General features: G+C 45.3%; 1 protein-coding gene across 1 annotated transcript; it reads right to left on the bottom strand.

Annotated features, from left to right (window-relative positions):
- Positions 1-19708: 19708 nt before the first annotated feature.
- On the bottom strand, positions 19709-133811 carry SEL1L3 (SEL1L family member 3; the record flags this gene model as incomplete). Its single annotated transcript, XM_080697461.1, has 24 exons — positions 19709-19848; positions 30092-30164; positions 30243-30345; positions 30909-31036; positions 35442-35551; positions 37129-37213; positions 37344-37434; positions 45268-45351; positions 49595-49722; positions 52037-52213; positions 55169-55231; positions 59236-59376; positions 61651-61770; positions 71547-71726; positions 73541-73752; positions 89166-89306; positions 90800-90932; positions 93148-93280; positions 100995-101053; positions 104100-104215; positions 104936-105057; positions 106903-107029; positions 119600-120179; positions 133641-133811. 24 exons carry the CDS (start codon positions 133809-133811, stop codon positions 19709-19711), a joined length of 3417 nt encoding a protein of 1138 aa, XP_080553587.1.
- Positions 133812-140794: the final 6983 nt, after the last annotated feature.

The following is a 140794-nucleotide window of genomic DNA, read 5'->3' as shown; positions in this document are numbered from 1 at the left end:
CACACAAAAAAAGAGCCCATCATGGTAGTGCATACCTGTAATACTAGTGCTTAGGAGACTGAGGTAGGAGGATCACTGGTTCAAGGTCAGCTCATGGTAACTTAGATCGTGTTTCAAAAAGAAAAAAAGAAGAAAAGAAAAGAAGAGGGGACTAGAGGAGAAACTTAGTGGTAGAATGCCCCTGGGTTCAATTCCCAGTACCACTTCACTAATAGTTGGGAGGCAGAGACAGGAGGATCGCGCAGGTTCGAAGCCAGCCTCGCTGGCTTAAGAGACCCTGTTTCCAAATAAAAAATATAAAAATAGGTCTGGAAGTGTAGCCTCCTGGAGGTAGAAGGGTTCCATCCCTAGTACCATAAAAAAAAAGAAGAAATGCAAATTAAAACCATACCAAGATCCTATTTTTCACCAATGAGGTTGGTAAAAATCCAGAGGTTTGATGGATGGTATTTCCTGTGGTATAGGACAAACACCCCTTACAATGCAGTAGGGAGCACATTTTTACAACTGTTATGGAGGGACCTCGGCAATATCTGTTGAAATTACAGTTGCACACACCCTTTGACGATATTCCCATATCTAGGTATGCGTGCCGAAGACATGTGCATGCATGTGCACTGTTCAAAAAGAACAAGGGTTCTCAGTGTGAGCTGGCTTGTGATAGCAAAAGATGGGAAACCTCTACAGAGGCATCAGCAAGGAAGGGGTTAATAAATTATAGTACATTCCTACCATGGAGCTGCAAAGAAATGAGGCCAGGCAAGTGTAACACCCATGCTGAATAATTTCAAGGATGTAAGGGAAAGGGGAAAAAATCTACAAGATGTGTACAGTGTTTACAGCACACTAATATTTGGGTTAAAAAAAGTAAAACTGTTTCTATGTGGCATCTGTGTGTATCAGATAATTCTGCGCAACACCAAGGTCAACTGGGCTACAGTAGAGGAGTCAAATGGATTTTCACTATTATCTCTTCTGTATCTCTTGACTTTTTTTTTTTTTTTGTGGTACTGGGGGTGGAACCCAGAGGCTTTTTACCTCCGGGCTATACTCCCAGACCTTATACATACATATATATATATATATATATATATATATATATATATATATATATGTATATATATATATATATATTTTTTTTTTTAAATTTGGAAACAGGGTCTCACTAGGTTGCTGAGAGCCTCACTAAGTAGCTGAGGCTGGCTTCAAACCCGTGCGATCCTCCTGTCTCAGCCTCCCAAGCGTGGGGATTACAAGCATGCGCCACCACTCCCGGTGGTATCTCTTGACTTTTGAACTCCAGGCATACCATATGTTTCAAAGAAAGGAATACATTGAAATTTAGTAAATTGTATTGAAATAAAAAATTTAATACGTAAGACAATAAAAAGGTAAGAGGCTAAGTTAACATACTGAGAGAATATTTGTTCAGCACTGGGAAAAGATTCGGATCCACAGTTCCAAATCAATGAGGGAAACAACCCAACATGAAAAGGGGCAGAAATGCAATGAAAATATCTGCAGAAGGAGAGACGCGAATGGCCAAGTAACATCATGAACGATGCTTGTCCTAGCAATCAGGAAACAAGCTGCCATTTTTTCTCCACTGGATTGGAGAATATTTAAAATGCTGTACTCGGGAGGCTGAAACAGGACGATTACAGATTTGAGGCCAGCCTTAGAAATTGAGTGAGATTCTTGGCAACTTAGCAAGACCTTGTTTTAAAATAAAAAAAAATTAGCCGGGCGTGGTGGCGCACGCTTGTAATCCCAGCATTTGGGAGGCTGAGACCTGAGGATCGTAGTTCGTAGACAGCCCCAGAGGCCCTCTGCAACTCAGTGAGACCCGGTTTCAAAATAAAGAATAAAAAATAGGGCAGGGGGTGTAGCTCAGAGGTCTAATGCCCCTGGGTTCCATTCCCAGACCCACCAAAAAAATAAATAAATAAAAAATAAAATAAAATAAAAAAATTAAAGGCTAGAGGTGTAGCTTGAAGGAAGAATACTTTGTGTTCAATCCTCAGTACCATAACTAAGTAATTAATTTACTTATTTATTCATTTATTAGTTTTTGACAAGCCCAAGTACTGGTGAGGGTATAGGATAAGAAGAACACTGATTCCTGCTGGTGGGAGTGTGAATTGGTTTTTCCATCCTAGAGAGCTACCTAGCAATAAAGTGGCCCACGTGTGCCCTCTGACATGGACATTGCACTTTTTGGTATGCATTATGAAAACCTCTAGCACATGTGTATAAACATATATGTACAGGAAGTATCCATTAACATATTATTTATACTAACAAAAACAACAGGAAAATAAATAATGGTTTATTTTATAATGGATATAATAATGGATAAATAATGGTTTTTAAGCACACTGAATTAGAAACACAACATTCAAGTAATGTCTTGAAGACCTCTGAGCATAGAGTGATAGGATTTGGGAGGAATGCCTATGGGATACTTTCTGATTTTAAAAAAAATTATATATATATATATATATACACACACATACATACATACATACATACATACATATATACATACATACATACTGGGGGTTGAGCCCAGGTGTATTCTAGGCTCATTCTGAGCTACACTCTCAGCCCTATTTTATTTTTTAAGTTTGGAAACGGTTTCATTAAGTTGCTGAAGCCCTTGCTAATTTCCTGAGGCTGGCCTCCAACCTACAAAGCTCCTGTCTCAGCCTCCCAAGTACTAGGATTACAGGCATGCATCACCATGTCCAGCTATTTGTAATGATTTTTTTGTGTGTGTGGTACTGGGGTTCCTGGAAACCCTTCTACCTCCGGGCTACACTCACAGACACCTATTTTTATTTTTATTTGGAAACAGGGTCTCTTAAGCCAGCAAGGCTGGCTTCGAACCTGCGCGATCCTCCTGTCTCTGCCTCCCAAGCGCGGGGATTACAAGCATGCGCCACCACACCCAGCAATATTTTGTTTTTTTAAAAGTCAATCATTAGCCAGGCGTGGTGGTGCATGCTTGTAATCCCAGTACTTGGGAGGCTGAGACAGAAGGACCCGGGTTCGCGGCCAGCCTCGGCTACTTAGAGAGGCACTCTGCAACTTAGTAAGACCCTGATCCCAAATAAAGAATAAAAAAATCAGTCTGTGGGTGTAGCTCAGAGGTAAAATGCCCCTGGGCTCAATCCCCAGCCCCACATTAAAAAGAAAAAGTCGAGCCGGGCGTGGTGGCACACCGCTTGTAATCCCAGCATTTGGGAGACTGAGACAGGAGGATCGCAGTTCGCGGACAGCCTCAGCTACTTAGTGAGGCCCTCTGCAACTCAGTGAGACCCGGTTTCAAAATAAAGAATAAAAAATAGGGCAGTGGGTGTAGCTCGGAGGTTGAATGCCCCTGGGTTCCATGTCCAGACCCGCAAAAAAAAAAAAAAAAAAAAGTCAATCATTAAGTCAATCATTGCAGGAGATGGGTGGAGGAGATCACAGTTTACAAAACTGGTGGGTGGGTACCCTAGTATTATAGTCCACACTTTTAATGTTTGAAATAGTTTATGAAAATTAAAATGATCACGGTTGGAACTTTCCACATAGAAAACTAAAAAGCAAGCATTGTGACCCGGGCAGGTTGTATCTTTAAGCCTCATTTTCCTCAAATGCAAAATGGGGATAATTGTACAGTAATCATTAGAAGATAAAGTAAGTAAATATCAAACAACTAAAGAATGCGGATCCTCATGCAGAGCAAATGGCTACTGAGTGTTAACCAGTATTAGCATCATCGTCATTCGAGCAGGAGGAGCGCTGCCTGAATCAGTTTGACTCTCCTATCCTGACTCTGTTTAGGTGAGATTTTTTTGGTCTTGGATCTGGATGTAAAGTTACTGAAAATAAAGACTGAAGCTTAGAGCAGCCAACCTTCCTTTCTTCCCTCCTTCTTTCTCTGGTTTTAATAAGAAGCCGAGTTCTGACAATTATGTATTCTGCTAATTAAGTATTCAAGGATACGGTGCTGATTAATCTAGCTATACCTGCTGGTAGAAGATCCTCCAAAATAATGAAGAGCTGTCAAATCCTCCCGGTGCCGTGGGGCCACAGCTACATGCTCAGCTCTTTGGAGCTTGTTTTCATATAATGCCAGGATACCCACAGTGGCACTACTGCAGGCTTCTTGGTAGGAAGATTAAAAATATATACCTGACCAGTCCTTTTACAGTTATGGGCTATGGCTGGTAGGACACATGCTCTGTATGCACCAGGCCTAGGGTTCCGTCCATCTTCAGTGTCTTGAAAAAGAAAGAAAGGAGAACAATAAAATAAAATAAATACTGTTAACATTATAACTATTTACTGTGTGACTTCTCTACACCAGCACTCTGTAAGCACTGGGGGTGACCCATAGTGCCCGCTTAATAACTCAACATTCTACTGGGGAGACAAAGCAAACACCAAAGAACCCAGACCTGAACAATATGACAAAGGGAGGTAATTAATTGCTTCCTTGACTGGCAAAAACAAGAAGACAGGAGAATTCATGGGGGAGGGGGAGGTCAACAGAAACAACTCTAGCTTTAGCGTCAGGCCAATGAAAGCTATAAATAGATCCCTCCCAGTGTCCCAGGAGGCACGTGACTTGCTCTGGCCAGGGAAACATTGATTGAAATGTCATGAACAAAGGCTCTGAGTGTGCTTGCGTTGATGTGATTCTGAGTCTTTTTGCGGTGAGTTTGTAGAGGAGGAAAGACACCTATTCCCTCCTCTTACGTTTATTCTTGGGGACCTGTGAACTAAGCTAACAAAAGAGATTAACAAAAGAAAATGCACGTAACTTTTATTAATATGTTGCATCTATAGGAGTTTATAGAAAAAAAGTGAAACTCAACTGGTTAGACATGGGGGTCTTATATTACCATTTTAATAAAGGAAATGGGGTTTGGGCCTGAAGGAAGAATGACTCATGGCAAAGTGTCTAGAAAATATAGGAAAAAAACAACGAAAGATAAAGGTTCATAAGAGCCTTTCTAAGCTGGGCGTGATAGCGCACACTTGTAATCCTAGCATTCAGGAGGCGGAGACTGGAGGATCGCGGTTCTCAGACAGCCTCAGCTACTTAGTGAGGCCCTCCACAACTTAGTGAGACCCTGTTTCAAAAAATAAAGAATAAAAAATATTACAGGGAGTATAGCTCAGAGATTAAATGTCCCTGGGTTCCATCCCCAGACTCATACACACACACACACACACAAAAAAAAAAAAAAAAAGAGTCTTTTTTTCATTGGGAGGTGGGGACACCTTCCCAAGGAAAAGTTATGCCCTGCTTAGCCAGAAAAGTAGAAGACAGAGAACTCTTTTGTATCTACTGATTCTCAATAATCCTTATACAGAGAACTCCTCTTTTCCATTTACTGTTTCTCCATAAGCCTTATGCCAAAGAACATTTTTGCCTGACATATCCTAATTCCATTTAAGATGAACATCCCCTAGTTGCCTGCCAGTCTCAGAAAGATAAAAGACACAGTGAGCAGGCTGGACTCAGACATAGCCCAGAACAAAGCCTCGCCGAGCCCAGCCTAGATCAGCCAAACCACAGCCAAGCTTCAGGAATAACCTGAGAAATACTCAGCTTATTGTGCTATGTGTCTCCTGCTTGTTACTCAGTAGAGTTGTAACAATAGTTCATTCACCTGTAAAATGAGGAAAATGTGTACCTCTTAACTTGTAGTGGTTTTGTGAGAATCAAGTAGAATGAGACAAGTCTTCCAAGATGACAAGCCTTCCTCATCTTGGAAGACTTGTCTCAATCAATTGGCCAACAGCCTCATTTGAACTTAATCATGCTTTTGAAGGGCCTGTTTTAGCCGGGTGTGGTGGTGCATCCCACTACTTGGGAGACTGACAGGAGGATAGCAGATGGGAGGCCAGCCTCAGCAACTTAGCAAGACCTTGTTTCAAAATAAAAAGTAGAACTTCTTGGGTTCAATCTCCAGTACAATTAAAAAGAAAAGGAAAAAAGAAAGGAAAGAAAGAAAGAAAGAAAGAAAGAAAGAAAGAAAGAAAGAAAGGAAGGAAGGAAGGAAGGAAGGAAGACTTAAAGAGCCTGTTTCCAAATAGTCACATTCTAGGGTACTGGACTGTCCCATATAAATTTTGAGGGGACACGAGTGCAGACAGGAGGCCTTGGAGTGAGTGGGGCCTGCCAAGCCCGGGCCTCAGAGCCCTGCTAGCCAGAGCCCTTGTTCTGTAGAATCCCAGCACGCTGCTTTTTCTGGGTGGCTGAGCAGCTGGGCTGCCTGAAGTGATGGAAAAGGCCTTCGTGGAGTGAAGAGAAACTGGAAACGCAGAGTGCTCCTGACAGGGAGTTCCCAGGTCCTGGTTTCCTTATGTTGCCTCACAAGGAGGGGCACGGCCTTTGTGTTTCCAGCCCCTGAAGGGTCCTCTCAGTTTCTCTCGGATTGGTGAAGCTTGAGACTCTGCAAGACACCAAACGGCCACTTTCAGCTTCTTGACCCGTGGAGAGACCAAGGAACATTCGGGTGGTCACATTCCCTGGCTTCTCTTTGCAACACTTCCAGAAGGCAAGTCCAGGCCCATGGACAGCCTGCCTTTTCTGAGCTCATGCACGGCTAAGTTTCTGGGTCGTTATAAGCAAGTGCGGCAGGGCTGGCCTCCGGGTCGGCAGGAGCCCTCTGGTCTGCTCTCCCCACTGTTCCCTGAGATGTGAATGTACAGCCTCACCTCTCTGCCCTTGCACGGGCAGATCTCCCCATCCGACGTGGCCCCTCCTTCTGCTCAAATCCTGTCGATCCATCAAGACTCAGCCCCCACCTCTATGGCTGTCTTGCATTTAAAGCCATCTCTTATTGTCACCCACAGAATGCCTGGGAACATTGTTGTGTTATCTTGGTAGTGAGGCTGAAAATCTTATTTATTTTTTTATTTTTTGCAGTACTGGGGATGGAACCCAGGGGCATTTTACCTCCAAGTTTCACCCCCAGCTCTATTTTTTATTTTGAAACAGGGTCTCATTGAGTTGCAAAGGGCCTCATTAAGTAACTGAGGCTGCCCGTGAACTGTGATCCTCTGGTCTTAGCCTCCCGAATGCTGGGATTACAAGTGTGCACCGCCATGCCCGGCTTTGCAAATTTGTTTATATTATGCTCAAATGTGCATTCAGAATGTCTTTTCTTTGTCTACAACCCAAATTTTAAGTGTGCATGTTCTTAGTAGTGATGGGAGGGGAGGGAGGGAGGAGGATTGGGTCAATGCTCGGTTTCTTTTTGTGTGTGTGTGGCACTGGGGATGTAACTCAGGGACTTTTCTACCTCCAGGTTATACTCCCAGACCTATTTTATATTTTATCTGGAAACAGGGTCTCACTAAGTAGCCAAGGTGGCTTTGAACCTGTGCGATCCTCCCATTTTAGCCTCCCAAGCACTGGGATTACAAGCGTGTACCACCATGCCCGGCTAAATGCTTGGTTTCTTTATGCTACAAGCCTACTCTCTCAGAATCCCCCCTGCAAGTACCATTAGTGTATGAACGTGAAGATTAAGTTTCTAATAACATGGGCATGTTGAGAACAGGCCTGGGCAGGGAACTCAGAGGCTCCATGCCCTGTGCTCTTCTGTGTTTAAGCTTGAGGGCCAGTCTTCCTAGGGACTGGGAGTGGGGAGAAGTTGTTGAGGGGATGCAAAAAATAAAAATAAACACAAAAAAGAATCCCTCTGATCTGTTTTTCAGTCCCACCTCCTCTCCTTCAGACCGGAAGGAGTAGATTGTCTTTTTACTTCCTGTGTTATATTCTTACACAGTACTAATTGTCATGAGGAGTACCATCTACACCACTGGTAGAAAAGCCTTTGATCCAGTCCTCGAAATTTATCCCCCAAGATACTAAAGAAATGCAGAAAACCCATTCTTCCTCCACCCAGGTTAGTGTGCAAACTCACCGTCCTGCGAGCAAAGCCTAATGCCTGCTCTCTTTGGCTCTCTGGTGATAATCTTCAGGAGAAAGCTTCAAAGAGACATGAATTACAAGAAAAATTAAAATACATTTGCCTGTCTTGCCCCCCCCCCATTTCATCTTGTTTAACATTGTGCTTTTATTTGACTTTTTATATGCGTTGGTCTTTTCCCTCTAATTATGTGAAACGATTGTTTTATTTGCCATGGAATCGTAGACTCTATTATACTCAGAGTAAACTCACACAAGAAAATTAAAAATCAAATTACCTGATACCTTCACGGAGGTATATAAACTATAATAAACTATACATATTTAAAGAATACAGCTTGATGGGTTTTGGCATATGCATGTGCCCGTGACTTCATCAGCACAATCCAGATCATGAACACATCCATCAGTCCTGGAGGCTAGCAAGGTATCCTTCACTCCTGCCTCTTCCCCACTCCGCTACACACATTTTAACAGATGCTCGCTTTGTTACAAAAAGAAGGAGAAAAGCCAAAGTACAAAAAAAAAAAAATGGAGAAAGCTCTCTGAAAAGCAAAACAAAAAACAAAAAACAAAAAACCCCCCAAAAAACAACTTTGCAGGAATTCCCAGTTTGCTGCCTATGGAGAAAATCCAAAGGAAAGGTCTCTTCCAGCTGTGGGTATTTCCACGCTCCAAGTACCTCCATTCAGGGGAAACCGAGTCTCTCTCAAGGCTCCTTCTAGGACCCCCTCCAGCCAGGCCCAGGTCAGCTCCTCTGAGCTGGCTCTCTGCTCAGACCGTAGGCAAGTTGGTCAGCTTCTGTTTTTCTTAAGCTCTAGAGTTCTCCCCTACCGAGCCACAGCAAGCCCAAGGCTACTGTCATCTGTTTCCTTCATTAGTTCTCTTTCTAGAAAGCAGTATTTTTGGTTTTCACCTACTTGCTAGTTCTCAGTTTCCCACCAGCTTTCCCCAAGGTCTTCTTACCCGTTGGTGCTGTAGATCTGTGGCTTTAGTTGAGTCAGGGAACCACTAGGTGCTGTGGGGTCCTCCGGTCTACCATTCTCATCTTCCACCCTACACTTAGCCTGACCCAGGCAATCACTTCTCAGCTTTCTGTTTCTGTAGAATTTTACTTAAATGGAATCATTTGATATATACTCTTCCCCCCCCCCCCGGTGGTACTGGAGGTGGAACCCAGAGGCTTTCTACCTCCAGGCTATACTCCCAGACCTATTTTATATTTAATTTGGAAACAGGATCTCACTAAGTTGCTAAGTTGCTGAGAGCTTCACTAAGTAGCTGAGGCTGGCTTAAAACCTGTGCGATCCTCTTGTCTCAGCCTCCCAAGTGCCTGGCTATACTATTTTATTTTATTTTAATTTTATTTTTGCGGTACTGGGGATGGAACCCATGGGCATTCTACCTCCAAGCTACACCCCCAGCCCTATTCATTCATTTCTTTCTTTCTTTCTTTCTTTCTTTCTTTCTTTCTTTCTTTCTTTCTTTCTTTCTTTCTTTCTTTCTATTTTGGTGGTACTGGGGTTCCTGGAAGCCCTTCTACCTCTGGGCTACACTCCCAGACCTATTTTATACTTTTTTTTAAAATTTGGAAACAGGGTCTCTTAAGCCAGCAAGGCTGGCTTCGAACCTGCGCCATCCTCCTGTTTCTGCCTCCCAAGCATGGGGATTACAAGCATGCGCCACCACGTCCAGCTTATTCTTTATTTTTAAACAGGATCTCATGAGTTGTAAAGGGCCTCACTAAATAGTTGAGGCTGTCTGTGAACCGCGATCCTCCTGTCTTAGCCTCCTAAAGGCTGGGATTACAAGTGTGTGCCACCACACCCAGCCTTTTGCCATCTTTGACTCGGAATAATTATCCATTTATTATGTGTTGTCTTACTCTGTCTTCCCCCACACTTTTGTTCTTTTTTGTTGTTTTTTAATTTAATTAATTGTTTCATGATATTACTAAGGATCAAACCCAGGACCTTGCATCTGTTAGGCAAGTGCTGTACAATTGAGCTACATCCCCAGCCCTGTCTTAACCCATTTTTTCATTGCTAAAGCAAAATACCTGTGGCTGGGTACTTTATAGAAAAGAGGTTGGTTTATCTTATAGTTCTGGATAGTTAAAGAGTGTGGCACCAAATGGGTGTGATTGTCCATGCTTATTAACCCCAGTACTTGGGAGGCTGAGATAGAAATATGGCAAGTCCGAGGACAGCTTCAGGAACACAGCGATACTCTCAGCAACCTCAGAAGACCCTGTTTCAATATATATATATATATATATATATGGGCTAGGGATGTCGCACAGAGGTAGAATACTCCTGGACTTAACTCTCAGTAACACACACACACACGCACACGCACACCAACTCTATAATGTTTTTATATGTTGACTTTTGATCCTTCAACCATGATAAGCTCATTTATTTTTTAAATCACATCTTTGTATATTTCTTAGGATTGTAATATATATATTTTTTTTTTGCAAAGAACTTCCAGTATAATGCTGAATAAAACTTATTAGAGTAAATATCCTTACTTTGTTCCTATTATGGTTGGGATCTTGAATGTTCCCAAGGTCCTGTGTTAAAGGTTTGGCCACCAACCTGTGGTTCTAGTGGGAGATGGTGGAGCCTTTAAGAGGAGGGCAGGAAGGAAGGAAGATAGAGAAAGGAAGTAGGTTATTGGAGGCATGACCTTGAAGGCAATAGTGGGACCCCAGTCCATTTAGCTCTCTCTCCTTGCTTCCTGGCCACTGTGAGGCCAACAGGTCTCCATTAGGTATCACCATGAGGTACTACTGGGCTACCACAGGCACAAAGGCAATAGGACCAAGTAGCCATGAACTGAAACCTCGGAAACCATGAGCCCAAACGAATCTTTTCTCCTTATAGGTCGATTTTCTCAAGTATTTTTGTCATAGCAATAGAAAGCTGACGATCATAGCTCCGAATCTTAGAGGGAAAGCACTCAGTCTTTTGTCATTAAGTACAGTGTAATCAAGGGTTTTGTTTTATTCCCTTTATCCGACCGAGACAGTTCTCTTCTCTTCCTAATTTGTTTTATCAAGAAAAGCCTTTTTCTGCATCTGTGGAGACAATCACGTGTTTCATCTCTTTTTAGTCTGTTATTATGATGGAATGTGTTGATTGATTTCCAACATTAAATGACCTTGCATTCCTAGGATAAACTACACTGGATCATGATGTATTGTCTGTTAAATGAATTGCTTCTTTCTTTGCTAATATTTGTTTAATGATTTTTTTATCTGTGCTTATGAGGGACATTGATTAAACTTAGTTTCCTCTTTTTGTAATTTTTTTGGTCTGATTTTACAAGATAATGCTGGCCTCATAAGTTCAAAAGTATTTTCTTTTACTTTTCTGAAAGTTGGAGTTATATTTTTCTGAAATATTTGATGGAATTCACCACTGATGCTATCTATGCTTGGAATTTCCTTTTTAAGATTTTAAACTATGAATTCTATTTCCTTAAAACTATAGGCTTTTCAAGTTATACATTCTTATGTTAATTTTAATAGTTTATGTGTTTCAAGGAATTTTCCATTTTATTTATCAAAATTATTGGAATCAAGTTTTCATAATATTCTTAGTCTTTTAATGTCTATAAAATCTATATCGTGTCCCTTTTAAGTTTCTGCTACTGTTGATTTTCTGTCTGTTCTCTAGAGTTCTATCAGTTTTATTGATTTTTCACACCCAGAGAACCAGAATTGGGCTTCAGTGATTTTCTCTAGTGTTTTTCTAGTTTTAATATCACTGATTTCTTCTATTATTTATTTCCTTCTGCTTACTTCAAGTTTAGTTTTGTCTTTTTTTCTTATGCAATAAGTTTAGATCATTGATTTGAGAACTACCTACTGTCTTATAAACATTTAGTGTCATATACTTCCACAAACATTTATTTTTAAATTTTCATTTAGTTAAAAATATTTTTCACTTCTTTTGTGACTTCTCCTTTGACCAATAGATTATTTATCCATGATTTATTTAGTTTTTATCTATTATAGTTTTATTTTTATTGACTTTTAATTTGTTTCCATTGTGGTCAGATAACATATTCTATATGATTTCTGTATTTTGAAATCTAATGAGACTTGTTTTATGGGTCAGGGTATGGTCTACCTTGGTGAACATTTCATGTGTTTTGAAAAGAACCTATATTTTGCAATTGTTGGGCATAGTATTTTATAAATGTTAATTGAAGGAGTTGATAGTGTCATTCAGATCTTCTCTATGTTAATTGGGTTTTTTGTTATTTGTTCTATTACTGAGAAAGATGTGTTAAAAGCTGCAACTGTAATTGTAGATTTGTTTCTTCATATCTATGTCAGGCTTTGTTTTACACAGTTTTCATCTATATATATTTTTTCTATCTTTCTGATTTGCTCTCCTTTTTTTTTTTTTTTTTTGCATTACTAGGAATTGAACCTAAGGGTACTCTACCACGGAACTATGCCCCTTGCATTTTCTTATTTTTTTGAGATATGGTCTTGCTAAATTGCCCAAGTTGGTCTTACACTTGATCTTCCTGCCTTAGCTTCTCAAATATCTAGGATTACAAGCATGTACCACCATGCCTGCCTTCAACACACTGATCTTTATGTCTTTTATAATACCCCTTGTCTTGAAGACTACTTCATTTGCTATTAATAAAACCACTCTAGCTTTCTTTCTTTCTTTCTTTTGGTGGTATTGAGGGTGGAACCCAGAGGCTTTCTACCTCCAGGCTATACTCCCTATTTTATTTTTTATTTATATTTTATTTACATTTATTTATATTTTATTTTTTATTTGGAAGACCTATTTTATATTTTATTTGGAAACAGGTCTCACTAAGTTGCCAAGAGCCTCACTAAGTAGCTGAGGCTGGCTTCGAACCTGTGCGATCCTCCTGTCTCAGCCTCCCAAGCGCGGGGATTACAAGCGTGCACCACCACGCCCAGCTCACCCTAGCTTTCTTATTCACTCTTTGTACCTTTCAATAAATGTTACTCTTAGGTAACTGTATTATCTGCTCAAATTAACATAGCAAGCCATCAAAGATTGCTAAAACAACAGAAATGTATCTCTCATAGTTAGAGAACCTGAGAAGTCCAAGATCAAGGTGCCTCGTAGGTCTTATTCTGAGGCATCTTCTCTTGGATTGTAGGTGACTGCCATCCTGTTGTGTGTTTGTTTGACCTCTTCTGTATGCACACGTGGGGAGAAAGAGAAAGTTCTCTGGTGTCTCTTCCTCTAAGGACACAAATCTCATCATGAAGCTCCATGCTCAGAACCTCCTCTAACCTCATTACCTCCCAAAGGTCCTGTCTCCAAACAGCACCACATTGGAGGTTGGGGCTTCAACATATAAATGGGAAAGATGGCCCATAACAAGAGTACGAAGGATTTTTAATCTTTTTGGATTTTTCTAATTGCAAAAGCCAGTTAAGTTTATCGAATCTGACCTCTTCTTACCAGTTTGCTCTGTCTTGCTGGTCTTCGCAGCACATGTTTTGCCTGTCTGTTGGTTAATCAAGCACAGTCTTCCTGATGTTAGAGTTTCAGAACCCTTCAAGGGACGCTTCAGAACAACTCATTAAAAGAAAATCAAGGCTGCTTCAGTCCATCCAAAGTCACAGTGAAAGGTCGAGACGCCAGAGATTTTATAGTACGCTAACTTTCCTTGCTTCAAGGATCCTCGGGTTGTAGCTGACAGAACAAGCATCTGCTGAGCTGGTTCTGTCATCTGAGCACTGAGGCCAAGTTTAGTTTTTGTTTTTCTTTACTTCTTGTATTTGGGTCTCCGAGAGCCATGGCTGACTATTCTCAGTTCGCAACAACTCGTGCCATCGTGTGGAGACTTTGCTCTTGTTTAATAGTTAGTTTAATAGTTAGTTTCCCTTTCCTCACACAGCTAACTCCTCTCCAATTACCTATGATTTTTTTTGGCTTTTTAATAATTTTATTTTTCTAATGTTGTTACTTTAATTTTATTGTTATTTTATTTGTTGTTATTTTAATTTTAATTTTATTTTTCTAATGTTGTTACTTTAATTTTCCATAGCACCTTGGCAATGTTGAAAACAAATACAAGGATGTTCTCATTTTAACATTTTATGCAAGAAACATGTGTCACACCATTTTTGGGGACAGTTTTGAACAACAGAAACCAACCTAACCAATGGATAAAATAGAACTGGTTCTCTCCCCCACCCCAACATTGGAGATGTCATTCAAGGACCACCTGAAGTAGGTTTAAAAAATTGTTTACGCGGATAATTCTTTAATATACCATTCAGTATTTTATGCTGCAAAACTGAAAACGAAACCACTTTATACCCAGTCTGTAGATAGCTGAGCTGTACTTTTAGAAACTGTCTACTCAAAGATTCACAAAAAGTTCTTAGCTTTTTTTTTTTTTTTTTTTTTTTTTTTTGTGGTACTGGGGTTCCTGGAAATCCTTCCACTTCTGGGCTACACTCCCAGACCTATTTTTATACTTTTTTTAAATTTGGAAACAGGGTCTCTTAAGCCAGCGTGGCTGGCCTCGAACCTGCACGATCCTCCTGTCTCCACCTCTCAAGTGTAGGGATTACAAGTGAGTGCCACCACGCCCGGCAAGTTCTTAGCTTTTAAAATAGTAAAGTATTAGGCCAGGTGTGGTGACACACACTTATAATCCCCATGCTTGGGAGGCTGAGACAGGAGGATTCCACAGGTTCGAAGCCAGCCTCAGCTACTTATTGAGGCTCTCAGCAACTTAGACCCTGTTTCCAAATAAAATATAAAATAGGTCTGGGAATATAGCCCGGAGGTAGAAGGCTTCTAGGTTCTACCCCCAGTATCATCAAAAATAATAAAAATAGCCGGGCGTGGTGGTGCATGCTTGTAATCCCCACGCTTGGGAGGCAGAGACAGGAGGATCACGCGGGTTCGAAGCCAGCCGTGCTGGCTAAAGAGACCCTGTTTCCAAATAAAAATATAAAAAAATAGGTCTGGGAGTGTAGCCTGGAGGTAGAAGGGCTTTCAGGAACCCCAGTACCATACACACACAAAATAAATAAATAAATAAATAAAAATAAAAGTAAAGTATGGTGATTTTCAAAGGAAAATTTACTCTCAAATTGACAACAAACTCTTTCAACTTAAACTGTCACCTTAAAACATTCAGCTAATGAAAAGTCCAGATGTCTTCTGGAAAGCTCAGACCAATAAAATTTGGATACGCCATAAAAGTCTAAAGTTAAATGGCCACCAAATTGTAATGAAATATAAAAATTTAGAAAAAAATCATATATTTTACTTAGGAACTTATAAAAAATTCTCAAAAGGTATTTAATACACTGTCTGCTTTTAAGTTTACCATTTCCATAGAAAACCAAAACATTTTAAATATAGTTAATATACATTGCCAACACAAATATTAGAGACTCAGCCCTAGGGACCTAGTTTATTTATTTTTTATTTTTGGAACAAAGTCTCATAAAGTTGCTGAATACCTCCCTGAGTAGCTGAGGCTGGCTGTGAACCTGTGATCCTCCTGTCTCCACCTCCCAAGTACTAGGATTACAGGCATGCACTGCTACATCCAGATAATTTCCATTTCTTGTTACTGAGGTGGAAACTCACATCTTCTAGCTTCACTAGCTCTTAATAAACTTAACAATTACTGATTTGGGAGGCCACACGGTTGGGAATTTGTTACTCGTTTCCCCTTGACTTCACTGTGGATCACATCTGTGATGTGTAGTTTATGGTGATGACAGTTCCCTAGGTTACCCTTCAGGGAAGAGTCAAAGCATTGACCTTTACTTGGGCTTGCAGAGAGATGTCAGAAGGGTGACTGGAACAGGGTGAAACTCTTGGCACCTCTGTCTTCATATGGTGCCTGTCTCCTTTGTTACCCTTAACCTTTAGGTCAGATTCTACTCAGCTCAACAGGTAGACATGTTGATCATTTGCGATATGTTGTATTCTAGACTTGCCTAGTCTTCTCCCTCTACCCCTTTTTAAGGCTGAAGACAGCTACCAGACACCAGGACCCAAATACCAGACTACTAAGGCTATGACAAGAGTGAGTTCCTGAAGGGCTCCCCCTACTCCTAGAGAAGACGTGAGTACTCCTCCCCTTCATTAGCCTCTCTCTCTCCCTCATCATGCTTACCCTGTATCTATAACCCTTTAGCATTCTGGAGTTGAGAAGCTGATCCATGTGCAAAGTCCCCTCTTCTCCAGTCTTTAACTACTGAATAAAGCCTTTCTTTCTCCCCAACACTCATCTTTTGGACATTGGTTTTTCTATGGAATGAACCCATGAACCTAGGTTCAGAAATATACCTAACTGTGCACTCTATTTGATGTAGACTTAGGCCAGTAATTCTTAGCCAGGGAAATTTTGCTCCCCCCCCCCCCCGTTCTAGGGGACATTTGGAATGTCTGGAGACATCCTTGGCTATCTCACAACTGAGGGGGTGCTACTGGCATCTAGTGGAGAGAGGCCAGGGACACTGCTAAACATTCTGCAATGCTCAGGGCAGCTTTCCACAACAAAGAACTATCTAGCCCAAAATGTTAAGTGCACACAGGCTGGGTAACACCCTTCAAACCTGTGTGTGTACACTGCAAGAAAAAAATACATGCATATATGTTCAAGTGACACACAAACACACATACACATATATAGACACACACACATATGTGTGTGTCTATATATACATAAATGTATATAGTATTTTGTAGGGACTTGGTTTTTAATTAATGAATTATTTATTTTTTATTTTTTGGTGGTACTGGGGTTCCTAGAAGCCCTTCTACCTCCGGGCTACACTCCCAGACCTATTTTATATTTTGAAATAGGGTCTTGTAAGCCAGGGTGGCTGGCTTCGAACCTGCGTGATCCTCCTGTCTCCGCCTCCCAAGCGCGGGGATTACAAGCGTGCACCACTACCAGGCATTGGTTTTTAATTTAAACAAATAATTTGAGATAGACACATGATGCAGTTTGTTTTTCATCATAAATATATATTTTCATCTTTGTTGTTATGAATCTAGTTTCATTGGTATATCACTCTCTGTTATATCCATTAATATTATTATTTCCATTGTATTTACCACATCCACCTTCCAGGTTACTCCGTCTCCTTGCCCTTTCAAACAGTGCTGGGACAACCATCCCCTGTGTATATCTGTCACTGGCTCTGAGCAGTTGGTGACGCCTGTATTGGGAAATGGGCTTGCTGGGTCAGATACAATCTCCTCACATACTTTTCTGCAATATTATTCACTGGTTCACTCTACCAGCAAGCCATGAGATGTTCTGTTTCCCTATATTCTTATGCTATTGTCTATTTTTAATTTATACTAATATTGTGGGTATGCAGTATTGTCTTTTGGGTTTAATTTGCATTTATTTGACTTCAAGTTAGATTAAGCAGTTCTTCATCAATTTTAGGTCATTAGATTTTTCTCCCCCCATGAATTGCTTGATTATATGCTCAATATATATTTTTTAAAATATATTTTAATATATATTTTTAATATATTTTTAATATATATATTTTTTTCTGTTGGGCTGATTCATGAGCTATAGATAGTTCGTGAAGTCTCTGGCTGGAAAGCAATGGCAAATGGCTTCAACATATGAAGTGTGTGTGGGGAGGGAGGAGAAGCATTGTTTGTGGCACGAGTCTACATTTCTGAACATAAACCAGTCTCTTGTGTTGTTTAGTTTGGTATAATGAACTGAATACTTCCCTACATCAACCATTCTCATGAAAAGATGGTATAATTCTTCTCCCAAGTGATACCTGACAATGTCTGGAGGCAATCTTAGCTGTCACAGCTGGAGGGAGGGGACAGGGACTCGAGGAGAGGGCATGTGTTACTGGGATCCAGTGGGTGGCTGGGGGATGCTGCTTACCATCCTCAAATGCCCAAGACAACGCCCTATAACAAGGAGCCGTCCAGCTCTGAGGCTGAGAAACTCCACCTACATTAAGGGCTGCTCTTGCAAGGATAAAAGCTGAGGGTGATTCACAGCGAGGGGTATAGCTGTGAGCCAACAGCAACCTATGTTTCCAGCGGCTGGGGAATGGGTGTGCTTGCCTTGAAGAGTGGATCTAGCACTGTCTGGCCTCTCAGATTTCACTCTCAAGAGAAGTAACAGCCAATCACATTCAGAGCACTGTCCTGAGGGCTCTCCGTACATGGCCTCATTTAAGCTTCACGAGAAGCCCAGCAGGTAGGTTTTTTTTACTCCCATTTTATAACACTGGCATCTGAGCTCCTAAGAGGTTAACCACTTCTCAAGGGTACTAAGGTAGGAAGTTAAAGAACAAGAATTTGTACCCAGGACTGTTAGACCCCATAGTCTGGCTCTTTTTGCAAAGAGGCAGGACTAGCATACTGAGGAGAGAGAGGGCAAACGGCAGGCTTAACCTAGAATTAACATAAAGCTAGCTTCAGAGCAGAAAGAAGCCCCAGAACAATGAGTGATAACTGTGCAAACATCAGGGGCCAGACCCAGAGCTCAGGAGCCTGGGGAAGGCGCTTCCTGCCACCTTTATATCCACAGATGTTAATGAGTGACCACAGATAATCCCTCTGCTAAAAAGGACTTTCTTGTTTGTTTTTTTTTTTCTATATTTTTTTGCCTGTTCAAGGAGAATGCAGGGACAGACCGACTCAGTTTGTATGACAACCATAGTCACTCGGAAGAAGAAAAGAAGGCCACTTTCCAGTAGTCAACTGTATAAAAATAATTTTATTTACTACTGTAAATAAAGTAGTGCAAAGAGTAGTTTGGACCCACAATATTGCATTACTGATTTATTTACTACCTTAGCAGCATACAGTATGCAGACATTCTGTTCTTCCTTGCCCTCGTACACACACACACACACGCACACATGCATGCACACGCGCACACACACCCACACTCCCCTGTACAGACTCAGGCAGGCATGAGGGGTCGGGATGAGACTACGAGCTACAGGCGTGCTTTCTGCATATTCCACTGCTGCCAGTCTATTCTAATGGGCAATTCATGGAGAAGGCTACACTTAAGTACTAAGAATTTTCTAGATGTCATTTTATGGATTGCCATTGAAACATAAAAAAAAAGGATATCCAACAATATCATCAAATGATTTGGAAGCACTATGTATGACCCAAGAAAAATTCCAGGAGAAAAATGTAAACCAATTTACAAAGTCATCTTCTTCTCTACATTTTCAGACATACACTACTTCTTCCAAGGTGCCTTATAAATGCTGGGTGGTGGAAGTCAAAGAGAAACCTGTTAAATTGGGCTTCAAGGAGGAGGCAAACACAGGCACAAAGCTTTATCTACCTTACAGGAAAATCACAGTTCTCTGTGCTCTGATAAAAAGGAAGGAACAAAGGTCGGAGGCTCTCTAAAATGCCTCCCTGAGCAGAAGAATCCGGAAGGGCCACAGGCAAACTGACTCCCAAGCACACCATCACCAGGAACCAGTCTGGGACAGCTGGTTAACCTCCCCATAAGTCCTCTGATCAAAATGTTCCTAGGATTTTTGTTGTGTTTTATTTTGATAGCTTTTGGCAGAAACTGTGTCTGCTCTGGGTGCTTCCCTGTAATGTGATTAAGAAAAAAAATCACACCAAGTACAAAATTTGCATCCAGTGGATAAGACTTTTAAGGTGTTTATCAGTAGAATACCCTGGCCCCAGCCTTCCAATACCAGCTGTTGAAAGTATTCTTGCTCAACGGGAGAGACCTGGCGTGCACAGTTCACCCATGTGGCTCCGGGCTACTGGTGACCGTGGGCTGGTCCTGGTTGGAGACATCTGCATCTTGAGTCACAGCTGGAGTCATGGAGGATGCCGTGGGGTCTGAGGAAGCCCCAGCTGGTGTTGGAGCAGATCTGCTAGCTGCAAAGACAGGTGCACAACAGGGTTGAATGCTCAAGCCAGAGTGTAAGGGGCACCCACCCACATCCCAGCTCACACAAGCCCAGAGAGATGCTTCTGGTATCGTGGCCCTGACGCTAATCGTGGACCTTTATTTAGGTTCTTTGGGTTTTGGTGTCCCTTCTATAAAATGGCAGGCTGAAATGAGTGTGCAAAGATCTCTGACAGTCCTGACAGCCCAGGGCGGTACGTTACTGCATTTATGCCAAGACTTCCAGGCAGGAACCCTTCTAATCAATGTTTCATGGGCTGTGGCCATAGCTGTGTGCATGGTTTTTTTCTTTCTTTTCTATGATGCTGATGCAAGTCATAAGTCAATTAGAAAGGAGTGTTGGTTTTATTCACATTCTCATTCCATTTGGATAATGTGCCAAATGTGAAGTATTTCACTTAAAAAGATGAGTGTAAGCATTGGAAAACATAATGGCCAGGTTTAATTATTTAATAAGGAGGTAAAAGCTTGTACCTTTATACTATATGCCAGCGGTTTTTGAGTGAGAGTGATTTTGCCTCCCAGGCAACAGCTGGCAATGTCTAGAGACATTTTTGGCTGTCATAACCCTGTGATGGGGTAGTGCCACTGGTTTCTGTTGAGTAGAGAGGCTCAAGTTCCACATTTCAACCGTGCTGGGACTGATCCATCCTGCTTTATGTACTGAAACCCAGAAGTGTTCAGAAGAAGAGAAGACGGTGGGCTCCGAAGCCTGTCTGCTCTGCCTCTTAAGAGCTGTGTGACCTTGGACAAGTTACTCACCATCCCCTGAGTTGCTATCAGGGGTGAGTTAATTCATATAAAGTGCTTAGAACAGTACCTGGCAGGATTAAGTACTTGGCAGATGGTAGTTACTACTACGAGTGACCTTGGTTTATGGATCAATGGGTTAGGATTTATCCATTTCAGATGCATGACTTATGGGACTGATTAGAGTTAGTGCATTTCTTTCTGGGATGCCTATAGTTCTCTCTTGGGCCCCAGGAGTCTAAGGAAACAGCATAAACTTCAAAGCCCACAAGAGCAGGAGTCAGATAGCGTTGATGTTTACCAGCTGAATAATATTGAATCAGATTTTAACTTCTGCAAGCCATAGTTTTTTGATCTGTGAAATGGGGGTGGCAATTTACAGGGCTGTGTGATACATGATTAGCTCAGTGGCCACAGTTTGTGCAAACACTTGTCGGTTTGTTTTTAAGCCGTGATCTTAATTAAGCACAGTGATATTTTCATCTCATGAAGTTTTTAATAAGTAGGAGACACTTTTAAAGGTTCCCAAATGTCCACCCTGGAATGCATGGCCTTCTTTAAGAAGATGCTGCCACACGTTGAGAGTCTGATTTGTAGATAAAGTCCTTCAAGAGTTCTATCTCCAGGTATGTATGGTCACCTGCAAAGGGCCTCTCTAGGAAGCCCAGGAATGGGCCTCAGAGCCCCTGGCTTCTCACAGGACTTCTGTAAGGGCTTCTTCCTTGGGCCTCGTCCAATATCTACAGGAAGACCCCAGATCCAGAGACCACCCTGAAATAACAGGAAAGTGGTGGGGGAGCCCCAAGGTGCTGTGGCTAGGGTCATTGAAGCATCTTCCTGGCTGATGACTTAGTGACTGGAGACCTGGCGAAGAGGTACACAGGCCATTTTGCTGCTGTCAGGAGACCTCATCTGAATGAGTCTCATGGGTCTGCCACTAACTGTGACCTTGGGACAGATACCGAATGGGGGATGTTTCAGTTCTAAAGTGCTTGAATCTCAGGGGCCTTAGTTTCCTCACCTGTGAGACAGCCTTGGAATAGAAGGTGTCCAGACCCCCACACCCTGCCACGATCTACCTTTCCAATGGTCTCAGCAGAGGTTAATGCAGCACCAAGACTTGCCTTTTCAAGCTCAGGGAATGTTTAGATTGCCATGGTAACGAGATAAATCAGCAATCAGCCTTCTGATTAAAACAAAAGGGGCCAATGTGTAAATGTAGAAGGAATGCCTAATTAGCACTGCCACCATCGAAACCTTCTGGTAAGAGCACAGCAGAAATGCTGGAGGTTTCTACAGTAAGTTTGTTATTATGGAGTTATAGAACGCTCGCCCTCCCACAGGGGTTTGCAATTGCAAGCCCCCCCTCAGCCCTTCCTAATTTTAAAGTGGCCTCTTTGTCTCCGCTCACCTGGAATGCATGCTAATTTTATTACTGGACTAGAATCAAGGTAAGCAGGAGAAGAAGCATGCTGTTTAAAAAATTACAGAGTATATTCCAGAGCCAAATAGGAGTGATTTGTGGATTACTTACTGCCTGGGGGACCATTTTCTGTACATTACTGAGAATAATCAGGAGCTGGCCCAAACTGCAGCTGGTAGGCCAAAGGCAGCCGTTGCCCATTTTATTTGTGCGTGGCTCACGATCTAAGGATGGTCTCTACATTTTTAAACAGGTGAACAAAAATCAAAGGAACACTAATATATTGTGATGTGTGAAAAATATAGAATATTCAGCTGTGGCCACAGGAAATTTTTATTAGAAACCCAGCCAGGACGGCTGCTTCTGGGCTTTCGTGGGACACGGCTGAGCAATGATTGACTTAGCTCCGGAGGCCCCAAATGTTTATTATCTGACCCTTTACAGAAAAGGTTTTTTCATCAGTGTCGTGGATCATGGTTGGAGAAAAAATCTGCTTGCCAGCTGCCCAGATGTGAGTATGTTCTAACATGCAGAAGCTAGCTAGGGAGAAAAAGGGTTATAGGGGGAACTCTAGACGAAGAAGGAGATTCTATAGATGAGCAAATAAGGAGGCCTAACTGAGGGGATGAGAGGGGGGAAGAGGGAAATTTACTACTGTACACGATGTCCATTCACAAACATATCCAAGTCAGTCACTAAGCCAAACATGAGAAGGAGGGAAGGGGGAGGAAATGAGGTGGGAATTGGGTAAAGGCTAATTGAGTGATGTGTGCATGTGTGCCTCCACCATCTTGTACCCCATTAAGATGTATGACTACAATGCACCAATAAAAAAATAAAAAATAATTTGCCGGACGTGACGGCACACGCCTGTAATCCCCGTGCTTGGGAGACTGAGACAGGAGGATTGCACAGGTTCAAAGCCAGCCTCAGCTACTTAGTGAGGCTCTCAGCAACTTAGTGAGACCCTGTTTCCAAAAAAAATATAAAAAAAGGTCTGGGAGTATAGCCCAGAGGTAGAAAGCCTCTGGGTTCCACCCCCAGTACTGCCCCCCCAAAAAAATAAAAAAATAATAAATAAAAAATAAAAGAATATGAGAGATATATTGGGTCAGTCCTAAAATGGTAGAATATTTGCAAGAATGAGGTGCAAGGAGGGAGGCCTTTGGAATCTTATGCTACATGCAAGGTCTGGCCTCATTCATTTGGTCTCTGGATCCAGGAGAGTCCAGTGAAGTTATGATTCACAGAACTGGGACATGTTCTCTGCGTGAAAGTACTGGCGGGATGCTGGGCGTGTGGGCCACATCCGCCATGAAGTTCTTCTGACTTTAACGCTACCGTTTGTCTCATGAGCACCATTTTGTGACTGCACGGTATTTTTAGCAGAAACCTCAATAACTGGAAATGTAGAGGAGAGGCTAAAAGAGTAGGGAAAGGTTTAATTAATCTGGCTCACATCATCTTACTCTTTTTGAAAGAGCAGTAGTCTCGCCACTTAGGCAGAAAAGAAGAATTGGCTTAAACGCCAAGTGCCTTGAATAGGCTGTCGTGGGCCTCGGTTAGAGGGTTGTGCCTTGGAGCTGGCAGCTCTGCGGGTCTTGCCCTATTTAAACATAACATTTACACTACTATTACAAGCTGAAAATCCCTTATTCATACTGCTCGAAAGCAGAAGTGTTTCAGATTTCAGATTCTGGAATACTTGCATATACATAATAAACTATCTGGGGGGTGGGACCAAACATGAAATTAGTTTATGTTTCATAAGCACGCTATACACACAGCCTGAAGGGATTTTTACTTGTTTTGGTCTGAGGACTGAACCCAGGGGCATTCCTTCAGCCTACACTCCCAGCTCAATTTTATTTTTTCTTTTGAAATAAAGTCTTCCTAAGTTGCTGAGGCTGCCCTTGAATGTGAGAGCCTCCTTTTTCAGCCCTCTAAGTACTGGGATTACAGGCATGTAAAGGGATAAATGGCCCGAGGGTCATTTCCTACAATATTTTTAGTGTATCTGTGTTTTATTTATTTATTTTTATTTTTTATTTTTGGTGTTACTGGGGTTCCTGGAAACCCTTCTACCTCCAGGATACACTCCCAGACATATATATATATTTTTATATTTGGAAACAGGGTCTCTTAAGCCAGTGCAGCTGGCTTCGAACCTGCGCGATCCTCCTGTCTCCGCCTCCCAAGCGCGGGGATTACAAGTGTGTGCCACCACGCCCGGCTGTATCTGTGTTTTAACTGTGACCTGTCACATAAGGTTGGCGTGGAACTTTTCACTTCTGGTGTCACATCTTTTCTCAAAAAAGAAAAGTTTCAGGTTTGGGGAGGGGATGCTCACCGGGGATGCAGCTTTTACTTCCTGCCTCTGATTTCCCTTCCACCTCCCTTCACACAGCCAGCCAGCCAGACTCCAGGCATTTTTTGTTTGAGGGGAGGTTTATGCTGGGCAGATGGGGAGGTGGCTCCAGACATACTTTGCTCTGTTTTTTTTTTTTTTTTTCCAGAAGCCTGCTCCATTAAGGTAATTATGCATGGCGTATTTGACAGGGAGAAAGAGGGAGAGTGCTTTTAAGACTCAGTGAGGCAGGCAAGAGAGCTTTCTGGAGTCTGGGAAAATGACTGGGTGCGTCTGTGGGTACACCACCACCGCCCTCTCCCTGGCCCTTTGGCTCTAAAGGGGGGCCGAGGGAGCAAAGGCTAAGGCGCCTAGGGAGCTGCCGGGCACACAGAAGCTGCCTGTCCACTGGGCCTGGAGGGACAGAGCAGGTGTGGGCCGAGTGCTGTGCTCTCAGATCCGTGGCAGTTAAGTGACCCAAGGACCTCCGTACCACACTGGAAGGCATTAGCAGGCCTGACAGAATGTGAGCCAGGAGTCAAAAGCAAGTTCCCTCCAACGAAACAAGCAACACAATATTAGTTGCACACCATTCTGGTATTTTTGATGGGTTAGTCAATGTCTTTGTTTGTTTGTTTGTTTGTTTGTTTATTTATTTGCCGGTCTGGAGATGGAACCCAGGGGCATTCGAATTTCCGAACTACATCCCCAGCCCTATTTTTTATTCTCTATTTTGAAACCGGGTCTCACTGAGTTGCAGAGGGCTTCACTAAGTACCTGAGGCTGTCCGCGAACCGCGATCCTCCGGTCTCGGCCTCCCGAATGCTGGGATGACAAGCGTGCACCACCATGCCCGGCAACGTCTTTGTTTAAATGCCTCTTAAAAAACAGGACTTGACAAGCTGAAATAGGAGGATCGTGGGTTCGAGACCAACCAGCCTCAGCAATTTAGTGAGCCCTTCAGCAACTTAGCGAGAACCTGTGTTTTTTTTCTAATATATTTATTATTATTATTATTATTTTTATTATTATTATTTGTGGTACTGGGGGTGGAACCCAGGGGCTTTCTACCTCTGCCCTACACTCCCAGACCTATTTTATATTTTATTTGGAAACAGGGTCTCACCAAGTTGCCGAGGGCCTCACTAAGTAGTTGAGGCTGGCTTTGAACCTGTGCAATCCTCCTATCTCAGCCTCCCAAGTGCTGGGATTACAAATGTGCGCCACCATGCCTGGTTGAGAACCTGTTTTAAAATAAAAAAATAAAAAGGGCTAGGGTATAGCTTGGTAGGGTAATTCTCCCGGGTTCAGTTCTTCATACCAAAAATGATGAATAAAAAGAAATGGTTTTAAAAATAATTATGTTTTAGCATAGCAAAGCATGCTAAGCTTGGGACATTGTTACTGAGATAGGCCAAGCTGTTTGGGTGCAGAGCTGTGCTGCCTGGTCTCAATGCTTCAATCGCAGCAGGTGATTCCCTGCCAGACTTTACTCTTTGGGAGTGACAGCTCACATTCATGCAGTTCTAAGCACTGCACCCTGTGTGATTTCATTTGGTTCTCTCAACTACAACAGGCGGTAGGTATCCTGCTATTTCTGCTGTTCTACACAAGCAGAAGCTGAGGCACAGATAGGATCCGCCCCCCACTCAAGGTCACACGGCCAGCAGCAGAGACAGGATCTGAGCGACCTACCCTCCCACACCGCTGGCCTTCTGGACTCAGGACGGTTTGAAGTGACAAGGCCACGGCATGCCGACTCTACATCAGAGCACGTATGTACCAGGGAGGATGATGAAGGTAGCTGGCCAATGTCCAACAGAAAGGGTTGCCAATCATCAAATTCTTAAAAGCAACTGCCTAGAGAAATGCAAATCACGAAATGACTAAGATCCCTAACTTCTGCAACACTCCTCAGTGCAAGCTGCTGCGGAGGCTCCTAACTCTCAAACCCAGGCCCTCTTTTCCAACTGTCAGCCGGCACCAAGTTTAAAAGTGTGTTTCACACACCACAGGGGCTACAAGCACCACTCAGCTGCGACTAGGATGTCCTCCCCTTCCCAGGGCAGGTCGCAGGTCCTGGTGCCATCGGCTCATGGAGAGACACGGGTGGCAGAAGGCCAGGCCTGTGAGCACCCCAGCAGAGACTTCTCCTGGTCCCCTGCGCCTCCGCCCCCTGCACGCTGCCCCTCAGTCACCTGCTCCAGTGTGCTGCTGAAGAACCTGCTTATATGAGGGCTTTAAAAACCATATATCTAACGCTTAATACTATTAACATGAGTTCTAACAGGGCTAGAAGGCACTACATTCTGCAAATGTGAAACGTTTGGATTTTAAACTTCCATCCTTCCTGGCCAAAGTGTGGTCTATGGAAGGGCAACCTGGGCATCACCCAGGAGCTTGCTAGAAATGCCCAATTGTAGGCCCTCGTCCAGATCCACTGAATCAGAGCTGCATTAATGTGAACCCTGCATAATTCCTGTGCACATTAAAGTTAAGATACAGCCAGGCATGGTGGCGCACACTTGTAACCCCAGTGCTTGGGAGGCTGAGACAGGAGGATCGCACAGGTTCAAAGCCAGCCTCAGCTACTTAGTGAGGCTCTCAGCAACTTAGTGAGACCCTATTTCCAAATAAAATATAAAATAGGCCTGAGAGTATAGCTCAGGGATAGAAAGCCCCTCGGTTCCATCCCAGTACCACACACACAAAAAAATTTAAGATACACTGGGACAGTTTTGTTTTGTTTTGTTTTTTTTAGTACTGGAGGTAGAGTCCAGAGGCATTCTTTTTCTGAGCAATACACCCAGCACTATTTTATTATTCATTTATTTGCAGCTTTAACAAGTCTTTATTACAAAAAAAAAAAACCCCCAAAAACAGAAAATAGAGAAGAAAAAGCAATGCGCAGGCACACTGGAAAGCCCAAAACTGAAGCTCAAGTTCCATTTTTCATTTTTTATTTTGAAGCAGGGTCTCACTAAGTTGCTGAGGAACCTCACTAACTTGCTAAGACCAGTCTCAAACCTGTCATCTTCCTGTCTCAACCTCCTAAGTACTAGGATTACAGGTATGTGCCAGCACACGTGGCTGGGCTAGAATTTACATATGAAAAAGGATGCCATTTGATTATAATTTGATTCTTTTTCTTATTCCTTTATATTGCCATTAGGGTACTCTACAGGTTTTAAAAATATGTGCCTGGATAGGTTAATTAGCATGAATTTCATTTCAAGGTACTAAAAATGTGCCTTAAAAATCTTCCTTATGTAAGGGGACAATGGATTTTGAGATAGTCGACAACTGCTGTTTTAAAGTATCGCGGTTCTAAAAAAAAATAATTGAAATTCTGCAGCTCTACATCCTTCCCTGGACTTTGTTTTCCTTATTTGGAAGCAGGTTATGTCACCTCTCTGGCCTCAGTTTCCTCATCTGTCAAATGAAGGGCACAAAATACGATTATTTTCCGTATCTTCTCCAGCTAGAGCCTTCTCTTGTGGGTCAAGAGGGAAGGGGGCATGTGTTGGTAGAAGAAGCAAATAACAAAGTTTGGGGAAAAAATAAGAGGAAGATGTGTATAAGAATCAAGAGACACAGGGAGGGAAAGATACATCAAAGGACAGGAGGGGCGGGAGACAAGAGTGTGGAAGGGCTGATAATGAAGCCGCGAAGGCAGGAGAAGGAGGTGACTTCTGATAAAAGCAATTCCACCCGCCCATGAATTTTCATGGCTACCAGCTGGCATAAAATCATCAAGACAATTTTCAGCTCCTCTAACGGAACTGCATTTGTAATAATCATAACAATATTTCCACGGAGTCAAAATGACAAAGATAATTTGAAATGGAAAACACTGACAAGATGCAAAATAAATGTACTATACCTGGCAACAAATTTAGGGACGGGGCAGAATTTGCAGGAGGGAGATTTAATAACCGGCAGAGAACGAGGCGTCCAACCTGGAAGGGCTCTGGACGCTTCCCTGCAAACTCCTCGGGTGAATCAGAGGGAAACAGTTCTGCCTTAGCCTCTCCTCACACCAAGGAAGAGCCGAGAAGACACTCACCTTTTGCTTTTCACGATCCGCTACACAAATAATGGCTACGCCACGGCTCAGGTGCCACGTCCGGACCTGATTTATCCATTTGCAAATGTCCCTGTGGGTCTTTGTAAGTTATTATGTCCTTCTGTAGCCATCCAAGATGGTGGAAAGCTGTAATTCTCCACCAAGAAATCCTTGCAGGCTTGAGCACCTACTAAGTGTGTGTTATACAAGATAGGACTAAGGCCTTCCTTGATCCAGCTTTCAGTGTATAAGGGAAGTTAAACATAATGGCACACATTTATCCAGAGAGCTTTATATGCCAGAGAAGTAGACCATCAAACATTTCATGACAGCTGTCATTTGTGTGTGTGTGTGTGTGTGTGTGTGTGTGTGTGTGTGTGTGGTACTGGGGATGGAACCCAGGGGCCTTCTACCTCCAGGCTATATTCCCAAACCTATTTTATATTTTGTTTGGAAACAGGGTCTAAGTAGCTGAGGCTGGCTTTGAACCTGTGTGATCTTCCTGTCTCAGCCTCCCAAATACTGGGATTACAAGCATGCACCACCACACCCGGCTTACAGCTATCATTTTGATAAGTGTCTTACATGCAGTTCCTCCCCCAACCTGATGACACACATTCTGCAGTTAATGTGATCCCTGCATGGTTCACATTACATTAAATTTAAGAAGCACTGAGCCAGGTGTGGTGGGCATGCTTGCAATTCTACTACTCGGGAGGCTGAGATAGGAGGATCACAGGCTTGAAGCCAGCCTCAGCAACTTGTTTCAAAATAAAGAATAAAATAGGGCTGGGGGTATAGCTCAAAGGTTCCTGGGTTCCATCTCTAACACCACACACACACACACACACACACACACACACACACACACACACACCACAAATTAAGAAGCACTGGGCTACCACTTGCATTTGAAAATATTTAGTATTTGATAATGATTGGTTTCTTTTTATTTCTCCCTTATATTGCTGTTAGGGCATTTTTTCACTGTACACATTAAAAAAGTTTTTTTTTTTCTATCCCTAGGTAATACCTACTGTTAGAACCTCATTGGCTCGATGAGAAATTGGGAGATCAGGAAGGTTAAGTGACTCACCATAAGTCACATAGCTAATGAATAGCAAAGTCTAGACTCTAAGCCTGAACAGAAGGGACTGGGGCACCCAACTGCTTAATACTAGCTCAGAAAATAATGGTGATTCATGGAAACCAAGCTAGACTAAATCTTCCTCGGTCTGTCCCTATGTGTCCATGTAGCTAGGTGTGTTTATTCATTACGAGCTTCTGCATACCCCTCACACTTTGCTGGACTGGGATGAGTGTGAAGACTGTGTGTGTGTGTGTGTGTAGAGGGGGCTTTGGAGTTGGTGTTTCGACGAGAGAAGACATTTTTAGTTTAATTTATTATGCTTTTAAGATTCTTACTTCAAAAATATAATAGTTTTGTGGCATCCTGAGAGCCAGGAATTATGTTATTTCAAAGGGGGACCCCCCACATTCTGTCTCTGCACATGAGGGGTCTAAAGCAAGAAAGTAGTCTGACCAGGGTGTGAAGAGGGAGTGTCATCCCCTTGGTAGGGAAAATAATCCCTACCTTTTTATGCCAACTTGGCTCTTTGTTTTTACCTGAGACAAACTGGAAATATTGCACAGTCCAGGCGATCAACACGGATAGCAGAAAGGTTCCCAGAAAGTAGATCTGCAAACAGTGAAATCATGCATCAGATGATAGACAAAGGGCAGGCACCTGCCGGGCAGGGCTGGGGGTGATACCTACCAGGGCAGAGTGCAGGACGGTGCCCCAGATAAGCCGCAAGTGGAGGTAAAGCCAGGCCAGGGTGCAGGGGCTGAAGGACTCCTCATTACTGTGGTTCCAGCACCTGCAGACAGAGCCAGGCATCCTCAGGTGTCGCTGACATTGACGGCACGACTCGTGATGGGCACTTTCAGATCCTCAAACCTCTCCTCTTTTGCTTTTGCATAAATGAGCATTCTCAAGGCCAAAGGCAGGGAGGTAAAGGCACTTCTAAGTGGTCTGTGCTCGACTGGAATCAGAAATCTCAAAAAAAAGGTCACTCATGTCCTGAGCACAGGGCCTGTCAGAACAATATTTCTGTCTAAGTGTCTGTCCAAAGTCCAGATGGAAGACTGCCTCCCTATCTTCCAGAAGAGCGTGGACCAAGCCAATGTGTTAAGATTTCCACTCTCATGGAAAATTGTAACCAGCACTTGAACTTCAGATCGAGCACATTTTATATCTTAAGCCTCAGACACTAGAGAAAGCAAATGCATTTGCCTTGGGCTGAGTGTGCACTAACAGAAGCAAATCATGGGCTCTTTTTCTAATCATGCAGTTACAAAATAAGGGTAAAATTGAACAGAACCAGAAGCACACAGCACACACTTGGTATATTCCACAACAACAGACGGGCTGGGGACTCACCTTTCGTACAGTTCCCGGAGAATAGAGACGTTATTAGGATGGAGCGTGGGGTCAATTTCCAGGAAATCTAAAATATGGTGTGGGATGATAGCACCTTCCTCAACGAGCAGGGCCAGGTTAAAAAATCCCTGAAAACAAGCCAGAAACCCAACTCATCAACTCCTTGTAACAAAACCCAGACACACGCCCTTCATCAGGATGCAAACTTTTACAACCTCTAAAAAATGTTTTTGCAGTCCCTAGAGCCAGATGGTTTTGTCATCTTCATTGATGAATTGTTTCCCTAAATATATGCATCTGAGAAATTTATTTGCAGGGGAACCAGGAGGCTTTCAAAGGATGCTGCGTCCCATCTGCTCGGAAGCCAGTCAACCAGGAGATCTGTCCTTTCTTGCTCACGCTCTCGAAACAGCACTTGCTGGGAAACGTGCCCTTGGATCGTCAACAAAACCACAACACCGAGTCGAAGGCAATGTCCCTCACTTACTGCGTCCTAGGTCACCGTCAGCCTGTCAGCAATCTGACAAAATGTCTTTGTGGCTGTGTGCTCTCCACAACTGACGTCCTAATGTCCCAAGTCTCTCTCATGTACAGAATGACAAGAGGGAACTTTTCTCAGCTCTCCTAGGCCAGTGTGCAAACTTTTCTTGATTCCTCTTGCCACAATCCTCCACTCTGGCACACTGTCCTACCTCTTCCTTGGCTACCTTATTCTTGATCCTCAAAGGTGGGAACTACCTTGTTGGACTGGGAAGTCCCAATGATAGGACATGACATCGTTCAAGAGCCCGGTGGTGAAGGTGCCTCATAAAGGTGGGTACTGTTCCACCACCTTGGGGAAGGGTACCCTCCATTGTGAGCTGAGCAGCTGTCTGGAGCAAGAAGGCAGCAAAAAGTGGCACGGTATGCCCACTTAGAGCTTGATGAGAGAAACAGGGTTGCTGCCCTTCAAAGGACTCATGACCATGTCCCATTGCTACCCTCCCTCTGAGTTGCCTGTCAGTTGCTGCTGAAAGAAATCTAAATGAAAACTCCTATCTGCTGGACTGCACACACCAGAACTTACAACCACCTTGTGTGGCCTTCATGGTTGACATCATAGCAGCTAATGCTGTCTGAGTGTTACTATAAGTGAGACGTTGCTCTGTTCTGTATATGTTCCTTTAATCCTTATAACAATACATTGGGACTGGTACTATTATCCCCCCTTGTTTATAGAATAGGAAACTGAAATTAAGGAATTTGCCCTATGTTGCACAGCTAGAAAGTGGCAGAGCTTGGATTCAAATGCAAGAAGACCGGGTCCAGAGTCTTCACCCAACCTCTACGATGTTCCCAAATAACCTCTAAGCAGAGTCAACAAGAAATGACTTTGTAAAAAAAATTTTTTTTTTTGGTTGTACTGGGGATGGAACGCTTCTATCTCCGGGCTACACTCCCAGACCTATTTTATATTTTTATTTGGAAACAGGGTCTCTTAAACCAGCAAGGCTGACTTCGAACCTGCACGATCCTCCTGTCTCCGCCTCCCAAGCATGGGGATTACACACGCGCACCACCACATCCAGTGACTTTGTAAAATTTTAAAGCCTCTGATCAGTGGAAAAATAAGATCAAAGTAATTGAAAAAATAAGCAAGGGGAATAATTGCATGCAATATAATTGCTTAAGGTGGATTATCTACAAGACAAACATATGAAGAACTAATTATGATGAATAGAAAAGTTTCAAGATTCTAATAGATAAAAAGTCAAACAATAAGAAGAGAAAATTTCCATATGAGAAAATATAAAGATTATTTTATCATCAACAAGTGTAAGTAAAAGTGTTGGTCATCACTAGAAACTAAATAAGTGGAATTTAAAACAGTAAGGAAGGATCAATGTGTTTTTCAATTAGCAGAATTAAATCACCCAGTGCTGACAAGATTTCAGTCATCCTCCTCCACTTAGCCATGGCTCACCGAGGTATTAATTGGAAAATCCTTTCAGAAAGCAGATCGGCAATATGCTATCATGTAGTCATAAAACCACGGAGACTGTTTTGGCTCAGTGAGACTATCTCTCAGAATGTAACTAAATCATTCAAATGAAAAGACAGGGACATGAAAATGTTTGTTGCAGTACTAGCTGTGATTGCTACACAAGAAGAAATAACCCCTAAGTCTTCTGTGGTTGACTATAAAGCCCATGAAGGCAAGACAGTTGTTTGTTCTCCTCATGGTCCCACCACTAAGCATTGTGTAAGACATGGTAAGATTAGATAAACACATGTTGAATCAATGAATAAATTAAGCTGGGCACGGTGGCACACTCCTGTATTTCTAGTACTTGGGAAGCTCAGACAGGAGGATTGCAGTTTTGAGGTGAGACCTGCCTCAGCAACTTAGCAAGACCCTGTTCCAAAATTAAAAATATATATATAAATTAGGGCTGGGGGGCATAGCTCAGAGGTAGAATGCCTCTGGGTTCAACCTCCAGTACAAAAAAAAAAAAAAAAAAGGCCAGGCGTGGTGGCGCACGCTTGTAATCCCCGCGCTTGGGAGGCGGAGACAGGAGGATCGCGCAGGTTCGAAGCCAGCCGTGCTGGCGTAAGAGACCTTGTTTCAAAAATATAAAATAGGTCTGGGAGTGTAGCCTGGAGGAAGAAGGGCTTCCAGGAACCCCAGTACCACCAAAAAAAAAAAAGGAAAGAAAAAAAGAAAGAAGAAAGAAGAGAGAAAGAAAGAAAGAAGAAGAGAAGCATCCATAAATAGCTGTAAAGCTTAAGAAAGAGTAAAAGCCCTTGCTATGGCATTGAGGATCTTTAATTTTTCCTTTTAACGTTGTCCTGTATTGGTTTTGTAACATTTCCTTTCTAAAAAATAATAATCACAATTGAAAACCAGATTATCCAGGCCAAATCTTAAGTGGCAGCAAATATCGCCTGAGGGAGCTTGTTTCTACAGCAAATCTCTGTGGTAGCAACAGCTTCTACTTCATTCCAGAAGAAATATCATAGAATAGATCATGTTCATTGAGTGCATTTGGCATTGGGCTCCGAGCTTTACACCAAACACCTCATTTAATCTTTACATCCAATGACGGAGGTGCTATTATTACCCCAGCTGACAGATGAGAAAATGAAGACTTGGAGATTTAGTGACTTGGTGTGTACAAGTGGCTATCGATGGGAGAAGTGTAGGAGTTTAACTCAGGTATACAACCGCTCTGCCCAAACCACTTCCACTAAAAAAAAAAAAAAAAAGCTGAGTTTTCAAATTTTGTTCTGTGATCAGATTCCAAAACAGAACACCAGACACTTTAGCAGAAGCGGGTAACAACTGTTCTAGCTCCCATCCTGAAAACGGCCCTGAGATCCTCACAGGAGAATTCCAGTTAGAGAATGGAGAGGGACTGAGGGAAGTAGAGAATTATGATTAGAATGCCACACTCATAATGGTTGCAGGCAAGATCTATTAAAATTCCTGGGAAAAATTTTAAGTCCAAGCAGGATATTCACATCGTCTCAAATTATCTCCCCAAGATATTTATAAATTAGAAATGGAACCACGTTAACTTCTCAGCGAAGAAAGCCAACAGAAACTACTTTACCCAGATGATTGAAACTGACCTCACGAGTGATAAGATCTACTGCCACCATGCCACTCACCCGATGTGAGGGGCATCACCTCGGCCCTATTCCTTTCCAAGATACACACCCTCAATCTGTTACTGAGGAAACAGAAGACAAGCGCCAACCAAAACACAGTCTACAAACTGTCCAACCAGTTTTCCTCTAAGGTATGAAGGTCGTGAAGAGAAGGAACAACCGGGGGACTGTCACAGATTGGAAAAGGCTAGAAATCAAGATGACAGCTAAAAGCAACGTGGGATCCTGCGCTGGATCCTAGAACAACCACCACGAAAAGAATTTTAGTGGAAAGACTGGTGACACCCATATACATCTGGGAGCGAGCTAAAGATACGGTCCTAACATTAATATCTTTATTTGACAATGACATTGTGCTCATGCAAGATGTTAGTATTAAAGAGAGCTGGAGGATGCAGACACTCTCTAAATCTGCTTTGCAATTTTTCTATAAGCCTAAAATTATTCCAAAATAAGAAGCTTCCAGAAGAATCATCAAGAAAAAAGTCTTGTCGCAGAAGTACTGGCTCAACCATACCTGCAAACGGCTTCCTACTGTGGCACTTAAGACCCTCCTTGGTTCTTAAGTTTCTACCTCATGAATAGCTTTGGTAGAATCTGGAAGAAACACCCTGAGGTTTGGAGCCAGGAACCTAGGCTTAGGCCCTGGCTGTTTTGTTTTCTATCTGATAATTTGGCCTTGTGCATCTGACCATGGAATGAGTGTAAAATCTCTAACTGTATAGGCCTGCCCTGAGAGTGTTGTGGGGAGCACAGCAGGGGCTCCATCAAGGCTCCCCACTGCAGTTCCTGTGCTCGAGAATGGGAAGGGTGTGAAGGTGGACGGACAATGGCTGGGAACCAGGTCCCAGGGCTCAAGAGCTGGTTTTCGTTGTTGCTTACCTGGGAGTCCCCATCCAGAGCCGCCTGGGCGTACATCTGCACAGACAACTCCAGGTCTTGTGACTGGTTTTGGTGGCCGTAGTAGTAAAGGTCTCCCATTTTCAAATATGCTGCAGAACACAAAAGCACGTCCATTTGTCACACGGTTTTATTTTCTACTGACATTTGGAGTTATTGGCTCATTCATACAACGGAAAGGGTTTCCTATTCCAGTAGGAATATGGGACATCTTTATGCTTCCTTGGTGCACCAGGAGAAAAAGAGAAAGGCTTTGCCCGAGCACCCTCACGCCTAGACACAGCTCATTCTGCAGGAAGCTCCCTGAGCAGGTCTGTTGGGGGGGACTCTGCCGGCAACCTCGAGGCCCGGCAGCCAAGCTTGTCTTTGGCCTTCTCTTTCACCTCTAAAATGCTGCTGCCTGTGTTTGATGACTCTTACATCTCTTTACTTTGCTTTAGCCATATATTTCACTTTTAGTAGGAGGATATATATTTATTAAGGGTGTAGATACTGGCTGCGGTGGTACACACCTAGAATCCCAGAATTTGGGAGGCTGAGCTGAGAGTATTACAGGCTCGAGGACAGCCTCAGCAACTTAAGGAGCCCCTGTTCCCAAACAAAAAGGGATGGGGTATAGCTCAAAGGCATAATCCCCCTGGGTTCAATCCCTAGTACCACAAAAACAAAACAACCAACCAACCACAAACAACAGCATAAGTATCCGTTCATGTTCAATTAAAAAAAGCAAACCAGAATCCAATTCAAAAAGCTCAAAAGCAATTGTATCATGGGAAAAAGGATGCCAGGGCATTTTAAAGAGCTCTGCAAAGGCAAATGGGAACCACTAGGCAACTACAAGTCAACTCAGAGGAAGACACTATCATCCCTAGGGCTGGGGGCCATAGGAGCTGTGACCTGACCAGGGCCTCAGAGCATGGGGAGCAGAGAGCAAAGGTGGGAGAGTTGGTGGGAGGGGTTCCTAGAACCATGGGACCCATGCAGAGAGAGATGGGGAGAGACACTGGGGCTCCCCCCTCCCCATGCATCCTTGGCCAGAGCATCCCGTTGGCTGAAAGCTCTTCTGAAACCCCTGGGCAAAGGGGAGTGGGCACTGCTGGGCGTGGTGGCGCACGCTTGTAATCCCCGCGCTTAACAGGCAGAGACAGGAGGATCGCACTGGTTCGGAGCCAGCCTCGCTGGCTTAAGAGACCCTGTTTCCTAAAAAAAAATATATAAAATAGGTCTGGGAGTGTAGCCCGGAGGTAGAAGGGCTTCCAGGAACCCCAGTACCACAAAAAAAAAAAAAAAAAAAAAAAGGGAGTGGTTCCTGAGGTTTGGGGATGCCTCCTTCCCCAGACAGCAGAGCAGGACAGGGGCCCAGCAGCACACCGAGAAGAAAAAAGCAAATGACCGGCCCAGGGAATGCTCCATGACAGTTTCCTCTTTTGAATCATCTTGGTTTGGAAGAGTCGCTGGGTCCCAGCACACTATGGGACCCGGCGGGAAGAGAGGCGTGTCGTGGGAGGGAAGGAGTGGGTCAGCCATGACCTTAATAGCAGAGATTTTTCACTTTGCTTCCTAATTGTTTAGAAATATCACACTTCACACAAAGCTGTTAGACGCTCCCTGTTACTAAAGATTAAAAGCTTCTAACACCTCGGTTTAGCACCCGCTTTTCTATACATACCAAATGAAGGAGCATCGATTTGAAAAACAGAGAAATTATAGTATCTCCAAACACAATTAATGCCCAGGTATCTCTCGGCCAGGTCCTAGGAGGTAAAGGAGAGAAAAAGTTAATTCATTAGTATTTTGGCCGAGCGACTAATTTTGCCTCCATAAACCTCAATTCATTATCTGTAACCTCGGAGCCTGTACTCAAAGAAGAATACATTTACTTACCGGCCTCTCCTCGCAGATGTGGGCTAAATTTGTCTGTGACACTTCAATTCCAGTTTCTGCTGCTAAAACATAATACAGCAAAGCTTCATGCCTAAAAATAGATGATTAATAATAAATCTCATATAGTGGCTCTTACTAATATTCACAGAGAGCTTTATATTCAAACATAAGAGGGCACAAAATAAGCAGTTTTTTAAAACCACAAAATCATGAGTTTTTTTTTAAATAAATACTGTTGTTAAAAATACTGCAAGCACTCATTTATTTCCTATCTTAAAGGCTGCGCTCACAGATAAGGCTGGGAGCTAGTTGGTACAACAGCTACCTCTACTGGCCAAGTGTCATGCCCAAGGCTGGACCAGGACTTGCTTATGAGGGTGCGGGTCTGGATTCTTCCTTCCTTGCTTAGAGGAGATAAATGGTATTAAGAAAAAAAAAAAAAAAAACAAAAAAAAACCTGAGATTTACAGTCTCTTCTGTTTTGTGAAAGGCTTTATAGGGCTTAGGATTCTGAACGAGCTTAATTAAAGCAGAGCTTGTGTCGTGCATTAGAAGTTTGGCAAAGGAGAGGCAGTTTACAAGGGCCTTGATAGCCCTGGCCAAAACCCACAAAAAAATAAACATCAGTCGCCATCAGTGACTGGATAACTGCAAAACAACAAGGGACCACTTTTTATCTACCAAAGACTGGCATTGGATTCACATATGAATTGATGGCAGGGACGTGGGGAGATGGGACACACACACACACTCATGGGAGGGCCAGCTGAACTGTGCAGTGGTTCTGGGGAGTCCTAAGAATGTACTTCCATCTGGCCCTACAGATCCTCTTTATTTTAAGGGGACAATCAGAGATATAAGAAAAGTGTCAGTTACCAAAAAATTTGTGGCAGAGCTATTCATCAAAACAATTATAACCAACAGCAAAAGTACCAAAAAATTTTTTTTAATACCTGAAAATCAGTGGCCAGGTTCCATTAGCGCACCATGCAGCCACTTTTAGGTGTGATCATTAACAATGTTGACAAGGCACAGAGTGATGTGTGCGTGTGTGTTAGTATCACTTCAAATCTCATTATGATGTGTAATTACATTGCACCAATGAAAGTACAAAAAAAGATGTCATGGAATAGTATTCAGAAACATATAAAGATTCAGACACACAAAGATTTAACATATAGACATTCAAAAACAGACAAAGAGCTGGGCGTGGTGGCACACGCTTGTGATCCCTGCGCTTGGGAGGCTGAGACAGGAGGATCGTGCAGGTTCAAAGCCAGCCTCAACTACTTAGTGAGGCTCTCAGCAACTTAGTGAGACCCTGTTTCCAAATAAAATATAAAATAGCTCTAGAAGTATAGCCTGAAGGTATAAAGCCCCTGGGTTCCACTCCTAGTACCACCATAAAAAAAAAACCCAAAGAAAAAATTTCTAATCAATCAGTGCAAGGAAAAGTCAAATATAAAATTGCATCTCAATGTTTGCAAAACAAAAATGATACTGAGTTGATGTATGTGCATGCACATGCAGATAAAAAAAACTCTAACATTATTATCTACCAAATGATAACAATATGTATCTTTACTTGGTAAGAAAGCAAGTTACTTTTATTTTCTCCTTTTTACTTAACTAATTTCATCAGTTTTCTATGTGTTAAAATTTTATTTTTTTAATTTAAAAAAATGTTTTGGTGGTACTGGGGATGGAACTCTTCTCTGGTCTATACTCCCAGACCTATTTTATATTTTTATTTGGAAACGGGGTCTCTTTTTTTTTGGTGGTACTGGGGTTCCTGGAAACCCTTCTCCCTCTGGGCTACACTTTCAGACCTATTTTATATTTTTTATTTGGAAACAGGGTCTCTTAAGCCAGAAAAGCTGGCCTCGAACCAGCGCGATCCTCCTGTCTCTGCCTCTCAAGAGCGGGGACTACCAGCGTGCACCTCCACGCCCAGCTTGAAAACAGGGTCTTTTAGGCCAGCAAGGCTGGCTTTGAACCTGCGCGATCCTCCTGTCTCCACCTCCCAAGCATGGGGATTACAAGCGTGTGCCACCACACCTGACCATGACACTTTCTTAATTTTACCTCTACCTAGGAACTGGTTTAGAGAAGGATGAGGGCAGGAAAATATGGTAAACATGTTCTGAAATCATCTTTTCTAAACTACAAAAAAGCAGCTTTTGGCAGAGAATCTCCTGAAGACGCAGAGGTGGTTGGGGATCAAGTCAGGGCAGTCAGACCTTCAGCCAGACACGCTGCAAGTCACGGGCCACGTAGCTGCTGGGTGAGCCCAGCCCAGCACGGGACACTTAAGGCAGCTGACTAGTTAGCCATGACTCATGCTAAAGAGAGACAAGGTCAGCTAAGCAGTGTCCCCTGCTTAGGCAGTCAGATAACAAGCCTACAACTTTAGCTGCAAACATCACTCAAAAGATGCCTCTGGACTTTTTCACATGGCTTGCAAAAATCATGTTTCAGTACCAGAATCCTCAGCGCCGGCCCAACCTGTGAGAGAGGGCATTTTGGGGAAGCCCTACAGAAAACCCATGTCTTTTTATAACAGAGTCCTATTCCTAAGATCTTATAATCTCAAGTTTCTTTCTACCTTCCCCCACTGAGGGCTCATCCTAGTGCCTTGGTTTCCACCAGGGATGGCCGAAGGAAGCAGAGGGTCTAGACCTGCCACCCAAGGTCAAGTCTAGGGCCAATGCTCTCTGCTGTCATAAGTGGCTGGAACATGGCTCAGATTATGGAATGAAATACAATGAGTTTTCCTTTGACAGCAGAAAGCCAGCACACCAGCTGTTAGAATTAGGTGGAGGGTGGTCACAAGGCTGATGTTGTAAGAACGATCACCCATAAAGACAGTCTCTTCTCTCTCACATTACCTCGGTGGTGGGGAGGACCGGGAGGCATGAGTTTTATAGCAAAACTTCTACTGCCCAATTATTATATAAACTGGGAGGAAATTTAAGAGAATTCTCAAACAATTCCATCAGGGAAGGACCAAAATCCATCAAAATGAGATGTCTAAAAACACTGATGTCAATTGAAGTACTAACTAGAACTCCACCTCTGTCTTCCATCTGGCAGAATCAATCACTCTTCCTGCCGATGTCACCACCATCCGTCTTCATATACGGAAGAGTGACCTCTAAAAGGGGGGGGGGGTGTCAGATGCTGAAGACCAGATTTTCCAGCTTATTAAAGCTTTTGAGACGTGGCACCTCTGCAGAAGCCCTACCCACAAGCAGCTTCCCGGCGTTTACTTAACTACGTGTCAACAGCAGCCATCTGAAAGCATCAATTACAGATAGTTCTGCACTTAAACTCTGGAACAAACATTTGCTCTGCACTTGCTAATTGCAGGAAGCCCAAAGACAGGTCTCAAAACTCTCTTGTCCTTCCATGAATTTCCTCAAGGTTCAGGAAGCCGACCCAGGCTCCGAGTTGTAGTTCTGATGCACTCAAAGTGAACTGTCCCCAGACAGTGACTTTGTTGGAGATGAGGTACGGATGCAGAAAGGAGGGAGATGTACAGAAGTGAGCCGAGATGCACATTTGCTCTCTTCTTGCTCCAGACCTGGCACAGACATTTCTGGCACTTCTGTAATGATATATCTTAATAATCGATTTGTTGGCTTCTTGCTGTGAATTGCAAATTTTAGTATGTCTGAGCAGTTTCTCAAACAATTCCATTATTTGCTCTGTGCTCTTTCCTTCCGATGCCTCCAGCAGCTCAAATGGGGGAAGATAAAAATAAAATAAAATTCAAAATCCTTGGGTCTCAGGGGGAATTCACTGCTCTCTTGCAGAAAGGTGACTCTTTCAACTGGAACTCTGCGTGTCTACTTGTCTTGCCTCGAGCCCACTATAAGCTGCCTAACCTTCGGGGTTAAGCATTTTCAGTATGCTTAAGACAAAGGACAATAAAGCACCAAGCTTGCAGATTAAATACACATAGGGGTACAGCAGCGAGAAATAGACCATGACAGTGGCCTTTCTTGCTAACTTCCTCTGGTGTCCGAGGACGGCCTCAGGCATGACAACATTATCTCCTGTCTTATGCCGATCCAGCAAAAAGCCCCTTTCTCAATCACGCTCTTCTCTTAAACTATCCCACATAAATCTTGGAACAACACAGAAAAGCACAAGCTCATCAAACTGACACATGTAATTTGAAAATAAGGTCCAGAATAAATTCACTCACGTAAAAAATGAAAAGGGGGGATGGACCGGGGACATTGATGGATGATTTGGTTCTATTATAGCAAAATAGATGGTACGAGAAGACTCACATTGGGATGGGGGGAAGGCCAGGACACACACATCTCCCATTTAACCTGGGGGAGGGTTTGGAGACTTGGAGAGCCACGAGCAACAGAAGTGCTCTGCCCCGATGTATTTTGACAAGGATCTTCCCACTGTAATGGATACTAGATGTTTCTTCGGGTTAATACTAAGAGGTCTTGAAGCCAGACAAAGATCGATCTTTAACCATATATAGCATTCATAGCAAGACTGACCAGGAATAGAAATATTGTCTTGGGGTTTTTTTATTTTTATTTTTCAGAGTCCTGTGGATTGAGCCAGGGCCACACCCATGCTATGGGAGCGCTCTATCACAGAGGCACATCTCCAGCCTTTGGCAATGCCTTGAGAAGTTTAACAGCTCTTTAAACCCTGTTATCCAAGGACACCACTCCTATGTTTATGTGTTAGAGCAACTCTCTCTATGTGTGTTAGGAGAAAAAGTAAAAAAAAAAAAAAAAGTGTTCATGGTCACATGGGTCTTAAAAACAGTAACAACAATAAAAGAGAAAGAGCACAAATACACGTTCACAGGAGACTGGGTAAATAAACTGTCATACTGCAGCAGTGACTATGAATAGCCTACAGTTAGGGGCATAAAATATATGAACCTCAGAGACACAGTGTTAAATTTAGAAAGTAGGTGAAGAATAATATACGATCCGATTTTAATAATACAAAGGTCAGAAATAAGCCAAACAAAATCCTCTGCATAGGAATATTCTATATATAGTAAAACTGTAAAGAAAGCAAAAGGATGAACAGGATTCAGAATCGCTTCTGGCACGGGGTGGAGGGGACAGCCTGAGAGGGGCGTGCAGGGCTCTTGAGTGACAATAGCCAAGTTCATTTTCTTAAGTAGAGTGGAAGGTTTACAGGTGTTCATTTCATTGTTGGGCTTTGGACTCTGCAAATGTATGATGTATTATTTCATATGTATAACTATTGCATAAGAAAAGAGGCCCCACTGGTTCATCCCACATCTTTGGTTCCAGTGCTGGGCTCCTTTTACCTGGATTTCCAACTGCCCCCTTTCTGGGTTTTCCCATCTTGTCAGCTTCCCACACAGCTGTCTGCTTAAGGAAGGACCCTAGGCTCCTTCATGTTACCGGCCTCCCCAGAGCTACCAGTGATTTGGTAGAAACATTTCTTCTCGCTGCTTCACAAATTTAGCAAAAAGTATATAACCTGCTATTCAAATTTTCATAAAGTAGCATTTCTTTGGTGTCACTATATATCATTCTCAAGTCTTACCCTCATGGCAAACTGAATGACTTAAATATTTTAAAATTTTCTAGACAGACTCAGAACTCTCCTCTCTCTTTGCTTTTGATCCTGAAATTCCCTTTAGCGTAGATGCTGCTGTCTGCATGACTAAGTAGAAACTCTGTCCCTCTTTCAAGGCCATATTATCACCGCCTCCATCGCCTCCCAAGCCACGTGGCATCTTTTCCTTCTCTAAATCCCATGTTCTTTGCATAATACTTGTGGCCCTGGAGCTATGGTGGCTCCGTCTGCCTCAGTTCATTCATTCAGTAGTTTCTGAGCACATCCCAGGTGTGCAGGACACTGGAGACAACTCCTGGGCCAATTGGCAAATAAAGAGCCATCATGAATCGTGGAAGGACAAAATGGAGCAAGGAGGTAGGCAGGATTCCTGGGCAGAGAAAATGGCAAGTGCTAGGGTCCTGCGGTTAGATCTGCGTGAGGCACTGGGGAGATGCGTGTGGAAGAGATGGAGCAGCAAACACCCCATGCCCGACTTGTGAGCCCTTGCAGCTTATGGCAGGTATTCTGCATCAGCGGCACACAGGAAAATCTGCTCACTGAACCCAAAACTCATACACAGTGCAAAATATGCCTGTTTTCTTTCCATACTAACAAAGGAGACGGGGGAGGAAAACCCATGTTATGAAAGAAAACGAACTGCACAGCACTTAACATTTTAATTCATCTAACCCTTCACGGCACATTTTAAATGTGCTAGCTGAAGTGCTTTGTGATGTTAAATTCAAAAGTAGGCAAGAAAGCCAAGCTATTAAACACTCTATGGGAGAAAAACACCAGACAGCTTCGGGTGAGTCCGTGAGTATGTGCGTGCGTGCGCGTGTGTGTACACAGATGTGCCCCGCACCTATAGAGAACGCTATATAAAAACACTTGGCTCTTTGAGAATTTAGTTCCCCACATAATGGAGGGTTGGGAGAGAGAGTTAAAGTCAAATGTTGAAGTCGTATGAACTTAAGTACACTTTGGAAACAAGATACCACAAAAAACAAACATAAAAATGGAAGAGTCACAGTTAGGAGGTAGCAATTTCACTTTAGAAAGTTTTCTTCTCAATGTACAAAGTGAAGCCACAGACAATAAACGTCCTGTGGACGACAACAGCACACATTTGCGTTTGGTGCCTCGTTCACTGGGCTCACTTCCCCTGCGTCCTCTAATTTAAGACTCTTGCTCACTGAGATGTGATCTGTTGGGTGTGTGATCAGCTATGGATCAAAAGAGGAAACGGTATTCTTTGGGACTTAGATTTTAACTTTTAATTAAGGCTCAGATCAGAGTGTGATCAATGGAAGGTCTAGTCCAACGTCTTTGAGGCAGTGGACAGAGGGGACATCTGCTGATTTGCATATCCTTTTTGGTTATTATAGAAATGCCTACATCATTTAGGCAATAAACCAGCCAAGAAAATGTGGCCCAAGGAAAAAAGTAAGTAGAGTGCTAGACCTAACAGAAGAAAAGAAAACAAAAGCCATCAGGTGGCATTTGCAGAGGTATCTACTTATGTGTAAAATCATTATGTAAAAACAGACAGAGTTTATACGTCTTCATGCACAACATCTCATCCCTTCCAGAAAGGAGTGAGATTTTCTAGCTCCATGAGAAGGTCAGGAAGGGGCATCTAGTTGGTTGTGACACTGGACGGTGGCGATTTTCAGCAACTCCAGCCTCCCCGTCGTGGCAGATGTTGTATAATATCTATGAAAGGAGGTGGCCTGGGCTGCCCCTGCTTATTTTTCCAGGCTGGGGATTGCACATGCTAAGCAACCAACGGCTATACCACTGAACTGCACCCACAGCCATCTTTATATTTTATTTTGAGACAGAGTCTCACTAAGGTGATCAGGCTGGCCCCAAACTTGCAATCCTCCTCCCTCAGCCTCCTAAATACACCCGGGTTGGCCTGAAACAGACTGATCGCTCTTGTTCCTGTGAACCAAGAGGAAATCCTGAACTTTCTGTGGCCTGTCAGTAATAACCAGAGGTCTGATCCAAGATCGCTCGTGCCACCTCCAGACTCTAAAACCCAGAGGCACAAACTATAAGGAAGGAGAAGTCAATATATTAGTGTGTCTCTCAACTTGATGAATGTGGACACCCCCTGCCAGAGAACTAATTTTTGTGTATAATTAAACATGGAAATGCTATGTTTTCCAATCAACAACCAATCAGTCTGTGATACTCTGAATATCATTACCGGAAAGCTGTGATTTCCCTGCAAATTGCTTTTTCAGTTACATTCTAAGATTCTATCTTCTAAGACTACAATGACAGATTGAAAGGTCAGGGCCGGGAGAGCTGGCTGTAACGCGGGCCCCAGGCTTACCATGAACCTTCCAGGTAGGCATTGAGGCCTTTGCGAATGACGTGGCCCAAGTAGCCATTCTTCTCAGCTACGTGCTTTGCCCATCTGGAAAGGAAAGGGAAGATTAAAATATGCAAACTGTGGCAGATTAAATAAATAATCACTTTTTTTTCTTCACATGATCTCAAAAAAATACCACTTGGGGAACAGTTTTGCTTGTTGGATTTTATAAAGCAACAAGCCAGAACTGAATGTTAAAAAGGCGACTACATTTTGAGAGCTTTACATTCAGTGCCCTTTCTTTTCCACTCATAGGAGCTGTCTTTTATAGAAATTAAGAATGCAATAAACATAATAAAAACTATCTACCAATACAAAAAAAAATCTCGACCAAGAATTCTATTACCCTCTCTATTAATATATATTTATTTAAGCTGAGTATTGTGGTGCACACTTGTAATCCCAGTGCTTGGGAGGCTAAGACAGGAGGATGGCACAGGTTTAAAGCCAGCCTCAGCTACTTAGTGAGGCTCTCAGCAACTTAGTGAGACCCTGTTTCCAAATAAAATATAATAATAGGTCCGAGAGTATAGCCCAGAGGTAGAAAGCCTCTGGGTTCCACTCCCAGTACCACCTAAAACAAAAATTATATATATGTGTGTGTGTGTATATATATATATGTTTATTTTATCATAAGGTTTTTGTTTCTGCCCCCCAATGTATGTTAGAGGGTCTTATTAAAAATGAACTAGTCAGTTGAAATCTTTAGACTTAGACCACTAAAAGAATAGTATAAGAATGTATAACTAACAAGCTAAAAGGAGGAGGAAATAAAATAATTTTCAAAAATACTTGATTAATACCAAAAAAAGAAAGGAAAGAAAAAAAGGCATAAAGCAAATCAGATGGAAGAAATAGAAAATAGATAGTAAAATAGTAGATTTTAAAACCATATACTTCATTATATTTAATGTAAATTTATTTTTATAAAAATATATTTTATTTTTAATGTAAATTAAAAGCTAAAATTGTCAAGCCGAACATATAATGCACAAAAATTCAATTGTTGTTGCTTATAAAAGACACACATTAGAAATGAAAGAGCCATGTGTGGTGGTGCACGCTTGTAATTTCAGTACTTGGGTGGCCTAGACAGGAGGATTGCAGGTTTGCAGCCAGCCCCAGCTACTTATTTAGGCCCTCCACAACTTAGTGAGTCCCTGTTTCAAAATAAAAGATTAAAAAATAGGAGCCAGGTGTGGTGGCGCACGCTTGTAATCCCAGCATTGGGAGGCTGAGACAGGAGGATCGCAGTTCACGGAAGCCTCAGCTACTTAAGTGAGGCCATCTACAACTCAGTGAGACCTGGTCTCAAAATAAAGAATAAAAAAATAGGGCAGGGGGTGTAGCTTGGGGGTCGAATGCCCCTGGGTTCCATCCCCAGACCCGCAAAAAAAAAAAAAGATTAAAAAATAGGGCTTGGCGGTGTAGCTCAAAGATAGAATTGGGTTCAATACTCAGGGGCGCCAGGCATGGTGGTGCATGCTTGTAATCCCCGCGCTTAGGAGGCTGAGACAGGAGGATCACGCGGGTACAAAGCCAGCCTCCCTGGCTTAAGAGACCCTGTTTCCAAATAAAAAATATAAAATAGGTGTGGGAGTGTAGCCAGGGTTCCATCCCCAGTGCCACACACACACACACACACACACACACACACACACACACACAAATACTCAGGGGTATTGCAAAATAAAAAAGAAAAAGAAAAGAAAAAAGAAATTAAAGATGAAAGAAAACTAAAAGTAAAAGGATGGGAAGAAAATGTACAAACTAACAAGAAAACCTGTTGTAACTACATGAAAAACATCAGAAAAAGGAGAATAAGGCAAAGGCCAACAACAGAGACAAAGAGAATACTGGAAAATAATAAAAGGAATAGGTAGAAAGGCAAAATAATTCTAATTCTAAATCAGAATGACCTAATATATAAACTCCATCTACATAAGGCAAAACCAACAAAACCAAATGGAGACATACGGAAGCTGGTACACACTGTGGGGAGTTTTAACACACATCTTTCAATAACTGATATAAGCAACAGAGAAAGAAAAGTCAGGGGCAGGAGATCTGAACAAATAATTAGTGAACTAGATGTAAATATGTAGACATTGACCCAACAAGTTTAGAAAACACAATCTTTTCAAGAGACCAGAAAACATCCATCAAAACTGACTGGAATAGGGTCATCAAACAAACTTAACAAATTTCAAAGGACTGGAATTATTCAGAATATGTTCTTGGATCATGGTGGAATTAAGCTGGAAATCAATAACAAAAGGATAGCAAGATAGGTCCTCTGCAAGTTAGTGAGACCCTGTTTCAAAATTAAATTAGAAAACAAATAGGGCAGGGGGTGTAGATCGGAGGCCCAATGCCCCTGGGTTCCATCCCCAGTACTGCAAAAAACAAAAAACAAAACAAAAAAAAAAAAAAAAAGAAAAAGATAAAGAAAAATTAAAAAAGTAAAAAGGAGAAAAATATTCTTAACTCTTGGGGCCATAACAAAACAGGCACTAAGCCACGCTGTATCAGTGGGCCATTTTTTGATACAATTTTGGATATGTAAGACTCCCCAAAATTGGCCTCTTATTCACCATTCTACAGGAAAGTACTATAGAATGTGCTCTATCAAAATTTAGGTGCAAGCCCGGCGTGGTGGCGCACGCTTGTAATCCCCGCGCTTGGGAGGCGGAGACAGGAGGATCGCACAGGTTCGAAGCCAGCCGCGCTGGCTTAAGAGACCCTGTTTCCAAATGCAAAGTATAAAATAGGTCTGGGAGTGTAGCCTGGAGGTAGAAGGGTTTCCAGGAACCCCAGTACCACCAAAAAAAAAAAAGAAAGAAAAAAAAATTTAGGTGCAGACCAAGAAAGGGATTCAACAAAGAGAACAAAACTCCCCCCAAAAGCAAAAGTGAGGGGCAAGGAAGCTCCCCAACGATGACAAGGTTAATCACAGGAGGACAGCACGGTTCCAAGACTCTAGGAAAGCTATCACTAACAAGATTAAATTACAGAGTATCTGATGGGTGTGGACATTTTGAGAGCAGATTTGGATACCCGAAGGAGAATTTGGAGATCAGGTACCTGGAAAATGACCAGAGCTGTAGAGCTAACAAATACACCACCAACAACAAAATTATTATTATTATCCCAAAGCAACAGAAAGTTGTTCAAGAAAGAAGCAGTGAGCATAGTCTGTTGCATGATTCAGCTGTGAACAGCATTCAGCTGTGAACAGCAATCTCACCAGGATAAGCGAGTGCTCTTTGGGAAGAGGAGAGCAGACAGGAAGTGTGAATGTGTGGGGCAGTGGGAGGTGATGGAGGGAAAGAGAACGAAAGAGAACTTCCCCAGGGGGCCATCACTGGACAAGGCCTCTGATGATACCACAGTGGGATAGGCATGCTGCTTAGAGACAGAGGCAAACTAAAAAGAAAGTATTAAAAGACTGAAAATGATTTTTTTCCAGGGAGCAGAAAATAAGAATCTGGGATGGAGGTGGCAAGCAGGGATTCCCTGGTTTTCCTTGTTACATAATTTTTTTTTAAAGTAAAAAGTTTAAAGTCTTTGCTTGCCTTGTCAATTATTTAGCTTTTTTTAATTGAATGCATAGATAGCTGATTAAAAACTCAATTTTAGGCCAGGCGTGGTGGCACATGATTGTAATCCCCGCATTCAGTAGTCTGAGACCGGAGGATCGTGGTTCAATGACAGCCTTAGCTACTTAGTGAGGCCCTCTACAACTCAGTGAGACCCGGTTTCAAAATAAAGAATAAAAAGTAGGGCTGGGGGTGTAGCTCAGAGATTGAATGCCCCTGGGTTCCATCCCCAGACCTGCAAAAAAAAAAAAACAAAACAAACAAACAAAAAAAACCCCTCAATTTTAGGCTGGGCATGGTGGCACACGCTTGGAATCCCAGCATTCAGGAGGCTAAGGCCAGAGGATCATGGTTCGCAGACAGCCTCAGCCACTTAGTGAGGTCCTTTGCAACTCAGGGAGACCCAGTTTCAAAATAAAAAATAAAAAATAAAATAGGGCTGGGGGTGGAGCTCAGAGGTAGAAGGCCCCTGGGTTCCATCCCCAGACCCGCAAAAATAAAAAAATAAAAAAATAAAAAATTTAAAATGCAAGAGAAATAAAGGAAGGAGAAAGGGAAGGAGAAAAGGAGGGAAGGAAGGAACAAAGAATGAAGGAAGGAACAAAGGAAAGTAGGAGAGCTATCTTCTTAGGCTCAATGAGTGGAGTACACGGCTTTTCTATGACAGGTGACATTTGACAGATTCTTACACAACAGCTTTCTCAGGATCTCTGGGGAAGGTCTCCAGGTTGCCTGTGATATAGTAGAGAGAACACCACAAGGTCCCTTCAATGTGTCCCCCTTGTGCAGCCTTATGGAAATATTCACCAGCTAAAGTCTGTAAAGAGAGAAGCAGACGTCATTGTCCTTAGTGCAGAGAACCCCGGATGCACTGGTTTCTCGGGAGCCAGGGCCATGCAGCGTTTTGAACTTGATAGAATCTCAGCTTCTAACTTCGGATACTTAAGAAAACCAGGTCAAGTAATCCTTTCAGAGAGACAGCTCGTCGCAGAAGCCAGCCTCTGGGATGCATGACCTCGCCAAAAGCTATTCTGTTGATTAAGTTTACCCAATAAATACAACCACAGGTGACCACAAATACCATTGCCGTCTCATTTGGTCCTCACATAACCCCGGCACGCTAGATAGAAGACCGTATCAGGAGTCACGCAGGGTGAAAATTCAGGCACTTGCTTTTCTAACCTTGCTTAATACCTTGCTTCAATCTCATGCACCAAAAAACACATTTCCAGTGGGAAGGTGAGAATTAGAATATGACAATAAAAAATCTACGCTCGCAGATGTGTGGGAGGGTTACCAGACATTTGCAATGCATAAAAATATCTGTCTCATGAGTAATCAGACCACGGCAGAGCAAAAAAGAAAACAAACACTTAGGTATATGTACTCCTACTGATTACTGTTATTTTTTTGGAGGTAGTTAACTATTGCTTTTTTTTTTTTTTTGAAAGTATGGGCTTTGGAGGCAGACAACCTTGAGTTCAAATCCCAGCTCTGCTCTTGATGAGCCCCGTGGCCTTGGACATGTTGGTTAATCTCTCCAAACTTCATTTTCTGCAACTGCAGAATGTGGCTTCTGATAGACCCTAGCAGGAGAGTTTTGGGGCAAGGATTAAATGAGATAAGGCATTCTCCAGGTTTAGTCTGGTGCTTCACAGAGCATAAACTTCAATCACCCTCCTACCCTGCCAAATCTGCTGCCGCTACAGCCTTATTTATACCAATAAATGCTACTTGGATTCTTCCATCTCGATACATGCCAAACGCCCTCGAGTGGTCAGACTCCTCCCCACCTCTCACCCCCTCATTCCCATCAGCAAATCCTGTCTCCTCACCTTCAGAATATCTACAGACCCAATCCCAGCTGAGCCCTCCGCGGACACCACACCGCCCTTTTTCTCTGCTGTCCTTTCTCGCTTGGAGTCAATGTGTTGATCCCTTATTCCTTTCCCTTGTCTCTCTTGAGTTAGTAGTGTTCGCCAGGACCCTTTTTAATGCCACCCATCACTGCCCCAGAGGGTCTGCAGCTCCCATCTCCCAAGGAGCAAAATCAAAGTCTCAAGATGATCTGGTCCCCATCTCTGCTGTCTTCTGCTCCTGCTACCTGGCAACAGGCCTGCTTCCTCGAGGGCCTTTGTTCTGATTGTTGCCTTCTCCCGGAATGTTCTCCTAGATGTCCACAAGACTCCTTTAGGAGTCTGGACAAAGTCACATCAGAGAGGCCTTCCCTGGTCTCCCTTATACAGTAGCATCCCTCCAGCTCTCCCCACCCTGTCCCCTCTGCCCTGCTTTATTTTTCTCCCTAGAACTCATCTCTGTTTGTCTTGATATGAGGTACCAAATGTAAGCTTCATCAGAGCGGAGACTGTTTTGTCTGCTGCTGCGTCCCCACTGCCTAGAAGCGCGCCTGGCCTAGGTGGGTGTTCAACGTAACAGGGCCTGGGTTATTAGCACCATCCTCAATATTATCATTAATGGAAGAGGCTTCCATTTCACTTTGGGGGCCAGGCCTCCACTCCACCATATGTATGACTTCAAGTTACTTAACCTCTCAGGAACTTGGTCTCCTAGTCCATAAAATGGACTTAATCGGGTAGATATTTGGGAGGACAGGTTCCATGAGTCTGTGCTTTGTCCAAGCCGGGCACAGAGGCAGCGCTCAGTAAACCCTATAGGCCACCAGTGCTATTTTCAATATTACTTAATCTGGTCTTTTATCAGGCAAGCACGCATGTGAACTTAGCACTTTCAGCTACTATAAAATCAGTCCCTGCATCATCTCTCCTCTGTCCCCATCTTAAGTCACCCGCCCCAATTCAAGACTTTCTCTTCTGTGGAGCCTTCTGGACTGTGTTGGTCTGTCCCGTGTCCCTTCTCCAGGACTGCTTGGCCCATGCCATTTACCATGCATGGCCTGGGCTAATGCTACCCTTTGCCCCTTGATGTCCTGTCTTCCTCTCCAGACCCTGAGCTCCTTGAGGACAGGGCCTGTGCCTCAGGTGGCATTCCTATGTCCCTACCCCCAGCACCTTGTCCAGTCTGGAATCACAGTCCATGTTCCACAAACGCCTCCTGGGGCGGGGGGGGGGGGGCGAGTGGTCGGCTGCAGAGCTGGCCTCCAGTCTACTCACGAGATTCCTTCCGGGAACCCCTGGGAAAATGCCATCCAGATGCAGCACTCCCAGATTGTACGATGCGTCTGGGTTCCCCATTTCTTCTGCTTTTAACCAGTACTTTGCTGCTTTTGCATAATTTTTCTTGAATTTGTGGTAGTACCATCCCAGGCCATTGACTGCCTGATGCAATCCCTGGATTTTAAAACAAAAAAGAAATTACATTAAAAAAAAAAAAGAAATCTAAAGAAATCTGAAAGCAATTGCTATAAAGGCATGCTGTCTGTGTCTGAGCAAAACCTTTCTCTCCTCTTTTTTTGGGGAGGGCAGATGGCATTCAAGAAAAGCTAAGTGCTAGAAAACAGAAGCCTGCCTGAGAGACTTCCCAGGTGGATTTGGCCCGGCTGCTGCTGGGATTTCTGCCTTCCAGCTCAACAGCGATGCTGGCCCCCAGATCATTGCTCAGTGCTGTTGGGCTCTTGCACAACACCCTTGTCTACAAACGGCCTTTCTTACCACTCTGCAGGATCAACAGTACCCTTAAAATTCGTGAGCCCGGGGTGGCAAGAAGCATGAAACCTGCCCTGGCTGGAATGCTTTCTAGGTGACTCGCCTGCCCATCTGTTGATTCCTCTGCCCTGAACATCAGCAAATCCTCCAAGGGGAGCAGCTATGACAGCCCCTTATAAAGCACTGGTGCTTTGAGATGGCCTGGCGCTCCTGATTCAGATGGCGATTAGATCCTGGGAGGGGCTGAGGCAGAGGAGGAGAGTGGAAAAGGAAGGGAAGAGGATTTCAAAACTATGTCTGAACCTGAAACTGGTTCATGTCAATCTAGCCTCTGGCCTCTTTGTTCTTGTTGAATGCATTCTGTTAGGCATTGACTTCTGCTTGCCGGATGCTCACACTCTGATGAGAGCTCAGGAGCCCTGCAGAGAGAGTGGTCCTGATACAGCTACCTGCCCAGCCGGGAGACACTGGTGTGCACACCTGGGCAAAAACAAAGGTGTGAGGGGCCATTAGTGCCCTGCACCTGTGGATGCGTGAGCCAGAATCTAAGTATTGAACTAGATCTTTTTGTCTCCCCTCTCCCCAGTGAAGAACGGATGTCCCTTAACAGTAGGTACCAAGATTCCCTGCTGCAACCTTTCCTAGGGCAGCGGCTCCTAGACGCTGAATCTCTTAGTCTCTACGTTGGAATCTTAGTGCAGAGAAAACCTGGAGAACTAGCAAAGATATTTGGAATGGAAGCTCTGTGAGGGATGGGATCTTGGTTTTTATCCCACGCACAGAGCCAGCATTCAGTAAATATCCACCAAATGAATGAAAGGCATGCTTTGAATATTTGGTACATGGCAAAAGGGACTCTAAGACCAAAACCCTCACAGAGGGGGGGGGGGTCACAACATAAGCATCCAAGAGTGCCACTTGGAAAAGCTCAGCAACATAGACTCCACCATGGAAGCATTCTTCTTGAGCCTGGGTCAAAGTGAGCTTCCAGAAGGCATTGTAGAATACTCTTATGAAGCTATAGACCAGGTCACTCTATAAGGTGAGAAGAGCCTGCTTTGGGAACAATCTGCAGAAGGGGCTCGTGCCGATGGCTTTTCCAGTGTTTACCTCAGGAGGCCCCAGCCATATTCAGATGTGCCTATCATAGGTCAACGCCTTTCAGATCTCCTCTTGCAATGGTGTTGGGACTCACAAGGAAATCTGTCTTATTGTTTAGTACTTGGACTTTGTACTCAGTACTCTGAATTAATACTCAGACCTTGTTCTGAACTTTTACCCAGCTGGATCAATAGCTTCCCCTGTGTGACTTCTGGCTAATCCCCAGACTCCAGCCCTATGGGATCTGCACCACAGTCCCTGTCAAAGAGTGGTGCCTTAATGAGTCCTTGCTGGGTGAAAGAGTGAGAATTACAAAATGCTTTTAAGGGCACCATTACTCCAGGCCACAAAGCTGCGTTTCCCCTATACTTAAGCTCTGCAGCAAATAATTCAACAAAAATAAATAAGTATTCATTCCACATAAAGTACATTTGACATCAGTTCTCCACTAGGGGCCAAAAAAGATGCAAATTTCACATCTGTCTAGAAATCCCCACACTGCCGCACTCTAGGATGCTCTGGAACCAGGGCCTTCCATGACCAGCATTAAACCGCTTTCCTATCATTTGTGTTGGTGCTAGGAGCAGCTGTGCACCGTGGTGGGCTGCCCCTTGTGGAGTTGTGGGTCCTCTGGGCAGCACCGTGGGGGAGGAGAGACGCTTGCCTATCCTACACCATGCTCCAGCTTCCTGCTCAACGGAACAGTGCACTCTGAGTTCCCCAGGGAAAAGGATAAGGACGAGAAGTCAGCATGGAGACTTCAGGAGTCTTTGTGGACAAGGCCCACATTCACGGCCTTGTTAACAGAGGTACATCCAAGAGCAGAAAGGGCTACACAGTGCTCTGTCAGGGTGTAGACTTATAGTGGTCTCTACAAGTCTGCCCATGTGCAGATCCATACAGATGTGTGTAAATGTATGTGTGTGGGTGTGCATGCAGTGGGCACGTGTGTTTGTAACACGTGTGTGTGAGTGTGTATGTGTGTATGTGTGTATGTGTGTGTCCCATCTCAAGTGATTTTGTAACTTCTATTCTGTATTAAAACCTAGAGGAACTTCAAGATGCCACTGATGTGCAAAAAGAGACAAAGCCAGTTCCTAGGCATGGGTGTGACCTTGGTAAACGGCCCCTTGTCAAGGCAGAGGAAGCGACTGGGGATTGGACACGGCAGGGTTAACCTTCCAAGGAATAGGCTTTTGGTTTTCCTAATTCAATGGCATTTACACCCATTCCGTTTCAAGGAGCCCTGCTGCTTGTTATCAAGGCCGCTCATGATTATAATTTTAGCCTTCAAACAAAATCAGCCGAATTCTATTGACTGGAAGGTGAATTCAGCTTTTGAATTTTGCTGTCCCCACTGTGGCAAGTTTCTGTATGGTTTGTAACTCAAAAAATGACTAATCACTGCAATGCTGAGACCCCTCCTCACCCCATGTCCACTTCTGGGCTCTGTAGGGAAAGGCTGGCCGACTCCTCCCGTTATCTGAGTGTGGATGTGTGTGTGGTGGGACTGTCCTCTCCACAATATGCATATATTACCTTGAAAGCTGCTTTCTTCATCAGCTCCAAGGCCAGCCGTCTGTTCTTTTTTACTCCTTGACCCTAAACATTAACAAACAGCAGAATTATGCAGCAAATAAACCCAGCGCGCACAGAGGCATTGCTGCTCCGTATATGACCCAAATCATCTTCCTCTTAAACATTTCTACGTTCAGCACTGTTATGTCACCATGGTCATCGCCATGATCATCATCATCATTAGTATTCTGCTCTGATTTGCAGGAGATGCAACAAGTTTTGATGTTTCAGGTTAGCAGTAGTACAAAATCCTCGCTGAGTCCCGAGTGAATAGAGTTCCTAGCGCTCCCTGCGTACTATAGGGCGAAGCCGGGAATCAGGTTAAATGCACTTGGTCTCCTGGTTGCTTCCCTCTGGGATTATCTAATTTGCCAGCCAGACAAAGCACTTTATCTATGCTTTGGGCAGTCAAGAATGATCACGCAGCCGGGCGTGGTGCCGCACACTTGTTATCCCCCACACTTGGGAGGCGGAGACAGGAAGATCGCGCAGGTTCGAAGCCAGCCTTGCTGGCTTAAGAGACCCTGTTTCCAAATAAAAATATAAAAAATAGGTGTCTGGGAGTGTAGCCCGGAGGTAGAAGGGTTTCCAGGAACCCCAGTACCACCAAAAAAAAAAAAAAAAAAAAAAGAAAGATCACGCTGTTGCTGTAGCCCCGTTGGTCCCGCCTCAAGCCCCTAGAGTTTGACACTGTGGCTTCAGAAGCAGCTGGAGAACCTGTTGTGAAGGAGACAGGACCCCTGTGGAATCTGTTGCCTTGGAGGCAAGTGACAGAAACTAACAAGGTTCTTCCAGCAAAATAAAGATTTTCCAGCAGCAGTGGTTTATCCTCTGTGCAGAGAAATGGGATTTGGGGTTCTTATTGCAAGAAAGGAACTTTGAGGACCACACGCCGAGGTGTCTAGAAGACCATGTGGGGACATGGCGGGTCCAGGACGTCTCTGTTGACACAGATCTGAAAGTGAAGATGCCAGGCAAGGGGGCCAGGTCAAAACGCTGCTGCTCCAAGCTCATTTGGAATCGCTGGTACCCTCCACTCCCCAGTCGCCATCCTTTGGACTTAGACAAGGTCAACAGGTCACATGTGATATGAATGTGAGAGGACTTTGCAAGAATACAGCTGTTAGTTCTATTTAAGTGCTTAGCACCATAGTAAATTAATGTAGCACTAATAAATGTTCCTGGGTCAATTAACATGGGCCACTACAGTCCTATCATAGCTGACCATCACTACACCCCATCAGAAGGGCCACTGTCATTCCCATCTGAGAAACTTCCAAGAGTCACATGGTGCATGGGAACCAGAGGTAGAGTTTAGACCCAGGCAAGTGGACTCCCAGGTTCAAGCTTGTGATCATAGTGCTCTATTTTCTCCTGTATGTTTCAGTTCTGTGTTAAAAAAAAAAAGTGTAATGATTTGTAACTTCCTGTAGGATATAAAAAAACGCACAGGGTAGGACTGACTCTGTATTCTTCAAACTCCAAATAAAATTATGAATCGCACTAAATATTAAATTGCATACACCAAGTTCCTACCAGACTTGAACTTACCTATTTAATAAAACTGACAGACTGAAGCAAAGGAAATTTCGATAGAAATATTTTTCAAAAGTGCACCATTACTTCTTTTAATTAGTGATGGAGAAGAAAGAGAAGGACATAGAAACATACTTGAAATAGCTGAATGGTGAGAGATGACCTTTTTAGACTACTAGAAAAGCTTCAGAAAGACCAGAGTCACAGACTGTAAGAACCTGGTTGAACTCAAGTCTGTCTTCCCCAATTTTTCGTTTTGAAGGAATGGAACTGAAACCCGGGGAGGCCGACTTATGCAAAGCTGCACAGTTAGAGACACACTGCAACACAGAACATCCAGTTTCTAAGATAGGCACATTTCCAGTAATATTTGCTATTTAATCAAACATAGGATAATTTCTTGTACAGAGTCATCGGATGCAAACCTGAGTAACATGGGAAGTGGTTAAATGAGAGAACTGTGGAGCCCTGGCATACAGCGAGTGCTCAGCATCGATGGTGAACAGTCGCTACAGTCAAAGCCAAGGCTTCATCCTCATCTGGATGCACGATGGGTGAACCTGACTGCCTCGGACAAGCCACACCCATTGTTCTGGCACCATATTTGCACATCAGCCAGGCACCCCACACAGCCCAATGCACATGGCTGTCCTCTACATTTGGAAAACCCATTTTCCACATGGGGTCCTTCCAAAGAAATACACTTGAAGAGACCTCCTAGCCAGAGGTGAAAATCTTCCTTGAAATGCTTCTCTTATTCCACCCAGAGATAACTTAGCTAGAATGCAAGAAAACAACAAAAGCTTTATGGCTTGGGAAATCAGACAGTTGCTGAAGAAATGTGTCACCTGCAGACTCGTTTGTTGATGTAGTTGCTTCTCCCTCCAGATCATGAGTCCCTGGTGAGCCGACACAATGTCGAATTCATGCCTCTATCACCGCATACTTTGAACAGTGACCAGCTCCAACTCTGGTAGACAGGTGCCACCTCTGTCCTCTGTCCTCTCCAATGTAAGAGCTCCTCCTGCCCCAGACCAGGGACGTGAGGCATGCTTTCATATGTCCCCCCATTTAGTGTAGGGTCTGGCATTTTATCAGCCCTGATTGGATACTTATTGAATAAATACATGGCTGCATATGGCGAAGATTCAAGCAATTTCTATGTTGAGTTGATGCCTGGAAACCATAACAACCAATAGCTTTCCAGGGTTTAATGGGTTTTAGAGGGTAGAAATGTAGCAAAAGTCATGGTTGTTAATCAGTAAGTGTCCACAGCTGCAGTTCTGGAGGTGTGCCTGGCCATGTGGATACCCATCCTTGTTCAAAGACACTTATTTTTCAGGGAAGCCACATTCTTTGGGCTCAGTCAGACATAGGCTCAAGAGTTTCCTTACCAAAGCCAAAGCGCTTTGCTTTTCTAAGATTGGTGGATTTATGCCTCTATGTCTGGGCATAAGAGTACAGACTTTGAAGCCAGCCTGCCTGGATCTCCATCCCAGGTCCGAAAATGTCCAAGCTGGGCAACTTGGGTAAGTGACAAAACCTTTCTGTGCCTCTGTTTCAGTGCATGTAAATAGTGATCCCAGTATGTTAAGGTTCCCACTTGCAAACCTAGGGTTAAACACATCAATCCACATAAAGCGGGGGTCAGGGGAAGTGCTCAATCAGTGTGAATGATTATTCTTTTTTATAATGTATGCATTTTTCAGTTCTCCAAGCCCACTGGTTCCCTGAGCATGCCATTGTCTCGTGAGATCAGGTGGCTCCAAGAACACCCATGATGATCACAGAGGTGGGACTCGAACACCAGTCCTCTGTCTCCTGGGCTCTTCCAAGCCCCTCCTTCTTACTCTCTGGTGGACTGGAAACGAAGACCTTTATATTCCTCAATGGGACTATTGGGATGTGGCCCAAACACACACTTTGTGGAAACAGTAATTCAATGAGAATTCCAGGGGCAAACAGTGCTGTGGCGCTAGCGGCCACGCAGGACCCATAAAATGTGGGCGTCTCCCTCAGAATGCCATAGTTTTTGCAAAATTGGAGAATCCAGGTGCCAAAGGTAAGATTAACGATTAAGAAACTTGCAGCCGGGCGTGGTGGCGCACGCTTGTAATCCCCACGCTTGGGAGGCGGAGACAGGAGGATCGCGCTGGTTCGGAGCCAGCCTCGCTGGCATAAGAGACTCTGTTTCCACATAAAAATGTTAAAAAATAGGTCTAAGAGTGTAGCCCGTGGAAGTGTATCCCGGAGGTAGAAGGGCTTCCAGGAACCCCCGTACCACCAAAAAAAAAAAAAAAGGAAACTTGCAGCCAGGCAGGTGATCTGCCTCTGCCTTCTGCAGCAGGTCCCCTCTCCACCAGAAGCAACAGAGAATGCACTGTAGTGTCTTCAACTACAGGCTCCCTGTTTGCCAGTACACCCACAGGAAACCGCTCAGGAAGTCTAGTATCAGAATGGCACAATTTCAGTACAAATTAAGTGAGTCTTACCTTGAATAACACGATGGCGTAGTCGTATATTAACGCGGGATCCTCTGTCTCCAGGGCACCCTTTGCATACCACTCAATGGCAGCTTCGGGATTCTTGGTCACACCTTGCTGCCCCCAGAACAGCATCTGGGCCAATCGTTGCTTAAAGACAGTAGCAATTTACAAGTGACTTTCCTGTGTGATGCTTCCACTTAATATAAGTGGGAGGACAAACCTAGTTTAAAATGCTTTATGTTGAGAACCAAGAATTAGACACACTATGTCTTCCAATGTGTGTGTGGCGGTGGGGGGGGTTTGGCAGAGCCCAAAGGTAGATTTGCATAAATACAAGCTCTCAACACAAGTAGTGCACATGGTGTGTGTGTGTGTGTGTGTGTGTGTGTGTGTGTGTGTGTTTACTAAACCCAGGGCCAGAGCTGGATGGAACTTGGTTAACAATCACAGAGCTGGATAGAATCTGGTCAACAACTCACAACTCTGTCCTCCTGTCAAAGGCCTCCTCTGTTGGGAGACAGTGGGGCCTGTGGTCAGCACAGGGGTCTCTATCTGTCTTTGTCACGCAGGGAATTCCTTACAGAGCACTGATTGCCTATGGTATCATTTGTCTGCGTGGCTGGATCCACCATCAGACTTGAGGCCGGGAGCTACAAAGATTACTCCCGTCCCTTTGGGCCCACCCAGTAGAGCTCAGTTAAAGTTCATAGAAGCTTCTCTATCAAAACTGGTTGAAGGAAAGAAGGAAGAAGTATTCACTGTTGTTAGGGAAGCAAAAAACCAGCCCGGAGCACCCAGGCAATGGCCATAGTATTTTCAAAACTGTGCACTAGACTTCCTTCCAGCACTGGAGTGCTTGCGGGCCAGGTTCAGATGCCCAAGAATGGGACCAGGAGCAAATCTGTTAACATTCTGCCCCCACGTGGGTCCTTGGTTGTCTTCCCTTCATTCTGTTCTTCTTGTCATCTCTGTCTCTTCCCTCGTTCCCATCTATTTACATCCACTGAAACGCTGGGAAGATCTTTACAGTGGGGTGGGACACCTGTTCCACAAGAATGCCTGAACAGTTTGCTTTCTCAGTGCCTTCAGTTCTTGTCTGTTTTCTTTCCTTTTCCCATCTGTTATGGTTTGGATATGGAACATTCTCCAGAAATATTCATGTATTGGCCACGCAGAAATGTTCGGAGGTGAAATAATTGAATCAGGGTTCTGACATCAACGATGGATAAACCCACTGACTGATTAATACTTTGAATGGATTAACTGGGTGGTAATTATAGGCAGGAGGGGTGTGGTTGGCAAAGGTAGGTCATTGAGAGAGTGGGGTTAGGGGCTGTAGATGTCCTTGGTCCCTCCCTCCCCCTCTCTGCTTCCCACTGCCATGAGCTGAGCAGCTATTCTCTGCCACGCCCCACCGCCATGATGCTTCTGCCTTAGAGCCAGCCAACCATGGACTGAACCTCTAAAATTTTAAGGCAAAATAAACCTCTCCTTCTCTAAGTTGTTCTTGTTAGATATTTTGGTGACAGTAATGAAAAAACTAATAAATACACCATCTCTGCCCTTTTTCCTTCTCAGGAGCCCTGGAGGCTCCTCCTGACACAAAAGCTTAATCTTTCCTTTAGGAAGAAGGCTTCCTCCCCACCAATCAGCCTCAGTAGGTTCCCATCAAGGGAACCTTTCTTCAGTGAAATCAAAGCAGAAATCAGATAGAGAACATTTCTACCTCAATGTGCCCCATGCTCCTCTCAAAAGTCCATCCAAAAGACAAGAAATATTTGAAACACAAGGTGGATCCTGTTGCCTGACACACCACAAATTATTTCCTATTGTTCTCAGAGGAATACATAGTCCATTTTTCAAAGCCCACCTCATTTCTCCTGCACCCACGATGCTTCTTGTTCATTATCTAATGCCTGCACCACAATATCTGATAGGAGCCTTGAAGGCCATTCATAAGTACTATGGCACACTCTCTTCCTGGGTGGCTGGTAGGACTGCACGCTGGCCTACCTGAAGTCACCAGTGGCCATGTGATTTGCTTTGGCCAGTGAGACATCAGTAGCCATCAGTGCCAGCTCTGAACAGAAACCTGCAATAAGCCGTAGTTGTGGCCTGCTTTGATGGTTTTGGGAGCAGGTTTGGTGAAGCCTGGGTCAGCCTGGGCATGGAGGGACTGTGAAGAAGTACCCTTGCCAGCCCCCATTGGACAAGAAAGTGGTATCATGAACAAGAAGTAAACATGCATTGTCTTAAGCCACTGAGGTTGGGAAGGGTTTGTTACTGTGGCATAACCTGGTGATCATATGAGCAAGAAATAAACAAGTTTTAAAGCACTGAGCTTTGGGAGGTTTTGTTACCGCAGCATAACCTGGTCTATCCTAGCTAAAAGAATCTCCAGGACAGTGGACTTGTGTTTACCTGAGCTGCTGCATTGCCTCGGGTAGCTTCATGCTTCAGCCACATAAAGACATCACCATCTTCTTTGGTTTGTACCTTGAGTATTTCATCATCTTTTAGCCTAATGGTTTCAACATATGCCTAAACAGGAAGGAAGAAAAGAATAAGGGAAGGAAGGAGAGAGGGAGAAAGAAATATCCAAATACTATGGGCATGCAAAAGGCATGACATTATTTTTAAGCCAGTAATTTCCCAAGCAAAAAACTATGTGGAAGTTAGAGAGATATTCAGAGATATTCAGAAGTAAGGGCAATATGAGAAAGATGAGACTCCAGGGGAATGACTGAGGGTGACTAGGGAAGGTGTGGAGGGGGGAGACAAAGTCATAAAGAATGCAGAGTAGAAACAAGACCATGAACATATACAAAATGGCAAGTTCCAATCTCAAAGACTTGCGGGGTGAGGGAGGGGTGATCCAGTGAGGAGGGCAATAAGGGTTATATGCACGTATTTGTCTAGCGCTCTGTACCCCAATATGATATGAAATTACAATGTACCCAATTTAAAAACTATATGAATACTTGAAATATGAAGCTTGTCTACAATGACACAAACTCACATTCCTTTTAAACAAATCTATTGCATCTCATATATCTACAAGGGTGTTTGTTCTTATCAAAGTGTTGGCTTGGGGAGGTCAGAATTTTTTTTCTACTTCCACTTCTGTTATTCCAGCTTATTCAGAAGCCCACCTGATACCACTGATTTCAAAGCCAGGAATTGCACACACGTGGCATCAAAAATGCAAATCAATATTTCCTGAGTAAGAAATTTTATCCCAAAGTATTACATTACTAGCCGGCATGACTAACACCTTCTATTCCACAGGCTCAGCTTCAAATATTCTTTCGGCTATTTCCAAAAATTTAAAAATCTATTCTGAGAAGAAGAGGGCATGTTAACTCTGAGAATTTGAGAAAGAATGTTCTGGCAGCTCTACAGAGGAACCCAAAGGAAAAGCTCAAAGTGTTTTGAATTTGCACCTAGCCTCCCAGGTATCTATCTGTCTCCTTTGGAGAAAACAAGATTCATCTTGATGTATATACATTTTGGCTGTTCATTAGAAATCTGGTCCCATTGTTTTGTGATCTCCCATTGGACAGGATGAAGTATATGTGATGGACCATTAGGGGGTGCTAGAGAGTGCCTGCCATGCCCAGTGCGGGTTATAGATAGGTGGTGAGAAATTGGAGGGGTTCATATGGGAAGAAGGAAACCTCAGAGACCAAGTAACCAGGCCTGATTTCCCCTCTGTCTTCGTTAGTTAAGAAAAATGCTCAGCTCTACAAACTCTAATCAACAGCCCAGTCCTTGCCATGTCTCTTTGCCTCCTGCACTGTGGCCCTGAGGAGACAGGAGTCTCTTCAAGAACATTTGTGTGTGATCTCAGACTTGGGAACCCTGCTAGTCCTACAACCCAACAGGAACCCATTCCTGCCTGATGTTTGTCCAAGGGAAGCCACCAAGCTAACAGCAAAAATTAGAATGACGATGGCCACCACCTTTCATTGAAACCAGCTATGTGCCCAGGTGTTTAACAAATGTGTTTTCAATGAATTCTTCTGGCCTATGACCTAGGCATCACGACTCCCAGTTTATAGGCAAAGAAGTGGAGCCTCAGAAAGTGAAGTCATGAAGTCTGAGCTCAAGATCTCAGTGCAGAGCTGACCCTGGGAGCCAGGGTGCCCAGACTTCCAAGACAAAGTTCTTCCCACTGCAAACAACGTCGCCCTCTAGTGAGGAGGCCCGGGGATCTGGGCTGGGCACCGGGGCTCTCTCTGACTTTTGCATTGTTCTTTTTTGAATTGGTGCATTGTAATTACACATCAGAGTGAGGTTCACAGTGATAGGAAGGTGCATGCAGATAGATAGCATTTGGTGTGTGTTTCCCTCCGGGTCCCAGTCTACTCCCTCCCCCTCCCCATACATAATATCAAAATTGGTATTGACAGCTTCATATATGAATACAAGACTATTTGAACTGTTCCCATCACCGAATCTTTCCTTTCGCCTCCCCACCTCCCTCCTTAATCCCCTTTTACTATTCTACTAGCGCCTCCTCTGATTAACTGGAGTCCTGGTCATACTCTTTGCCAAGTGCATGGCCAAGAGGAGGGCTGCTCGGCCCCAGACCCGGCCCCAGGGGACACTGTCTTCCGCCATGAGCCCGGCATCGGGCAGAGCTCAGGCCGCCCTAGGAATTCTCAGGGGGAGGATTTTTGTTTATCTGGAGAATTTGGGAGTTTCTATTTTGGGTTTTCTATTTCTTCTTGTTTTATTCCTCCTTCTCCTCCTTGTCATGGGACTTGGATGAAAGACACAACATGGGGATAAACAGTTCCTCCCCTGCAGTAACTCATATCCCCAGGTCTTTCTGCCCCCATTTGGCACTGATAACACAGTATCATGACCTTCACTCACAGTCGGCCAGGCACTTCCCAATCCCTTACCCAGATGGACTCCTCAAATCTTTGTGACCCAATAAGACAGTCACTATCAATATCCCTAATTTTATACATGTGGACACTGAGCCCTAGGGAGGTTAACTAACTGGCCCAAGATCATGAATTTAAGTCTTCATAGCTACTAGTCAGATCCATGAACCTGGGAAGAAGCAGATGGTAGACAGTCTCACTGTCTCCCCTTATATACGAATCAGCTTTTTTATATTTATTTATTTATACTGGGGAATGAATCTAGGGGCATTTAAGCCATACCACTGCCCCCCCCCCCTTTTTGCGGTACTGGGGATTGAACCCAGGGGCATTCTACTTCTGAACTATACACCAGCTCCTTTTTTTATTCTGTATTTTGAAACAGGGTCTCACTGAGTGACAGAGGGCCTCACTAAGTAGCTGAGGCTGTCCCTGAACCATAATCCTCCTGTCTGAGCCTCCCAAGTACTGGGATTACAAGCATGTGCCACTACGCCTGGCTTCCAAGCCCTTTTTATTTACTTATTTTTATTTTGAAACAGGGTCTCACTAAGTTGCTGGGGATCTTGTTAAGTTGCTGAGGCTGGCCTGGAGCCTGAAACCCTTGTCTGAGTTTCCCACGTACTGGGATTCCAGGTGTATACAACCACGCCTGACCATAATGAGCTCTATCTCCCTGGGCCGGGAGGCGTGTTGGAAGAGACCATGCTCCAGAGAGACCTAACAACCACATGCAACTGGGAAGGAAGAACACCTTTGCCTTCTGTTTCCCTGTCCCCTGACCTAGGCCCTTCTTACGCCCCTGGTGGTACCACTGAGCTTTTGCAGCAAGATAGGGCCAGTAAGAGTACAACTTCTCTCTGACTTCTGGGTTTAGATTCTAACTCACCACCAGCTACCTGTGGGCCTTGTGCCTGGTGCTTTATTTGATATGTATTTTCTGTATTCATGAAATGAGCGTATCATGGTTCCTGCTATATCAAAAGTGCTCAACTTACCAGGCCTTCTTTGTTTCAGTGCAAAGAGAAAACACTAGGTTCAAATCTAGGTTCTACTGCTCATGTGCTACATGGCTTTGGGCATGTTCTTTTTTTGTTTGTTTGTTTGTTCTTTTTTTTTTTTTTGGTGGTACTGGGGTTCTTGGAAGCCCTTCTACCTCTGAGCTACACTCCCAGAACTATTTTATACTTTTTAAAATTTATTTGGAAACAGGGTCTCTTAAGTCAGCAAGGCTGGCTTCGAACCTGCACGATCCTCCTGTCTCTGCCTCCCAAGTGCAGGGATTACAAGCGTGCACCACCACGCCTGGCGGGCATGTTCTTTAGCTTCTCTGAATCTCAGTTGCTTCTTCAGTAAAATGGGAATGACACCCATGCTGACCTTATAGGATTGAGTGGAGATTAAATGAGTCAGTTTATGCAAGAGCTTAGCAGCATGCCTGGCACAAGGCGTGTTCTCAGTAAGTGGAAACTCATCACTTTTAGGGCTCGGTTTGTTTAAAAGTATAAAAGGCAGATAGCAGTTTAGAACATCAGCCTTCCTATTGGTACTTGTAGTTTTGTGTAGCTCAAAGCCTTATTTTAGAGGAATGAAGGTCTAAGAGAAGTCTATGCTTAGAAAATGAAAGAAATACACTAAGCCAAACATGAGAAGAGGCGGGAGGGAACTGGATGGGAATTAGGTAAGGGCCAAATGAGTGGTGTGTGCATGTGTGCCTCCACCATCTTATACTCCACTGAGATGTATGATTACAGTGTACCAAGAAAACATTTTTTAAAAAGAAAGTGAAAGGAATAGAATATGGGGAGCGTTGGGACCAGAAACATTTTAGAGAGCTCCTACTACGTGCTGGGCTCTATTCAGCACACGGCCTGTGGACTAGCTGGTTTGTGCTGTAACCCTGTGAGTTGCTGAGAAAATGAGACAGAGAGGTGAAAAGGTTGACCAAGTTTTCACGCCCAGTAAACAGCAGACCCAGGAGAACCTGGCCCTGGAGCTGTATGCCCTGCCTTCTGCACCCAGGCTGGGGAAGGGTACTTCTACATAGTTCTGGGGTCACCAAAGGAACAATTAGTGCTATATCAGAGCCACATGCCTGATCCCTCCGTGAAAGCTGATTATCTATCTGCAAGGGCATCTGAAGGCACGATGGCCCTCGAAAGGAACAGTGTCTGCTGGTTCATCCCTCCAAACAGCATTTTGTAACCAGGAAGGAAACTGTGGCATTGGGGGCAGGAGGTGGTATGCAGTCAGACCGAGTGTCCCAGACTGGACAGTTCTGGAATCTCCCATGGTTTCCCGAAGGTTCTTTATAAAATCAGTGTCTCCAGAGTGAGTATCTCAGAAGTTCATGTCTTACACTGCAGGGTTAAAACCTGCTGCCAGGTCCCAGGAGGCCCAATGTCTGGAAACTCTGCAATGCTCAGAATGCCCTGGACCAAGCGCCAGAGAAGGCACCATGCTGTCAGTCCGGACAGGCTCATGCTCACGGGCTTTAGCTCCCTGCCCTCCCTCAGCCCATGGGCTCCACACTCAGCATTTTTATCAGACCCACCGCCATCACTGAGTTCAGGAAAGGCCTGGAGGGGGCAGAGAGAGGAGGGCAGAGAAAGGGGGAGGAGAGACAGAGGGAAGAGAGGGAGAGAAGGGTAGAGGAGAGAAAAAAGACAGGGAGAGAAAAAAGAGAAAGGAAAAAGGAAGAAGGAAGGGAGAAGGGAGAGAGGGAGAGATGGGAAGACAGAAGAGGCCAGGAAGATAGAAGCCCTCTAGATCTGCAGCAGGAAAGGCTCTCGGCAGCCCCAAATCTTCCAGAAGCACCTGCCTTCTTCAGACTTGTAAAATGCAACAGTCCACCCAGCACGTTCAAGAGGAATGGACGATTTCATAGCCTACACTTAACCTGGCTGCCTCCTCCGCCTTCCTTCGGGGCTCCTTGGAACTGTCATGAAGAGACTGCCTCTTGGAGAGTCTAAAATCAGCTCTAACGTTTGGTTCCCAATAGGGCTGTGTGTGCTTTCTCTGTTGAAATGTAACATTTTAGGAATTTTAAAGTAAGGATCGGGAAATATCAATTGTAACAGAGAAGAGAGAAGGAAGCAAGATTCCGCAAATGCGGGATGCCACATATAAATGCAGGAGGCGCAGGGTTTAAGCCGCGTGCCCTGGGTACCCATCATCAATAATGAAACACTGATCACATCAAGGCACACCGGCATGAACAAGACATCCCTGTTACCTGCTGTTCACCTTCAATGAGCTTTGACATCCCTTCCATCAGCCCATCGGTAAACACTGAGTGCCAGCTGAATACCAAGCACAGGGCTGGGTGCCAGGGTCACCAAGGTGAATAGACAGGTTCCTGGCTCACAGAGCTAACATCCAAAGAGGGAGCCAACTCTGAAACCCTGGGCACGGCACCCACACAGGACCAAGAGCAGGGATGTGTCTGGGTGCTGTGATGGCACAGCAAAGAAATTCAGGGAGGCTCTCGGAGAAGGAGGCGATGGCTAGGCAGTTGTTAAAGGAGGAGGACTCCATGGAATGGGGCCAAGGAGACTGGGCAAGGCCAGGGCATGGGGACAGCATGGTGTGGTCAAAATTTGCTGTTTTCAGAGTTGGCAGGCCAAGCCGAGATGGTTAAGAGTCAAGGACGATGTAAAATTGGATCAAGGAATGCCTTATGTACCCTGTGACCAGTCAGACTTAGTTCTTTGGGGTCAGTACTTCTGAATCTTGGCTGTACATTGCAATCACCCAAGGAGCTTTAAAACACACGTGCATGCAGTCATCACTTGGTATCTAAGGGGATTGGTTCCAGGACCCCTGCAGATTGAAAAATCCCAAATTCCTCATGTTCCTTATATAAAATGGTATGGTATTTGAGTATAACCTACACACATTCTCCTACATACTGTAAATCATCTCTAGATTACTTATGATAGCTAGTGCAAGGCAAGTGCTCTGTAAATAGTTATTATATTGTCTTGTTTAGGGAATAATGATAAGGGGGAAGTCTGTACATGTTCAATGCAGACACGATTTTTTTCTAATATTTTCAACCTGTGGTTGATTGAAGCTGAGTGTGTGGAACTTGCAGATTTAAAGGGTGACACACACACACACACACACACACACACACACACACACACTCACATCCCTCCCTGGGCTCCACCCTCTGCCACTTCACTAAGGTGCTTGGGGTGGAGCCTAAGCACAGGTGTTCTTTCAACCCCCAGGTGACCGTGAGGCTCAGTCAGGTTGAGAATGTTATTGTCCTTTGCTGTCAACAGCCCACTTGGCCTCCAAGAAAAAGACTGGGAAGGAACACAATGGGGACAGAAAGACCACCGAGGAGGTATGTTTATTTTGACAGTTGCTCAGACTGGATGGCTTAACAGAAATTTATTTTCTTATAGTTCTGGAGGCAGAAAGTTCGAGATGAAGGTGGCAGCGCATTTATTTCTACTAAGGGCAGTCTCTGTGGTTTGCAGATGGCTGCCTTCTCTCTGTGACCTAACGTGGCCATCCCTCTTGGTTATCCATATCCTAATGTTTTCTTATATAGACACTAATCCTATTGCACTGGGACTCACCCTAGCACTGAATCCCATCTTTAAACACCTTATCTCTAAGTATGATAACATGTGGAGGCACTGGGGATTGGGACCCCAACATATGAACTTCAAGGGGATACGGGCCCATAAGAGGCGGCTGCTGCAGTAGCTCAGGGGAGGAATGAAAAAGAACAAAATTGAACAGTGGCGACAGGAATGAAGAAGGGGAGTCAAAGACACCCCCGAGTTTCCAGCATGACAATGGTGCCGCCAGTTCACATGCTGCAGGGCAAGCCTGGTGGCTTCCTTCATGATGGAGATCAGCTGGTGGTCAAGGCTGGAGTGTCTAGTCCTCACAGGACTGTATGTAGGTGTAGGACAGTTCCCAGTCCAGGGGGAAGCTGTCAATACCTTGGTAGTGTTTGTACCCAAGATTCACTGAAGACAGTCTCTCACTGCCCTGGCCTCCAACCAAACTATACAAGCATGAGGATGAGCCCCCTGCTTCCCCAGAAGCCACAGGGAGAGCAAAAAGCTGGGCCAGCTTTTTGGAGGCTGGAGGGAGAGCAGCTCCCGAGGAGTGAGACAGAATGGCAGGAACTCATTTGCGACTTAAGCCACTAAAACAAACAAACAGCAAACACCAGCATCTCCCTTCTGTTTAATCCGAAGCAGCGCCCTTCTGAATCATAAAGGGGAGACGAGCCAGGAAAGCGCTAATAAAGAAGATGAAGTGATGCGAAGAACAAGTGACATAAAAGAGAAAATGAAACAAGAATCAAGAAAGGAGTTATTGACAGATCCTCCGGTTGTTAATTAGAGGCCTGGCTTTCTATAGATCCTCATTTGCTGCATTATGCTGGTGAATTAATAGAAGACGCAACAAAAGGACATTAAAATCAACGTTTGACACCTGCTTAAATCCTCAAGAAGCCATTAATTACACATTCTTAAGAAAATGAGCTATGATACAACTCTTCTAAGTGTATAATTCCTATCTGGGATTCTTAATCATATGACTTTTCAAATGCAAGATGGATCTTTTCTGTTCATCTCGTCTGGTTCTAACCAATTAAACATTTTCTTTCATAATCATAACATTTCATATGCCAGATCTTCAAAAGAAAAGGAGCTTGTTAGCAACATACCATTTCCCACTGCTAATGTATGCTAAATTAGAATTCTTAAAAGTATTATATAGACATATAGGACATCATTAACACATTCCGGTTTAGTGAAAAGACAAAGGTAACATTCTTTTGTGGCTCAATTTTGGGGAAAAATGTTTTTTGTTTTTTTTTTCAGAATGATCTCTTTTCTTAAAAAATTAATTGATTAACAAATTAATTCCTGTCAAGCTGAGGATAAATTTTACACACAGTTTATAGATACTGAGAGAATATTTGGTTCAAATAATGTAGGAATAATAAAGGGTGTATAAGCTTATTCGGAAGAAATCGTTATTTTCTAAAGGAATTAGAACGTCTTCACAGACAGGCTTTGGTGTTTTACAGCTCCACTCCTGTTTAATGCTCACTGACAGCATATATTTTTGAGTCATTTATTTCTTAACTGTACAGCGGCCACTGTAGATTTCTTTTATGGAAACTATCCATTCCCAAATATCAAAGCATGAGTTTTCTACGCTCTGGGTTTCTGGCTCAATTCAGGAGCACAGCTGGGGACCAGTGGTTTGGTTCCCAATTAGTCAACTAAGCCCAAGATTCAATAATTTTGACCCAGCCAGGCCTCTCCCTCGGGCCTGCACAATCAAGCGGGGGAAAGTCAAACTTATGGCATAGATCACGGCCAAATCCTGCCATACAGTTATGCGCCGTCCCCAGCTACATAAACCCTACCATCCCATTTGTTTACATCTTCCTATGGCAGAGTTGAGTCATACAGGCAAAACCTAAAATATTTACCATCTGGACCTTTACAGGAAAAAAAATTGCCAACTCCCATAACAGACCATTTACACATCTCAATTCAACCACCCTGTGCGCTATGACCATGACGACAACCATCATTTTGTCTCTTGTCTGTGATGCAAATTGGCATCACCAAGAATCCCAAGAGGGATATTCTTACACCCCCACCTTTAGTTACAGCCTTTTACTCTGTTCCCCAAAGAAATCTGGAAATGAGCCACCCGTTAGTCTAATCTAACATGTTGTGTTTTTTTGGCAGCTGTGAGTCACTGATTCCTTTGCCCAGTGAGTCAATAAGATTTGGGAGCCTGCAAAATGAGGGGCTGGAAATTGGTGTCCTCATCCAGTCCTTAACCCTTCACAGGATAAAGCCCTCAAGCATACATGGTGTTGTTGGTCACCTGGGAGCACCTGCCCAGCAAGCTTTCTGTAATGGGACAGATGTTTCTCAAGTGCCCAGCACTGGCAGCCTGGTTGAATATAGAGCCAGCCTCGGCATACCAGAGACCCTGTTTGCTCACTATGTACTGATTGCAGCCCTGGGAGATTATCCCCTCCTCTCTACTTCACTCAGTCCCTCCTAACATCTCCAGACCCCACCATCTCACAACCTAGGTACAGAAACAAGAGGTCTATATTTCTGGTGCACATTTTTTTTTTTGCAGATCAAAACCTGTTCAGGGCCCATCTTCCCTTTATATAGCAGTCCTCTGCTCATGAAAAGCTTTCCACGCACAGATGCAAGGGCCGCACAGCCTGAGAACACAGTCAGAAATATGAATCGGACAGTACAAGCAAGCATTTCTCTCTCCATTCAATTATGCTCATCTCCGAAAGCCAGCGAATAAACCAGCCACAGGTGCAGACACTTTAGAAAGTCGTTCGGGAAGCCCAGGCAAACAGAGCGATCTCTACGCCCAACCATTCCTCTGTCATACCTGATCTCCTTGCAGCGTGTGCTGGTCGAGCGGTGTCTTAGTGGCAATGTTGCTGTAGTAGGCGTATGACAGTTCCCAGTCCAGGGGGTAGTTGTCAATACCTTGGTAGTGTTTGTACCCAAGATTCATTGAAGACAGTCTCTCACTGCCCTGGCCTCCAACCAAACTATACAACATGCCCTGGTTAGGAAGATATTGGCAAAGCATTCACAAGATTGTAGGCAGAGTCATAAAATCCTAACACTAAAAGGTCATCCAGCTCTATCCCTATATATAATCCTAGCCATCTCGGAAATGTTAACTTGCCTTTAAAAAAAAAAAATCTTTAGAAAAGAAGCCAACCCTGATTTCAAATGGCTTACAAATCCTTAGCGGTCTGTCCTTCCTAATGTCTGGTACTTACAATGCTCCCTTCCTGGCTTCTCTCAGTACTTTTTTTTAATCAGTCAACCAACTGTTCTAAGACTCCCTGTACTGCCGCCGCTGCTGCTGCTGTGTTACTCTGAACATATGATCTGCATGGGGGTCCCCATACCCCAACCTCCTGCTCTCAGCACATCTGTAGAATGTGGCCAGTCCAATGATTTTATTTCTAATTTGAAGAAATAGAGGCCCTGAAAGGTGAAGTCACTTGTCCACAGTCAAGCCAGCACCGTGGGGGCACAGACAGGACTAGTTTTCTATACTATTCCACTTCTGTGGGGACTGCTCCAGGGATTCAGGGAAACCTCCCATCAATCAGGAGCATCTATAGACTAAGGACATTGAAACGAGTAAGAAGAAATCTGAAAGGGACATGGAGCCATCTGGTAGAGCTAAAGAAGATGAGTTTCCCTTATCAGATGTGTGCAGATCTGAAAATTAAAAGCAACCAGAGAACATCTAGTTGTCTCTCTCTCTCTCTCCCTCCCTCCTTCCTCTAAGACAGAGTCTTGCAGTGTTTGTTACCCAAGTGACCTTCCAACACACAATCCTCCAATCTCAGCCTCCTGAGTAGCCGCGATTACAGGTGTGCCCTGGTTCAGCAGTATTTCTTGTGATGGCTCATTTTATCTGTCAATTTGTCGATGCCAAGGGGAGCCCAGTTTAAATATTATCCCTGGCTGTGCCTGTGAGGGTGTTTCCAGATGAGATTAGCATTTCAATTTGTGGACTGAGTGCAGCAGATGGCCCTCCCCAAGGTGGGCGGTCCCTATCCAATTCCTTTTTAAATCCTAAAGAGAACTGAAAGGCAGAGAAAGAAGAAACTGCTACTTTTTGCTTCCTGCCTGCTTGCTTGAACTGGGACTTGGCCTCTTCCTGCCCTTGGACTGGAATGGACACCACCAGCTCCCCTGGTCTTCAGGCTCAGACTAGAAATACACCTGGGGCTTTCCTAGCCTCTCACGGACAGACTGCTGATTGTGAAACTTCTCAACCTCCATAACTGTGTGAGCCAATTCTTCATGAGAAATAGTTTCATATATATAGTCTTCATATACATATACATACAGACATATACATATACATAATCCCATTGGTTCTGTTTCTCTGGGGAACCCTGACTAATACACTTATGAAAATGTGACTTTAAATGTTAGGCAAGTTGCATAATCGATTTGGATTCAGAACTGAAAAAGAAATCTGCTGTGGCATTTATTTTGATGGTAGAAGCTGGATGTGACCATACTTTGCTTAGAGATTCCAATACTTCTCTTGGCTAAAAAATGATATAGGATAATGGTTTCAGAGTCAGGAGAAGAAGCCCCTGTGTTGACTCTGGCAAGCCCAGCTCAAATGGTTCCTTTGATGATCTACCCGATGTACCCCCCTCCCCCAAAGGCTGCATCAGTAAAGGCAAAAAGGTTCCTTTACACTCACAGAAAGCAGAGAACCCTGCATTTACACTGTCCTAGGTGTACAGATTTTAAAGGACGCCAAGGAACTGCACCATGTCCAGTTCTGGCAGATACAACACAGGTGACTGATGCTCCCAGAGCCCACGAAATACTCGCCTGCTGCTGGTCCCGAGGCACGTTTAATCCAGTTTCATAGAAGACTGCGAGGTAGTAGGATGCTTTATGGTATCCACAGCAGCTGGAATCTATCAGAAAGGGCACGACGGAGCTGATTTGGTGAAGACCATCAGCACTGGAGAGCCTCTTCACAGCCTTCTCAAATATCCTCCCACCGATTTCTACTACAGATTCCTTTGGGCTCCCTGGCCCTGTAAATAACACAATCCACAGCACATGAAATTAATTACCATGGGATCGACATGGCTTTGGAAAGAAGAGGGGAAAGCCAATTAAATCACCTGAGTTATTGATACGGCTGGTCCTGCAGTACCTTGAAATATACCACCTTCTGGGGAGGTAAATGAAACCCTTTGGGGACGCCAGGGTGTCATTCTGGAAATAGCTTGTTCTTTGGCACTAAATGACAGCCTAGTATCCTGGGAAAAGAATGTGCCTCACGGAGCTGAGAGGGGGGCCTCAGGAGAGTAATTTACTCAGTGTAATTCACCAGCCAATCAGGACCACTGGAACTGCCAGAGAGGTGTTTTTTTTTTTTTTTTTTCCCTTTCTAAGAGTCTCTAAAGAAGAATGTGTTTTGTCTCAGAAAATAGTTCTTAGGTGCTGCTTTAAAAGTTTGGGTGAAAGAATCTTATTTCCAGATGCTCCCTCATCATCGCTTGCTTCCAGTTTTTCTCATGGGTCTCAATACGATAATAAGAGTGAGTCAGCTTCTATCTAGGGCTTACAGCATGCCGGCCGATATCCGGGCTTGCGTACTATGCCAGTTGTGCCAACCCATCCCCTACAATCTTATGATTGGTACTATTATTAGCCTCCTCACTTTTCACATAAGGAGACTGATTTCTGGAGAAGAGAAATAGCTTGTGTACAGTTACAAAGGCTGGCAAGGGGCTGAGCCCACCTTTGAACCCACCTTGGAACCCAGCCTGCAGGTCGCTAAAGCTGCAGCTCACTCCATCTGCCATGATTAAAACCTTGCAAACAGGCAGGCGTTCGGCTCCATCAGAACCTCACCACCGCCATAGAGCTTTGCTACATAACTACTTTAGGCTACAGGCTGCTTCCTTTTATAGAATCCTCCCATGAATCTATATGCTAGCCGGCTGTGAAGCCGCATGTCTATTATCCCAGTACTTGGGAGGCTGAGACAGGAGGATAGCAGGTTTGAAGAGGCCCTCAACAATTTAATAAAGACCATGTTTCAAAAAATAAAGTAAAATAGCTGGGTATGGTGGCGCAAGCTTGTAATCCCAGTACTCGGGATGCTGAGATAAAAGGATCACAGGTTCATGGCCGGCCTCAGCTCCTTAGTGAGGCCCTCTGCAACTTAGTGAAACCCTGTTTCAAATTAAAGAATAAAAAATAGAGCTAGGGGTACAGCTCAGAGGTAGAACGCCCCTGGGTTCAATCTTCAGTGCTAAAAATAAATAAATAAAATAGGGCTGGGGTATAGTACAGTGGTAGAATGCCTCAGTACCCCCCAAAAAAATCTATAATCTGATCAATATTTAAGGTTAAATGAGCAGGTTTGAAAGTCCTGCATGTAACTCTAAGAGTCTTCTAAAGTCGGTCTCCATTATTCATCTCTCTTGTTCATTATCAGCCAAGAAATGTTTACTTTCTAGGACGTAAAATGCACTCTTCAAGAGGCCATGTGGTAAGAGATAACACAGGAGAGGGCACCATGTCATTTACAGGTAAGTGCTAAGGTACCTGTAAATAATGTCAACTTGAATGTTACGTTAAATGTCAACTTAAGGCTAGAAACTCGCCTGCCCAGTATCGTGTTTTTATATTCTTCATCCTATCCAAAATTAAAATGTTATTTAAAGCAAAAAACATCTTTCAGGAGACAACAAGGGGCTGGCTCTTATCAGCACTCCATCACAGGATGAGCAGCGCTGCCCACGTGGGAGGGCTTGGCATTGGGTTTATTTCAGGGCAATTCCCTTGCAGAGGTCTGTGCTAAAAAACAGAGGCCACGATCAGGAAGATGCAGGGATGAGATTGTGAAAGCTGACACATTGTTTATGAGCTGGTGCTGGTCCCTGGGGACGCACAGTCAGGCTGGCTGTCCCAGAGAGGGGGACACTGTTCCTGCACCGAGCTGTGGGGGCCCCCTCCTCCACCAGCTGCATCTGCTTCGGCTCCCTGGATCCCAAGCATGCAGCACAGAAGGGGCTGAAAAAAGCATCTCACTGAACAAGTGGAGTTGCTCCTTTGGCTGTAATCTTTTAAACTCTTTTTTTAACTCTCTAAAGAAATAGCCATTTGTTGCAAGAAAAATCAAACAATGCAGATTTATATAAAATAAAGACAGAAGCTACCCCCTCCCAATCGTTAAGGGTGAAGATAAAAACTGTTGACGGCTGGGTATGTATGCTTTGAGACTTTTCCTTTGCATACACAATAATTCATATACACATCTATTTACATATATTTATGCGCATTTTCTTTTCAAAAATAACATAGTATGCAGCTATAGATTCTGCCTCTCAAATTTCTTTTTAAAACTAACTACGTAGTATGTGTAACTGTGCACAGCTGTCCAAAGCTGTCTCTTCAAGCTCCAATAGCACAGCCACTTCTTGGTGTCCATGGCGGATTGCTTCCAGGTACACAAATGCCCTCGGGGCAAGCCCCCACAGACACTGAGAGTATTTACATATAACCTACACACATCCTCCTGTACACTTTAAATCATCTCTAGATTAATTATAATGCCTAATACAATGTAAATGCTATGTAAACAATTGTTATACTGTATTGCTTAAGAACTAATGACATGAGCCGGGCGTGGTGGCGCAGGAGAGGCTGAGACCGAGGATCGCGGTTTGTGGACAGCCTCAGCTACTTAGCGAGGCCCTTCCAAACTCAGTGAGACCCTGTTTCAAAATAAATAAATTAGCCGGGCGTGGTGGCGCACGCTTGTAATCCCCGTGCTTGGGAGGCAGAGAAAGGAGGATAGCGCAGGTTCGAAGCCAGCCGCGCGCTCTGGCTTAGGAGACCCTGTTTCCAAATAAAAATGTAAAAATAGGTCTGGAAGTGTAGCCCGGAGGTAGAAGGGCTTCCAGGAACCCCAGTACCACCAAAAAATAAAAATAAAAAAATTAATTAATTAATTAATTAATTAATAAAAAGACTAAAAGCTGAGGGTGTAGCTTGAAGGTACAATGCCCCTGGGTTCTATCCTAAGTACCACAAAAAAAAAAGCCTAATGACTAAAAAACATGTCTGTACATGTTTATTATAGATAGAATGTGTTTCCTGAGGGGTTTTGTTGTAGCTGTCATTTTGTCTTGTTTTGTTGTTATTGTTGTTGCACTGCTGGGAAGAGAACCCAAGGTCTTGTACCTGTTAGGAAAGTTTATTAACACTATATTCCCTCCTATTTTTCTCTTTCTTTCTTTCTTTCTTTCTTTCTTTCTTTCTTTCTTTCTCTTTCTTCTTTCTTTTCTCTCTCTTTCTCTTTTTGTGTGTATTTGTATGTGGTCCTGAGGATTGAACTCAGAAACATACTACCTCCGAACTACATTCCCAGCCCTTTTGTACTCTTTGCTTTGAAAAAGGGTCTCACTGAGTTGCTGAGAATCTCACTACGTGCTGAGGCTGTCTTTGAACCTGTGATCCTTCCAAGTCAACCTCCCAAGGACTGGAATTACAGGCGTGCCTGACAACACCCGGCTTTTCTGAATATTTTGGCCCATGGTTGGTTGAAGGCACAGATGTGGAACCCACAGATACAGAAAGACGTATTGCATTTTACGGCTGTACCATTTTCCCAACCAGCTCTCCATTTTTAGACTCTTGGGTTGCTTCCAGTAGTGTTGCTAAAGCCCGTAGCATGGCAATGGACATCCTTGAACATTTCACCTGTTCACCTGTTGGGATATATTTGAAAAACATCCTTTTCCACCAGGAGTCTCCGAATCTTGCTTTGGATTTTCCCTTCATGCAGCTGAGATACAGATGCCACCCTCCCTACCGGTGAGCTACTCTAAGAACCTTTTCCTTTAGATTCAGTCTGCACTGTAGCATTTAGACCGGTTGCAACATAAATCCTACTGCTCCTCATTCATATATTTACTTTTAAATATGTGCTCATTTCAGAAGCCCCTCTGTGAACATTCTAACAAAGCGGCATTAACATTTTGTTAACGATTCATCCCTGCCTCACCTGCTCTGCCAAATGCCTACCCAGGATGATGGGTTTTGCCTGAGCACACACGGACCTGAGCTCTGTGGGCTCAGAGGAGGGAAGAGGCTCCAAACAAATGAAGCTCCAAATGAAACACTTGCCCTGCTGACCCTGGCTCAGAAGCCCAGAAATCATTAGCAGGCGTGCTGGAGTAGCTGGGATTCTAGAATAAGGAGTGTGATCAGAATCCTTCACCAGACTCAAAACACCTTCGCATAGCCAAGCATGGTGGTGCTCACCTATAATCCCAATACCTGGGAGGCTGAGACCGAAGGATTGCAGGTTCCGGAACAGCCTCAGAAACAAAGCGAGACTCTCTTGGCCACCTAGTGAGACTCTGTTTCAAAACAAACAAATAAAAGACTCAAGGGTGTAGCTTGGAGGTAGAATGCCTGCCCCTGGGTTCAATCCCCAGCACCATCAAAACAAACAAACAAAAACACAAACAAACCCTAAGCACAAAAACTTTGCAGACTGAAATGTGGGCAAGTTGAAAAACTTTCACTTTTGTCTATTACAGTTCTTAACTCCCCCCAAAATACTATCAATCACTATTTTCTCTGCATAAGAATCTAAACAATTTCCTGCACTAGTGAATACAGTAAAAGGGGGGGGGGTAAGAAGGATTCTAAGGTAAAATTGCTCATTTCACACATTTGTTAAAGTTTGAATTCCAACTGTTGCCTCAAATCAAAGCTGCCATGTTTTTGGTGATATTGTGAAACTGGCGATTTTAAAGTCAGTTTAATGAAACTGTTAATTTCACCCATCTGGCTTAACATATGCATTTTTTTCCTAGTCTTTCTGCAACTAAAAGCATGCCTTGTTTATGGAGATTAATGGTGTAATGAAGAAACAAACAAACAAAATAGAAAGAGAAGTCATTTCCCCATATTCTTTCTAGAAACTAAGGAACAAAAGCCACTGAGCCACCCTTAACTAACCCCTACTATTTTCCAAATATGGTGCCATTTTTTCTCTTTTTTTCTTTTAATTTACCATAATAGCACAAGGTCATCATTTGTGTGTTCATTAGAAGAGGCAAGAAGGTAGCCGTTTGCCCAAGGGCCCAAAGCCGGAGCCAGCATCTGATTGAGAATTCAGAGGGAGAAAGGCACCCTCATTCCTCGCGAGAGGGACAGACATCAATAAGAAAGTCATTTTGGGTTTCAAGCTTCCGAATGGTGTAATGCATCCAAAGTAGAAGTTTGGAAGGGGGGGGGGAGTAAAAGGAGAAAATGTCATTTAACCATAGGAAGGAATGTTCTTCATCTTGTTTTAAAAAAACAAAACAGCACATTCCTCGTTTGCATTCAGATCCAGTAAGGCCCAACGGGTTTCCAAAGCTAAAGGAGTTGGTTTTTATTTCTCTCGAAAGTAAACCTTTTCTACCTTTCAGTACCGAGTAAATTTTCTGATTTTACATACGTCATTTCTCTCTCGCTCGCTCTCTCTCTCTCTCTCTCTCGCTCTCTCTCGCTCTCTCTCGCTCTCTCGCTCTCTCTCTCTCTCTCTCTCTCTCTCTCGCTCTCTCTCGCTCTCTCTCTCTCGCTCTCTCTCGCTCTCGCTCTTGCTCTCTCGCTCTCTCTCCTCCCTTCTTCCATCTTGCTCCTTCCAGGACTATTATTCTCTGGGTAGGAAAATCATAGTCCATTCTTTGTTTCCTTTTTCATGCCTCTGTGTATTTTTTAAAAAGTAAAAAATGTATGCCTTAAAAATAATAATAATAAAAATATGAAGATGATGGTTCTTTAACAAATACCAGTGAGCATTGCTTCTAAAAGGAAGCAGTATTCTGGTGTCACTCCGTAACATAATTGTATTTCTACCCATGCTCTCCATCTGAGGGTCTCCAAATAAGCATTGCAATTGTTGGCAAAAACAAAATTGAGAAAAAGTAGAGCTTTGCTAGAACTGCCTGTAACCCGCCTATGCATTGTGTGGGGGCACCTCTTCCCTCACATCCATGCTCCCCAGCCTGGGGCAAGAGGCAGGCAGCCATCCAGAGGGAGCAAGGCAGATGGTGTCAGCCCTGGGAGATGAGCCCAGCCCCAGACCTGGCCTCATCCCAGAGAACCACTGATTGGCAGGTCTTGGAGTTCCTGCAGTCACACGCCCTGGCTCCAAAGACTCAGTGGTGCCCCACGTGGGGTGCAGGGGGGAGAGGGGAGTTGGCAGTCTGGCCTAGGGCTAGATGTCCTGAAGGGCCCTGGCCAGCGCACCTGTCCTGCCCACCTGTCCCTCCCCACCTCCATCCCAGCTGCTCAGAAGCCTGGACCTCACCTAACTGCACCTGACCTTAGGCCCTTCCTTGCTGGGCCTGCCATCATCCACCCACTGGTCCCCAACCCATGTAGCTGCCTTTACTGCAGCTTTTCTCCAGCCCATCCCTGCTGCCTAGTTTCCCTGGAAGCCAGACACCCATTCAAAGGACTTCTGAATTCAAATGGTTCAGTTTTGACAAGGAAGGTGTGATAGGAGAGTAAAAGAAACAGCCAGCACACCCCTTAAATAATGAAAAGACACATACTCAAATGCTACTGTACTGGCATTAGAAAGAACCCACATACTAACGGGGCGATTTCTATGTCCTGGCAGGAGCTGCTTTCCTAAAGCATTAGAGATGTTCAAGAAACATCTTAGCGATCCACTGTTCCAATTCCCCCTCCTGAAGGCCTGATTGGGATCTTGTGTGGGTTGCCACCCCAGATCTGGACAGTGATGAACTTGGGGACAGAGCTGCACAGGAGAATTCCTGGTCCAGGCAAAGCCATCAGGATGCAGAGTGCCGGCTCCAAATGCCAGAGGCAGCAGAGCTCCCAGGACCCATCTACATGCGTTGCAGCTGCGACCCCCAAGGAGCGCTGCCATCTTTAATTCAAAGGCTGACCAACTCTGGGAGGTAAGGGACAAGCCTGTTATATACCAGGGTGGGAGACACCAGTGGGAACAGCCGCTTTCTATACCGGGTTGGTGCATCAGCTGTCAGTGTGCAACGTGCCTCCCCCTCCGTACCCCCTGGCACTTGGCAGAAAGCCGTGGAGGGGGCTGCTTTGGCCATTTGCTGCAGTTGCTCCAGGATGCACTCCAAACACGGCCCAAGTTGAGTTTGCATGTACCTTGGGTTGTTTTCCACCTGAGCATCTGTACATCTCAGCCACAGATTACAGGTAATAAGAAAGCAAGGACCATGAGGAGGGCTGTATTCTGGTATTTTGTAAGCAGGTGCTCAAATGACAAGGAAGGATTCCTGTCTACGTTTCCTGATAGTGGAAACCTGGCAAATAGGGTCCTGCTAGACTTGGAAAACCAGGAGTATGCTTACAGAGGTGTTTATAGACACAGGACTGCAGCCCCCAAGAGGAACAGGCTCAGGAAGAGAAGGAGAAATGAGAAAACTGTAGGAAGAAGGAGAATAAGCCCAGTAGTTTATAATCAGGCTGGCCTGGAGCCACGGCTTGGTACGTGTAGACTTTGGACTTGTGTCTCCTGGAAGTCACATTCTTCATTCCTGCAGTGACTCATTCACCTAACAAAGACCCTGGAGTGCAGTCTGTACACCAAGATCCCTTATTCATCTGGAGTGCATGCACTCACTCAGCAAATGCTTACTGAGGCGAAGGCCTTCAAAGAAAACCTAGATACTGTTCCTGTTTGAGGATTCTAAGCTCAACTGTGGAATCGGGCAAATCAACCATTGTGTTAATTAGCCTTTTCATCGCTGTGACTAAAACCCTGGACAAGAACTACTTAGAGGAGGAAAGGCTGACTTCGGCTCTCAGTTTCAGAGGTTCAGTCCATGGTCAGCTGTCTCCAGGACAGATGCATTGTGGGAGCTGGGATGGCAGAAGAAAGCTGCTCAACTCATGGCTGCTGTAAGGAGGGAAAAAGAGGGAGGGAGGGAGGGAGGGAGAGAAAGAAAGAGAGGAGAGAGAGAGAGAGAGGGAGAGGGAGAGAGAGAGAGAGAGAGAGAGAGAGAGAGAGAGAGAGAGAGAGAGAAAGAGAGGCCAGGGGCAGATAAAGTCCTTAAGGCTCACCTCCTCCAGCCACCTGCCACTGAGCTTTGCTGTATTGCCAACCTATGAGCTTTTCTGGAGACATTCCATAGCTAAACCATAGCAACTGCCATTAAGCAGCAGGATGGTTACTATAAAGAAATAACTACGAAGTGGCAAGGGGGATATGGGAGAGGAGCTGTGGGCCTGGGGAGATGGGAGCGAGGACGTGAGGAGGCAGTACTTGAATCGGGGCGGGAAGCTGGCGGCCACGAAGGCAAGCAGCGGAGTGTGAACGTGTGAGGTATGTTCTTCGAAGAGTAGAGTCTGTACACTGAGCTCCCTTGTTCATCTGGAGCGGATGCAGTCACTCAACCAATGCCTGTTGAGGCGAAAGCTTTAAAGAAAACCTAGATGCTGTTCCTGTTGAAGAGGATGGGGCACACACGTGCTGTGCGGGTTCACATGGGAGAAGATGGATTCACTACGCAGCCGTAGATGCCCAGAACCATTGCAGGCACTGTGAAGAACTGAAAGGATAAGTTGGATACTTCCAGCTCCCGTGCTGCCCCAACAAGCTCACAACTGAGGAAACAAGAGCAACACACACACAGCCTCAAATAGTTGTAAGTCAAGGCAGAGTGCGTCAGGCTGGCCTGCCCCGCACGTCGACATAGTACCTTCCTGTCCATGAAGCTCTTTCATAGATCTAGTGTCACTTCAGAAAAGCCTCACATTCTTAATTCTACAAAGTCAGACTTGCCCTAGTCTAGAAACTGCTGTACAAAACTTAACAGCACCTCACACCTATGAAAATGGCTACTATTTTTAAAAGATGGAAAATAGCAAGTGTTGGTGAGGACGTAGTGCCCTTGTGCACTGTTGGTGAGGGCAGAAAGTGACCTGGTGACTACAGAAGCAGCAGGGACATTCCTCACAAAATTAAACACAGGGGCACCACAGGACCGGCATTTCTGCTTCTGGGTATATACCCCCAAAGAACTGAGACTCAGTGTCTCTGAGGGAAGATCTCGGTACTCCTATGGACACAGCAGAGGTGTTCACAGTAGTCAAGGGGCAGAAGCAGCCCAAGCACCCATCGGTGAATGAATGAATAAACAAGACGTGGGCTGTACAAACGACGGGACACTGCTCAGCTTTAAACAAGAAGGCAGTTTCGACACACACACTAAACCACAGTTGAAGACACTTCGCCAAGTAAAAACAGGCAGCCTCAGAAAGATAGAGACTGCATGATTCCACTCGCGTGCGGCACCTACAGAAGTCAAACTCCAGGATGGAGAGGGAAATGGCGGTTTTCTGGGTGTGTGGGAGGGGAAATGGGGAGGGTTTTTTTTTTGTTTTGTTTTGTTTTTTTTTTGGTGGTACTGGGGTTCCTGGAAGCCCTTCTACTTCCAGGCTACACTCCCAGACCTATTTTATACTTTTTTTTTTTTTTTTTTTTTACTTTTGAAAACAGGGTCTCTTAAGCCAGCGCATCTGGCTTTGAACCTGCACAATCCTCCTGTCTCCACCTCCCAAGCGCCGGGATTACAAGCGTGCGCCACCACACCCTGGGAGATGGGGAGTTTTTAAATGACTTTAGTATTTCCGTTTTCCCACATACCGGGAGAAATAGAGATCTGTTGCATGATAATGTGAATACCCTTCCCACTACTGAACTGTATATTTAAAAATGATTAAGAGGGCAAGCCGGGCGTGGTGGCGCACGCCTGTAATCCCCGCGCTTGGGAGGCTGAGACAGGAGGATCGCACGGGTTCGAAGCCAGCCTCAGCTACTTAGTGAGGCTTTCAGAAACTTAGTGAGACCCTGTTTCCAAATAAAATATATATTTAAAAAAGGTCTGGGAGTGTAACCCGGAGGTAGAAAGCCTCTGGGTTCCACCCCCAGTACCACCAATAAATAAATAAATATGATTAAGAGGGCAAACTATGTTATGTGTATTTCACTACTAAATAAATAAATAAATAAGCATAAATAATAAAAAAAAATCTCCTCCAGGCGTGGTGGGGCATGCTTGCAATCTCAGTACTTGGGAGGCTGAGATAGGAAGATGGTAGGTTTGCGGCCAGCCTCAGCTACTTAGTGAGGCCTTCGCATCTTAGTAAGACCCTGTTTCAAAACAAAGAATAAAAAATAGGGTTGGGGTGTAGTTTGGAGGTAGAATGTCTCTAGGATGAATCCCCAATACCACAAAAAAGAAAAAAAAATAGAAAACTCAAAAAGTAAAATTTAATTAAAACATACAAAATCATAGCCCTTAAGGAATAAAGGTACGACTATTTGGCAATTATCCCTTGAGTTCAAGAGATCTGTTTTCTGGGACCAAATGGGAGCCAGTAGCCACTTGCTAGCAGGCTGCAGGGCCCACTCTCCATTCTCCCTGTTCGTTAATGAAGCTCGCCACCCCGGTGATCCTCAGACGTGTGCGTTGTTTGGTTTGGATGGTGATCCAACTAAAATCACAGAGTGTAGGAGAAAAAAAATCGCTCTCCAGTCTAACATGTGCACATGCAGCAGCCTGGAACCAGAGTGCCGGCTGTGAAAACGGGGAGGTGCTGCCCAGAGAACAGACGACTGCCTCCTTAAGAATCCAGATAACGGACCATGGTCTGCCGCATCTTCTCTGTTAAAAAATCCAGGAAAAATAATTTCACAAGTTAATTCCTTTGGGGGAACTGAGGGAGCCGATGTTTTCTTTATATTTGGCCTCAATAACTCTTACACAAAATGAGAAAACATTCTTTGTTCTGTCTTGGCTTATTTGGGGCACTCAGTCATTTCTTGTTTGGCGAATGAACGACTGAAAGACTTTAGATACACGTAGTTCAATGTCTTTCTTTCCTACTGCACCTATTCCGTTCCAATGGCAAGAATCCCAAGCAGGAAACATCTGGTACTCTGGTCTATTCTCATAGCTTGTCTCAGATTAAAAAAAAAAAAAATACAGAATGACGAATGTGTTGTTCTGCTTTGTGTTACTATAACCAAATCACAGAGGAAGGCTAACTTTACAAGGAAAAGAGGTTTCGGTTAGTTACAGTTCTGAAGGCACAAGGGCACCAGCACTGGCCGCAGCTTGGGTCTGTTTGGAACTTGTGTGAGAAAGAGGAAGGTGATCACAGAAACAAGGAGAAGCCTGGGAGCGAGTTGGGGGCTGAGCTTACTCTTATAATAACTCACTCTCTTGAGGACTCAGGAATCTCCCATGAGTGACCTTAGTACCTTGTAAGGTCAGTACCCGCAAGGACCTAAGAACCTCCCTCTAGACCCCTCCTCTTAAAGCTTTTGCCACCTATGTTACCACACTCAAGACCAAGCCTGAAACACCTGAACCCTTGGGGGCTGAACCACAGCAAAAGGATGTTCTAATAAAGTCTCTTAATCACCGGGTGAGGACAGGTCAGGACAGCTGCAGAAAATAGAAGGCAGACACAATTCCTATAAACCAGAAACGGCTAGAAGGTGCCAGGGCCAGCTAAACACTACAGGCAGGATGGCCTTGAAAGGAAAGGTACTCGAGGGACCAGGAACCGGTAAAGTCAGGCCAGTCGTACGTCTATTCTTTTTATAAGAGATTGGAGAAAAGATATGTTAAGAGTGTAAACTCATTTTTTTTTTTTTACCCTCAATTACCAAATCAAATTTTCTGCATATTTCTCAGCCTTGTTAGGAAGCCGGGTACAGCGGATGACACCAATCTCTCTCCTGGGTTAGCCGGAAGATGCTATTATAGCCCCAAGCAAGGATGCTGTGCCAGGGAGCGGGATGAATTTGAAGGAGCGGATGCCCTACCTCTGCGGGAGGCGCCCCGGCGCTCCTGACATAACCTAGAAAAACAGGCGCCGAAGGCAGAATGGGGCCTCGGGCTTGGTTCTCAGGATGCACCTCTTCTTCCGCTGCCTTCCTCTTCTCCTGGGCCCCAGGGAAAGGCAGAGGAGGGAGGCGAGCAGGCGAGGTGAACCCCAGGGAGGCAGAGGGTGGTGGAGGGGAGGGAGACGCAGCAGATACAGCCCTGGGGCAGGTGTGCTTTTCAGTGCTATTCTAATTTGGCCCCAAAGGCACCCAATTGGTGGTTCTGGCACAAACACTGGGTCCTAAAGTGGCCCATCCACAGTGGGGTCCCTCTCCCACCATTAATGGGGGGCTGGGAGCCTCACAGCTGGGGTGTATGCTTCTGCAACCCCTCTGTCCAGGGCGCCTGGAGGCGGCAGCACTGGTGGTTTGGGTTTTTAAACACATTCCGTTTCTAGGCCTCCAGGAAGAATAAAATAGCCCGAAATCCTTCTAAACAAAACTTTGAGTGGTAAAAATAACGCGAAAACATTCTTATCGAGAGTATTTTCTTTAAAAAGCATGTATTGTGAAAAATGATTCACTCCTGTTCCCTGCTCGCGACACTATATTTAAACATGATCAGAAATCTCAGAAAGACGGCTTCGAGGTGGCCGTGGCGTCGCCCACTTAGCTAAGCCAGCGGACATCCAGGCTTGGGTCCAGCCAGCCCCTGTGGGTCTGTCCTGGGGGAGGGGAAGGGGAGGCCCCACCACTTCTGGAACAACCAAGGAAAAGCTGGAATTTTCCCAGCCCGGTAACCATAGCAATGACACTGCCTGGCAGCAGTTCTCCACGGGGGGTCATTTGGCCTCCTCTGGGACATTTGGACCTGGCAGTGTCCGGAGCCACTTTAGGCTATGGAGGGGGAAGTATTATTGGTATCTAGTGGGTACAGGCGAGATATGCAGCTGCACATCCTACGGTGTACAGGAGAGCCCCCCAGAACAAACAAATAGACTTGTGGAGCAAACTGCCATTAGCCAGACTTGGGGGTCATGCAACTTCCCACGGGCTTGCCAGTGTCTGGTATTTTATAAGCATACCAACCAGTGTCTGTTCCTGGTATTTTTTTTTTCCCCTGTGGTACTGGCATGGGACCCAGGGGCATTCTACCTTCAAGCTATACCCCCAGCCCTATTTTTTATTCTTTTTCTGTGTATGTGTGGTGCTAGGGATGGAACCCAGGGGCTTTCTACATCCAGGCTGTACTCCCAGAACTATTTTAGATTTTATTTGGAAACAGGGTCTCCCTAAGTTGCCGAGAGCCTTACTAAGTAGCCGAGGCTGGCTTCAAACCCGCGCGATCCTCCTGCCTCAGCCTCCTAGGTACTGGGATTGCAAGCGTGCACCACCACGCCCGGCTTTTTTATTCTTTATTTTGAAACTCTCACTGAGTTGCAAAGGGCCTCACTAAGTAGCTGAGGCTGTCTGTGAACCGTGATCCTCCTGTCTCAGCCTCCCGAACGCTGGGATGACAAGCGTGCGCCACCACGCCCGGCTGTTTCTAGTATTTTATATACATACTAACTCAATACATCCAACACCAGGGACTATTACTGTCCCCATTTCACAGATGAGAAAACCGAAGCCCAAGGAGATTAAATCCTTTGCCCAAGAGCGCAGGTAGTGAGAGTTAAGTTCAAACTAGAACCAGGTCACCTGGCTCGAGGCCATGCGGACACAGGACATACCAGGCCCCGGCTCCTTGTCCTCCTGGCCCACATCCCAGTGGTCACGGGTCTTCATGGTCACCTTCATGGCCCCCTGTGCTGGGGCCAGCACTGCCCCACGCGAGCCTGCACCCCTCTGCCGGGACTGGTCCCCTCCTCTCCTTGCTAACAGCTCCATCCCCCTCCAGTTTATCTTCATCCCCCACTGCTGCCAGAGTATCTTAAAAACCCTTCTGACCATCCTCCTACCCCTGTCCGAGACCCAGGAACAGGAGCCAGTTGCCTACAAGGTCAAAGCCAAAAGTGTGCGGGATGGCTGGTGGCTGAGCCCTCTCCAGGGCTCCTTTGGCCTCCCCAAGCCCTTGAGCATCATTCAACAGGGGGCGCTGTTCTCATCTCCCTGCTCTACTCTGCCTCCAATACCCACACCTGTCCCCTTTCATCTGACAAACATCCACTGATCTTTCAAGTCTCAGTCCTAATGTCACCATCTCCAGGAAGCCTTCCTGGACCACCTGAGCTCTCCAGGAACAACTGAGCGCTCCCTTCTTTGCGTCTCTCTTCACATCCACAGCTTTTACTAAAACGTGTTACAAGTTTTCTTGGCTTTCAAGTCTGTCCCTCAAGGGTAGGGACCTTGTATCATCTCATTTATCTCTGACATCTAGACAAGTAAGTGAATCAGCAAGTCAGTCACTCAGCAAGATTTGAAATAATGGAAGGTGTAAGCCAGGTATGGTGGCTCACGCTTGCAATCCCAGCATTTGGGAGGCTGAGACAGGAGGCTCACAGTTGGAAGCCAGCCTCAGCTACAACTTAGTGAGGTCCTTTGCAACGCAGTGAGACCCTGTTTCAAAATAAAGAATAAAAAATAGGGCTGGGAGTGTCGCTCGGAGTTAGAATGCCCCTGGGTTCCATCCCCAGTTTAAAAAAAAAAAAAAAAAAAAAGGTGAAATATTCCATATAGCTCAGGCTTTTCCAGGACAGGAGAGTCGCTGTCAGCAAAGAAAATCTATGCCACTGGACACTGTCATTCTTAGGAAGTTGGCTTCTACATTGCCTGGACTCTAAGTGCTGGTTCTATGCCCAGGAATCCCCAAGTGGCCCCTAACCACGAGGACAGTTACCACGGACCCTCGGTGTCCTCTTCCCCACGCTGGATCTGTCCAGCTTCATTTCCTCTTCCTAACGGGCCTGGTTTTAAGATCTCTTGTGGCCCCTCAAGCATGTACTTACTTAACTACCTAAATCCAAATGGCAGCGCACCCAAGGAGATCCCGGAGGAATTTGGAAAGGATACACACATCCTGAGATGATGCTTTACGTATATTTCAAATCAGGAATCTCAAGTCCAAATGCCAGAGGGCCCAGGCAGGTTCATGAGGTGAGAAGCAGAGAAGGGCCAGGGGTGGACGGAGCACCCTGGGCCTGCGCCTCACCGCCAGGATCGCCGCCTGGAGGACTGGAGGCCCAGAGTTAACCAGATCTTGGCATATTTCAAGAAAAGCTAGAATTTTATATTTTTCTACAAGTGTCTAGGTAACTTAATAAGTTCTTTTTTTTTTTTTTTTCATGCACTAAAAGGTATTTTGCAAACCAGCTGCTCCAGCTGAGGGCGGTCCATTTGTGGCCTTGGTTTTTGATAAAGAACTGCTTCAGTGAATCCTAAATTTAGGTTTTTGCATTTAGATTTGGAATATGCACAGATATATCGAGAGTTGTGGACACACAAGGGCAGAATTTAAATTTGAAATGAAGCTAGAACACTAGGGTTAAAAATAACGTCGAGGCATAAATCACCAAAGAGGGCGAGCGAGACAGAGACAAACAGGGAGGCTTTCTAACCCAGCGTCCAAAGCTCAGGCAAAGGCTCAATTACCGGTCACCAAATCCATCTCCAGCAAGGCCTGGAACAAGCTGGGGTGCTTGTCCTTCAGCTCCGTCTCCCAGGGGAAGGCCCTGCAGGTTGAGGGTCTCCCGTACTTGTGCTGGAGGTCCAGGTAGAAGTTGTGGATGTCGCCTGCACAGGAACACAAGGTGTCACACCGCTTAGGAGAGCCAAAGCCCTCACCCCTCCAAAACCCAGGAACAAGGAACAAGAGGTCACACTCGACATAACCGAGGTTTGCTCAGGCCCTTTAGGGATTTGAAATTGGCCATGATGCCTTTGCTTGCGGTCAACATTCAGAGCCGTGTCCGAAGGACACGTGCCAGCGTTGCTGATGGCCGATGAATAATTCCACAGAACGAGCAGCTGGCCTCTGCCGGGTCCCCAGGAGGCCAGTATCTAGGCCAGTTTTGTTGGCATGTGAATTTAAGAGCAAAAGCCAAGGGCCCCCAAGGAGGTGAGTTGGTTGAAGACATTAGGAAAATCTCCCTACGGCCGCCACCAAGCAGGTAGGCAAGCGAGGCTGGCCTTCCGACACAGGCTTTCTCTTCTGATATTAGGTAAGTTACCAATATCAGCTTCTTCCCTGCTTGGCATATTATTATCTCAGTGCATTTTGCCTCTTTTATCACAGCATCATATTTTCTGGATGATTTGCCAGTTGAGCAGGGCAGCTGGGGGCCAGGATTGCCTGTTCCTGAAGGGAACTGCAGAAGGTCTGACCTTCTACGCTGGCCGGACACCATCTCTAATCAGGACCCAAACTCTATGGGACCGGGCTGCATTCCAGACTCGCCTCAACCCCACTCCAGGGGTTGGAATGGAAAGTTCTGTTCTGGAGATGGGGAGATAAGCTGGCAGGACCGAAATGACTCCATTTGTTTGCTGATGGCAAAGGCCCCACAGGAATTTCTCTTCCAGAAGGAACATACGTGACTAACTCTAGTGCCTCCCTACCAGACAAACAAGAGTAGCACAGAGACATTTCTGAGGGCCAGATCCAAGCTGGATCACTAGCAAACCAGGCAGGACCAGGTGCTGCAATGGCTCGCACCCCGGATGACAGAAAGGAAAGCTGCGCCATCGCAAGCAAAGTTGGTTTGAGATTCACCCCTTCTGTTGAAAATTACCCCTGTCTCCCCGGAGTCAATTCCGAGGATCTAAAACAATAAAACTGAGCCCCGAACAGCAAAGTCATGGTTCAACATTTCGGAAGCTAATATTCAGATATTAATAGCCCAAGACAGAAGCGCACCGATGGGGAAACATTTTTGATGATTAATTTATTTTCCAATTCCTTTTTATTTTCTTGGGTTGGAGTTATGGACAGGAATAACGCCACGTGAGGCTCACAACCCGCTTTCGTTTGTGTTCTTAAGTGAGATTAGGTATGTCGGAAGCTATGAGGCCTGTTGGAGTTCTCCTGGGCCAGCAGTGTTGTTGTTGTTGTTGTTTTGAATGCAAGTGGAATGTCCACTTTTACTCTCTTTCATTTGCAAAGGGCTTGAGGTCACACTTGGTGAGCTCAGCCATACATGTGCTCCTGTTTTAGCCCCTTGAGGGGAGAAGCTGGACATACTACTATAAACAGCACTCAAACGGCCCTGCAGGAGCCCAGTACTTACACGTTTCTTGTGTCTCACCCTCTGATCGCACCATGGACATGTACACAGATATTATGTCTTGAACCTCAGCACACCGTTCATAATATAACTTGATTTGTTCAGCCAGTTGCTTCTCGAGGAGGGGATTAAAGATCTACAAGAAGGCAAGAGAAATCAAATGAACGGCAATTGTCTTCAAATGCCCATCGATTGATTTCCGTGAGGATGTGTTCAGGGTGACTTCAGCCCCCACCCCACCCCCACTCACAACGCCAGTGACTAACGGCTCGCTTCTACGAGAATCATCCACTCTGGCTTTGTCAACCGCGGTTGTTCATATTAATCCAAGGACATGCCAGCTCCGCTTGCTTTTTGTGGCACCTTCTCCTCTGCAGATTTTTTTTTTTTTTTTGGGGTAAATGTCAGGATTTCCCAGAGACCAGGCCTCTGCCCTCTCCTTTTCCCCTGCCACATGCTGTACCTAGAAAGTCACACTTGTCTCCATCTCCAGTTCTCGCCAGTGATGCCAACTCTACCCGGCTGGGCTGCGCCTGCTGCCTGGGACCCCTCCTCCCATCTCCTTCTACTCTGCAAGCTCCTGCTCAGCCTCAGAGAGCCGGATGAGAGCCACTGTTCAGGGCACGCTTCCCTGCCAGCCTCCCAAGAGCCCCCCACACCAAGTTCAACCACATCTCATGATCTTTTAGAACTTGACTGGTTGCAGATCCAGAGAGGGAGCGGCATGGGGACAGGAGATTCATCTTAGTGTGTTTCAAAATGCAGGTTTGGAGCCGGCATGGCGGCTCATGTTTGTAAACCCAGTACTTGGAAGACTAAGACACGGGGATTGCAGATTCTAGGACAGCCTCAGCTGTGTAGCAAGAATCTCAGCAATCCAGTGAGATCCCATTTCAAAACAACAACAAAAGTAAATTTAAAAAGGGCTGAGGGTGTAGCTCAGAGGTAGAGTGCCTTCGGTTCAGTCTCTAAGGGTGTGGACCCAGCAGTGGGTCAGGGCATTATTTTCGTGGGTTGTGACCAGAAGTTTGGGTGTTGGCTTTGCTTTTTAAAATTAGGACACAAAATATCAGGGTTCCCTAAGTAGAGCAAGGGTATGTAGTCTTATTAAAATTCTTGTTTCAGTCTTGTGTATGAATAGATAAATACACATGCGTATGTATGTACTGTTCAAATTAGACTGTCTTCAAAAGACTGCAAAGTGACCATCTTGGTCCATCTGGCTCACCTCAACATCTTGCCCGCACTGCACCACCTGGTCGACACTCAGTAAGTATTGCCCAGATTAATAAATTCATTTCCATTTTTACATTTCATTAGAGATCTTTCAATAGCGGCTCTAAGATATCACCCTCAGGAGATGTGGCTTCCTATTTTCCTAATTACAACTTTGCCTAGTGATGGCTGCCTATAATAATAATAATAATAATAATAATAATAATTGTTATTATTATTATTATTTGGTACTGAGAATTGATTCCAGGGGCATTCTATCTATGCCCTCAGCCCTATTTTATTTTTTATTTTGAAACAGGGTCTCTCTCACTAAGTTGCTGAGGCTGGCCTTGAACCTTCAATCCTCCTGTCTTCGCCTCCCAAGTGCTGGGATTATAGGCCTGTGCCACCAGGGCCTGCTCTTTCCAGAACAAGCTCTGCAGACTCAAGGGAAGTAGAGAATGTTGCTCTGTCAGGTATGGGGCTGAATTTCTGACCTCCTTAGCACAGCTAAGAAGATCATCTCTGTGTGGTTCCTCCATGGGAAGCCCCAGCCCTCAGCCCAGCTGGAGCTGCCCTGCAGAACACACAGCTCCCTTCCTGGGTGGCAGGGGATGCGAGGGGCTGGGTGCAGTAGACTCTCTGAGGATACAAAGCCCTCTTCGATCTGTGAAGCTTCCGCTCCCCTCCCCCCATCCCACAGGAGCTGAAGCTGGAGCTTCTGCAGAGAGCAGCTCGCAGAACCAAGATTTTAATTTGCTGGAGCATTCTCCTCCTCTGATACTTTAAATAATAGCGTGTAAAAGAAGCTTTACCAAATAACTAAGAATCTCTCCTTTCATTAGCTTAATCACTGGATAGGCAACAGCCTGATAAAAATCTACTCTATAATTAAGCTAGTAGTTATTAAAACAGAGAAAGTAAATGGTTTCCATTTTATGAGTACTAAATGAACCAAACATTAACAGAAATCTATTTTTGCATTGGCCGGGGGTGGGGTGGGGGGTTGAAGCTTCCATATTAATTATGTTTGACGTCCAGCTTGGGTAAATCTTTTGTTTGCACTGAGCTCCGTGTTCCCGAGGGGATCCCCATCTCCACCCCCACAGCAAACTTCTCCTGGATCAGGGGCTTACCTGTGTTGGGTGCAGGCTACGGAGGCGATAGTACTTCAAGGGTCCAAAAAACCCCTCGATTCCAGCCACGTACCTGCTCCCTCCAATAATGAAGTACCCAGCTGTGTCGTTGTAACAGAGATCCTCACGGAAGCTAGAGAAGAAGACAGAGGGTTGAGAGAGAGCCCTGGACGGGAAGCAGACTCTTTAAAAATAGGCATGCACGGACCCTCTCTGACTCAACCCAAATGGCCACAGGCCCTTCCCCGAGGAGTCAGAGGATGAGACCACCTTGGGGTGGGGCAGGCCCCGGGCTCTGCTCTTTAACTGCTGTGTGACCTTGGTCAAGTCACTCAGCCTCTCCGAGATTGTTTTCTTTTGTAAAATGAGTTCCTCGCGTCTTGGATTGTTAGGATTAGGTAAAGATGTAAGAAAGCACCTAGCAGAGTGCCCAGTCCACAGTAAATGCTCAACACAGGCTCGCCACGGATACCGGCAATAATGTCTGGAATGAATGGAACCATTTGGAATCATTGGTTTTCAGCGGAAATATTTTGCTCTGCAAAGGAATAAAAAACCTATTGAATGAATAGAAGGTGGTTGTAGGGGAAAACTTGAAATGTAGACCGATGCTAAGCACTGGCATAAAAGTAGAGTAGGAGGAGGCCACGGCAAGGTCAAAGGGCTTGACCAGAGACACGAGGTTAGCACAGCTGATGGGTGAGATGCCCAGGTTGCCCTGCGGGGCTTGAGGCCTGGGGAATGAAATGAGAAAATAAAGGGGGTGGTCGTGTAAAAGGCATGAGAAGGTCCTTGCAGCAGTGTTTACAGTCACCAAAGACTGGAGAACTCCAGGTGCCTCTCGGTGAGGAGTAGCCCCACCAGCCAGCGGGTCCTGGACTTGAGCCTTATTTACTGTGCAGCTTAAAAAATGGACACAAGGACCCAAGAGATCTCAAAAATACATTCAGTAAAAAAACCAAAAGTGCAGAACACAGAGTAGAGCTCTCACTTATAAAAGAAGAGAATAGATTGGGTTTGCATTATAAAATTTTATCCTGATAGGGCAAAGAGAAGGGGATGGCTGAGTTGAAAGGCTGCTATTCAAGCACATTTTCATAGAGTTTTTCTTTTATTTTTTTTTAAGTTTGTGTATATGTGCATGTGGTACTAGGGATTGAACCCAGGCGCATTCTACACCTCTGAGCTACACAACCAGCCCTTTTTATTTTTTATTTTGAAGCAGGGTCTTGCTAAGTTCCAGAGGGCTTCATTACATTGCTGAGGCTGGCCGCCTGTCTTAGCCTCCCAAGTACTCTAATTATAGGTGTGCCGCATCACGCCGGGATTATTTTTTATTATTTCTTTTTTGTTGTTGATTTTTTAAATTATGTGTCTTATTATCTATTTAAAAATTAAAGCAGGAAGGGGTAGGCCAGGTGTGATCAGAACATATGTGAACAGCAGGGGTAGAGTGAGGGTCAGGTATGAAGGGAGAGCCCAGGAAGAGGAGGGACGGGGCCAAGGCACACAGAAGGAACACAAGAAAAGACAACAGCAAATCAGGCAGGCCGCCAGAAGCCCAGGGAGCTGAGGAAGCAGGGCCAGGGTGGCGTGGACGGGTCAGAGCAAGCTGCCCGCAGTTGGGTCGGGGAGGCCAAGCAGCAGAGTTACTGAGGACAAGCGTGGACTGCCTCTCCTCAAAGGACCCCAAATCCTAGCAGGTGCATCTGTCTGGTCAGGAGGCAGGAAGGGGTGAAGAAAGAGCAAGCTCCCACCTCAACTGACAGCAGCAGGCGCCAGCTCTTAGAAATTAATTAGCTTTCTGCAAACAGCTCAAATGGTAAAGAAGGGCTTCATCGCCTGGCATTTGTCTTTTTGGAATCTCAGCCTAGAAGGACTGTGTGGAGATAAAGGATCCTTCCCTTCCTTTCAGAAGAGACCTCAAAGTTATGAACTCGGAGACTGGGAATTCCTTCTGTTTTCCAAGACCTTGTAAACACTCAAATATTCCAACAACTCCCGTGAGCCTGCCTGGCACTTGGTGGATATGCAGCCCTGCTTCTTGTGGTAGAAGCTTCTTAACAACCTCCACTTAACCAACTCCCCAGCTCAAGGGAGGTCCCCACACCTCTGTAAAACCTGCCCACAGTAAATGCTACATGTCTACATGTCTCTGACATGCCAGCTGCTGGGGCTACTCTCTGAAGCCTTCTCACCATTAAAAAAAAAAAAACATAAAAATGGCAATAATAACTACCTAGATGATTGTTGTGAGGATTAAATAAACTATTGGTTGGGGGTCCCTAGGGTCTGATAGTGTTTCAGATTTTGGATTCTTTGGCATTTTGAAATATTTACACGGAGTTCACTGGTTGATCATCCCTAATCTGAAAATCCCAAATCTAAAAGTCTTAAAATTTTTTGAGCACCTGAAATGCTCCAAAATCTGACAGGATGCTTGAAAAATCACAGGTTTCAGATTATTTTGGATTTCAAATTAGGGATACTCAACCTTGCATTTACAAATAAAACATTTAGGTCAGACACACGGCAGGTGCTTTGGCTGTCAGCTGCAGCTGTCACTATTACCCGGTTCCTCTGTTGGGCTTTTGGTCCCACCTGTTGAGCTACGTTCTTGGTAAGAGTTAAGAGTGCTTATTCTCAAGCCAGTCAATGGCATCTGTATTGTGCTCACTCTTATCATACTGTTTACTTATATATAAAATCCAGTAAAATAGGAGTAGGGAAGAAAGAGCTTTCCCTTCGATAAGACTATGTTAATTATTTTGGGGAGACTCAGTAAAGAGAGATTACTAAAAACTAAACTCAATAAATGGTTGTAGAATTAAGACAACTGAAGATGTATGACTACAATGCATCAATTAAAAATTTTTAAAAATTAAAAAAAAATAGCCAGGTGTGATGGCGCACACTTGTAATCCCAGCATTCGGGAGGCTGACAGGAGGATCACGGTTCGCAGACAGCCTCAGCTACTGAGTGAGGTCCTTTGCAACTCAGTGAGACCATTTCAAAATAAAGAATAAAAAATAGGGCTGGGGTTGTAGCTTGGAGGTCGAATGCCCCTGGGTTCCATCTCCAGTACTGCCAAAAACATTTTTTTTAATAGAATTAAGACGACTGTAAATGTTTGGGAAAGAAACTGATGCAATCTATATGTCTTTGGGGCTCAGACTCTAACACATGTCTTTGTTTTCTTTTCATTTGGAAGAAACAGAAATTGGGTGTTGTTTATGGAAGAAAGACCATAAGGAACTTCAATGTAGAGATCAGAGGAAAGGATCTATCTAGAAAAACAGGCAAATGAACACCATGTGCATGCCTGAAACCTCAGGGTAGTACCTCATCTTTCCATGTATACAGACATTTAGTAATGTTGAATTTATAAATTAGGCACAGCAAAAGATTAACAGTAATACATGATAAAACAGAGCAACTACAACAATGTGTTGTAATAAAAGTTCTGTGATGTGGTCTTTCTCTCAAACTCTCTTATTACTGTACTTACCCTTCCTTTGATGACATGAGATAAAACCAGAAGCATGGATGGCTTCTCTTAGGCGCTTCTGAATTGCCAGAATCAACACTGTTGTGCTTTGAGGCCACTACTAGGTAAAATACGGGTTACTTAAACCCAAGCACTGCAATACCTTGACGGCTAATCTGATAACCAGATACAAAGTGATGACTGCCCGGGTGGCGTATACAGCACGGACACGCTGGGCAAAGGGGTAATCCATGTCCTGGTGGGACAGACCAGGGCAAGATGTTATCATGATAATCAGGATGCTAGGCAAATGTAAAACTTAAGAGAATTTTTATTTCTGGAATCTTCTATTTAAATCTTTTCTGACTTCAGTTGACCATGGGTAAATGAAACCATAAAGAAAAAAAAACCTAAGAGAAGGAAGGGCAACTGTGTATTTTCAAAATTAGAATAAGAGGCTTAAGGTAAGACTCTTTTTATTGGCTCTTTGCTTTAACTGAGTTTTTCAACTAATAATAAATTACTTAGTCCCTATGGCACTGAACTGTCATTCTTAAACTGTCACTATTATCAACCATCAGGAGATCTGTCTGCTTTAGTCTCCATCTCCATCTCTACATCAATGTTTCCACATCCTTCTCCTCTGAAATTCTGTGTCTGTGCAAAGATTGCAGGAGATTTCTTGGACTGTGCAATGTTTGATGGTCATCAATTTCACTGATATAAAAGTTGAGTTAGACTCTTCCAAAACCCAAACTGGTCTGGTTCGGAAAAATCTCAAACGTGCTGGCAAACTAACTCTCCTCTTATCTGGACATACAGTGCCCTGGTTTATTACTGCAGAGCACCAGAGGCCCAAAGGAATCACCGACATTGCTAAATAGTCCCCACTCAGATACAGATACAGCTCGAGGTAGCTGCCTCCTCTACCCCGAAAGTAATTCTTGTCTGGATGTTACTACCTTAGGACCAGATTTAAATTCTGACTCCCTTGTTATTCTATCAATCTACCCTATTCTTTTTCATCCTAGGACTGACAACATGTAATATTTATTTATGTATTTATTCATTCATTCATATTTGTGGTAGGGGAACTAGGGATTGAACCCACGGGCATTCTACCTCCAAGCTAACACCACCAGCAACTTTCATGTTGAAACAGAATCTCACTAAATCACTGGGAGTCTCACTCAGCTGCTGAGGCTAGCCTTGAACTTTCAGTCAGCCTGTCTCAGCCTCCCAAGTACTGGGATTACAAGTGTGCACCACCACACTCGGTTTTTAATTTCAAATTTATGTGTGAATATTAATTATTTAATATCTGTCTCCCCTGCTATATATACACACACATATATATATTAGCTCCCTGAAGGCAGGGAGACTATGTTCTTTGTGTTTAACATTGCATTCCCAGAATCAAGCACTGTCTGGCATGTGATGTATGCTTAATAAATATGTGTTGGATAAATAAGTAAATGAATAAAACCCTTTAGACCAAGGCTGTCACCTGTCATGGAATGCTACTGACAGCCTTACATTTGTTGGTAGCACTGTGCTCCTGAACACTTAAAGCATGGTCCTCCTACACCACCTTCATGGGCTAACAGCCAATACTGTTTACACTGCAAGAAGACACAGAGGGCTAAAGGTTTTCCTTGGAATATCCACAACTAGGAAGCCAGAAATATCTGCTGTTCAGTCCCCAGGCTTAGCCAACTTTGAAAGTAGGGTTCTAGGTGGGAATGAGACCCCAGGTATTCTGCCTCAGGAATCTCAGAAGAGAGCTGCAGGGCCCCTGCGGGGCTTGGCTTTTCCTAGAGCTGCTCTACTGGTGGGGGAGACCCAGGAGCACAGGGAAGGCAGCCGAGGCCAAGGCAAAGTGTACTCAGCCGGCCACCAGCAGTGTTACTAGGTACAACACCGTTCAGTGCTTTAGCTGGGTGTTCAGTTGGTACACACCTGAAAGCTGGATCCCTGGAATCATGTGATCGATCACACTGGTCCTGGTCTTTATTGAAAATTTTGATATTTTGTTCACTATGGATTCTTCGTATTCATTTTGATTTTTTAGAATATCGTATTAGAGCCAGGTGTGGTGGTACACACTTATAATCCCAGTACTTGAGAGGTTGAGACAAAAGGATTGCCCAGGTTCGAAGCTAACCTCAGCTACTTAGTGAGGTTCTCAGCAGCTTAATGATAAATTATTTCCAAATAAAATATTAAAAAGTAGGTCTGGGAGTGTACCCTGGAGGTAGAAAGCCTCTGGGTTCCATCCCCAGTATCACACACAAAAAAATTATTAAAATATTTCTCATGATTACTGCTGACTTGAATTGTGACTACCTCCCACCCCCGATGCATACCTTGAAGTCTGAAGGCCTGTTACTTTGACCGTGACCTTCTTTGGTAACAGGGTCACTGAGGGTGCAATTGTTTCAGATGAGGCCCACACTGGTCTCATGTGGGTCCCTACTCCATATGGCTAGTGTGTTTATCCAAAGGGGACATTTGGATGTAGACAAGCACATCGGCACAACGCCATGTAATGACTGGAGCTGGGCGGCCACAAGCCAGGAGCCACTAGAAGCTAGGAGAATGGTCTAGAACAGATCTTTCCCAGCTCCCACAGAGGGGCCGGGGCCTGGCTGAGACCGCGCCCGTGGACCTCCGGCCACTAGCGCTGAGAAGGTAAAGTTCTGTAGTCAAAGCCTTTCGGTTCAGGCACTTGGTTCAGGCACCCTGGCTCTGAGCTTTTGAGCACCTTCTGCATTTTATGGTCTAGGCCTGGCCCTTGGTCACCTCGCCCTGGCCCAGCCCTGGATCACACTGTCATCTCTGTCTTCCATCTTTCTGGGATTTCGGAGAAAGAGAGTCCTTCCATGAAAAATGAAAAGGAACCTGTGAAATCCAATCAGTTGTCAAAATTGTCCTAAGGCTGGGGTAGGAACGGGGCCAAGGGGGAGGAGCCAGTGGTTTAGACTTCACATCCTGAAACAGAAGCCCTGAGCATCTAGAGCCCGTTTCCTGGAACCTGATGTTAGAAGGGAATTCCGAAGGCACCGTGCATCTTGTTCTCTAAAGAGAAGCCTCAGCCTTTCTCTAAACTTGAATTTATCATAGAATCCATGGCCACTTATATAACAAAAACCCTGCTCTCTGTTGCGGCTTTCTGCTGACCCACATCACCTGGGTGCGCTTGGATACTCTCGTCTGCCTCTGTGCCTCCACACACAGCTCTCAAGTCACTGCCAGCCCTTGTCTTTGCAGGCGAAGCCGTAACACTTCCTTAGCTCTCCTATAAAACTAATCCTTTAATCCGGCCATGAAAATAGGAATTGTTCTAGGAGCCCGGAGCCTAAGAGGAAACAATTTGACTTACATCTAAACAGGAATGATTCAAAGCGGTTTGTGTGGGGAGGGGAGGTAACCCTCTACGCCCTTCTTTACCCCTCTCTGATTAGGCTCCTTTAATAATCCGTTTCTGGGAATCGTTGGGAGGTATAGGGCTCAGTCCTACCAGCCCTTGCAGGGAGGCAGGGGTTTGGTCTGCTTCAGAGAAATGACTGAGCCCCGGAGCCAAGAGCACTTGCCCACTCCTAACGAAGTGCCTGGCTGTCCTGACACATTTTTTAAAATTACATATTACAAAACTGGTAATTTTTATCTCTGATCTTTATCCTTATTCTTAAACATTCAATTACAGGTGCACTATCTAGCTGTGATGGGGCATCCCAAATTCCCGATGAAGGCTGCCTTGTTCTGACACCATAGAACCTACTATTATATGCAGATAGAGAGGTGAATTTAAAAAGTCATGCAACACGAGGCGAAGGACGGAGATCACAGCTCCCGTAACTCTTGGAGAGAATGGTTATATAAGGATGAAAAGTTACACCAATATCAATAGTTGTGTACATTTCAAACTTAGATTATGAACATAAATATGAAGACTGTCTGCTTTAATGTTTTATACTAAGCCAAAGTTACCAACCATGCTCAATAAGCAACATTAATACTTTGATTTATTTTTTCAGAATCCTCTGTAGAAGATAATTTTCAAAGAAAATGAATTATGAAGTGCCATGAAAGGGAGAATTTACAATGAGGTCTTACAAGGAGGACGAGTTTTCCTTGCTTAGGAAAAAAAAAAAAGGGTTGCAGGGGAAATGGGGAGAGTCCGTGCATGGTAAAAATAAATAAATAAATAAAAGTACAAAGACTAGCTACAGGGCAGAGAACAGTCCAGGCCTGGATGAGCTGGATGGGGGAGGGGTGATAGTAGGGTTCAGTGCTGAGCTATGAAAATTCCTTAACCCTCTCGCAGCCAAATTTTGAATTAAAAAAAATCACACTTACCTGATTGTTTGATTATGGTAGCTTATCAAATTCTGTCCAATGCTGGTGGTTACCACTATCTACATTGGGAGAGAGACACAGGATCAGTTAGGCTTCAACACTCCATGGGTTGTTATGATACACTCCTTGAAGCCAGGCGTGGTGGCGCACACCTGTGATCCCAGCATTCAGAAGGCTGAGACAGGAGGATCAAGGTTCGCAAACAGCCTCTGCTACTTAGTGAGGCCCTCTGCAACTCAGCGAGACCCTGTTTCAAAATAAAGAACAAAAAATAGGGCTGGGGGTATAGTTTGGAGGTAGAATGGCCCTGGGTTCCATCCCCAGTACAGAAAAAAAAAAAAAAAATACATTCATTGGTATAATTTGCTCATAGCATGTGCTTGATAGTCTTTCACCTGAGAAATTTCAGCAAAAATGAAATTAACAGTTTTCTAGCCTTGTGCATATTTTAAGCCTTCGTAAATTTCACTTCTCCAATGACTCGATGTGACTAAAAATATCTACAAGGTAATTGTTTCCAATGGGTTTCAGATGCTTCCATGCTCTAAGCCAAAGGTTCATTTGATATGTTTGTGTTTACAAGTTTGTTGCATGAAACGACAAGGAAGTGTGTATGATGCTACACAGAGTCTTTGATATTTCACTCTGATTCCATGAGAGCCTGGGGGGGGATGGTGTGACAAGACTGGCACTGTCTCTTCTCCCTGTCCTGTTGTTCCTACCTCCCTCCCTTCCCTGAGCACTGAGAATCTTCACTCTGATCTCCGTGGGACAATGGTGTCATCATGAATGCTGTGTACGCTCTCAGATGGCTTCTTCTAGTGCATTATAAGTCCCTGGATGTAGAGGCCATTTTTATTCCTTCAATTATTCCACAGAAAGTGTTCAGCAGATGTGTGCTAGTCTCCTTAGAGTCTCAAAGATTACGACATCTATGGAAGACTTACTTAAAAGCTAGCCCGAGTCTGCCATACATGTTGGTTCAAAAGAAAAAGACTCAAACCAGTTGTACCCCTAAACCCACCACTTCATTCAAGTGACTTGTCTGTTTGGTTCAAGCTGTAAGACAGTCCCCTCATGGAGGTAGAATTGGTGTAAAAGGTCTCTAAGTACTGTTCAGACCTATGTGTTAAAAAAGGAGACCAGATGGGGCAGAAAGACAGACACACATGGCCAGAAGTCTACATACACTACAAAAATATCCCATGTCTTTTCTTTTCTCACCCGCTGGCCTTCCTAACCCTTCTCTCTGGCTCACTACAAACCATGCCATTCGGAGCATCTTTTTAAAGACAACTTTTACTCTTCTATTGCTCAAACTTTTACTTTTCTACTGTTCAAAACCCTTTTGTGATGCTTTACTGCCTTGCAAGGGGAAGGACTAAGTCTCTAATCTTCAAGAGCCTGCATCTCCTAACCCTCCACACATATAATTGTTGTTCTGTTAGTTTTCTGTAGGCTACAGATTTTTACTCCAGTTAGGATGGTGTGAATGCATCCTCCAAAAGGGTGTGTGTTGGAAACTCGATCCTCAAATTTCCATGTTCATGGAATTCATAGGTGGAGCCTTTAGGAAGTGATTAGAATTCAATGAGCTCCTTGGGTAAGCCCTGGTCATCTGTGAGTGGCTGTAGAAGGAGAGGAAGAGAGACCCCAGCTAGCACGCAGCGCGCTAAGGCCCTCACCAGAACCATTCTTTTCTTTATAGCTCATCGCATCTTGGGTAGTCTTTTGTAGCAACCCAAAACAGATCAAGACACCAGTCATTCTGGCTAACAGTCATTCTGTTAGCCCCCGACAATATGCTAAAATGCCCCATATCTATCTCTTTTCTCTACCTACATTCTACACAAAAACTGTCTTCATGAAACTTTCCCTGAGCATCTCAGCATGAAATGCTGTCTCCCTTCCAGAGATCGATATGAATCATTTGGCAATTAAGCTCGCCTTATGACTTCTCTCCTCACGTGCTTAATGTTACTTCCATAAATAGTCTATAAGCAACCGGAGCCTAGTGCCTCATATACAGCAGGTGCAAAATAAGATCTGGGGATTTGCACCCATAACTTGGTGCCTATCTCGGTGACACGTAGCACTGAGCCGACCTTCTCCTTAGGAGCAAGCCGTGCCCAAGCTACAGTACCATGGTAAGCCTCACGTAACGGAAGCAGCGAAGACCCAGACCCCAGCTCTGCCGTCTAACATCTCCAAGGAAACAAACAGACATAACAAGAACTCCCAGCTCACATTTTGCAGAGTTTCTCAGGAAGGCAGCAAGAACTGACCTGATTTATTTTCTCTTCAGGAAAAGGAAATGCGATAAACCTAAACTCCAAGGGAAGACTGCGTGTTATCTAATGCCCAGGACAAACAGAACGTCTCTTCCAGTTTTGTTACAGGGAAATCACAGATTAATAAAAAGAGCTGATGAGAAAATAAAGCAACCAGAAAAAGGTAGCATAGTGGTATCATCTATAGAAGAGATGGAATTGCCTTCAATTATAACAACAGATTTGCCATAATCCATAAAATCTGCGTTATGAGAGTGAGAAACGGTTATATGCAATGTTTTATGTACAAAGTAGATAAAGACCCTCCATCCCACCAGAATTATCACTTATGTTTGTTGGTTATTACGAGTACATTTAATGCCAAACATAAGCAATTGTTTCAACTTCCAAAAACAGTCAAACCATTTCTTAGCTAAACTAGCCAATAAATTTCCTTTAAAAAAAATTGTAGATCTGATAACACAATATAAACATGGCCAATGCTGTTTTAGCATTTATCTCCAGAAAGCCTATCTCCCTCGAGGGAAAGGACTGAAATTGCTCGGATAATTGTGGCTATAGAGCTGGCTATATTATTTACTCATTCACAATATAGTCGAAAGAAGCACTTTAAAAGTTAATTAAATGGGATGAGATTCTTATGATTTAAACTTGCATCTATAAAAGTTTGATTTAGCAAGTGCCTAGTGGTAAAGAGTCTATCATTTACTACAAATTTGCTTGCAGATTCCGTCGCTCCCTGGGCATTACAGCAAGGCTTGGCTTTAAGTGAGGACGCTGAGGGGACTCCTGGCAGGGCACCCCCCCCCCATACCTGGCCTCCACTGAAAGCGACATCCAGTCGGAACCACTCCCTCAGAGGTGTGGTGAACTTGGTCTTCACAGCAAGGTCTTCTCCTTTGACAAGATGCATTTGAATATGCAAATGACCTAAAGAAAAGTCTGAGCTCATGAAAAGACTCCAAAACCCCAGCAGTGAATAGTAACTGTGCATTTTCCACGACTAGCCTAGCCGAAGAAGCTACAAAAACTAAACCGTGTTCTTTTTATTCTTTAAACAAAGCAAGACCCAAAACAAAAACCCCACGTTTATAAATGCAATTGTTTTGTAAATAAGACATTTGTTTTAAGCCTCTAGGGAAAAAAAAAAAAAAGCTTAATTTGAAGTTCACATTTGGTTCCCTGTGGTCTTTCTTGAACAAACAGCAGCTGATTTCTGTTTCTTCCAAAAGAAAACAAAACAAACAAAAAAAAAAAAACCCAGACACTTGTGAAACTCTCTGACCCAACACCCATCTAGACTGCGATTCATTTTCCCAACCTTTTACAGTTATCTTACTTCCACAACTATTTTTTTTAAGTAACTATTTTTTTTAGTAACCTGTCTTATACTGAGTCTACCCAAAATGCCCAACTTGTTTTTGTAGGAAGAACGCCTCTTTCTTTCCCACTCCTATTTCGTCGAATTGCATACTTAAGGCGGGAGGACAATGGCCCTGTGATTGCCATTGACTGGGTGGGGAATAAACACATCTTACAAACGTTGGGCCGCCACGCTGACATCTTCCTTATTCTAGACAGGTGTATCTGCCAACAGACAGAACATAAGAAATTTCCGATATCGCCTTAAAGGTTCTGGTTGGTACTTACCCTCTTCGGTAAGAAATACAGAGGGTGTGCCGTACATCTCATTAGAATCGACAAAATACAGAATCCCACAGAGATTGGCCTTGCAATAATGGAGTAAATAAAGCCACAGTGAAACAGTAAACCTAAAGGAGCGAAAGGGGGGGGGGGAAATTCTGCAGATTGATATCATCCAAGAACAGGTAATTATAGTTAACAATGACCAAGTAAATTGCTTTCTTCCCACTGAAGGGCTGGATTTGCCTTAGTGTTTATCATGGGAGATCAGCTCGCAAAGCCCGACTTCTGAGACAAAGGAGGTAGTTACAGGAACTGCAGAGATAGGAGTTAAGCCTCCTTGTACAACCTCGCAGACCTTCTATCTCACTCCAAAAACGGCTGCGATGCCTCTTGGAGGACCTGACATGCCGCTCTCTGAATTCTTGATGAAGGCTTATAAAGTCAGACATCGACTAAAGATATGGGTTTTAATAAGAGGTGATTTGATAAGAAGCTATTCTAATACCTATGATTAAAAGGAAAAAAAACATAATTAGGGCTTTTTGAGTCATTTTGTTTCATTCAAAGATAAAAGCCCTACGGTAGGGAAAAAATGTAATAATCTGCAAATGGTATCACTTCCTGGTAACTGGGACACATATATACTATCTTAATGCCCACATTAGGTTGTTCAGTGTCATGGTTCTGGCTGACCCATATGAAACAACTAATCTAATTACTCTGTTCCTGGACTGTGACTATTTGGTTGAAAAAATATTGCACATCTGTGATTTGTGGAGTGAGGATAAAAGCCAGCCAAGATATGTGATCCATCCATCATTCCGAAGATATTTGCTCAATGTGTGACATGATTCCTGATGTCACACGCGGAGCTAGTGGCCAGTAGATCAAAGACAGGGGAGCTTGGAATCAGGGCATCTTGCTTGGAAAACATGATTTGAGGTCAAACAAGCACACCAAGCAGTCTCTATGCAGCTTAGTAACCAATTCACAGTCTGGGTTAAAGTGGAAGCCAGCCCCAGATTCTTTGGGGATGTATCTGAACAAGTCCTTTAGAATATTATGGACCTGAGCTGGGTGTAGTGGCGCTGCTTGTAATCCCAGCATTTGAGGGGCTGAGACAGGAGGATCGCGATTTGAGGACAGCCTCAGTTACTACTCAGTGAGGCCCTTTGCAACTCAGTGAGACCCTGTTTCAAAATAAAAAATAAAAATAGGGCTGGGGTATAGCTTGGAAGTAGAATGCCCCTGGTTTCCATCCCTCGTACCACAAAAAGAAAAAAGAATATTCTGGGCTTTATAATCTGGCCTCAAAACCAGCAGCATGGGAATCAGACAGATGGTGCCACAGAGCTCCCTCCTGACCCACCCAGCCAGCAAGCTCATGAAGATAAGTTATTACAAGGAAGCTTAGCAAGAACATACGCTCAGTAAAGTGACTCAAGATCTTTCTACAGCCAGCAGCATGGGAAGAACTAAATCACTCTGCTAAATCCATCCGATCTGGGGTGAACCAGGAACCATTTTCGGCATCTCCAATTCAGCAGAAGGAAAAAAATACATATGTGCATGAATTTGGCTGAAATCAACGGGGGAGATCAGAAGTTGTGAGACGGCAAGCCGCTCACCCAGTCTTCCAAGACAGAAAAAGCAAAGCCGGGGCTGCATCTGTGCCTGCTTTGGCTGGCTGCACCTGAAGGCTCGCGAGGCCTCGGGCTTCAACACCTTGCTGCCTACGAGCACCTTTCCTGGACCCATATGTAAAGACTAAGGCAAACGGCAGCTCCTGAGCGCGAGAATAATTCAAGTCTATTTTGAGATCTTTCAGGTCCACCGATTCTAAGCCGTGTAGAGCTCCGTATTTGTGCAAAACATCTTAGGAAGGCATATCCTTCTAAGGAGTCCTTCCAAGACCCACCCTGGTCCTCAGATAAAAAGCGCACCACCCACCCAGCTCAGCCCGCGCTTACACTGGGTAATCCGTCCGCTGATGTCGGGTGGCCTCCAGCTCTCGGTTCTGGAACCTCGAGAGTTTTTTGATGATGCCCGTGTTCTCTCCACTGGAGGCATAGGGAAAGTCCAAGAAAGCGACCACATCTGCAAACAGAAAAACAGCCGCCCTCCAGTATCTCCAGGGAAGCACCCTTCCCACGCCACACTCGCTCTCCCCGGCACCCTCCGCCTGGCGCCAGTCATATGCTTAAACTTGATCTCCTACAAATCTGAACAAATGTGTATGGAACTCTGCATACTAGATGTCGGGCCTGTGAAGTGGAATCAATTATCAGTCCCATTCTACAGAAGGAGAGTCCAAGGCTAAGTACACAACATTCAAATGGGGAAGAGCTGAATCTCACGATTCCAACTCAGCCTTCTGTGGTCTTAAGCGTTTCACACGTGGCCCTTTCAGTACCAAGGAAAGCACTCTGAATGGAGTTACAGTGAGAAGTTAATGCTTCCATCATAGCGATCACAGTCCAGACACTGAGTTCACTGAATCCTCATTATTATGTCCAGTCCACAGATGAGAAAACAGAGGCACAGTGGTTGAACTAGTAAATTATTATTTTTTTTATTTTTTGTGGGTCTGGGGATGGAACCCATGGGCATTTGACCTCCAAGATATACCCTCTGCCCTGTTTTTTGTCATATATATAATATTTATATTTACATTTATATTATATATATATATATATATATATTTTTTTTTTTTTTGCGGGTCTGGGGATGGAGCCCAGAGGCATTCTACCTCCAAGCTGCACCCTCTGCCCAATTTTTTATTCTTTATTTTGAAACAGGGTCTCACTAAATTGCAAAGGGCCTCACTAAATAGCTGAGGCTGTCCTCTAACCGCGATCATCAGGTCTCAGCCTCCGAAATGCGGGGATTACAAGCATGCGCCACCATGCCCGGCTGTTTTTTATATTGAAACAGGGTCTCACTGAGTTACAGAGGGCCTCACTAAGTCTCTGGGGCTGTCCACAACCACGATCCTCTGCTCTCAGCCTCCCAAATGCTGGGATTACAAGCGTGTGCCACCATGCCCGGCTAGTAACTAACTTTTTAAATTTTTATTTTGGTACTAACTGGGGATTGATTCCAGAAGCATTCTATCTTTGAGCTACACGAGGAAAATAGAGGCACAGTGGTTGAGCTAGTAACTAACTTTTTAAATTTTTAATTTGGTACTGGGGATTGAATCCAGGAGCATTCTACCTTTGAGCTACACCTTCACCCCTTTTTATTTTTATTATTTTGAAACAGGGTCTTGTTAAGTTATTGAGGCTGGTCTTTAACCTGCGATCCTCCTGTCTCAGCCTCAAAAGTACTGGGATTACAGGTATACATCAATACACCCAGCTAGTAACTAACACTTAGTGAATGTCAGGCAATGGGCTAAACACCATGCAGGGATAATGTCACTCAGTTTCACACGAACTATGAAAAGGGATTTTTTTTTTTTAACTATCGCCATTTAACAGGTGACAAATCGAGCCTTCGAGATGATAAAATAATAAGATATGAAGCTGGGAATCAACTCAAGCAATTGTTTTCAGAATGTGTGTTTTTAAAATGCCACAGCTTTTGTTGTTGTTGTTGTGTTTATTTTAGTGTAGACTTTCCACATATATTCAACAAATTACCCTATACAAAAACGGCCAGCCGCGCCTGGCAAAGCTGGGGAGGGCTCCACTTTACTTCACAAATGTGAAGGAATTCTTTTCTGTGGCTCTAGCAAACACAGGGCCGTCCATCACAAATCTGAAAGGGGAAAATGAGTTATTTCAGTTCTATATTTAATACCTACTGCTTTAAAGGAGGCTAAGTATAAATTTTCTGTTTTCTATCTTGCCTCTACCAAAGAAAAGAGAATTTACTTAACTCAACCCAGGAATAAGGATACTTATATTTCTTAAAATGCTCCTGAGTTTAGCCACCATAATTAAATGGTGGAAACACTCTGTGCTCTGGCCTTCTTGGAGCGAGAAGACTTGGCTTCTTTGACAGTAACCAAATACCAATATTGGCTCAAATCATGGAACCCGCAGTCTGGGCTGGGGGATATTCTGGCTTTCATTTTCCAAAGGGAAACACAACATTTTACTAAATGCAGAGGCATCTTTGGTTTAATATGATTTGGAAATCATACAAGCAATTTTTAGAATCTCAGGTCCTTGTATATGTACTTAATAGGATGAAATAAACCAATTTCCCTCTGTTCACAAATCTGTCTAAAGATGGAAACCCTTTTGAGCTTTGCAAAATTCAAAAGGGTGGATTTAGTTCGAAAAGAAACTCTGGAGCCTTATTTTGCATATTAAGCTCAGTTTGGGCATATTGGACTTTTGCTGGCCTGTTATGGGGATGGCGAAGGGATTACTAATGGAAATACTGCAAAGGTGTCTTTGAAATCAGAGATTAAAATTCACCAAAGAGGATGACATGAGCTCAACCTTGACTTCCACGGTGCTGAGGGGAACAGAAAAGATCAGATGGCCATGCTGGGCCTCAGGAAGTCTTCTGTGGGTGATGGCTGTTATCTAGCCTATGATAGAAATATTTATATATATTATAAAGCAAGTGATATTTGGTTCTGCTCAACTTCATATTAGTAAAAAAAAAAAAAAGAGTTCATGAAGAAAGCTTTCTAAGTGCAAGGAGTTGCCCAGTGCAGCGGCACATACCTGTAATTCCAGTGTTTGGGAGACAGAGACAGGAGGATTGCAGGTTTGAGACCAGCCTTAGAAGCTTAGCCAGTCTCTCAGCAACTTAGTGAGATACTGTCTCAAAATAAAAACCAAAATGGGGCCTGGGGTGTGGCTTGAAGGTAAAATGTTACTGGCTTCAATCCCAGTACCACACAAACACACACAGAAAAGTGCCAAGAATTAGTTAGAAGTGAACGCTGGTGAGGCTCATCCTTATCCAAAGGTCCAAGCACAACAGGCCAAATTTTACAAAAATATATACCTCTTAGCTGGGCGTGGTGGCACACGCTTATAATCCCCGTGCTTGGGAGGCTGAGACAGGAGGATCGCGCAAGTTCGAAGCCAGCCTCAGCTGCTTAGTGAGGCTCTCAGCAACTTAGTGAGACCCTGTTTCCAAATAAAATATCAAAATGGTCTGGGAGTATAGCCCGGAGGTAGAATGCCTCTGGGATCCACCCCCAGTACCACCAATATATATATATATATATATATATATATATATATATATATATATATATACACATATATACATATGTATATATATGTATATATGTATATACATATATATATATATATATATATTCCTCGTGTACCCAATGAAACCAAAGGCATCGTCATTTTCTTGTAAAATGTATAGCTTTCTAATTCTACAATCTGAAAGTCTATAGTAGTTTCCCTTCAGTTTAGTGTTGTCTTTCCATTATCATTAGAGGTAATTAACAACAAAAACATTTTAGAACGGGAAGGACTTTAGAATACATCTAACGCAGGAAAACACATGGGCCTATTGTCTAGAAACTGACTGTAGCTCCGGGAGTGCTGTACAGATACTGTTTGACTCAGGAGGAGGCTCTGTCCCAATAAATATCGATGGCAAAAATTAAATGTCAAAATGCATTTAACACATCTACCCTGCCAAAATCATAGCTTAGCTTCGCCGACCTTAGACATGCTCAGAACGCGCACATTCGCCTACAGGTGAGCAAGTCCACTAAACACAGAGTCCATTTTATAATACAGTGTTGACTACCTCGTGTAATTCATTGAATTCTCTACTGAAAGCAAAGAGCCAGAACGGTTGCAGGGGCACACTATCATAACGTCCAAAAATGTTAAGTCAGCCCACCTTAAGCCAGAGGCCATCTGTGTCTGTCACCGCCACGGACTGAAGACTACCAGAACCACGGTCTCCACCATGAAGACCCTTACAGATAGGAAAACTTAGGAGATATTTAGTAGCTTTCCCAGTTTCTTCTAGCATAGTCCGTGAGACCAGGGATCTGACTTCATTCACTACTCCATTCCCAGGGCCTAGAACAGTGTTCAGCACTTGAGAGGGACTCCATAAATATTTGGTGAATGAATAATACACGTAACTGTAGCCTAGTCAGGATTCAAAGTCCTCTCTTCTTCTCCCAACACTTGCCCTAGCTCTGTAATGAGCACGATGCTGCCTACGACAAATAACGGTGTCTCTCGTTTTTCAGTTTCCCCCAAACCCATTTCTTTGGCTTTTCTTGGCTGAGGAGGTGGGAGAGGCATCGTTAAGACATAAACATAACATGCCAGAAAACAACACACGTTTGAAACTCTCCCCTTCCGATTGTTTGGCTGGTTCTAGCTCCTCAAATGTTAGCACAAAAAAGGGACACTGAGTATTACCTGGTGTAAGCCCCTGTGTCTGGAGACGAGGAGAGTGTTTGTGCTTTGTTGAAGGCCGTGCAGGTAATCAGAGGCCCAGCTGTGACTCAAACCTGGTCTCTCCACTGCAAACCAAAGGGCTTCACTCAACCATACCGCATCTCACAAGTACCCCGGAGAGAAGCAGGGCTGAGGTCCAGCTGGCAGGGCCCTTCCTGTGCCGCTACTGGCTGCTAAATAGTAACTGTTGCTGCCTTGAACTTCCAAGGCCCCACGTACAGGATGCACGGGTCCAGCTGGTGCCTCCAGCAGCACCTGCTTCAGTGTGCACACCAACACTCACTGAGGAGGACTGGGGCATCCTCCACCTACAGATGTTAGTACTTGGAATCTCATTCTCAGACAGGGTAGACTGGGAGGATTGTGCAGCCCATTGGCTAGTTTAGCTGACGGAAGGTCCCGTCTCTATGTAACAGAGCCCTACTACACGGGACGGCTGTCAGACACACGAGGATGCCGGAACCTGACGGAAAAGAAAGTATGATTTCCCAACCGAAGAAGAAAAGCCAGAGTGCAAGTAACTCAATAATGCTTTCCAAACACAGCGAGTTAACGTGGCAGTGGGAGTCAGATGCTCTGTTTTCTTTAAAGTCATGGTCTGAGAATAAAAGGGCATTTCTCATTTTCTTTTCTTGTTTTTATTTTTGTTGGTGCATTATATTTATACACAGTAGTGGGATTCATTGTGACATATTTGCATATGCACATAACACAACTTGGTCGATTTCACCCCCAGCACATCCTCTTCCCTCCCCGGGGTTTCCTTTCTCTATTCTACTGGTCTCCTTTCTATTTTCATGAGTGTTCTTTCTCCTCCACTTAAAATAAGCTATTTTGTTTTTTTAGCAGAGATGATTTAAGTCAGACCTCCCCCCAAAAGAATACTGGGTGGTAAAGTGGGATACTCTGAAAGTCTGTGAAATATTCACTACCAGGAGTCTTAAGAATAAAATGGCCAGGCATACTGGCACATTGTCTGTAATATCAGTACTTTCAAGGAGGCTGACACAGGAGGATTGCAGATTTGAGGACAGCCTCAGCAACTTAGTGAAGCCCTCAGCAACTTACTAAGACCCTGTTTCCAAATAAAAAATAAAATAGGGATGGGGGTTGTGGCTCAGAGGTAGAACGTCCCTGGGTTCAATCTCCCGGTCACACACACAGAACAAAACAAATTCCACTTCTAGTAATTTATCCTCCAAACACATGTCCACATGCACACGAAGATAAATGCACAGGATATCCAGTGAAATGATGTTGTTAAAAGCAAAACACTAACGCCGGGCGTGGTGGCACACGCTTGTAATCCCAGCATACGGGAGGCTGAGACAGGAGGATCGCGGTTCGCAGACAGCCTCAGCTATCCAGTGAGGCCCTTTGCAACTCAGTGAGACCCTGTTTCAAAATAAAAAATTAAAAAAAAATAGGGCTGGGGATGTAGCTCAGAGGTAAAAGGCCTCTGGGTTCCATCCCCGGTACCAAGGCAAAAAAATAAAATAAAATAAAATTTTAAAAGGCAAAAGACTAAAAGTGACGTGCAGAACCCAGCTACCAAAGATAAATTACAGACAATCAGGCAATGCAATACTTGGGGTCTGTTGAAATAAATGAAGTCATGCACTTTGAACTAATAGAGGGAAATCGCTACCATACTGTCAGTGAGCACAAGGCTGAGGTCCCAGTATCCTGCCATCTGTGCATGAAGACAGGGGGCTAAACTTAATGCTTCTAGGCACAGAGACTATTTCTGGGAGGAAATACAAAAAAGCCATTGTACTGGGTTTGCTTCTGGGAATAGGCCCAGGAGTCTGGGGTGGGTGGAACTCACTCTTCCCTCTAAGCCTTCTCACACTATTTGAATTTCTTACCAGGTACATGCGTTACTTCTGCGGCTAAGGTGGAAGAGAACAAAAGCTCTGCACATTTCCGCGCAGGCAGGTGGAGGAGGCGGCCGGGTTCTGAGCCTCCCCGCCCTGGGCCTCCGAGCTGCTCAGCACGGCCCCATCCCCATCCGCTTCAAAGAGGCAAAGTCCAGTGGGTGAAGGAAACCGGGATGATTCACGTCGATAAAAATTCAACTTTAAAAAAAGTATTCCTTCTAATTTAGAACCTGGCTTAGGACTGTATTAGCATATTTCAGAGAGGCAGCACAGCAAAGTCGAAAGAACCAAGAAGTTTGGACTCTGGTTGAATAAACTCCCCGGCTCTCGGTTTCCCCCTTTGTTAAAGACAGGCTGGGAATAAATACTGTCTTTCCCGTGGGACCAGTATGAGAAGTAAACGAGACAATGTGCATGGAAAAAGTGTTTGGGAAACCGTAAAGGGCAATGCAGTTGCGGAGCACTAATTAGTGTTATTACTGAAAAATTCAGACTACCGTGATTAACTGGGGAAAAAAGAAACTAGGTCTGTGGGCTTTTTTTTTTTTAAGTGCCAAATATATAGCTTATAATTAGAAAAAAGTATCATCACGTCATTGACTTGAATAGTCCCGCCGCCTAAACTGTCTTTTTTCCCCCAAAGACGAGTCAAGACTGGCTCCAACATTTGACTTGACTTCCAATCATTTTGTTGTAATGGAATTTCGTTACACGACATCATCATATTTCCAATCCATTCAAACCAAACATTAGCATGAATTTTTAGTGCAAGGAAAAGTGAGGGGGGGGGGGAAAGGCAACTGCCATGTCTCCAAGAGGTATGGGAAGACGAGAGAAACATTTACGAAGGTAGACAGGATGGTAGAATGTTTAATACCCCCTGGCATGGCACTTAAGAGCCTTCAAAATGTGGCTCTAACTTGAAAGACCTATGGCACGCCTGAACTCCACCTCCAAGTGCAAAAGAGCGAGCGTAACACCGGTGTGCATTTCTACACCACGGCAGACATTAGTAATCAATTGTCGCGGTCCTCTTTCTCACTGACGCAGACTCAGCTTCAGCGTCCCTCTCAACACTAGGCTTTGGGTAGCTGCTCCCAATCAATACAAGTCAACAGGCAAGAGGAAACCCACTTGCCATCGATGGAGCACACCAAGGGTGGCGGCTCTGGCTTCCCCTCTATTCCTTTCCTGACTGAAAATCCTTCTCATCCTTCCAGTCTCTTTTAGCAAGCCACTTCACCTCCTCCATGAGGAAGCCTAGCTAAGCACTGAACACACAGAGAAGGCTCGGTAACTCGGTTTCAATGGTGACTGAATTCAAACAAATTTATAAATATACGGTGTCATGACCTCAGTCAGCAGTACAGCTTAATGGTTAAGTGGGATTTGGGAACCAAATTCTCCAGGTCTTAAGAACCAGCTCCCACATTTAAAGCTGTGTGACCTTAGACAAGTTATTCTACCTCTCGGCTTCAGTTGTAATGGACGTGGGGACGTGAATCATGTTTACTTTCCACACGCCCACCCGAGAGAGTGACCGGCTCTTCCCCTCGAAGCCCCTGAGCCGCGCCAGTGAAGAAGCTGGTACCCAGTCGGTGCTGAGTATATCTTCATTTCATTAAATTAAACATGATACACATCATATGAGAGGCGCCAACAGAGGGATCCGGGAGGCCAGAGGTTAGACAGCGAACTTCGGATTGCCCGAGTAAAATAAAACAAGAGAAAATAAAAATATGTCCAGGGCAGGGGGTCGGGAAGGTGGCCTGTGGGCATGGTTTTGCCAGTGACACAAGGAGGCTTGTTCACGGGGGGTTGGCCTGCTTGGGGAGCTGGGGACGGTGGCTATTCTAGGAAAAGAAACTGCATTAGCAAAGGCATGGCAGACTTGGTCTACTGGGGCGAGGTTGAGCTTCCATGGGGTTTCAAAGGAGCAGGAGCCTGCAGCCTTACCCAGAGCCGCCCGTGTGGGTTCCTCCTGGGAAGCCGGGGTGCATGTGCAGAGGTCCTGGCCCTCTCTCCCTCCCCCCGGTTGTCACAGGGCGATGTCTTCAGAAACACGTGAGCAGGCCTGCTCTAGCTGAGGGCTCTCAACGCACAGGCACCAGGCCCACGACGCAGCACACAGAGGGCCTGGCCCCGCGGAGCTGGTGCCCTAGTGCAGAGGCCTGTCAGCATCAAAGTGGCCACTGGCTCTATTGAATGACAACGTCCAGTGTGATGGGGCCGTGGCTGCAGTGGACAGCATCACGGTGGCTGCTGGCGGAGGGCCGCTGGCCTCCGCGGGTGCTCAGGGATGCTGGCCCTAGGGCACAAGGCCCGGGAGCAGCCACACAGTGATCTGGTGGAAGAGCCCTTCTTGTGGAGGGGACAGTGGAGGAGAAGCAGATGGAGTCCTGTGGCTGGTATAGGTGGGCAGAAGAGAGTGCCAGGAGACAGGGCAGCTCCCAGGAGCCAGGGCAGGGCAAGGGGCGATCCTAAAGGCACGGGGAGGATGCCAGAGGCCAAAGCAGGTAGTGATGTGGTCACTTGCCGCAGGGCAGGGTATAGCTGGGAAGGCCCCTGCAGGCGGGTGCCAGGTTCCAGGGGAGCGGTGGCTTGTGGCTTGACCCAGGACAGCAGTATACGTGGCAGGAGTAACGACACCACCTGTGGACATGCTGGCGCTGGAGCCAACAGCACTGGCCGGTTCTTGCCTTCGGATGAGAAAGGAAGAAAAGTCCACAGGCCAGGTCAGATCTGCGTCCCAGCCTGTGTGGCGGCATGAGTCAGGTGCAGAGGTGACTCCTGTGGGACAAGAGACAGCACCGTCCCCTCCCCCAGGCCAGCAGTGCCACGGGCGTTGCCTGCTAACCACCTTCGGCCGCAGGGACCGGTGCAGGACAGGTGCCGGCTGGGCCTTGGCACACTCACCAGCTGAACCGCTGCCTACTTCAGAGCAGGGTTACATTTCCTCCACAGGGCCGGATAGAAGTGTGCTGGTTCACCAAAAATCAGCCCAGTAGTTATCCCAGCATTCAGGAGGCTGAGACTGGAGGATCGCAGTTCACAGACAGCCTCGGCTACTTCGTGAGGCCTTCTGCAACTCAGTGAGACCCAGTTTCAAAATAAAGAATAAAAAAATAGGGCAGGGGGTGTGGCATGGAGGTTGAATGTCCCTGGATTCCATCCCCAGAACTAAAAAAAAAAAAAAAAAATCAGCCCAGTACCCCAGCCAGGGTCCTGGCAAAGGTGCTCAGTGCCCGAGGGGACAAGCTGGGCACACGGGGCCCTCGCCTGGGAGCTAGAGCTAAGCGGGGGCAGGGGGCGCTGAGCCTTTGTCCTGGAATATGCTAGCATGGTTTTTTTTGTTGTTTTGTTTTGTTTTTGTGGTACTGGGGGTGGTACCCAGGGGCTTTTCTACCTCCAGGCTATACTCCCAGACCTATTTTATACTTTATTTGGAAACAAGGTCTCACTAAGTTGCTGAGAGCCTCACTAAGTAGCTGAGGCTGGCTTTGAACCTGCACGATCCTCCTGTCTCAGCCTCCCAAGCGCGGGGATTACAAGCATGCGCCACCACGCCCAGTCCCAGCTGTCCTTTAAAAGAGAGAGAGACCGGGCATGGTGGCGCACGCTTGTAATCCCCGTGCTTGGGAGGCTGAGACAGAAGGATCGCGCAGGTTCGAAGCCAGCCTTGCTGGCTTAAGAGACCCTGTTTCCAAAAATAAAAAAGTATAAAATAGGTCTGGGATTGTAGCCCGAGGTACAAGGGCTTCCAGGAACCCCAGTACTACCAAAATAAATAAATAAATAAATAAATAAATAAATAAATGATAAACAAAAGAGAGAGGACCCATTCCCCTTTGTTGATAAACAAATCACAGCTCTAGGAACAAAGCTGGTTTGGAGGGTGCTCGGAGATCCCCTCACCCCATTTTCAGTGATTTAGTGATTTTTAAACTCTTACAAAAGGTTTTCCTCTGCATTATGATTTTACTGGATTGGTTCTCACACCAAAAGTAACACGCTCAAGAAGGCGGAGAGAAAGGTCCCACTGTGCCATCGCTGAGCCCCGCAAAGACGACCAAAGGGAACAACAGAAGAGAGCGAAGCCGTTGCGCACTCGCAGGGCCCCAAGAACTGGGCCAGTTTGTAAATGATTTCATTTGGAAACTTCCAGCGTGCAATTCAATCGTCCTTCAATGAGAAATATATGATTTGCCAAACATGAAATGGAATCATTAAGCCCTGACAAAGTCGGAGGCAAAGCGAAACTGTGGCTGTGTGTGCGCCCCGTGCTTCCCTCTGCTCTACAAATTAGGTACCCCTGGGGAGGGCATTCCAGAGAAATGCTAGCATGGGGTGCTGCCTGGAGGAGGGCCGCACATTGATCATGAAAATGCATGCGGCGCGCCTCGGTTCTGACACTTAATTACCCACGCCACTGTACCCGCAACGTGCACACACACACACACACACACACACACGCACACACACGGAGGGAATTTGCCTCCTTCTAGATGTATCTGTATGGAAAGCACCACACACACACAGCTTACGCCAGAACTGTGTAGAAGCGCACACACACATACACACACACACAATTACTGACTACTGAAATCTGAATGCATCCTGCCATCTAGTCTATGGTATTAGATCAGTGTTAGGTCTCTGGTTTGGATATTGTGTTATCGTTCTAGAAGGTGATACCATTGAAATCGACGAGGTGGTGCACGCCTGTAATCCTGGTACTTGGGAGGCTAAGACAGGAAAATAGAGGTTTGAGGTCAGTCTCCGCAACATAGCGAGACCTTGTTTCAAAATAAAAAATATATATATATATATATGTCTGGGGGTATAGCTTAGAGGTAGACTATCCCCAGGTTCTATCCCCAGTAACAAAAAGAGTAAGAATAAAAAGGAGAAGGAGGAGAAGCCAACAAATGAGAGATGCCCAGGACTCTCTACTATTTGTGTGCTAGTTCCTGCGACTCTATAATTATTTCAGAGTAAAGAACTTTTAAAATGTCAAATGTGTCGGGTTGATGGTGAGCGGACTAGAACCAGTGGAAATAGATGGTCACACACATCCTTCACGTCTTCAGCACATGCCCACCTTGGCGTAGCACCAGGAAATCGCCACGCCATTGTGTCCCAGAAAACACATTCCAGAAGTGGATGGCTGGAGGGAGGAGGTGGAGCACCTGTCCTTAAGTCACCTTGTCGTAAACCAGTCCTGGTGAAGACGGGAGGTGCCGGGTGCACTGCAGAAGGGTCTGCTGCTACCTGCCCAGGCCCTTCTCCATCCGCTTGGAGGAAGCCCACTTGGGGAGGCCAGTCATAGCAATAACAGGATCAAAGTCCCACCAGCTCCACCCCTGACCCACAGGTTAAAGTTTTAGGGTGCAGAAGGGTTTATTTCAAATGCTGATTCCAGCGCCCCAAGGGTCCTGATGGAGCCTGGGGATTTGCATTTATGATAAGAACACCAGACAGTGCTATCACGTGCGTCCTGGGTACCAGAACCTGAGTAGGAGTCTGGGGGCACTCCTGGCATGACTCCCCAATAACGGGTGGGAAGAAGCCTGGCAGCAGCCTCAGCCAGTTGCTCCTCTACCCACACCACCCCAGACCCCACTGTGAACTTCGTGCCAGAGACTCCCAAACCCTGTGCTTCAGGGAGGTACAGAAGGGCCGAGAGCCTCCGGTGGTCCATGGAAGCTGTCACTCTGCGACATTTACAATAAAATGCAGGATTTGGATTCTCAGTAAAGCTGCTCTTGGCTGCGTGCTGATGATGTGCTAAGCCATCCATCTCCCTTCATCTCCACCACTCTGCTGAGGAAGGACATTATCTATTCTTCCGTTTTACAGACAAGAAAACCCAGGCTCAGAAAGGTCCCCGGATACAGAGACAGAAAGTGGCGGAACAGGCAGAGATTCCAGGCAGGAGATACGATCCTGAGATTTGACCTCCCTGACACAAAGGCTCCTGCGGGGTCTCATCTCTGCCAGGATAAAAGATGCTGCTCAAACATAACAGAAATGTCAGGGGTTGGGGAGGGGAGCAAGGACTGGAAGACGATCCCCCCCAGTCCTCGTCTCGGTAGCATTAATGCCTCCTTCCGATCCACGCAGATCTGAACCTCTCAAAGGCTCCCCTCGGCCCCTTTATCCCTCCCTCTCTTTCATCTTCCATCTTAGGCTCTGAATTTTTCTCCTCTCTTCCCCGTTTTACTTTTCTCCTTTTGTCCCCAGAGTTCAAAATTCCAGATTCAATATTCCCCTCAAATAGGGACCTGGCTCCTGTAAAACTTTCCTCCTGCTGTCTTATGACTAACACAGGCACCTGAAGAACCCGGAACGCGGCTCCCATCAGACAGAAGACCTACCGCTTTCCAGAGGACACTGAGGGATCTTGTTCGCCCAGAGGTTCCAAATATAGTCCACGTTCCACTCAAGGCACACCCGGTGGTCTTTGAAAGGGCGCTTGAAGGGTGGGACCGTCTTGAGCAGAGTGTAATTCTTGGCCACAGCGTGCAGTGAGTTTTCTTCCCATTTCACATCTATGTCTCCGCCGCTGCCACCGCTATATCTGTGAGTGATCCAGGCCCGGAGTACCACTGTGGATACGGAAATGGAGTGTCTGATGAAATAATCGTCCCGGTACACCATGATGCTTGGGAATTTCACGTGGACTATTTGGGTCCTGCTGGTGTGAAGATGCTTCTCGTTCTTCCACCGTTTTTTGTACACGGGGATGCTGCTCCTGAACTCGGAAGAAACAACAGCTTCCAAGTGGACGACACAGGGCCGGGAGCACAGGTACTCCACTGCCACCTCGGATACATTGCGCACGCTTCCCTCGAAGACCGTGAAATAAACAAAGTCTTTGTAAGTCGTGCTCTGCTTGGCTTTGGGGATCACCGACGTCGTCAGAGCTGTCTGCCTGCCCAGAGATGGTACAAAATTCTGAAAAAGAGGGAAAAAGTGTAAGAAATGCAGAAAATTTAAAAAATCAACATAATAACATGAATGCAATTCATCATTTTCCTGGGATTAAAAAAACACCAGTCTACCGCTAAACCTAATGGTACACACCTATAATCCCAGTACTTGGGAGGCTAAGAGAGGAAGATAGCAGATTTGAGGCCAGCCTCAGCAAATCAGAGAGGACTTTGGCAATTAAGTGAGACTCCATTTCAAAAAAAAAAAAAAAAATAGGGCTGAGGGTGTAGCTCAGAGGTAGAATGCCCCTGTGTTCAATCCTCAGTAACATCACACACAGACGCACACACACACACACACACACACACACCCCAAAACAAACAACAAAAAACCCTAACCAATCTATATAAAGCAATGAATCTGGAAGACGAGAGATGCCCAAATCACTATTGAACAATTGGAGAAAACCCAGCACACGCATGCGTGCACACACAAACGAAGGTTAGGCCACATTAAACTCTCTCCCCAGGCTCCGTAGCATCTGCTGATCAAATATGGCTTTCAAAGCTACATGGCAATCATTCCAGACCCAGCTTCCAAATGGAGGAGCGATTCCACGACAAATATAGTAGCAACCAGACCTGCCTCAGAGTGGAAGAGAGACAGCCCCATCCCAGACATTTGCAAACTATTGTCCTGACTTCAAATGTTCCTCCGACGCTGCTTCCAAATCAAAGGATGGGAGAAAAGTTCAAAGTCCCTCCGTGAGGCAGCAGGGTGAGGGTGCCAAGCTGGCCCCCTTTCTCCTGTACGTACAGAGCTGGAACCGGCTCACGAGGGATGGGCCCAGAAGGTTCCCGCTGCTCCCATCACACACAGCGCCAGGCACCGCGCAGGAACCATGCTCCGTGCGCCAAGGAGGAGTGTAGCTGTGTGTCTGCTTAGCTTGTTCTTTAAATGACCAGGCCCCTGCTGTGCACTTCTCCTCCAGAGAAAATCCAGAAGCTTCGTTCTGAAATCGAGGCCATGTTTTGAGCACGTGGGGCTGAAATATGGGTGCTGAGATCTCTTCTAAACATGAGTTTGTGACTCGGGTATATTCCAAGTACCAGAACCCAAAGGTCTCTCGGGATCACCTCATGCTTATTACAGCTATGGAAGAAAGGAGAAAGGAAGGAAAGGAGACAGAAACTAGCACGTGTTTAGAGGCTGTGAAGAAACTGGAACCCTGTACACCACTGGTGCCGCCGCTGCTGTGGAAAACGATATGGGAGATTCTTTAAAAAAGTAAGCATACAGCCAAAGGTGATCCCAGCATTCGTGATCCCAGGACTGGGGAGGCTGAGACAGGAGGATCATAGATTCAATGACAGCCTCAGCAAGTAGTGAGAATCTCATCAGCCTAGTGGGGCCCTGTGAAAAGATCTGGAGAACATCATGTTCAGCCAAGCACAGAAAGAGAAGGGACATGTGTTTTCTCTAATATGCCCATACTAGGGAGCATTGGGGGTACCAGAGGATCTCCAGATAATGGAGGGGAAATCTCAGCAAAGCTAGAATGAAAGGAGAGGAGAGGAAGAAGGCTGAGGTTGGTTAATGAAGGAGCTACATCCGAATATGTGTAAAAGTATGAATGTAGCATGGTTAACCTGGACACTCGTTGTTGGGAGGGAGGAAGGGGAAGTGGGAGGTGGGAGAGGGCACCAAGCACAGTCTAAATATATATCATTTTCAATATGTTCCACATATAAAGAAAATTTAAATAAATAATAAAAATAAATAAATAAATAAATAAATAAATAAATAAATAGGGCTAGGGTGTAACTCAGAGGTAGAATGTCTCTACATTTAAGTCCTATATGACCTGATTCGGTGATTCCGCCTCTGGATATCTACCCCATAGAGTTGAAAGCAAGGACCTGAAGAGATCATTGTACGCCCATGTTCATAGCAGCATTATTCGTAACAGCTAAAAGCAACCCGTGTCCAACAGATGGATGGAGAAGCCAGAGTGGTATACACACCCTACCAGGGAATGCCATTCTGACAGAGGCCATAACGTGGATGAACCTTGAAGACGTGCTAAGTGAAATAAGCCGGATGCAACAGAAAAAGCATTGCATCATTCGCTCACACGAGACACTAGGGTTGCCAAATTCAGAGGCAGAAAGTAGAGCAGGGGCTGCCAGGGCCCGGCTGGGTGGGGGTGGGAGTGAGTGTTCCAGGAGCCCAGAATCTCAGCGTGGGACGATGAAACTGTGCTGGGGATGATGGTTGCACAACAATGTGAACTTCTTACTACTGCACTAGACGCTTAAAAATGGTTAAAATCGTAGCTTTAGGTTATAAATATTTGTACCACGATTTTAAAGAAAAATGTCACTTTGGTCTCCTTCAAAGAAAAGAAGAAACAGGGATTCCCTTCTTTGGTTTTGACTTACAGAGGGAAAGGTGGACGAGACTTGACGTCTGATCTCAGGAGATCAGGTCTATCTGTAACAGCGATGAAGGCGGGATGCGGTCGGCGCTCGGGTCAAGTGATGGACGGGCTCCAGAGAGCACAGCACCGGGAGAAAGGGATGCTACCGGCAGCAATGGTGTCTCCGTGGGGCTTTGGGGGATGAAGAGAAGTGCTTTGGGGGAGATGCAAGGGAAAGGAAGTGTCTGTGGTGTGAACGGCACAAGCAGGGCCAGAGGTAGGAATTCAGGAAAAGCAAGCAGCTCAGTTCGGCCAGAGAACAAACAAAAACAAGGGTAGATACAAATGGACGTGGGGGTGCTAGGCGAAGAAAGAAGGACGCCATGCCGGCTCTGGAGGGCACTTAGTCTCTGTCCAAGAAGTGCAGACTTTTACTTATATTGACAGCAAAGATTTTGAGTCTTTAAAGGGGATGGTGTTTCTTTTGGGGGGCGGGGTACTAGGGACTGAACCAAGGGGCACTTTACATCTGAGCTACACCCCTAAACGTACATTTTTTATATTTATTTATTTATTTATTTATTTATTTATTTTGGTGGTACTAGGGTGGTACCCAGGGGCTTTTCTATCTCCGGGCTATACTCCCAGACCTATTTCTTATTTTATTTGGAAACAGGGTCTCACTAAGTAGCTGAGGCTGGCTTCGAATCTTTGCAATCCTCCTGTCTCAGCCTCCCAAGTGCTGGGATTACAAGTGTGCGCCATCACGCCCGGCTTATATTTTTTATTTCGAAACGGGGCCTCACAAAGTTGCTGAAGCTGTCCTCAAAACTCTGTGCACCGCCACGCCTGGCTTGGTGTTTCCTTTTAAAGGCAACAGACAGTCAATTAGGAACGCTTGCTCCTTTTACTAATTAGCAGGTTCAGAAATACCATTTGGGGTTCTACACATACACACACACATAGTTAAAAAGTAGTTATTTGAATGCAAGGAGCTTTGGTTGTTCTCTTGGAACAGGGACAAGGATGAGGCGACTCGAGGACAGGGTAAGAGAGAGCTATGCACTGCACTAGGTCCCTTATCTTCTGATTAACATGCCACATAAATATTCAAACAAGGGGGAGAACGACTATCCCAAAAAGTGAAAACGTAATTTCTGCAAATGGCAGAGAGAGAAACAAGGGACCGGCCACTCCTGTTGCTTAGTCATGGGAGCTTTGGGAGAAGGAGGAGGTGGGGGGCATAGTCCAGTCTGTCTGCCCCACAGGGAGAGGCTTAACAGGTTTATATTCTCATCTGCTCTGCCAAGCTCCAGGGAGAAAACAGATATGAAAACCATTTTACAGCTGGAGGTGAGGTCAGTGGGTGAGCCCTCGGTGACCACCGGCCGGCCCAGTTCCTCGTTCTGCGGAGGAGGCAAAACCGTCCAGAGATGAATCTCCCATCCTTGCCTGCTGAGACAGGCCAAGATGCGGGCCCTTTCTCTTCACTCCCATCCACGCCACATGCCCTCCCCCCCCCCTCCAGTGGTCACCCCTGCGAGACTGAAGCGCAGCCCAGAAGCCCAGGAGGAATTGTACACCCGCGGGATCTAGGATATGCCCAGCGTTGGTCCCTAAGCTGCGGCTGGTCAGGATGCGCCAGGACTCCGTGCCGGGGCTCAGGCTGTGAGGCAGCCTCAAAGTTGCACCCAAAGGCCTCGGATGGCTGGTGCTGATGGGAGCTGGGGTAGCCAGGGAACCCTTAATGCATAGCGGTGGCCATCTTGCTTGCACGCTAAATCTCATCTGAGAAGAAGTTTGCTTACTCAGTGATTCAACAGGGGACACAGAGCCCATGCCACGCCACCGGAGATTAAATACCATATTGTCTTCTTTGCCAACGAATGACTTCAAACCCCTCCCTCAATCTCTTTATGTTTGTCCTCAAAACCCACCGAGGCCCAATTCCCCTGCATTAGTGTTTTTCTATTGTTTGCTTGTTTGATTTATTTTTCATTCAGGTTTTAAAGCTGATGATGCTCCAACCCAGTCGTGGTGGCGCACACTTGTAACCCCAGCCTTTGGGAGGCTGAGACAGGAGGATCCTGGTTCCTGGCCAGCCTCAGCTACTTAGCAAGGCCCTTTGCAACTGAGACCCTGTTTCAAAATAAAAAATAAAAAATAGGGCTAGAGGTGTGGTTTGGGGGTAGGATGCCCCTGGGTTCCATCCCCAGTAACACACACACACACACACACACACACACACACACACACACACACACGAAAAATAAAGAAAGGAAAAACAAAGAAGAAAAGGAAAAAAAGCTAATGCTACAAACGCCAGGACAAATCCCTTTTGAACAGAATGCCAGGGGAAGGCCATTTGAATTTGCTAGATTTCACTGCAAAGTGCAGTTAATAATAATCCAGTTCATTATTTTACATCTGATTACTAAAAATGCACCGGTCACACTTTTCCGCATTAGTAAGCGCAGCACGCGGGGCACAGCTTCCATGTCGCTAGAGGTGGCCTGCTGGTCCATCAAGGATGAGGACCCGACACGTGCACCTCGCCCTGGACCTCCCCGGGGCCTTCTCTCCAAATTCTGTTCCAAAGAAAACCTCCATGGACTCCTGTGAAGAGACTCAGGGTCTCCACTGCACTAAAAGTAAACCAGGGGACAGGAATTCTGGACGTGTGTTCTTCTCAACACAGTGGTCAACAGGCCCTGAGATGTACTAGAAACCTAAACTGCACACACATCTCAATGCCACAGTGGTTTTTTAAAGGCTTTGAAGTATCTCATTAATAACTTTAACATTAACTGCATATTGAGCTGATAATAGTTGGGTACATCAAGTTAAGTAAAATATTAAGATTAATTATACCTATTTTTGTTTACATTTTTTTTTTAGTGTGGCAACTATTGAGTATAAAATTACATATGGGGCTTGAATTTTGTATCGGATGGCACCATTCTAGATTTGAAATCGACATACTTTTTTTTTGTACAAATAAAAATTAGCCAGATGGTAAAGACAGTCATCCCTCTGTATCTGTGAAGGACTGGCTCCAGGACCCCCAAGGATATCAAAATCGGTGGCTGAGCAAGTCTCTTACATAACATGCAGTATTTGCATATAACCTGTGTACATTCTCCAAGATATTTTAAATCATCTGTAGGTTATTTATAAGAGCCAATCCAAGGTAAATGCTATGTCCATGCTGTATTGCTTAGGGAATGACAAGAAGAATTTTGTACATGTTTGATACTAATGTCTTCTTTTTATTATTTTTCATCCTCACTTGGTTGAATCCAGGGACCCAGAGGGCTGACTTATTTGGGTGTTTCAGGCCACTTAGCGTCTATGCAGCTTCCCTATGGTGTCACAGCAGCTACAGAGACAACACACAACCAGACATGTTGTGGCCCAACACAACTTGGTTTACAAAAACAGGCCACAGGCCTAAGAGTCCACGAGTCATAGCGTGCCAGCCACTGTTCTAGATTATCAATAATTTCTTCCAGATATAGTTTTGAAGTACATAGAGTAACCAAAGATGTTTGTAAAAAAATTATCACATAGGAGAAGACCCAGTGTGGGATGAAGAACTCAACAAGGGAAGATTTTCTATGTGCGGAGCCCATGGGGCTGACTCTGTATTCTTCTAAGGTACCAGGGCAGTACGTGTTGACATCCTGCTGCTCTTGTTTATTTCAGTAAAGGCCTAAGTCAGATGACAACTTGAAGCTAGGCTGGGCGAGATAGAATTTCATGAACTAAGATGGATTGTTTGAGAAGTGGGAGGGCCATGAGTAACAGCTGAAGCCCTCAGAGCCACCCCAGGACGCGGCAGTGTTTGGAATATAATGCGAGCACGTTGGCCCCAAAGAGGGCCTCCGTCACGCCGTGTGTGTCTTGCACAGAGCATGGTTCGCATCCCCCAAGTCCTGGGGTCTTCAACCTTCAGAGCGTCTCTGAAATGAAGGAATCTGTCATGTCGTGGGCCGGAACAGCTGCTACACCCTGAGTCGTGGCTACTTGTGTTGTGTGCAAAACCAACACCGATTAGCAACACATCACACTCTAAATATTGATTAAGCTGAGACTGATTTCCTGGCTCAAGTCGTGTGTGTGGTTATAAGCTGCTCTTCCTGCCAGGAAAATAAAGCAATTAACTTGAAGAGTTCCGGCCACGGGCATGACACGTGTCCAACCTTCATAGGTATTTTCACATGCCAGATTGCATTAACATAAACTAGAGATGTCCCCATGTGTCCCTTTGACTAGAAATCGGGAAGTCGGCGTCCACGTCCTTGCTGTGTCTCCAACTTCTAGGCTGGCTCGGCCCACAGTAGAAATTTGTCATTTCTTTCTGAAGTGCCAGGCCCAGGTCTCCTGCCAGGTGACTCAGTGGCCCACCTGTAGCTTGAGCCTCATCAACTCCTCCCAAAGACCCCTGACTCTGTGGCATCTCACTGAGCCCCAGGGGACTGTGGGATCCAGGAAGGTGGCACTCTGACACTCGCCTCACCCATCTGGGGTGAACTTCTCTCTGCTATTTCCTTTCTCCAGACCCTTCAGACAACAGCTCCACCTTCTAGAACAATCAATGCCCACTCCTCTCCCCTCTGCTGGACTCCCGTTCATCCACGTGAATGTGATCATGAAAAACACCGGGGCCATGTCTCGTACCCGCCTTTCTCTGCCAGCTTGCGAGATAATGCCTTAAAAGCACAGCCCAAATGGACCGCAGCTCAGAGCAAGAGAGTTGGGGTGAAAGGGGGCGTTTCTGTGCCCCTCGAATCATACCATTCAGGCAGGCACAGGGACGTTCCATCTCGGAAGCTACTGATCTGCTCTGTGTGTGTGTGGAATTGGGAGCTAAAAGATGCCTGGGCCCTGGAGCATCTGTGTATAAGCAGAAGTGAGCCCTAATCAAAGTCAAGTTTGACATCACGCAGTCACCAAGCACAAAGGCCTTTGTGTATATATCATCACTTTAAAAAAATTAAAAAGGAAAGAAATGGATCAGCTAATGAGCATTCGTGAGAGAAGACCCACATTTGGAGTCCTAAATACATTAATTCAGCGTGGGAATTAAGAAATGGATGGATCTGTGTATCTTCTAGATGGAAAAAAAAAATTATCAACATGGTTGGAACTTCTTCCAGGATGACTGCGTTTGGTTCCCTTAAACAAAATCAATACAGAGGGACTCAGTGCAAATAACTCTGTTCCAAAGACCTGGGAAACAGCTCTTTTTTCTATATGGCCCACTCCGTATTTAAGGAACGGAGATTGGAAAGTCTTCAATCATTCGCGCCTCGCCCTGGGAAGTTCATTTACCCTGACACGTGGGTAGGTTTGATATGCAAATGGTTTTAATAATTCCAGTCCAATCCACCCCGTCAGTCAGTCTCCTAAGAAAACCTCGACTCCTGAGTGCTTTCTCTCCAAACTGGCTGGATCAAACTTTCCTTAGGTCAAAAAGGTAATTGTATTGGCTTAAAAGGCCTATTTTTCCTATTTCTGCTGACTTGAAATAAGCAAAAATTGTGTTTATGTCAACAAAGCATACAATTAAGTGGAATGGGCGATGATGTCAATACGGACTTTAAAACCGAGATGTGCCTTGGGAAATATTTCCCAGTCAAGCACTACTTCCCAACCTGAGAGCCAGCCAGCGAAGCCATCACCAAAATGATCAATATTCCCAGCTGTGTGTGATCCATACCCATACAATTTTTCACTCACTTATTTATTTATTGGCACTTTGAATTGAACCCAGAGGCGTTCCACCTCCAAGCTATTATATGCCCAGCCCTTTTTAAATTGTCATTTTGAAACAGGGTCTCACTAGGTTGAAGAGAATCTCACTTAATTTGCTCTTGAACCTGCAGTCCTCCCGTCTCGGCTTCCCAAATACTAGGACTATAGGTACCACCACACCCAGCCACTCCCAGAGAAGTTAATATGCTATTTCTAACTATAACCTGACAAAGGTAATTAAGGTTGGTTTGGGTTTATTTCATTGGGGACCTACTGTGTGCTGGGCATGGGGGCAGGCACATTAAATTTTTTTCTCTCTTCTAGCTTCATCTCCTGACATACAAGTTCCCTGAAATTCTAGCTTCTATTCTAACCTTCGCAACAGCCCTGTGAGGGGACAGAGATCCTGTTTCACAAGAGAGGACACATGCGGCATGGATTCAGAGTGGGTAAGCAACTTGCCCAGGGCCAACCAGGTACAGGGAAGCAGAACCCAAATTCAAAGCCATGTTGGCTGACTTGAGAGTTGTGTGCTTCTTGGCTTCTGGAAACAACCAAAAGAAAGCTCCCGGTGCACATGCTTGCTTCTACCTGTCACTACTTTCTGGCGACAGGTGAGGGAATCCTTCCCATCCTGAATGAATCGTTCCCACCTTGAAAGGCTGGGGGAGGCCTGGCAGCAGGAGGCCTTCTCTAGGCAAGGCTGGGGACAAGAGCCGCACACAGTTGCTTGCGCTGCCCAGCGCCTGCCTTCCGTTCCTCTCTCGGAGGGACGGGCAAGCCAATAAGCAAGGTAACTGAATTCACTCCAGGCTATTTATGGTCCACTCGAGTCTATCCATCTCGGTGAATTGCCTGGATTCTTTATTTCTTCTCTTCTCTCTTTCCTCTGGCTCCTGTGTTTTTGCCAACAAGCAGCTAGAAGAAATGCAGGTGATAGGCGAATGCCCCGGCGTGGGAGATTTTTGGAGCTACGGTCAGGATGGATGGGGCCACCATCAGCTGACAAGAAGTTTCAGGCATCCACCAGGAAGCTCCCGGGAGCTGAGTAACAGCGGGTCTCTTGCCTTGTTTGATCCTTCTGCAGCCTGTGTGGCACTCATAGTTAGGGGCTAATGAATACTCCTAGATGGAGAACTGATGGGCTGTGGCCGCTAACAGAGACTCCATATGAGACCACTGCAGCCGCAGCCAGCTAACGATCCCTACGTATATCTCTGCCGCTAATGTTCTCAGTTCTCTGTCCTCTGGTTGTCTAACCAGTGTGAATGTCCATTCTGAATATCTCGGCTCTCTGGCTGACATCAATATTGGCCACTGTGAGATTTGTTTTCTCACTTAAGAAAAAAAATTATACATTGGAACAGCCAAATGCGAGTGGGGCATGCCTGTAGTCCTAGTATTTGGGAAGTTGAAAAAGGACGATCACAGGTTCAAGGACAGTTTTGGCAACATAGTGAGACACCCAGCCACTTAGCAAGACCCTGTTTCAAAAAAAAGAAAAGAAAACAGCCAGGCGTGGTGGCGCACGCTTGTAATCCCCGCGCTTGGGAGGTGGAGACAGGAGGTTTGCGCAGGTTCGAAGCCAGCCTTGCTGGTTTAAGAGATCCTGTTTCCAAATAAAAATATAAAATAGGTCTGGGAGTGTATCTCAGAGGTAGAAGAGTTTCCAGGAACCCTAGTACCACAAATAAATAAATAAATAAATAAATAAATAAATAAATAAATAAAAACAATAAGCAATAAAAGGGCTAGGGGTATAGTTTAGAGGTAGACTGCCCATAGATTCAATCCCCAGTACCAAAAATGAAAGAAAATAAATTACACATTTGAGGCTAGAGTTCCAAATGGATAGAATTTAGAATTGCCTTCTGAAAGCTCCATCATTCTAGATGGGGCTGGGGCAGCCTCAGGCTGGTTCTAGCCAAGCATGGAGAAAGATGAGTATTCATAGCATTAAAAAGAAAAAAACTAGCTAAAGGGTCTGCCTGAACAAGGTAAGTCCTACACGGGGCCAGCTCCTCAGCACAGGTGACTTCTGCGGAAGCAACTACTCACTCTGCTTTCGGTGACCTCGCCCTCTCTGAGGAGCCTCTCTGCAATCCTGACCTTTGATGACCTCAGAATTTTCTGGCAGTCGCTGGAACCAGGGATCATCTTTTCAGAAATCTGCTTGGCATCGTTCCGTGACTTATCTTTCAGGCCTCATCACAATTATTCATGCTTTGGCAGTATCCTAGCTACAGTCACAGTACAACTCATAGGCTGATCCTGAAGGTTACCCTGTCCCAGCAGCAGAGACGAAAGGCATCCCTCTCCTCCGGACCCCGACCCCGGCACATGCTCCCCATGAAGGCGGGGGCTTCAAGCCATCTGTTGAGAATGCCTCTTTCCACCTCCAGCTCTTGTGGACAGGCTAACACAAAACGAGAGCTGGTCCCCAAATCACCCATGACTTGGCTTTGAAATGCATTCCCGTGCACCCTTGGGACTTATATCTGTGCAAACTCAAATGCTGCCTCTGGACTAGATAAAGACCCTGCCCTTTACTTCCCCACTATCGATGGCAGACAGCTCCTGGTTTTACTTTTTCTACATCCTGCTTCGATTCTGTGGCCTGTGCTTCCTTCTTTGTGTATATTAGGTTACTTTAGACGTGGCCTCACATCCTGGCCAATTGTACAGTAGCTGCTAATTGATAGAGCTTCACTAATGGACCACACATTTGTGCATGGGGGTTACACACAGCAAGATCCAGAAGGCAATAAGCTGGTATGGGTTCAAGCTGGGGCTCTGGAGGTTACATGGATTCAGGTTTAATCTCAGACTATCTGTGTGGCCTGGGGCAACTTACTTACCCTCTCTGGGCCTCTGTCATCTCAACTAAATGGCGAGCCTATCTCAAAGGTCGTTGCTAAGATTAATATTAGATAATGCCTATGGATGACTATAGTGCAATGCAAGCCATTGTTAGACTATTTTAGGCTTCCAAATTACAGAATAGCTTTCTCCTTCTGTCTACATACACCTGAGATCCTGCCTGGCTGTTCTGCTTCACCTCTATCCTCCACTTGGTCACCGCAATCCCCCAACCCATTGCCTCCTTTGGGAAGCCTTCCTGGGTTGAGCAGAATAGACACTGCTTGTGTCTTTTGTGTATTTTCCACACAGAGGTTGACAATTTCCCAAACTCACAACCAAGCTGGTCCCAAATCAAGAAGCCTTACCTTGCAGAAGTTATCTCAGGTAGAACACACTTGGGGAGCAAAAGCCCCAGCACATAGCTAAACATGCAGAACAAATCAGAGAACGCCTTCTACGTCAGGCTTTTGTTACCTGGAGTGTGGAAAACCTTTTCATGAAGCTGTACAGTCTCCCTTGCTATCAAAGAAACAAATCAGAAGCCTATCAGGAGGAGACACACATGGGCAGAAACCACCGACAGGTCCCCTCCATGGTGTTCCAAACTCCATTTCTCCCCTGGCCACACAGATGTCCGCCAATGCTCTGGTTATTTTCCACTTCACAGTACTTCCATAACCTCTTTTCCTGGACCTCGAATCACTTCCCTGTGTCACTTGGGTCCACCGAGACCTCCACCTTCCCTCTGCCTTCGGTTTCCTCACCCCTGCCTTGGCCCATACAGAACTTCTGTGATATGCTCCATCATCCGTCTCAGTTCCCACAGAACACACAGGGTTTTGCACCTGCTACTCTGATTTCTTAAAGTATCAAGAAGTGAGTGGTCCTTCTTTGCCCCGGCCTTGCGATTCCCACATGGAACTTTCCAGACCACCACGTGCACACGAATGCAACCCGAGCTGCTCTAGTACACCATTCCTGCTGCTGTGGGTAGCCGGCAGTGCCTGGTATACAGGGATCATCTGTTTAAGCTGAAACCCTGTCATTTCTTATGGCAGTTTTATTTATGAGCCTGTATGCTGTAACCCTGTGGCATAAATATTAAATAATAATATCCCTTGGGTGAAAAAAAATCATTCATACGAACTGACAACTTCTTAGGAAAACATGAAGTAAAGCCAACCACAAAATTTGGTGCTGGCTAATTTTGAAATACGAGTAAAAAGCACGTATTACTCAACAGGTAGATGCAAAAAAGAATTACAATGTGCATTTCAACATTCTCTTCTTCAAGAAATGAAACCTTTAAAAAGAAAAAGTGTTAAAAAAAGAAGAAAAAAAAAACCTCAGGCTGGGTGGCAAATTTCTTCAGAATCAAATTCTAATTCCTGCCAGTATCTCCCAGGCAGTTTTTAGCTGCTAAAAAGAAGACTACAAATAGTAACAATGCCACACAAATGAAAAGAATTCCGGACAATGACACTGCTCAATTTTTTAAAAAGCATTCTGTGAATTTCCTATTACATCAGTTTCATGATTCAGCAGTTTCCATTTCATTTATTTACAGTAATATATGGCGAGATAACCCAAGGTTCCTGCAGGATCCTGGAACATAAGGTAGGCTGGGCGGCAAGGGTGTCGCCTTGTGTAAATATACTATTGTTTAGGAGAATTCAAGATCCGGAAAAGCAAGCCTCTTAGAAACTGAGAAATACCTCCCCACCTTGTTCTGAGGGTCTCAGGTATTTTCAGTAGGTTCTGAAAAATACACTACTTCTATTCAGTCGACGAGTACAACTGAAGCCAAGAAGTGTGCCGATTGCAAACTGACAGGCAGACACCAAGCATAGCCTCTGAAACCACAATGTTCAAGACGCAGCGAAAAAGTCACCACTCTGGCGGTAAGCGTGCTACAAAGAACTAGATTTCTTTCTGGCATCCGCAACTTGGCTGGACTGACCAAGGAAGACTTGAGGAGCGCTGGAAACGCGGGGTGCGCCGGCACCCGAGCGTCCTGGCCGCGAGGACCGGGTGGAAACTCGGCGGGTCAGGCTCCCGGCAGGTGCAGAGAGGCGAAGTTGGGACCGGGAGGAAGCAGCTTCCACCCGGCCAGAGGGGAGCCCCTTGGGTGGGCAGGGGGCCGCGATCGCTGGGCAGCGGGGCTCCCAGGAGGGGTGGGGGCAGGAGGGGATCTCCGGGGGCACCCGACCCGGGTCTAGGCGAGTCCAGGAGGGAGAGGCGCAGACCCCAGCGAGAGCGTAGCCCAGCGAGTCCGCTCCCCGCGCCCCCCGCGCCTCCCGCGCCCGGGGTACCCAAGCAGGTGCCGGGGCGAGCGAGAGAGCGCAAACTAGCCGCGCCGTCCCCACCCGGGCGGCGGGGTCCCCGGCCGCCCCCGCCCGCGCCCCGGGGCCCCGCCAGGGGAGGACCCGAGCCGGTCCGGCGCTCACCAGGTAGCAGAGCAGAAGCAGCGCGCAGGCGGGGCGGCCGCCGAGGCCCGGGGGGACACCGCCGCTCCGGGGGGCCATGGCTGCGGCCCGGGGGCCGAGCGCGGGCGGCGGGGGCTGCTGCTGCTGCTGCCGCCGCCGCGGCCACCGGAGCCCCGCGCCGCGCCGCTGCATGGCGAGGCCGCCCGGATCCCGGCCGGAACAGGTCACCTGGTGCAGGGACCGGCCCCCGCCCGAGGCGCCACCTTCCCGCCCGCCCCCGGCCGGGACGGCCGCCGTGCGGGGCCACCTGCCGCCGCCGCCGCCGGACCCGCCGCCGCCCCCGCCGCCGGCTCCTCCCCGCCCGGCGCCGCCCCCTCCGCCGCCGCCCCCCGGGCCAGGGCGCCCACGCAGGTGGGCACCGCGCGGGGCCCGCCCCCGCTTCCCTTCCCTCCTGCGCCCCCCGTGCGCGCCCGGCTCTCCGCGGTCCCCTCCTCTCCCCCCGGTCCCTCCTTCCCTCTCCTCGCTCTCTCGCTCCCCCCCCTCTCTCTCTTTCTGCCTATCCCCTCTTTCCCCCCCTCTTTCCCCTTTTCCCTCTCGGTCCTTTCTCCTAAACTCCCTCCCTCCCGCCTCCGCCTTCTCCCGCCCACCCCCGCCGCCCGCCGCGCAGCCCAGTTCCCGCCCGTGCAATGGGTTTTGTTCGGTGGCTTTGGGGCCGGGGCGCCATTCCTGCGGGCAGGGCGAGCTGCAGCCCCTGCAGCTGCACCGCGCAGCGGCCCCTCGGAGAGCCCCTAAGGATGGATTTTGACCCCTGCCAACCTGCACCTGTCCACCTGCAGGGCTGGGGCCGCCTTCCGGCGCGCACGCTGGCTCGGCGAGGCTGCGCCCCACCCCGCCGGCTGATTGCAAACACGTTCTGGATATTTCCCGAGGGTTTTGTGCGGTGCCGGCGCCGCCGCTGCCGCCTGCCGCCCTTTGTTTTAATTGTCCAGAGTATTGGCGCCCAGAGCGGGGTTTGGATTTGATTTGCATCCCTGGGCTCCGACCTCCACTTTGGACCGAAAAGAAAATGAATGAATTAGGCCAGCATCGTGGTACACAAGCCCCCACACGAGAGGGGCAAGGCTCTTGAACTGTGCAAACAGCTTTAAAAAAAAAAATCAGGACATATCCTTGGCTTTGAGGACACAGTTGGGACTGGCTGCCCGCGGACGGGGGTTCTGCGGCCAGCGGGAGAGGGTCCCCGGGATGACCTGGCCGCCAGGTCTTAAGGCCCTGATGGGCGCTCTGGCTGCGGCTGACTGCGCAGACAACTGCTCGGGGGCTGTCTGTTGCTGCTCCGAAACAGTTAACCCACCTTGCAAAGTTCGCTGAAGCTTCCCTTCGGCACTGCTGGATTTGTACGGATTGGAACTAATAATAGATTGGGAGTCTGAGAGGACACAGCCCTCTTCCAGCCGATGTGCCACCGCTGTGGGCCAAGGCAGGACAGGCTGGGGCGCCGGCTGGGCGGTCCAGGGTTGGATAGACCAGCCCCATCCCCAGCCACCTGCTCCACCCCTGGCCACTCTAGGGGTGGGGCTGGCAGCTGAGTCATCCCTTACTTTTGTTTTGTTTTATTTTATTTTATTTTTAGGTCGCCTAAAAGCTGTGGCCCTCTGTGAAGCCCCTGGCCCATGCTCTGAAGCATTTGGCTACTCCAAAGTATCCAAAGTATAGCCCATGCTTCTCAGTCCTGGACACCTGGAGGGACTGTTAGAGGGAGTCCACCCCTAGAATTTCAGAATCAGTGGGTCCTGGATGGAGCTTGAGCTGCAGGCTGTCTTACAAGCTTCTGGGTAGCACCAATGCAGCTGGTACACACACACACACAGTCTTCCAGAGCCAGTGGCTTTCACAAAAGGGTCGCTCCTACCCTCTCAGCCAGCTGCCACCACATTCAAACATTTTGGGGGTTCCACAGATGTTCCCACTATCCCTGTCCCACTTCCACATAAACAAAGCACTTAAAATTCTCCTGTGTGATGTACAAAACTATTTATTCTATTGAGTGTCCAAGGGAACAAAAGATGGAGTGGCTTTGTCCCAGATCTTGTCTAGATTTTTTTTTCCAATCAGGCCAAAATACAGACTATACTTTTGATGTATGCCCAAGGAAAATCATCAGCTGGTGCAGGAGAAAGGGGCTTCAGCAGGCCTCACAGTATTTCTGGGGTTCCTCCCTGTCTTCCTGGGCTTTTTCTCTGGGCTTCTCTCCGCTTCTCCTAGCACCCAGACTCACTTGGTCTTGGGGGAACTGAATGGTTCCCTCAGGTTGTTTGTAATCAGGATTCATGGAATTGCAGTTTTCAAAGCAATGTGGGCTTTAAGCCTTTGCATTTATTCAAGCATAGTCCATGCAGGGGGCAGGGGACTGGGTGTATCTAACCTGGTCCTCTATGCCCAAAGGCTGGCTTGTCTTCTCTGCATTTCTGTGTGACATCAGACCCAGAAGTCAGCAGGACCTACCCAGAAAAACAGGCATGCAGGAACTCAACCCAAACACGTTGGGACCTCTAAAAGAAACTTTGGGGTTGTTCCTCTGCCCCAGGGGCAGGGGGTGGGTTGCCTGATTAATCCTGTATTGGAGAGGGGCAGAGAGAAGTCAGGGTTTCTTTTCACAGTGGTGTGTGACATTTTGCTCCAGAAGACAGAGTCTGTTATTAACCTTGCCTTCTCTCTAACGGCTTGTGTTAGTAATTTGAAGTGTGTGGTTTGATTCTAGAAGACACTTTATTTAAAAAGAAATACATTTCTCCCATTGACCTATGGAAGGGCTTGAAATTTCACCATTACCATTCATTGATTTGAATTAAGTTTTAATACTCCACTAAAATCCAAAGGCCCCTGGGGGAGACTGAATGAATCCGGCATCCCTGATATCTGCTTTCATGTGAGTAAGCTTATCACAGCCCCTCTCAAGACAAGAGGCGGAAGAACAACTTCACACCCAACGCAGAAGGGGACCAAGACCGGAGGAGGGATGAGGCCTGAGCTGAGGAAGCCCAGTAGTAGGTGCAGCAGAGGGCGAGTGCAGAGGGGCCCACGCCGGCTATGCTGGCCTCTACGGGCACTACCCGGCAACCTAGACCTCCTATTCTCAGACTCTCAGTTGGCTTAAGATCAGTAAAATCCCAGGGACCAAGGCAGTGGGTCAACTATTAACACATCAACTAAACTACTTAAAAGCAAACAAACCAAAATACACTATCTTATATCAACATTATTATGTTAGAGACACATTTTTACCCTCAAAAAAATTAGAACAAACCCAACCTCATAATGAAAGATAGTGATTTAACCAGCATATAATTTGCTTGTGAAAAACAACTCCCTTGGGTCTCCTTTTACTGGGGGACAGTAGAAACTTGCCTCTGGCCCAGCATTGTCCACTAGCGCTGGAACGCCATGTTTATATGCACTGAGGATGTTTAAAAAGAAAAAGAGATTTGTCCTTGAAGACACAAATGGCCTTCTGGAAGAAGCAGTTGGGGAGGCAGTCTATAAGACTGAAGCGTGTTCCTTCATTTCCCTCCATGGAAATCAAGTCAAGGGGGCCCAGGCAAACGCCATCAACTCCAGGGGAACCTTCCCTTGTGACCTCGGGTTGGAGCCCAGTTGGCTGGGTTAGAGCCCAGTTGGCTGGTTTTCTCTGTGGCCACCGGCCTTGTGTGATGGCTGGCTGGTCTGCCCATTCTCCTTGAGTAGTCTGTGAATGTCTTGAAAGCAAGGCTTGCTTCTGCATGGGCGTGTCTGTGTACCCAGCCCCATGCCTCCCAACCAGAAAGTTAGACAAAGCCACTGCATGAAACTGAATCCAGCGCGCTTTTTCCTTTTTTTCTTTTCCCCTCTCTGTTCTCCTCCCTCCCTCTCTTTCTTTCCTTCTTGTATCCACTGTTATCTCTCCATCTATTTGCGCACTCAGGGCTCCCTGGGATCCTGTAGTCTTTTTGCCTTCTCCTCTTTGTAATTCCAGTTATTCAAACTGAAGATGAATGAACCGCGACATTTGCCTTTATATCAAAATAGAAGAGAAGAAAGCAGAAATAGAAGGGAAGAAAGCAGAAATAGAAGGCACGCTTGCTTTCAGACAACACACTCCCCATTCCGATAGGGAAATTATGGTCTTTTTTTTTTTCTCCCTGCCGTAGCCAACCTCTGGGATCTAGCTAAATCCGGCATGCCATTTTTTTGTGGTTAGTATTTTCATTTTGTTCGTGACCCCTAGGGGTTACCTACTAGATCTGCTTCAGGTCTCTTCTTTGTTTCACATTCCCCATACTTACCATCTCCATGTTCCACCAGACCCTGTCCTCACCTCCAGCCCCATCCTCTGAGCCTCTGGCTTTAGACCTGACCTGTGGGTGATTCCTATGTCCACACCCCCCACCCCGTGGAACCTGGGGGCTTCCCCTGTATTTTTATGGGGATGTTGAAGGCCTTGGAATCACTTGGTCTCTATCTCTGGCATGCTCTGAAATGAGCTCTATTTCTGGGCCTGTCAAATGAAATGCTGCTGCTCCTAGTTATTTTTGGCTCTTTGCCCTTCTGAATAGGTGCATATTCAGCTCAATTCTCCCCAGACCCTGAGCGTGGAAAGGCAGGCAGCCTCCCTTAGGGCGCTTGCCCTCGGCAGCAGCCAACAGGCTAAGCGCCAGGCTGCTGGGTCCTTGGAGCACCCTGGAGGTGGACAGCAGGGAAATGCACTCTCCAGCCCTCTTGGACCCCTGACGACGAGCTTTGTGAGCTGCACATCCCCGGGCAGGTGCGGCCAGGTGTCCAGAGCCTCCTCACTGGTCGATAGTTTTATCATCTGTTTCCTTCCCTGCTGGAAATAGCTGCAGAAACTTTGAACATCCTAGTAGGGACTTGAGGTATGGTGTGGGGGGGCACTTCCAGGCTCATCGAGTTCAGAATACTTGAGGATCTCAGGTACATGGGATGCCAAAGATCAAGGGCTTGTGCCTCTAGATGGAAGGGCATCTTTGGATGAGCATAAGTGTTCAGAGCATGCATGTAAAAAAGGAGTGCAGAGGAGAGATGTTCTGCGTGCATGTGCAAATCCATTTGGGGCAGAGAGAGGGAGAGACAGAGAGAGACGGAGAGAGAGGGGAGAGAGAGAGAGAGAGAGAGAGAGAGAGAGAGAGAGAGACAGACTGACTAGACAGGGAGGAGAGTATGTTAGTATAAATCACTGGAAAGACAGCAAGTGCAGGTGGGAGCTCTGGGAGAAGTGGGTTGTGTCTACCAGTCATGGCAATATATTATAACTGCATCCTGGGCTGAACTCGTGATACCTGGGTAGGCATTAACATCGATTTAGGGCTCTTAGTCTAGCTGGCAGTATACAGTATCAAACAAAACAAAAACATCATGATCAGCTGGGATGCTTAGTAAGACCCACGTAAAATCAAGAAAAGTATAGAGAAGGGGGCAACTAGACCAGGATTCTTTTTTTTTTTTTTTTTTTTTTGGTGATACTGGGGTTCCTGGAAACCCTTTTACCTCAGGGCTACACTCCCAGACACCTATTTGTTTTTATATTTTTATTTGGAAACAGGGTCTCTTAAGCCAGCGTGGTTGGCTTCGAACCAGCACAATTTTCCTGTCTCTGCCTCCCAAGCGCGGGGATTACAAGCGTGCGCCACCACGCCTGGCAATATAGCTTTAATTTTTAAAAGATTTCTGGCCAGCTGTGTTGGCATACCCCTGTAATCTCAGTATTTGAGAGGCCAAGAAAGGAGGATCACAGGTTCATGGCCAGTTTCAGCCACTTAGAGAGACCTTGTTTCAGAGGCTGGGGTGAAGCTTGGAGGTAGAATACCCCTGGGTTCAATCCCCAATATCACACACACACATACACACACAAATGATTTTTTATTAGTGCATTATGATTATTCACAATAATGAGCTTCACTATGTTATATGTGTACATGCACATACATAATTTGGTCCATTTCATTCCCCTGTCCATCCCCTTTTCCTCCCTTCTGGTGATGTACTTCCTCTACTCTGCTGGTCTCTCTTCTATTTTCATGAACAGAACTCTCTTAATAGTTCCTTTCTCTACAACTTTTTCTTTTTCTTTTTTTTTTTTTTGCGGGTCTGGGGATGGAACCCAGGGGTATTCTACCTCTGAGCTACACCCCCAGCCCTATTTTTTACTCTTTCTTTTGAAACAGGATCTTACTGAGTTGCAAAGGTCCTTACTAAGTGGCTGAGGCTATCCTCAAACCGTGATCCTCCTGTCTCAGCCTCCCAAATACTTGGATTATAAGCATGTGCCACCATGCCCAGAATTTTTGTGTGTGTGGCACCAGGGATTGAACCCAGCGGCATTCTACATCTGTACCACACCCCCAGCCCTATTTTTTATTCTTTATTTTGAAACAGGGTCTCACTAAGTTGCAGAGGGCCACACAAGTTGCTGAGGCTGGCCACAAACCTGAGATCCTCCTGTCTCAGCCTTCCAAGTGGTGGTATTACAAGTGTGTGCCACCATGCCCAGCTCTCTATAACTCTTTACCAAGAAATTTCTTTTTTAAAGTTCTTACTGAGGAGCCGGGCGTGGTGGTGCATGCTTGTAATCCCTGCGCTTGGGAGGCTGAGACAGGAGGATCGCACGGGTTCAAAGCCAGCCTCAGCTACTAAGTGAGGCTTTCAGCAACTTAGTGAGACCCTGTTTCCAAATAAAAATATAAAATAGGTCTGGGAGTATAGCCCGGAGGTATACTTGGGGGTTCCACCCCCAGTACCACCAAAAAAAAAAAAAAGTTCTTACTGAGTTTCATTTGGATGCATTGTTTAATTTATTTAACCTAATGACAATGCTAAGTAGGTAAGGATTATCACTACCATCAACTTTGTTTTATAGATGAAGAAACCGAATGATATGGAAAGTCCCAGGTCTATGGCCAGGAGTCAACACAGTCAACTTGGAGTCTGGCAAACTTATTTATTTATTTATTTATTTTGGTGGTACTGGGGTTTCTGGAAGCCCTTCTACCTCCGGGCTACACTCCCAGACCTATTTTTACATTTTTATTTGGAAACAGGGTCTCCTAAGCCAGCGCGCGCGGCTGGCTTCGAACCTGCGCGATCCTCCTGTCTCTGCCTCCCAAGCGCGGGGATTACAAGCG

The sequence above is a fragment of the Muscardinus avellanarius genome (assembly GCF_963383645.1).
Source record: "Muscardinus avellanarius genome assembly, chromosome: 6".
Classification (NCBI taxonomy): domain Eukaryota; kingdom Metazoa; phylum Chordata; class Mammalia; order Rodentia; family Gliridae; genus Muscardinus; species Muscardinus avellanarius.
Note: the sequence above shows the minus strand (reverse complement) of the source record. Positions and strands in the feature narration are given on the sequence as shown.